Genomic DNA, 144,179 nt, shown 5'->3' on the forward strand with positions numbered 1-144,179 from the left:
TATCTTGAATTTTTTGTACATTTATAACGAGATTATCCATTGAAGAGCACAGACCCTGAATATCCATGTCCACACCTGTGTCCAGAATCACCCAAATGTCTAGGGGAAAAAAAAAAGTGAACACAGAGCAGAAAAAAAAAAAAATGATGTCAGAACTTTTTCTTTCCCTCTACTGAGAATCGTTAGTTAGGCTCCTTGTACTGTTATGTTTGCTAATGACAGGTGTTATGAAGGCAATCCAGAAACACAGTGTGCTTAGCGATCAGAGCGCACACAGTGATCTGACAAATACCCAAAAATACAAGAACGAGCTCTGAGACGTGGAAACTCTGTAGACTGCACACCTGATCCTATCCTAAACACAACTAAAAGCCTAACAACTACCTAGGCAACTCGGCACAGCCTAAGAAACTAGCTAGCCTGAAGATAGAAAAATAGGCCTGACTTGCCCCAGAGAAATTCCCCAAAGGAAAAGGCAGCCCCCCACATATAATGACTGTGAGTAAGATGAAAAGACAAAACGTAGGGATGAAATAGATTCAGCAAAGTGGGGCCCGATATTCTAGGACAGAGCGAGGACAGTAAAGCGAACTTTGCAGTCTACAAAAAACCCTAAAGCAAAACCACGCAAAGGGGGCAAAAAAAACCCACCGTGCCGAACTAACGGCACGGCGGTACACCCTTTGCGTCTCAGAGCTTCCAGCAAAACAAAAGACAAGCTGGACAGAAAAAAAGCAACAAAAAAGCAAAAAGCACTTAGCTATACAGAGCAGCAGGTCACAGGAACAATCAGGAGAAGCTCAGATCCAATACTGAAACATTGACAAGGAGCAAGGATAGCAGCATCAGGCGGAGTTAAGTAATGAAGCAGTTAACGAGCTCACCAGAACACCTGAGGGAGGAAGCTCAGAAGCTGCAGCACCACTTGTGACCACAGGAGTGAATTCAGCCACAGAATTCACAACAGGTATCCAGTCCCCTCTTAAATTTAAGTAATGAATCACTCAGTACATCATCATACGGCAGAGAGTTCCATAGTCTCACTGCTCTTACAGTAAAGAATCCGCGTCTGTTTTTATGCCTAAACCTTCTTTCCTCCAGACGCAGAGGATGCCCCTTGTCCCGGTTTCAGGTGTATGATTAAAAAGATCATCAGAAAGGTCTTTGTACTGTCCCCTCATATTTATACATTAACATAAGATCACCTTAGCCTTCGTTTTTCCAAACTAAATAGCCCCAAGTGTAATAACCGATCTTGGTATTGCAGACCCCCCAGTCCTTTCTCCGATACACTTCTGGGGTTAGGTTGTATTTCTTGATCAGGGTCTCTTTTATTGCCTTAGTTCCCATCCAGCTCTGGTGGGAGGTCAGTGAAAACTTCCAGGGCTTTGCCTCTCAACCCTGGGGTTAGATACTGTGCCCACTGCGTAGATGGTATTGCCTGCAGGTTTTTTTAAACCCCCGAAGGAAAGTCTGTATCCTCCATTACAGGTAAGTTTTCCAAACGTGGTCTCTTTAGATTTATGTCCTGGGAGGGGGTTAGCTGAGGACCGTTACCCCTCTCCATTTGAGCCATCTGAAGCTTGAAATTTCTCTCAGCCTGGCATTCTTCAGCCTCTCCTCCTGGTGTTCTGCAGCCTCTCGGTACTGTAGAATAAGCTGCAGGCGCAGATTGGGATCACTCGTTCCCAGCTGTAGTAAGGCTATTTGTAAAGTCCATAGACTCCTCAGAACTGTTATTACTGACACCGCCAGACTATCTTCGGTGCAAGAACTGGCATTGCTGGGTCTCTCCAAGGTGGACTCTCCTTGCCCAGATGTTCCAGCACTTTGCTCTATGTCCTGCTCGACCAAGGCGCGCACCAGCAGCTCCCTGGATCTGTCGGCTGTCTCTATTCCTCTCTGCTCACAGAGGCCGGTCAGAGCTTCTTTGCTCTGCTTCTTGTACTGGGCTGCCGTATCAATGAACAGCCCTTTCCAAAATAAGATAGAAAAAAAAAATCGGGGAAGGGAAACTGTTTGCAAGTATGTCTAAGTAACCACTGACATGAACCCTGCAGAACTGGTGCACTCCTCGTAAGGATACCAATTCTTTAGTACATGGAATAATTACTTAAACCATGCACTAATGCTCTAATAGAAATAAATTCTATCCCACCGCTCTGCCACCAATTTGTCACATACCAGCTTCTCAACACTTGACTAGGGGTTGCACCTGCAAGGGTTAATCTATCTGCTCTCACTCCATCCAGCATTCAACCTCTGTCCTATGGTGTCAATGGAAGCATAAATCACACACCGAGCCAGACCACACACCATGCTTCACACACGCTGCCACCACTCACCGAACATATGGGCCATGAGTCCCGGAAATATTACTACTACTGTCTGCCAATCAGCAGGGTCACGCACTCTAGGGCTATGGATTGTTTTAGAGTATACAAGGTTCAAACTTATTAAAGTTTTAAGCTTTAATAGATAATGTACAGTGCCTACAATAAAAGGATATAAACATATGTAAATAAAATGTGACATGCAAATATGCAAAAAAATTATAAAAAAGGAGAAACTTACAGAAATATCTAAACTTTGCAGTCTGGTATTCTGTTCCCTGAGGGGGGGGGGGGGGAGATATGAAATGGATCACATCAGCTTGGCTGCCCTCAATCCGTGAACAACTTTTTTTGTGTAGGGCCCAAGTTATAGGCTCAGCCTGGAGATCAGATGTCTAGACCAGCCTCTAATATTAATATTATAAAAGTTCTTGTCTTAGCTTTTCTTTCCCATAATAAATATAGAAATTGTCAGGCTACACTAGGCCCCATTTGGAGTCTAACTTCAAAGGCATCCGATGTGTGAATTGGTTCAAATTCTGTGTGTTTTCAGGAAGGCACCCTGGGGTCTGAGCTTAAGGTTAGGACCTTTGTGAAGAGCTGCAGCCTAAGAACAGATGCTATTTTTCTGTCTGTCATACATCGCCTACAAATACATATTTTCACTACATGACGTATGACAACCGGACGTACACTGCACAACTGACGTGACAACCTGACGTACACTGCACAACTGACGTATGACAACCGGACGTACACTACACAACTGACGTGACAACCTGATGTACACTACACAACTGCCGTATGACAACCTGACGTACACTGCACAACTGACGTGACAACTGCCGTATGACAACCTGACGTACACTGCACAACTGATGTATGACAACCTCACGTACACTACACAACTGACGTATGACAACCTGACGTGCACTACACAACTAACGTATGACAACCTGACGTACACTGCACAACTGATGTAGGACAACCTCACGTACACTACACAACTGACGTATGACAACCTGACGTACACTACACAACTGATGTATGACAACCTGACGTACACTACACAACTGATGTATGACAACCTGACGTACACTGCACAACTGCCGTATGACAACCTGACGTACACTACACAACTGATGTATGACAACCTGACGTACACTGCACAACTGATGTAGGACAACCTCACGTACACTACACAACTGACGTATGACAACCTGACGTACACTACACAACTGATGTATGACAACCTGACGTACACTACACAACTGACGTATGACAACCTGATGTACACTACACAACTGCCGTATAACAACCTGACGTACACTACACAACTGCCGTTTGACAACCTGACGTACACTGTACAACTGATGTATGACAACCTAACGTACACTAAACAAGTGCCGTATGACAACCTGACGTACACTGCACAACTGATGTATGACAACCTGACGTACACTACACAACTGATGTATGACAACCTGACGTACACTACACAACTGCCGTATGACAACCTGACGTACACTACACAACTGCCGTATGACAACCTGACGTACACTACACAACTGCCGTATGACAACCTGACGTACACTACACAACTGCCGTATGACAACCTGATTTACACTACACAACTGCCGTATAACAACCTGACGTACACTACACAACTGCCGTATGACAACCTGACGTACACTACACAACTGCCGTATGACAACCTGACGTACACTAAACAAGTGCCGTATGACAACCTGACGTACACTACACAACTGACATATGACAACCTGACGTACACTACACAACTGCCATATGACAACCTGACATACACTGCACAACTGATGTATGACAACCTGACGTACACTACACAACTGACATATGACAACCTGACATACACTGCACAACTGACGTATGACAACCTGACGTACACTGCACAACTGACGTATGACAACCTGACGTACACTACACAACTGCCGTATGACAACCTGACGTACACTACACAACTGCTGTATGACAACCTGACGTACACTACACAACTGTCATATGACAACCTGACGTACACTACACAACTGTCATATGACAACCTGATGTACACTACACAACTGCCGTATGACAACCTGACGTACACTACACAACTGTCATATGACAACCTGATGTACACTACACAACTGCCGTTTAACAACCTGACGTACACTACACAACTGCCGTATGACAACCTGACGTACACTACACAACTGCCGTATGACAACCTGACGTACACTACACAACTGATGTATGACAACCTGACGTACACTACACAACTGACGTGACAACCTGACATACACTACACAACTGATGTGACAACCTGACGTACACTACACAACTGACGTATGACAACCTGACCTACACTACACAACTGATGTATGACAACCTGACCTACACTACACAACTGCCATATGACAACCTGATGTACACTACACAACTGCCATATGACAACCTGACGTACACTACACAACTGATGTATGACAACCTGACGTACACTACACAACTGATGTATGACAACCTGACGTACACTACACAACTGATGTATGACAACCTGACCTACACTACACAACTGCCGTATGACAACTTGACATACACTGCACAACTGATGTACGACAACCTCACGTACACTACACAACTGACGTATGACAACATGACGTACACTACACAACTGACGTATGACAACATGACGTACACTACACAACTGACGTGACAACCTGACGGACACTACACAACTGCCGTATGACAACCTGACCTACACTACACAACTGATGTATGACAACATGACGTACACTACACAACTGATGTATGACAACCTGACGTACACTACACAACTGACGTGACAACCTGGACAACCTGACGTACACTACACAACTGCCGTATGACAACCTGACGTACACTGCACAACTGCCGTATGACAACCTGACGTACACTACACAACTGCCGTATGACAACCTGACCTACACTGCACAACTGCCGTATGACAACCTGACATACACTACACAACTGCCGTATGACAACCTGACGTACACTACACAACTGCCGTATGACAACCTCCATTGCGCAGGCCGCATCAGGAGGTGGCGCCTGCGCAATGGACGTTGTCAGAGGGTCACTAGGCAACAGGTCCTCCATTCACTGCGATGGATCCGGCGACTTCCGGACATGCGTAGTAACTCACTGAGGCCGTGGTTAGAGCGGCACAACTTCGGGAGCAGATCGGTGAGGAATAATAATGGGACACTGTTTTGTGTGCCCCTGGTGGATGGCCGCTAGGTGTATTTTGGTGTGCGCTTCTAATAGTGCACTGGTCTTGCGGCACACTAAGATTAGAGGGCCTCTTTATGTTAATTTGGTGGATAGGTGGATATGTCTGGTTACCTAGGTAACCACTGAACATGCGCAGTGGTTACTTCCTGAACGCCGATAACCTGGTGCTTCGCGCTGCAGCTTTCTCAGATGGTGGTCACCGTACAGCTGTGGGAGATTACTGGGCAGTTAACTTACAGGGTTACAGTCTGTTTAGAAAGGATCGTAAAAATCGGAGAGGAGGAGGGGTTTGTCTCTATGTAAAGTCTTGTCTAAAGTCCACTTTAAGGGAGGATATTAGCGAAGGAAATGAGGATGTCGAGTCCATATGGGTCGAAATTCATGGAGGGAAAAATGGTAACAAAATTCTCATTGGGGTCTGTTACAAACCCCCAAATATAACAGAAACCATGGAAAGTCTACTTCTAAAGCAGATAGATGAAGCTGCAACCCATAATGAGGTCCTGGTTATGGGGGACTTTAACTACCCGGATATTAACTGGGAAACAGAAACCTGTGAAACCCATAAAGGCAACAGGTTTCTGCTAATAACCAAGAAAAATTATCTTTCACAATTGGTGCAGAATCCAACCAGAGGAGCAGCACTTTTAGACCTAATACTATCTAATAGACCTGACAGAATAACAAATCTGCAGGTGGTCGGGCATCTAGGAAATAGCGACCACAATATTGTACAGTTTCACCTGTCTTTCACTAGGGGGACTTGTCAGGGAGTCACAAAAACACTGAACTTTAGGAAGGCAAAGTTTGACCAGCTTAGAGATGCCCTTAATCTGGTAGACTGGGACAATATCCTCAGAAATAAGAATACAGATAATAAATGGAAAATGTTTAAGAACATCCTAAATAGGCACTGTAAGCGGTTTATACCTTGTGGGAATAAAAGGACTAGAAATAGGAAAAACCCAATGTGGCTAAACAAAGAAGTAAGACAGGTAATTAACAGTAAAAAGAAAGCATTTGCACTACTAAAGCAGGATGGCACCATTGAAGCTCTAAAAAACTATAGGGAGAAAAATACTTTATCTAAAAAACTAATTAAAGCTGCCAAAAAGGAAACAGAGAAGCACATTGCTAAGGAGAGTAAAACTAATCCCAAACTGTTCTTCAACTATATCAATAGTAAAAGAATAAAAACTGAAAATGTAGGCCCCTTAAAAAATAGTGCGGAAAGAATGGTTGTAGATGACGAGGAAAAAGCTAACATATTAAACACCTTCTTCTCCACGGTATTCACGGTGGAAAATGAAATGCTAGGTGAAATCCCAAGAAACAATGAAAACCCTATATTAAGGGTCACCAATCTAACCCAAGAAGAGGTGCGAAACCGGCTAAATAAGATTAAAATAGATAAATCTCCGGGTCCGGATGGCATACACCCACGAGTACTAAGAGAACTAAGTAATGTAATAGATAAACCATTATTTCTTATTTTTAGGGACTCTATAGCGACAGGGTCTGTTCCGCAGGATTGGCGCATAGCAAATGTGGTGCCAATATTCAAAAAGGGCTCTAAAAGTGAACCTGGAAATTATAGGCCAGTAAGTCTAACCTCTATTGTTGGTAAAATATTTGAAGGGTTTCTGAGGGATGTTATTCTGGATTATCTCAATGAGAATAACTGTTTAACTCCATATCAGCATGGGTTTATGAGAAATCGCTCCTGTCAAACCAATCTAATCAGTTTTTATGAAGAGGTAAGCTATAGACTGGACCACGGTGAGTCATTGGACGTGGTATATCTCGATTTTTCCAAAGCGTTTGATACCGTGCCGCACAAGAGGTTGGTACACAAAATGAGAATGCTTGGTCTGGGGGAAAATGTGTGTAAATGGGTTAGTAACTGGCTTAGTGATAGAAAGCAGAGGGTGGTTATAAATGGTATAGTCTCTAACTGGGTCGCTGTGACCAGTGGGGTACCGCAGGGGTCAGTATTGGGACCTGTTCTCTTCAACATATTCATTAATGATCTGGTAGAAGGTTTACACAGTAAAATATCGATATTTGCAGATGATACAAAACTATGTAAAGCAGTTAATACAAGAGAAGATAGTATTCTGCTACAGATGGATCTGGATAAGTTGGAAACTTGGGCTGAAAGGTGGCAGATGAGGTTTAACAATGATAAATGTAAGGTTATACACATGGGAAGAAGGAATCAATATCACCATTACACACTGAATGGGAAACCACTGGGTAAATCTGACAGGGAGAAGGACTTGGGGATCCTAGTTAATGATAAACTTACCTGGAGCAGCCAGTGCCAGGCAGCAGCTGCCAAGGCAAACAGGATCATGGGGTGCATTAAAAGAGGTCTGGATACACATGATGAGAGCATTATACTGCCTCTGTACAAATCCCTAGTTAGACCGCACATGGAGTACTGTGTCCAGTTTTGGGCACCGGTGCTCAGGAAGGATATAATAGAACTAGAGAGAGTACAAAGGAGGGCAACAAAATTAATAAAGGGGATGGGAGAACTACAATACCCAGATAGATTAGCGAAATTAGGATTATTTAGTCTAGAAAAAAGACGACTGAGGGGCGATCTAATAACCATGTATAAGTATATAAGGGGACAATACAAATATCTCGCTGAGGATCTGTTTATACCAAGGAAGGTGACGGGCACAAGGGGGCATTCTTTGCGTCTGGAGGAGAGAAGGTTTTTCCACCAACATAGAAGAGGATTCTTTACTGTTAGGGCAGTGAGAATCTGGAATTGCTTGCCTGAGGAGGTGGTGATGGCGAACTCAGTCGGGGGGTTCAAGAGAGGCCTGGATGTCTTCCTGGAGCAGAACAATATTGTATCATACAATTAGGTTCTGTAGAAGGACGTAGATCTGGGGATTTATTATGATGGAATATAGGCTGAACTGGATGGACAAATGTCTTTTTTCGGCCTTACTATGTTACTATGTATGTTACTATGTTACTATGTTAATAGTGAGTACTATATAAATCAGGATTCCTAAACCAGTACACTACCATTACCCCTGATGAAGTCACTTATGTGACGATACGCGTTGGGTGGGCCACAAGGGGGGCTGATGTCCTTATGCCCTTTTTTGCCTCAGGGGATTGATCCGCTATGAGCATGTCCATGGATATCCTTATTTGGTAAATATATAGTGTAATGGATCGCCATAGGTTGGTATATATTATTGGGCTGCGCTGTGGTGTTTCTATTTTGTCTACTTGACTGTTTGCAATATCTGCACTTTATATGGATATTTGGTTGGTAGAACTTTTTGAATAGCTATATGCTCAGGAAGATACAGGAATATAGAGGTTTTTGGTAGGACTTCGGGCCTCTTGTGGGTTATTAGTTCTCATGGGTAATTGTTCTATGTATGTTTTTAATTGTTTTTAAATGTGATGGTGTGCTGTTTAAAGGACTTGTAATAAATAAAGCATTAAGCTACTTACTGGTAGCGGCATTTTTCGGAGGCCCATGACAGCACTACGAGAGAGGGGATCCGCCCTTCAGGAACAGGAAACCTACAGATACAAAAGGGCGGTACCTCTCCCCATGCATCAGTTGTATATTAGAGCCTGAGAGGACTACCGCGGTTAGTAGCACACAAACATACATTATATACAGTTTATGTCCAAAAATAATCAATCATAATGAACTATATACCACACGTGAGATCTATCTATCTCATTATATACATTATGGGAAGTGCAACCCCCACGTGAATAGGGAGGGAACTAAGGGTGCTGTCATGGGCCTCCGAAAAATGCCGCTACCAGTAAGTAGCTTAATGCTTTATTCGGACTCCCATGACAGCACTACGAGAGAATTACAGAGATGTAAACTACCTTAGGGAGGGACTATAGCCTGTAGCACCCTTAACCCGAAGGTGAGATCAGAAGAGAACCCCAAGTCCAACCTATAGTGCTTGAAAAAGGTGGAAGGGGATGACCACGTAGCTGCCTTACATATCTGGTCGATGGAAACTCCAGATCTCTCAGCCCAGGATGCAGCCATGGCTCGAGTGGAATGTGCCCTCAGATTCTGCGGAGCTGGACCTCCACCTGCAGTATAAGCCAGAGAGATAGCCTCCCTAATCCACTTCGCTAGCGTGTACTTCGACACTCTAAGACCTTTCCTGGGACCTTGGAAAGATAGAAACAACGCCTCCTCTCTCTTCCAAGCATCAGTGACTGATATATATTCTAAGAGACATCTCCTAACATCTAACGTATGGAGTAACTCCTCTTTGGAATTAGAAGGATTAGGGAGAAATGATGGTAGAACTATCTCCTGAGATCTATGAAATTCTGAGGCCACTTTTGGTAAGTAAGCTGGATCTGGTCTGAGGACTACTCTGTCCTGTAGAAACTCTGTATAGGGGGACAGCCTAGAAAGAGCCTGTATGTCTCCTACCCTACGAGCAGATGTAATTGCCACCAAAAATGCTGTTTTGAGGGATAGTAATTTAAGTGAGGCTGAATGTAAAGGCTCAAACGGTTCTTTAGTCAAAGCAGAGAGGACTAGGTTAAGATCCCAAGGCATTGACCTATTCCTGTGTATAGGTCTGGATCTACTAGCTGCTTTGAAGAACCTTGATACCCAATAATTACCAGCAATGTTGCAAGAAAATAAGGCCCCTAGGGCTGAGACTTGTACTTTTAGCGTACTCGTGGATAGATTTAGCTCTAGCCCTCTCTGCAGGAATTCTAGAATTTGGTTAATTGGTAAACCCTCTTCGATATTAAAATTTGAAGAGGCCAGAAACTTCCTCCAAGTTCTAGAGTAGATCTTAGTTGTTATGAGTTTTCTACTCTTCATAAGGGTATCAATGAGATTTGGAGAAAATCCTCTGTTTTTTAACAGTGACCTTTCAAAGACCAAGCCGTCAAATGTAGACCCTTCACTTGTGGATGGTTGATCGGACCTTGATGAAGTAGGTCCGGGATGTCTGGCAGTACCCAGGGGTCTTCCACCGACATGGTCCTGAGCCAGGAGAACCAAGCCCTTCGGGGCCAGAACGGAGCGATCAGTATGATTCTCGCTTGATCCTCCCTTATCTTTCTGACCACCAGAGGCAACAGGTTTAGCGGGGGAAACGCATAAGCCAACCGGAAATCCCATCTGATCAGGAAGGCATCCACTACCAGCGGATATTCCCTGGGATTCAAGGAACAGAATTTTTTCGTTTTTCTGTTGTCCTTGTTGGCAAATAGGTCCACCTCTGGATGACCCCACCTGCGGACAATCTGGTTGAAGATTTTTGTGTTCAGAGACCACTCTCCTTGTCTTAAGGTGTTTCGACTTAGAAAGTCCGCCTTTATATTTTCCTTCCCTTTTATATGTACTGCGGATAAAGATAGAAAATGGTTTTCCGCTATCTGGAGCAGGCGGTCCGCTATTTCCATCAGGGACTCGGAGCGTGTTCCACCTTGGTGATTCACGTAGGCCACTGCCACCTGATTGTCGGAGAGGATTTTGACATGGTGACCCTGTAGATACACGAGGAGTTCCTTAATTGATAATTCAATCGCCAACAACTCCTTTTGATTAGAAGAGGCTGATGTTTGGGGGTCCCATAGACCCTGGACTACCACGTCACCCATGTGTGCCCCCCACCCTGTGGGGCTGGCGTCCGTCGTAACTACCCGAGTCACTTGAGTCACCCAGGGAACTCCTGCTGACAGATTGTCTTCCTTTAGCCACCATCTAAGAGATGTCAGAACCTCTGGACTCAATGTCATCTGACCCTGCAAGGAACCCTGTAAGACTCTGTCATAATTCAGTACGTCAAACTGTAAATGTCTGGAGTGGAACTGGGCCCAACGGACGGCGGGAATACACGAAGTTAGGGAACCTAACAAGGACATAGCCTGTCTAAGAGTCATGGTTGGTTCTTTAATTGCTTTTAATACCTGTTGTTGGATATGGCGCAGTTTATCAGTTGGAAGACAGCATTGTTGGGACTCGGAATCTAACAGCAGACCTAGGAATCTCTGGTTTTTTAGGGGTTGTAATCGGGATTTTTCATAATTCACGATCCAGCCCAGATTCTCTAGCTTAGATATAGCTATTTTTACCTGAGCAAGGCAATGGTCCGCTGAGTTCCCAACTATCAGGAAATCATCCAGATAAGGGATTATGAGGATATCAGATTCACGTAAATGCGCCATGACCTCCGCAACTACTTTAGTGAATACTCGGGGAGACGTTGAGAGGCCGAAGGGAAGGGCTCTAAATTGAAAATGTCGAACAATACCCCCCATAGACACCGCCACACGTAGAAACCTCTGAAAGTTTTCATGGATAGGAACATGATAATACGCATCTTTTAAGTCCACAACTACCATGAAGCAGTGTTTGAACAACATTTTAATTGCAGAGCTGATTGACTCCATTTTAAATGTGGCTTTAACCAGGTATTCATTCAGGGATTTAAGGTTAATAATAGTCCTAAATGATCTGTCTGGTTTCTGGATCAGAAAAAGGGGAGAGTAGAATCCACTCCCTCTTTCTGACTCTGGAACTTCAATCAGCACGTTTTTGAGGCATAAACTCACAACTTCTGCCTCCAAAGCCGTCTGTTCAATAGTGGAGGAACGTAAGGGGGTTAACATAAATTTATCCCGAGGCCAGTGAATAAATTCTAATTTCAGACCTTCTGAAATAATACCTCGGACCCAGTCACTATTTGAGATGTTAGACCATGCGGAAGAGAAGGCTGACAATCTCCCTCCCACAGGGATCGCTAGTCATTGGTCCGGTTTCTTACGTTCTTTTGAGGAACGGCGGAACATGTAACCCGTACCTCTCCTGCGTCTATCCTCCCATCTAAAATTCTCTCTAGCGGGTGAGGATGCGCGCTTCCTTCCGCGACCAAATCTCCTCCTGTTGAATGGACGCCGATAAGAAGATGATGACAAACTCGGGAATTTTTTCTTGTCATCTCCAGCCTTTTCAAGCAGGTCATCCAAGGTTGGTCCGAAGAGGTATTCCCCTTTGCATGGGATAGCGCATAATTTGGACCTTGATTGAATGTCACCCGACCAACATTTCAACCACAGGGCTCTACGAGCCGCGTTGGAGAGTCCTGCTGCTCTGGCCGCCATCCTGACCGAATCGACCGACGCGTCCGACAGGAAAGCCGCAGCATCTTGAATCACCGGAAGCGCACTTAGAATGGAACTTCTGGAAGCACCTTCCTTAAGCTGGGATTCCAACTGTTCCAGCCAGACCATTAGAGATCTGGCTGTACAAGTCGCAGCCACCGCTGGCCTCAACGATCCGGCTGCCATCTCCCAGGTACCTTTAAGGAAGGTATCCGCCTTCCTGTCAAGGGGGTCTTTAAGGGATCCCATATCTTCGAAAGGTAATGCGGCCTTTTTTGATGCCTTTGCTACCGCAGCATCTAATTTAGGGGCCTTGTCCCAGGTATCCACAGTCGTATCCTCAAAGGGATATCTGCGTTTTAAGGCTGGTGGTAATGAGCCTTTCTTCTCCGGTTTCTTCCATTCCCGGAGAATCAGGTCTTGAATTTTATCATTCACCGGGAAGGACCTACGCTTCTTGTGTTCCAAACCACTGAACATTAGTTGCTGACGGGAAAGCGGAGTCTTAGGTTCTTCTAGGCCCATCGTACCTCTGACCGACTTAACTAATTTATCTACCCGGTCCAGAGGCAGACAGAATCGGCCAGATTCCTCTTCTGATGACGAGGAAGAGAGATTTGAGCCATAGGAACCTTCATCCTTATCTTCCTCTGATGAATCAGAGATCACCGAGGTTCTCTGTTTTGAACTCCCCGCCTGGGACATAGACCGCAGGGATTCCCTTACTTCTGTACGGATCATCTCACGCAGATTAGCCGTAGAAGCAGATTCTTCCGCTACCTAGGGGAGGACAATAAGGGTGATACCATCTATCTAGCCTGATGTCACTCAACCCCTCCACTCCTGTAGACCTCACCGTCTGTTGTATACAGGAGGCGCATAATTTTTTAATATAAGAATCTGGTAACGGGACTTCACACAGGGCACACTCCTTATGTTTCGACTTTGCACTTTTCTTTCCCTAAAATGACAAAGTATAAGGGGCCCGCGTCACTGAGTGAGCATTCACGTAGATCTCTTACCAGTGTACGCCAAAAAAGGTACCGGAACACGAGGGGGTTCTTTGCCAGTCGATGCTCTGGATCCCTGCTTGGACGAGCTTTTACGGCTGGACTGGTCACTTCTGGCATGCTCCTTCTCCGTGGGCTTTTGTCGCACATCCTCCGGCAACTGAAGCTGCCGCTCACCATCACTCTCCATGATGTGGATGTGACCAAAGGCAGAGCTCTATTCCCAGCTCCTGCTTAAATCCCCCTCAGATCCGGTCAGCAGGCTGCCTGGCGCCACTCCTATTGGTTCCGGCTGATGAGACTACATCTGGGGGGTCAGCGCAGTGTGTGAGGAGACCGGCGTTCAGGATCGATGGGCGCCGCCATCTTGGATGAACTGCGCATGCGCAGTCACCCAGAGACCAGAAACGCCTGCTGACTCCGCCCCCTCGACGTCACTGCACCGGAAACGCTCCAGCTAACGCTGAGAGCGATGCAGGACGCCGAAGAGCACGCAGCAGCGTTCCGGATAGCGTTCCCCTCCTGGCACCGCTACATCACCACCGTGCTGCACCACCACATGGACCGAAGGAGCGATATACTTACCGGCGCCGGCGCTAACGGAGATCAGGAATCCTCTGGACTCTGCTCCCTGCTGTCTACATCATTGACGTGCAGTCCAGCCAGGACCACCGTGATGTCTTCCAGGAGCTTCCGCACCGGTCGAGGTAGGAGACCCCCCCGCTACCTGATTCGACCGGCCGGCCTGGGATCCATTCTACGAGATTCATCTGTAGGATCCTGCTCCTCCAGGAACAGGAAACCAACTGATGCATGGGGAGAGGTACCGCCCTTTTGTATCTGTAGGTTTCCTGTTCCTGAAGGGCGGATCCCCTCTCTCGTAGTGCTGTCATGGGAGTCCGAATAAATATTGTTATATCTGTTGATCCCTGCGTTATTGCATGTTCTTTTTCTTCTTTGTTGTTGACAACCTCACGTACACTACACAACTGCCGTATGACAACCTCACGTACACTACACAACTGCCGTATGACAACCTGACGTACACTGCACAACTGATGTATGACAACCTGACGTACACTACACAACTGCCGTATGACAACCTGACGTACACTACACAACTGCCATATGACAACCTCACGTACACTACACAACTGCCGTATGACAACCTGACGTACACTACACAACTGCCATATGACAACCTGACGTACACTACACAACTGCCATATGACAACCTGACGTACACTACACAACTGATGTATGACAACCTGACGTACACTACACAACTGCCGTATGACAACCTGACGTACACTACACAACTGCCATATGACAACCTGACGTACACTACACAACTGCCATATGACAACCTGACGTACACTACACAACTGCCATATGACAACCTGACGTACACTACACAACTGCCATATGACAACCTGACGTACACTACACAACTGCCGTATGACAACCTGACGTACACTACACAACTGCCGTATGACAACCTGACGTACACTACACAACTGCCATATGACAACCTGACGTACACTACACAACTGCCGTATGACAACCTGACGTACACTACACAACTGCCGTATGACAACCTGACGTACACTACACAACTGCCATATGACAACCTGACGTACACTACACAACTGCCATATGACAACCTGACGTACACTACACAACTGCCGTATGACAACCTGACGTACACTACACAACTGATGTATGACAACCTCACGTACACTACACAACTGCAATATGACAACCTGACGTACACTACACAACTGCCATATGACAACCTGACGTACACTACACAACTGCCATATGACAACCTGACGTACACTACACAACTGCCATATGACAACCTGACGTACACTACACAACTGCCATATGACAACCTGACGTACACTACACAACTGCCGTATGACAACCTGACGTACACTACACAACTGCCGTATGACAACCTGACGTACACTACACAACTGCCATATGACAACCTGACGTACACTACACAACTGCCATATGACAACCTGACGTACACTACACAACTGCCATATGACAACCTGACGTACACTACACAACTGCCATATGACAACCTGACGTACACTACACAACTGCCGTATGACAACCTGACGTACACTACACAACTGCCGTATGACAACCTGACGTACACTACACAACTGCCATATGACAACCTGACGTACACTACACAACTGCCGTATGACAACCTGACGTACACTACACAACTGCCGTATGACAACCTGACGTACACTACACAACTGCCATATGACAACCTGACGTACACTACACAACTGCCGTATGACAACCTGACATACACTACACAACTGCCGTATGACAACCTGACGTACACTACACAACTGCCGTATGACAAACTGACGTACACTACACAACTGCCATATGACAACCTGACGTACACTACACAACTGCCATATGACAACCTGACATACACTACACAACTGCCGTATGACAACCTGACATTCACTAGCCAACTGTCATATGACAACCTGACCTACACTACACAACTGCCATATGACAACCTGACCTACACTGCACAACTGCTGTATGACAACCTGACGTACACTACACAACTGTCATATGACAACCTGACGTACACTGCACAACTGATGTATGACAACCTGACGTACACTACACAACTGTCATATGACAACCTGACCTACACTGCACAACTGCTGTATGACAACCTGACGTACACTACACAACTGTCATATGACAACCTGACGTACACTGCACAACTGCCATATGACAACCTGACGTACACTACACAACTGATGTATGACAACCTGACGTACACTACACAACTGTCATATGACAACCTGACCTACACTACACAACTGCTGTATGACAGCATACGGAATAAATGGCGCTATAACAATAATAATAATAAAGACAACCTGACGTACACTACACAACTGCCGTATGACAACCTAAGGTACACTGCACAACTCACGTATGCCACTACATTATAAAATTCACATACCAGGAAACAGTATATCAGTACCAAAAAGGGTGCACTTTCTGGGCGTTTCCACTGTTTAGGCACATCAGGAGCTCTGCAAACGCAACCCGAAGACCATGCCATCAAAGTCTGCACTCCAAAACATCGCTCCTTCCCTTCCAAGCTCTGCCATGCACACAATGGTGTTCTCCCACATATGGGGTATCGGCGTACTGAGAAATTGAAAAAAAAACTTTGGGTTCCGATTTCTCCTGTTACCTTTGTGAAAATAAAAATGTTTTCGATCTAAAGTAATATTTTAGCAAAAAAAGCTAAATGTTAATTTTTTACTTTTATATTCTATTAATTGCTGTGAAGCACCTGAAGGGTTAATAAATTTCATGAATATGGTTTTGAGCACCTTGAGGGGTGCAGTTTTTAGAATGGTGTCATTGTTGGGTATTTTCAGCCATATAGGCCCCTCAAAGTGACTTCAAATGTGAGGTGGTCCCTAAAAAAATGGTTTTGTAAACTTTGATGGAAAAATGAGAAATCGCTGGTCAAATTTTAACCCTTATAACTTCCTAATAAAAAAACATTTTGGTTCCAAAATTGTGCTGATGTAAAGTAGACATGTGGGAGATGTTATTTATTAACTATTTTGTGTGACATATCTCTGGTTTAAGGGCATAAAAATTAAAAGTTTGAAAATTGCAAAATTTTCCACATTTTCGCCAAATTTCCATTTTTTTCCACATATAAACGCAATTCATATCAAATAAATGTTACCACTATTATGAAGTACAATGTCATGAAAAAACAATCTCAGAATCACCGGGATCCGTTGAAGTGTTACAGAGTTATTACCTTATATACTCGAGTATAAGCCGAGACACCTAATTTTGCCACAAAAAACTGGGAAAACTTAATGACTCGAGTATAAGCCTAGGGTGGAAAATGCAGCAGCTACTGGTAAATGTCAAAAATAAAAATAGATACCAATAAAAGTAAAGTTATTTGTTTTTGAATATCCATATTGAATCAGGAGCCCCATAAAGTTTATGATGGCCCCATAAGATGCTTCATACAAAAATATGCCCAATATAATGCTACACAAAGTTTCATTATGGCCCCATAAGATGCTCCATAGAAACATTTGTCCCATACAATGCTGCATAAAGGTTGATTATGGCCCCATAAGATGCTCCATAGAATATTATGCCCCATATGCTGCTGCTGCGATTAAAAAAAATAACATACTCACCTCTTGTCCTGAGCAGGCGGGAACACCGCCACTTGCGATATTCACCTGTCCCTGTTCCACTGCCGCGCGCTGCTCCGTCTTCCGGCTCTCTGTAGTGACTGTTCAGCCAGAGGGCGCACACTAAACACGTCATCGCGCCCTCTGACCTGAATGTCACAGCCAGAGGATGCAGAAGACAGAGCCCGACGGTGGAACGGGGACAGGTGAATATCGCAATGCTCACCCTCCCGTCATACTCACCCTCCCGAAGTAGTTCCTGGCCTCTCTGGCGCCGGCAGCTTGTTCCGGTGTTCAGCGGTCACTGGTACCGCTCATTAACCCCTTCGCGCCATGCGCCGTACTAGTACTGCGCTGCCGGCACTGCATTAGTGCCAGCAGCAGTACTAGTACGGCGCATCGATCACCGCGGTCTCGCGCTGAGCGCCGCGGTGATCGGGTGCGGGTGTCAGCTGTATATGACAGCTGACACCCCGCAGCAATGCCCACGATCGGCGCTATCGCCGATCGCGGGCATTTAACCCCTCTGATGCCGCTGTCAGTAGTGACAGCGGCATAGAGGGGGATCGCGCAGGGACGGGGGCTCCCTGCGCTCTCCCACCGGAGCAACGCAATGAGATCGCGTTGCTCCGGTGACCCGGAAGGAGTCCCCGGATCCAAGATGGCCGCCGGACTCCTTCCGGGTCATGAAGTGACCTGGCTAGCCGGCGCCTGCTGAGAGCAGGCGCTGGAGAGCCAGCTAAGCTGCCTGTCAGATCGTTGATATGACAGTGTGCTATGCACAGTGTCAGATCAACGATCTGATCTAATACAGAGATGTCCCACCCTGGGACAATGTTAGAAAGTAAAAAAAAAAAAAATAGAATGTGTAAAAAAAAATAAAAAAAAATCCCCAAATAAAAAAAAAAAAAAAAACATTTCCCAATAAATCCATTTATTTATGTAAAAAAAAAAAAAAACAATAAATGTACACATATTTGGTATCGCCGCGTCCGTAACGACCCGCTCTATAAAACTATCCCACTAGTTAACCCCTTCAGTGAACACCGCAAAAAAAAAAAAAAAAAACAAGGCAAAAAACAACGCTTTATTATCTTACAGGCGAACAAAAAGTGGAATAACACGCGATCAAAACGACGGATATAAATAACCATGGTACCGCTGAAAACGTCATCTTGTCCCGCAAAAAAAAAGCCGCCATACAGCATCATCAGCAGAAAAATAAAAAAGTTATAGCTCTCAGAATAATGCGATGCAAAAAACAAATAATTATTTTTTTATATAAAATAGTTTTTATTGTGTAAAAGCGCCAAAACATAAAAAAAATTACATAAATGAGGTATCGCTGTAATCGTACTGACCCGAAGAATAAAACTGCTTTATCCATTTTACCACACGTGGAACGGTATAAACGCCCCCCCTAAAAGAAATTCAGGAATTGCTGGTTTTTGTTCATTCCGCCTCCCAAAAATCGGAATAAAAAGCGATCAAAAAATGTCATCTGCCTGAAAATGTTACCAATAAAAACGTCAACTCATCCCGCAAAAAACAAGATCTCACATGACTCTGTGGGCCAAAATATGGATAAATTATAGCTCTCAAAATGTGGTGATGCAAAAACTATTTTTTGCAATAAAAAGCGTCTTTTAGTGTGTGACGGCTGCCAATCATAAAAATCCGCCAAAAAAACGCTATAAAAGTAAATCAAACCCCCCTTCATCACCCCCTTAGTTAGGGAAAAATAATAAAATGTAAAAAAATGTATTTATTTCCATTTTCCCATTAGTGCTAGGGTTAGTGCTAGGGTTAGTGCTAGGGTTAGGGCTAGGGTTAGGGCTAGGGTTAGGGTTAGTGCTAGGGTTAGGGCTAGGGTTAGGGTTAGTGCTAGGGTTAGGGCTAGGGTTAGGGCTAGGGCTAGGGTTAGGGCTAGGGTTAGGGTTGGGGTTAGGGTTTCAGTTATAATTGGGGGTTTCCACTGTTTAGGCACATCAGGGGCTCTCCAAACGCGACATGGCGTCCGATCTCAATTCCAGCCAATTCTGCTTTGAAAAAGTAAAACAGGGCTCCTTCCCTTCCGAGTTCTCCTGTGTGCCCAAACAGTGGTTCCCCCCAACATATGGGGTATCAGCGTTCTCAGGACAAGTTGGACAACAACTTTTGGGGTCCAATTTGTCCTGTTACCCTTGGGAAAATAAAAACATAGGGGATAAAATATCATTTTCGTGGAAAAAAAAAATATTTTTTATTTTCACGGCTCTGCGTTATAAACTGTAGTGAAACACTTGTTGGTTCGAAGCTCTCACAACACATCTAGATAAGTTCCTTTGGGGGTCTAGTTTCCAATATGGGGTCACTTGTGGGGGGTTTCTACTGTTTAGGTACATCAGGGGCTCTGCAAATGCAACATGACGCCTGCAGACCATTCCATCTAAGGCTGCATTTCAAATGGCGCTCCTTCCCTTCCGAGCTCTGCCATGCACTCAAACGGTGGTTCCCCCCCACATGTGGGGTATCATCGTACTCAGGACAAATTGGACAATAACATTTGTGGTCCAATTTCTCCTGTTACCCTTGGGAAAAAAAAAATTGCGGGCTAAAACATCATTTTGTGGAAAGAAAAAATGATTTTTTAATTTTCACAATGCTACATTCTAAACTTTAGTGAAACAATTGGGGGTTAAAAGTGCTCACCACACATCTAGATAAGTTCATTAGGGGGTCTTCTTTCCAAAATGGGGTCACTTGTGGGGGGTTTCCACTGTTAAGGCACGTCAGGGGCTCTCCAAATGCGACATGGCGTCCGATCTCAATTCCAGCCAATTTTGCATTGAAAAGTCAAATGGCACTCCTTCCCTTCCGAGCTCTGCCATGCGCTCAAACAGTGGTTTATCCCCATATATGAAGTATCGACGTACTCAGGACAAATTGCACAACAACTTTTGGGGTACAATTTATCCTTTTACCCTTGGGAAAATAAAATATTTGGGGCAAAAAGATCATTTTTTGTGAAAATTAATAAAAAATTTTGTTTTACGGCTCTACATTATAAACTTCTGTGAAGCACTTGGAGGTTCAAAGTGCTCACCACACATCTAGATTAGTTCCTTAGGGGGTCTACTTTCCAAAATGGTGTCACCTGTGGGGGTTTCCACTGTTTAGGCACATCAGGGGCTCTCCAATCGTGACATGGGCTCCGATCTCAATTCCAGCAAATCTTGCATTGAAAAGTCAAATAGCGCTCCTTCCCTTCCGAGCTCTGCCATGTGCCCAAACAGTGGTTTACCCCCACATATGGGGTATCGGCGTACTCAGGACAAATTGTACAACGACTTTTGTGGTCCAATTTCTCCTGTTACCCTTGGTAAAATGAAACAAATTGGACCTGAAGTAAAAATTTTGTGAAAAAAAAGTTAAATGTCAATTTTTTTAAACATTCAAAAAATTCCTGTGAAGCACCTGAAGGGTTAATAAACTTTTTGAATGTGGTTTTGAGTACCTTGAGGGGTGCAGTTTTTAGAATGGTGTCACTTTTGGGCATTTTCTGTCATATAGACCCCTCAAAGTCACTTCAAGTGTGAGGTGGTCCGTAAAAAAATGGTTTTGCAAATTTTGTTGCAAAAATGAGAAATCGCTGGTCAACTTTTAACCCTTATAACGTCCTAACAAAAAAAAATTATGTTTCCAAAATTGTGCTGATGTAAAGCAGACATGTGGGAAATGTTGTTTATTAACTATATTATGTGATATAACTCTCTAATTTAAGGGCATAAAAACTAAGAGTTTGGAAATTGCTAAATTTAAATAATTTCCGACAAATTTTTGTTTTTTTCACAAATAAATGCAAGTCATATCAAAGAAGTTTTACCACTATCATGAAGTACAATATGTCACGAGAAAACAATGTCAGAATCACCAGGATCCGTTGAAGCGTTTCAGAGTTATAACCTCATAAAGTGACAGTGGTCAGAATTGTAAAAATTGGCCCTGTCACTTAGGTGAAAACAGGCTTTGGGGTGAAGGGGTTAAAGTAATGAATATGCGCTCCACCCCTATGGGAGTGGAAACACGTCATATTCATTACTTTAATGAGAGGTACCAAGTGACCGCTGAACACAAGAACAATCTGCCGGCGCCAGAGACCATCGCATCGGAGAAGCTGCCAGGGACAGCACTGGGAGGGTGAGTATGATGTGACAGCTGCTGCTCCCCCTCCCACTCCCTGGGACAATGACTCGAGTATAAGCCGAGAGGGACACTTTCAGCCTAAAAAAAATGGGCTCAAAATCTTGGCTTATACTCGAGTATATACGGTACCTCATAAAGAGACAGTGGTCAGAATTTTAAGATTGGCCCGGTCATTAACGGGCAAACCACATTGTAGAAGTGAACTTCTGAGCTATCCTCAAATAAATCTCTTTTAGACAACTTCAACAAAGTCAATACTTCTTGGTTAGGTAGTTCGTATCTATAAGAGGACGATGCTTCCTAAATTATTATGTTTTTAATAATGTGTTTTTAGATCTATCCCTCTAAATACGCCACTTTCCTGGACTCCTAATAATACATATTCATAAGCAACACACCAATTATATTTGGCAAAACATACCTCCTAGAACATTAAATTTCTCCTCTTTAATCCCTTTACCCCCAAGGGTGGTTTGCACGTTAATGACCGGGCCAATTTTTACAATTCTGACCACTGTCACTTTATGAGGTTATAACTCTGGAACGCTTCAACGGATCCTGATGATTCTGACATTGTTTTCTCGTGACATATTGTACTTCATGATAGTGGTAAAATTTCTTCGATATTACCTGCGTTTATTTGTGAAAAAAAACAGAAATTTGGCGAAAATTTTGAAAATTTAGCAATTTTCCAATTTTGAATTTTTATGCCCTTAAATCAAAGAGATGTCACACAAAATACTTAAGTAAAATTTCCCACATGTCTACTTTATATCAGCACAATTTTGGAATCAAAATTTTTTTTTTAAGGGAGCTATAAGGGTTAAAAGTTGACCAGCAATTTCTCATTTTTACAACACCATTTTTTTAGGGCCCACATCTCATTTGAAGTCATTTTGAGGGGTCTATATGACAGAAAATACCCAAGTGTGACACCATTCTAAAAACTGCACCCCTCAAGGTGCTCAAAACCACATTCAAGAAGTTTATTAACCCTTCAGGTGTTTCACAGGAATTTTTGGAATGTTTAAATAAAAATGAACATTTAACTTTTTTTCACCAAAAATTTACTTTAGCTCCAATTTGTTTTATTTTACCAAGGGTAACAGGAAAAAATGGAACGCAAAAGTTGTTGTACAATTTGTCGTGAGTACACCGATACCCCATATGTGGGGGTAAACCACTGTTTGGGCGCATGGGAGAGCTCGGAAGGGAAGGAGTGCCATTTGACTTCTCAATGCAAAATTGACTGGAATTGAGATGGGACGCCATGTTGTGTTTGGAGAGCCCCTGATGTGCCTAAACATTGAAACCCCCCACAAGTGACACCATTTTGGAAAGTAGACCCCCTAAGTAACTTATCTAGAGGTGTGGTGAGCACTTTGACCCACCAAGTGCTTCACAGAAGTTTATAATGCAGAACCATAAAAATAAAAAATCATATTTTTTCACAAAAATTATCTTTTCGCCCCCAATTTTTTATTTTTACAAGGGTAAGAGAAGAAATTGGACCCCAAAAGTTGTTGTACAATTTGTCCGGAGTACGCTGATGCCCCATATGTGGGGGTAAACCACTGTTTGGGCGCATGGGAGAGCTCGGAAGGGAAGGAGCGCCATTTGGCTTTTCAATGCAAAATTGACTGGAATTGAGATGGGACGCCTTGTTACATTTGGAGAGCCACTGATGTGCCTAAACATTGAACCCCCCCACAAGTGACACCATTTTGGAAAGTAGACCCCCTAAGGAACTTATCTAGATGTGTGGTGAGCACTTTGACCCACCAAGTGCTTCACAGAAGTTTATAATGCAGAGCCGTAAAAATTAAAAAAAATTTCCCCAAAAATTATTTTTTAGACCCCAGTTTTGTATTTTTCCAAGGGTAACAGGAGAAATTGGACCCTAAATATTGTTGTCCAATTTGTCCTGAGTACGCTGATACCCGATATGTGGGGAGGAACCACCGTTTGAGCGCATGGCAGAGCTTGGAAGGGAAGGAGCATCATTTGGAATGCAGACTTAGATGGAATGGTCTGCAGGCGTCACATTGCGTTTGCAGAGCCCCTAATGTACTTAAACAGTAGAAACCCCCCACAAGTGACACCATTTTGGAAACTAGACCCCCCAAGGAACTTATCTAGATGTGTTGTGAGAACTTTGAACCCCCAAGTGTTTCACTACAGTTTAGAACGCAGAGCTAGGAAAATAAAAAAAATCATTTATTTTCCACAAAAATTATTTTTTAGCCCCCAGTTTTGTATTTTCCCAAGGGTAACAGGAGAAATTGGACCCCAAAAGATGTTGTCCAATTTGTCCTGAGTACGCTGATACCCCATATGTTGGGGTAAACCCCTGTTTGGGTGCACGGAAGAGCTTGGAAGGGAAGGAGCAGTTTTACTTTTTCAACGCAGAATTAGCTGGAATTGAGATCGGACGCCATGTCGCGTTTGGAGAGCCCCTGATGTGCCTAAACAGTGGAAACCCCCCAATTATAACTGAAACCCTAATCCAAACACACCCCTAACCCTAATCTCAATGGTAACCCTAAACACACCCCTAACCCCGACACCCCCCTAACCCTAATCCCAACCCTATTCCCAACCGTAAATGTAATCCAAACCCTAACCCTAACTTTAGCCCCAACCCTAACCATAATGGGAAAATGGAAATAAATACATTTTTAAAAAAAATTTAACTTTTCCCTAAGGGGGTGATGAAGGGGGGTTTGATTTACTTTTATAGCGGGTTTTTTAGTGGATTTTTATGATTGGCAGCCGTCACACACTGAAAGACGCTTTTTATTGCAAAAAATATTTTTTGCATTACCACATTTTGAGACCTATAATTTTTCCATATTTTGGTCCACAGAGTCATGTGAGGTCTTGTTTTTTGCGGGACGAGTTGACGTTTTTATTGGTAACATTTTTGGGCACGTGACAGTTTTTGATCTCTTTTTATTCCGATTTTTGTGAGGCAGAATGACCAAAAACCAGCTATTCATGAATTTCTTTTGGGGGAGGAGTTTATACCGTTCTTCGTTTGGTAAAATTGATGAAGCAGTTTTATTCTTCGGGTCAGTACGATTACAGCGATACCTCATTTATATCTTTTTTTATGTTTTGGCGCTTTTATACAATAAAAACTATTTTATAGAAAAAATAATTATTTTTGCATCGCTTTATTCTGAGGACTATAACTTTTTTATTTTTTCGCTGATGATGCTGTTTGGCGGCTCGTTTTTTGTGGGATAAGATGACGTTTTCAGCGGTACTATGGTTATTTATATCCGTCTTTTTGATCGCGTGTTATTCCACTTTTTGTTTGGCGGTATGATAATAAAGCGTTGTTTTTTGCCTTTTTTTACAGCGTTCACTGAAGGGGTTAACTAGCAGGATAGTTTTATAGGTCGGGTCGTTACGGACGTTGCGATACTAAATCTGTGTACTTTTATTGTTTTTTTTTTTTTTATTTAGATAAAGAAATGTATTTATAGGAACAATATTTTTTTTTTTTGGGGGGGGGGAATTTTTTTTTTTTACACATGTGACAAAAAATTTTTTTTTCACTATAACATTGCCCCAGGGGAGGGCATCATGTTATAGTGTAAGATCGCTGATCTGACACTTTGCTGTGCACTGTCAGATCAGCGGTCTGACATGCACAGCTCCAGGCTTCACAGTGCCTGCTCTGAGCAGGCGCTGTGAAGCCACCTCCCTCCCTGCGGCCATATGGATCCGGGCCCTGCAGCGAGGAGAGGAGGTAAGAGACCTTCGGGGCTCTCAGGGAAGCACGCAGGGAGCCCCCTCCCTGCGCGATTCTTCCCTGTACCACCGGCACACCGCGATCATGTTTGATTGCGGTGTGCCGGGGGTTAATGTGCCGGGAGCGGTCCGTGACGTCCGACGTACTATCCCGTCGGTGGTCATATGGGCCCACCCCACCTCGACGGGATAGTATGTCAGATATCAGAAAGGGGTTAAAAATAATTGAGGCAGAGGTCTCCTTAATATCCAGGCCTAGTATGAATCTAACATTATCCTTCAAAGCAGAAATTGGTTTTAACCAACAATAAACCAAATTGGGACTCCTTGGAAGAGGAAATGTTCGGAAACTCTTCTCTGATATTTCTTGTATTGATTTGACTTCTCCATCTTTTTACCTAAACAACTAATAATGAAATCGGTAGTTATTCAATGGATAAAAGTGGACACAATGACATCAAATAATATGGCAACATATCCATTGGAAAAGGTTCCTATTACCATCTTTCAAATCATTTTTCCCAATTTTCCATTTGAAAAATGGAAGAATTTGGGGATCAAAAACGGCTTTTATTTTTGGGAACAAATAAGGATATAAACTTTCAAGCTCTAAAAATCTCTCCTGGTCTCTCCGATAAGGAACTACTAAATTTACTTGGTCTCAGAAAATACATAAGGAACAAGTTTACATTACCACTGTCCCTACCGAAAGCTATTATTACACCATTGGTCAATATTCCAACAGTACGAGCAGGGCAGTGGAGTCGGAGTTTGAGCACATTTTGGTGGAGTCGGTATAAAATTGACCGACTCAGACTCCTAAAATATATAATAAATTTGGTACAGTAGTTCAATTCAGTTTGTGGGGAATATTTTTATCATAAGAATTTGGGAAAGTTACGAAATGTCCTATAAATGTCTCTCCTATTCCTGATCTAAGGTCTAGACTTTTAGCTGAGATGAATCTGCGCTGCAGTTTATGTTCATGATAAGTAGTGAAGCTCCTCCTCTACAGATGAGGGGAAAAAAAAAAAAAAAAAAAAAAACACACAGGGAAGGAAAGCCTGCATTCATCTCAGAATTCCTGGAGTGAACAGGAAAGCAGGATTAAGGCAAGTACTTCTTAAAGCATAGCTAAACTTTCAATAAACTGTGCATAAATCAATAGTCCAGTATATGTTGTCTCCGTATTCTTGATGTTTTAGTTTGTTTTTCCTCTTAGCTCATGTTTGGAGAAATTAGCTGCTCTGATGACTTATATACACTATACATAAAATATAAGGGGAAAAACTTTTCTAACATCTCAAATTCAGAAACACAGTAACAGGATCGATGAGGATATATATTTGTGTGTGTTCTGCAATATGATTCAGCACAAACATGCTCCCTCCGTCTTCCCCTCTTCATAGGCTGTGAAGAAATATGATGTGAAGAATTTAATGAGCTAAATGGGAAATGTTTAAGAACATCCTAAATAGGCAGTGTAAGCGGTTTATACCTTGTGGGAATAAAAGGACTAGAAATAGGAAAAACCCAATGTGGCTAAACAAAGAAGTAAGACAGGCAATTAACAGTAAAAAGAAAGCATTTGCACTACTAAAGCAGGATGGCACCATTGAAGCTCTAATAAACTATAGGGAGAAAAATACTTTATCTAAAAAACTAATTAAAGCTGCCAAAAAGGAAACAGAGAAGCACATTGCTAAGGAGAGTAAAACTAATCCCAAACTGTTCTTCAACTATATCAATAGTAAAAGAATAAAAACTGAAAATGTAGGCCCCTTAAAAAATAGTGAGGAAAGAATGGTTGTAGATGACGAGGAAAAAGCTAACATATTAAACACCTTCTTCTCCACGGTATTCACGGTGGAAAATGAAATGCTAGGTGAAATCCCAAGAAACAATGAAAACCCTATATTAAGGGTCACCAATCTAACCCAAGAAGAGGTGCGAAACCGGCTAAATAAGATTAAAATAGATAAATCTCCGGGTCCGGATGGCATACACCCACGAGTACTAAGAGAACTAAGTAATGTAATAGATAAACCATTATTTCTTATTTTTAGGGACTCTATAGCGACAGGGTCTGTTCCGCAGGATTGGCGCATAGCAAATGTGGTGCCAATATTCAAAAAGGGCTCTAAAAGTGAACCTGGAAATTATAGGCCAGTAAGTCTAACCTCTATTGTTGGTAAAATATTTGAAGGGTTTCTGAGGGATGTTATTCTGGATTATCTCAATGAGAATAACTGTTTAACTCCATATCAGCATGGGTTTATGAGAAATCGCTCCTGTCAAACCAATCTAATCAGTTTTTATGAAGAGGTAAGCTATAGGCTGGACCACGGTGAGTCATTGGACGTGGTATATCTCGATTTTTCCAAAGCGTTTGATACCGTGCCGCACAAGAGGTTGGTACACAAAATGAGAATGCTTGGTCTGGGGGAAAATGTGTGTAAATGGGTTAGTAACTGGCTTAGTGATAGAAAGCAGAGGGTGGTTATAAATGGTATAGTCTCTAACTGGGTCGCTGTGACCAGTGGGGTACCGCAGGGGTCAGTATTGGGACCTGTTCTCTTCAACATATTCATTAATGATCTGGTAGAAGGTTTACACAGTAAAATATCGATATTTGCAGATGATACAAAACTATGTAAAGCAGTTAATACAAGAGAAGATAGTATTCTGCTACAGATGGATCTGGATAAGTTGGAAACTTGGGCTGAAAGGTGGCAGATGAGGTTTAACAATGATAAATGTAAGGTTATACACATGGGAAGAAGGAATCAATGTCACCATTACACACTGAATGGGAAACCACTGGGTAAATCTGACAGGGAGAAGGACTTGGGGATCCTAGTTAATGATAAACTTACCTGGAGCAGCCAGTCCCAGGCAGCAGCTGCCAAGGCAAACAGGATCATGGGGTGCATTAAAAGAGGTCTGGATACACATGATGAGAGCATTATACTGCCTCTGTACAAATCCCTAGTTAGACCGCACATGGAGTACTGTGTCCAGTTTTGGGCACCGGTGCTCAGGAAGGATATAATGGAACTAGAGAGAGTACAAAGGAGGGCAACAAAATTAATAAAGGGGATGGGAGAACTACAATACCCAGATAGATTAGCGAAATTAGGATTATTTAGTCTAGAAAAAAGACGACTGAGGGGCGATCTAATAACCATGTATAAGTATATAAGGGGACAATACAAATATCTCGCTGAGGATCTGTTTATACCAAGGAAGGTGACGGGCACAAGGGGGCATTCTTTGCGTCTGGAGGAGAGAAGGTTTTTCCACCAACATAGAAGAGGATTCTTTACTGTTAGGGCAGTGAGAATCTGGAATTGCTTGCCTGAGGAGGTGGTGATGGCGAACTCAGTCGAGGGGTTCAAGAGAGGCCTGGATGTCTTCCTGGAGCAGAACAATATTGTATCATACAATTAGGTTCTGTAGAAGGACGTAGATCTGGGAATTTATTATGATGGAAAATATAGGCTGAACTGAATGGACAAATGTCTTTTTTCGGCCTTACTAACTATGTTACTATGTTACCCTGAGACAAGCCTGACATTGAAACTTTATACATCTGTCTTATTGATTTATGCAAAGATTGTTTTATTTATATCCCAAATTATACAGTGCATGATTCCCTATTCTTGCAAGAATTACAATATACCTAATTTTTTTTACAGGACAAAATTATTTTGACAGCGAATTTACATAATTACAAAATGTCTAAGAAGCATTTTACTGTGACTCAAGATAAAAAAAAAACATTTTGTGTGTCAGTGTACAAGTGACCCAGATGAAAGCAAATGCTATAATGCCAAAATCAGGCAGTGATAAAATTGCTCCTTCAAGAGCTTCCATCTAAAGGTACCGTCACACTGGACGATATCGCTAGCGATCCGTGACGTTGCAGGCCCCTGCTGTGATGTCGCTGGTCGGGGCAGAAAGTCCAGCACTTTGTTTCGTTGCTGGCTCTCCTGCTGACATCGCTGAATCGGCGTGTGTGACGCCGATTCAGCGATGTCTTTGCTGGTAACCAGGGTAAACATCGGGTTACTAGGCGCAGGGCCGCGCTTAGTAACCCGATGTTTACCCTGGTTACCATCGTTAAAGTAAAAAAAACAACCACTACATACTTATCTACCGCTGTCTGGCGCTGGGCTTCTCTGCTCTGGCTGTGAGCGCCGGCCACCCGGAAAGCAGAGCGGTGACGTCACCGCTCTGCTTTCCGGCCGCTGTGCTCACAGCCAGAGCAGAGAAGCCCAGCGCCGGGGACAGACAGCGAAGGTAAGTATGTAGTGTTTGTTTTTTTTTACTTTAACGATGGTAACCAGGGTAAACATCGGGTTACTAAGCGCGGCCCTGCGCTTAGTAACCCGATGTTTACCCTGGTTACCGGCATCGTTGGTCGCTGGAGAGCTGTCTGTGTGACAGCTCTCCAGCGACCAAACAGCGATGCTGCAGCGATCCAGATCGTTGTCGGTATCGCTGCAGCGTCGCTAAATGTGACGGTACCTTAAGAAGACATTTACAACGCTGCCACCCAGAAGTTACAAAGCTGTGATTGAAAAAGATCACAGCAGCACCAAGAAACCAGAGACCAGAACTTCCCGCCAGGCAAAGGAGAAGGAAAGAGCGTCTCAAACGTCAGTTACAAGATATTTTGTAAGTGACAGCGTTACTGTAACAACGACAGAAAATGTGTTTAAAAGGCAGCTCATCGAGCTTGTTGTGAAGGACTGTGTACCATTATCATTACTTGCACAACCAGCTTTAGCAGCTCTTAATGGAGAAATGGCCCGCAAGCTTGGTGTTTCTCTTGAAAGGGAAAGTATTAGAAAATTAGTCCTGTATATAAGGTCCATGTCCCGAGGTGATTCTCAAGATGAGAAGCATGTACCCTTTATGTGCCAGAGTCCTTTTTCAACTACACTTGTGCTGTGTTCTCAGAGGCGTAATGTATAGCTCTGGACATTGAAATGATTCGTTTTATTGTTTTTCCTGTTTAAAATTTCAATAAATATATTTACTGAAAAAAAAAAAAAAAAAGAAAATTAGTGATTGAAGAAGCCCTTAACCAAAAGGAAGATCATAAAAAGACTCAAGAGACGCTTTGCATTTCTTTAAATTGATCAACAAAAAAATGTTACACACTGGCAGTAAAAGATACTAAAGGTACCATCACACTAAGCGACGCTGCAGCGATACGACAACGATCCGGATCGCTGCAGCGTCGCTGTTTGGTCGCTGGAGAGCTGTCACACAGACCGCTCTCCAGCGACCAACGATCCCGAGGTCCCGGTAACCAGGGTAAACATCAGGTTACTAAGCGCAGGGCCGCGCTTAGTAACCCGATGTTTACCAAGGTTACCAGCGTAAACGTTAAAAAAAACAAACACTACATACTTACCTTCAGCTGTCTGGTTACCAGTGAAGACATCGCTGGATCGGCGTCACACACACCGATCCAGCGATGTCAGCGGGAGATCCAGCGACGAAATAAAGTTCTGGACTTTCCTCAGCGACCAACGATCTCCCAGCAGGGGCCTGATCGTTGGTCGCTGTCACACAGAACGATTTCCTTAACGATATCGTTGCTACGTCACAAAAAGCAACAATATCGTTCACGATATCGTTATGTGTGACGGTGGCTCTTCACAGCAGCCAGAATAGGTTGTTGCTATTCTAACTGATAATGCTTCAAACATAAGTGCAATTGAACTGATGAATGAGAATAATGAAGGTGAACAGCAGATAGAACATTTCACATTCAGTATGTTGGAGATGGAAGGCCACAGTCCTGTTTCCATAACGGAGGAACAAACAGATATTACTACAGAAGATCAAAATGATTCTTTACAATTAGATGATCTTGTTGAAGCTGCTTCTCACCTCTTTCCTATTCATTACATGTGCTGTGTTGTGCACACGCTGCAGCCGGCAATAAGAGATAGTCTGGAAGAGGGACATGCTGGAACTCTGATAAGCAAAGTGAGGAAATTGGCTATTGCTGCCAGAACCCCTAAAATTGATTCCATCTTGAAGAGACGTGCTGGAAAGGGGTCAATTGTGGATTAAGCACCTATTTAATGATTGAGCGATTGCTTGAGCTGAAACCCTTCCTTGTAGATACGGCCAACCCTCAGGTAACACTACATGAAGGTCAATGGACACAGGTGGCTGAATTGAAGGAATTGCTTTATCACCCATTTACAGTTGTGAAGGAACAAATTAAGAAAGATTCTCCATTTTGTGCTTTTCGACTCCATTTTGCTGTTATAATATAAATTTTGTTACTAGGTAAAGTTCACAGCTGTTATGAGATCTTGATTTTTGCAATCTGGACAGGACATAAGACTGAGGGTGTATTGTTCTACGAGACTTTGACGTACAGACTGTTCCTGCATTCTTATAGGTTAAGAACTGTGAGCGTGTTCTTATGCTGATTGGTTGAAGTATAATTTCTATGATTATGAAAGTTGATACTGTCACGATTCCCCTGACCGCTGTCACCAATGGGTCAGGATTCACACCGTGACCGTCACCCCTACGTCACGGATTGAGGTGACTTTAGGCCAACAGATGGCTATCACATGTGCAGGGGGGCTTATCTTAGTTATCCCTCCACTCCACGATGTGATGAAACAACACACACAAGGCTATTGACCTCTTAGCTTACAGCAGGGGCTTATTCTAGGTATCCCACTGCTTTCAATATACCACGAACTGCAGGGATTTATGTATATCCCGCTTACAGTTCCACTTAACACTTGCAGCTCTCTGGCGCCCCCTTACTCTCAGGTCAGATTAGGTACTGCACCCTGGGTAATTAGTCGCCAGAAAGGCTGCCTGCTATGTACTGGCTATTGGGCACGCTGCAGCGACGCGATAACTACTCCCACTCAGGCAGGAACAATAATTAGCAATGCCGCAGTCGCTTCAGCATAACCCCCAAAAGTCAGCACACTCTCGCTGCCACCAGCTTCGATTAAACGGGTCCGAAGCTAACCCAACACAACAGTAACAGTAGCGTATTTTCCCTTCAAGAGACTTAGGATACGGTTTAGAACAGGAGAACGGACTAATATATAATATTATATCCCATAAAAAATTAGGCAGTGCTTTATCAAAAATATTTTATAAAGATGTTATAAATGAGACAATTGCAAATATGTACAATGGTAATTATGAAATAAACAGGGTTTAAATGAGAAAAGTATCACTCACATGTTCAACGCATGACAGGCAACCCAGGCTAGTGCAGTTTCCATACATCCCAGTCCATGGGATGTACTCAGCTCTTCCAGGACAATAGGACAAGAAGTCCAGAAGAAGAAATCCAGCAGAAGGCTGAGCTGGGGCTCCTGCCACAAACTTAATACCTTAAGGCTTTGACATCACAGAAGGGCTGGCTTATCCAGACCCTCCTCTCTCTACATTCTGAGTACTTCAATCTTAAATTTATCTACTTGCTATAACTTCGCTACAAAACATGACAGAGTCAGACCAAACCTATCATTCATCTCGGATTAATGTGAGCATTCTAATGAGATCAAATATGTCCTATCTGGGATACATATTTACAGAGAAAACCCTACTTCTTTACCAGACGGAGTTAGAAGCCCGAGTTTCATGGGATGTGTAGATACACCGAGTGGGAATAAGAATATATATTTTCGTATTTCTAGCTTAAATCGTTTGCCTAATATCTAACAAAAACTAAACAAAGAATCTTTCATGGATCCTTGAAGTTTCTACTTCACGTATAGCTGAACAAGAGCTTACACAGGAAATGCCAGTCGTAAATTCCATTCGGCAATAAAACCTCTCTTCCCCCATACTCTCAGAGAAGGAAAGCCAGGAATTTGCAGCTCAAACTGTGGCAGTATCACTCCAAGAAGGGGGGCTTAGCCCACGCAGGCTAACAAGAGAACTACTTATGATATTTCATACCATATCTTGACAGATACACAATAAACGGGGGCCAGAGATCTGCTCGATCCCCCCCAAACAGAGACATACGTCTCTGTCTGGTCATTTTCAGTTGCAGCAAACGCCCTGTAGATTAATTTGGAAATCACTGAGTCAATCGTGAAGGATCAATTTAGATCCTCCCTCAACACAGTGACAAAAGTTACAAGCTGAGGATTTAACTCCTGGCATTTTTATAAAGGAGTGGAGAACTTGTTGTTTTGCCTGTCCCAAAGAAGAAGTTTAATCGCAGATGGCATTGCTGCTTCAATGAAATGGAGAGAGACACTGCTATTAGAAAATAACATTCTTCTGGCAGCTGTTTATGTGGACCCGAGTCATCGTATATTGCTGGATGAACAACAGCTTACTAAAGGAACAGAAGCTTTGATTGAGGTAGCAGTTAGGATGAGTGGGCTACAGGACGGCCAAGAGCAAGAGGACTCGGGTCCTGCCAGTGCTGCTGCTGCCGTTCCTTCATCCTCATCAGATGACGAGTTTGATTTCGAGAAGTATTTGGACGACATGGAGCATGCAAAGCGCTGCCGCAGGGAAAAAGATGCCACTTCCATAGAAAACAGATTAACATAGTAACATAGTAACATAGTTAGTAAGGCCGAAAAAAGACATTTGTCCATCCAGTTCAGCCTATATTCCATCATAATAAATCCCCAGATCTACGTCCTTCTACAGAACCTAATAATTAGACAATACAAAATGAACCAAAACGAGCACCAGTTCTGAACAAAATACAACAAGCCTACCACATAACTCAGCCACAATTGACTATATTTCAGCAACGTTTTTCACTTGCTCTCAAAGTAGAAGAGTTCAATCTTTCGTAAAAACTGACTGTGCGCGAGGCAATTCCTTTATACCCTGAAATTGTTAAGAGATGTCGCCCATGTGGTTATTGCTTTGCCACCAACCCAAGTTAGTGTAAAGAGAGGTTTTTCTCTAGCCTTAAAAAAAAATTAGGTCAGAATTGAGGTAATCTCTAAAGGAGGATCTGATGGAGGCGATACTATTTCTCGGAACAAAGTCATAGACTGCACAAATGTTATTCAGTCAGTTTTTGTTTGAAAACTTTTTTTTTTTTTTTTTTTACACTTACTGCACAGTGTATAATAAATTGTAAGTATGAAAAAGTTTTCTGTTCTAAAGGTGTATTCCAATAAATATATTGTATGTTCTATCTAAATGGCTTGATTATTGTATCATAATGATTAAAAGACTGATGTTACCATTTTACCACAGTAAATTTGTCACTTAAACATGAGCCATGTATGAGGGAGTCGGAGTCGTGAGTCATGGAAACTGAGGAGTCAGAGTTGGAGTCTGAGATTTAGCCTACAGACTCCACAGCCCTGAGTACGAGTACGAAAAATATACAGTTGTGCTCAAAAGTTTAAATACCCTGGCAGAATTTTTGCTTTCTTGGCCCTTCTTTTAGAGAATATGAATGATAAAGATTTGTTGTTTTCTCCACTCACGGTTAGTGGTTGGGTGAAGCCATTTATTGTCAGACTACTGTTTTCTCTTCTTAAATCATAATGACAACCCAAAACATCCAAATAACCAGATCAAAAGTTCACATACCCTGGTGATTTTGGCCTGATAAGATGCACAGAAGTTGACACAAATGGGTGTGAATGGCTACTAAAGGTAACATCCTCACCGGTGACCTGTTTGCTTGTAATCAGTGTGTGTGCATAAAAGCTGAGTGAGGTTCTGGGATCCAGACAGACTCTTGCATCTTTCATCCAGCCACTGATGTTTCTGGATTGTGAGTTAAGGGGAAAAGCAAAAGAATTGTCAACGGATCTACAGGAAAAGTGTATAAAACAGGGAAGGGATACAAAAAGATATCCAAGGAATTGATAATGCCAGTCAGAAGAGTTCACACTGTGATTAACAAATGGATAATCAGGGGCTCTGTAAAAAAAAAACCACGGTCAGGTAGACCAACAAAAAGGTCGCTCACAACTGCCAGGAAAATTGTTCGGGATGCAAAGAAAAACCCACAAACAACATCAACTGAAATACAGGACTCTCTGAAAACTAGTGGTGTGGCCGTTTTAAAATGCACAATAAGGATGCACATGAAGAATAATGGGCTGCATGGTCGAGTTGCCAGAAGAAAACTATTACTGCACAAATGCCACAAAATATCTCACCCTCACCTACAATATGCAAAACAGCACAGAGACAACCCTCAAAACTTCTGGAACAAGGTTATTTGGAGTGATGAGACCAAAATTGAACTTTCTGGCCACAACCATAAACGCTACATGTGGAGAGAGGTCGACAAGGCCTATGATGAAAGGAACACCATTCCTACTGTAAAGCACAGAGGTGGATCACTGATGTTTTATGGATGTGTGAGCTACGAAGGCACAGGAAACTTGGTCAAAGAAGAAGGAAAGATGAATGCAGCACGTTACAGCAAATCATCAGCCAGGAAGCGGTGCATGGAATGTACTTGAACGTTCCAACATGACAACGATCCAAAACACAAGGCCAAATCGACCTGTCATTGGCTACAGCAGAACAAAATGAAGGAGTGGCCATCTCAGTCTCCTGACCTCAATATCATTGAGCCACTCTGGGAAGATCTCAAGAGCGCAGTTCATGCTAGACAGCCCATGAATTTACAGGAACTGGAGGCTTTTTGCCAAGAAGAGTGGGCAGCTTTACCATCTGAGAAAATAAAGACCTTCATCCACAACTACCACTAAAAACTTCAAGTTGTCATTTATGTTAGAGGAGGCAATACACGGTATTAAGAAATAGGGTATGTAAATTTCTGATCAGGGTCATCTGGATGTTTTTTGGGTTGTCATTATGATTTAAAAAGAGAAGACACAGTAGATTGACAATATAAATGGCTTCACCCAAACACTAACCATGAGTGGAGAAAAAGTTTTGGTGTTATCATTCATATTCTCTGAAAAAAGGTCAAAAAAGCAAAAATTCTGCCAGGGGTAGGTAAACTTTTGAGCACAACTTTGTGCATGTTCCTTAACTCTGATCTGGAATCTAGTAAATCTAAACCCATGATTAAATGTGAATCAGAGTTAAATAAAACATTTTCCTTCAATAATTGGCAACAAGAGCTCAGAATGACAAAGATTTAATATAAAACGCCAACATTCACAAGAACCATTATAAAATACTTCCACAATGGCATTTTAGACCTGTTATGCCTTCTCGTATCATTCTGGACAGCGAGTGTTGTGAATTCTGTGGCAGAGCTCCCTCCTGTGATCACAAGTGGTACTTCGGCTGATTCTCTCTGGGAGCTTCCGTTTGTGGAGGAAACTGGTACTGCTGTGTTGTGAATTCTGTGGCTGAGTTCACTTCTGTGGTCACAAGTGGTATTGCAGTCTCTGGGCTTCCTCCCTCAGGTGTTTTGGTGAGCTCGTTGGCTGCCTTGCTATTTAGCTCCACCTGAGTCTGTCTTCCTTGCTCCTTGTCAATGTTCCAGTGTTGGATCTGAGCTACTGCATCTTTCCTTGGGCCTGCTGCTCTGCTAGATAAGTGCTTCTAGTTTGTTTTCTGTTTTTTCTGTCCAGCTTGCTATTTACTTTTGCTGGAAGCTCTGAGAAGCAAAGGGGTGCACCGCCGTGCTGTTAGTTCGGCACGGTGGGTCTTTTTGCCCCTTTGCGTGGTTTTCGTTTTAGGGTTTTTTGTAGACTGCATAGTTCTCTTTGCTATCCTCGCTCTGTCTAGAATATCGGGCCTCACTTTGCTGAATCTATTTCATTCCTACGTTTGTCTTTTCATCTTGCTAACAGTCATTATATGTGGGGGCTGCCTATTCCTTTGGGGTATTTCTCTGAGGTAAGTCAGGCTTGTATTTCTATCTTCAGGCTAGTCAGCTCCTCAGGCAGTGCCGAGTTGCATAGGTAGTTGATAGGCGCAATCCACTGCTGCTTACAGTTGTGTGAGGATAGATCAGGTACTGCAGTCTACAGAGATTCCACGTCTCAGAGCTCGTCCTATTGTTTTGGGTTATTGCCAGATCTCTGTATGTGCGCTGATTACTGCACGCTGTGTTGCCTGATTGCCAGCCATAACAGTACAAGGAGCCCTTCAATGATTTCCAATAGAGGGAAAAAAGAAATCCTGACATCATTTTTTTTTCTTAGCTCTGTCTTCAGTCTTTTTTTTCCCCTAGACATTAGAGTGCTTCAGGACACAGCTGTGGACATGGATATTCAGGCTCTGTGCTCCTCAATGGATAATCTCGTTGTAAATGTACAAAAGATTAAAGATACTATTGATCAGAAATCGATGCTAGAACCAAGAATTCCGATTCCTGATTTGTTTTTTGGTGACAGAACTAAGTTCCTGAGCTTCAGAAATAATTGTAAGCTATTTTTGGCCTTGAAACCTCATTCTTCTGGTAATCCTATTCAACAGGTTTTGATTATTATTTCTTTTTTGCGCGGCGACCCACAGGACTGGGCGTTTTCTCTTGCACCAGGAGATTCTGCATTGAGTAATGTTGATGCATTTTTCCAGGCGCTGGGATTGCTTTACGATGAGCCTAATTCAGTGGATCAAGCTGAGAAAAATCTGCTGGCTTTATGCCAGGGTCAGGATGATGTAGAAGTATATTGTCAGAAATTTAGAAAATGGTCAGTACTCACTCTGTGGAATGAATCTGCACTAGCGGCTTTGTTCAGAAAGGGTCTCTCTGAAGCTCTTAAGGATGTAATGGTGGGAGTTCCTATGCCTGCTGGTTTGAATGAGTCTATGTCTTTGGCCATTCAGATCGGTCGTCGCTTGCGCGAGCGTAAATCTGTGCACCATCTGGCGGTATTGTCTGAGAGTAAGCCTGAGCCTATGCAGTGCGACAGGACTATGACTAAAGTAGAACGGCACGAACACAGACGTCTGAACAGACTGTGTTTCTATTGTGGTGATTCTACTCATGCTATTTCTAATTGTCCTAAACGCACTAGGCGGTTCGATAGCTCTGCCGTTATTGGTACTGTACAGTCCAAATTCCTTTTGTCCATTACCTTAATGTGCTCTTTGTCATCATATTCTGTCATGGCGTTTGTGGATTCAGGCGCTGCCCTGAATCTGATGGATTTGGATTATGCTAAACGTTGTGGATTTTTCTTGGAGCCTTTGCGGTGTCCTATTCCGTTGAGAGGAATTGATGCTACACCTTTGGCCAAGAATAAGCCTCAGTACTGGGCCCAGCTGACCATGTGCATGGCTCCTGCACATCAGGAAGTTATTCGCTTTTTGGTACTGCATAATTTGCATGATGTGGTCGTGTTGGGGTTGCCATGGCTACAAACCCATAATCCAGTATTGGATTGGAACTCTATGTCGGTAACCAGCTGGGGTTGTCAGGGAGTACATGGTGATGTTCCATTTTTGTCTATTTCGTCATCCATTCCTTCTGACATCCCAGAGTTCTTGTCGGACTTTCAGGATGTATTTGAAGAGTCCAAGTCTGATGCCCTACCTCCGCATAGGAATTGTGATTGTGCTATCGATTTGATTCCTGGTAGTAAATTCCCTAAGGGTCGTTTATTTAATTTGTCCGTACCTGAACACACCGCTATGCGCAGTTATGTGAAGGAGTCCCTGGAGAAGGGACATATTCGCCCATCGTCGTCACCATTGGGAGCAGGGTTCTTTTTTGTAGCCAAGAAGGATGGTTCGCTAAGACCGTGTATTGATTACCGCCTTCTTAATAAGATCACTGTTAAGTTTCAGTATCCCTTGCCATTGATTTCTGACTTGTTTGCTCGGATTAAGGGGGCTAGTTGGTTTACTAAGATTGATCTTCGTGGTGCGTATAATCTGGTGAGAATCAGGCAGGGAGATGAATGGAAAACGGCATTTAATACGCCCGAGGGTCATTTTGAGTATCTGGTGATGCCGTTCGGACTTGCCAATGCTCCATCTGTTTTTCAGTCTTTTATGCATGACATTTTCCGTGAGTATCTGGATAAGTTCTTGATTGTTTACTTGGATGACATTTTGATCTTCTCAGATGATTGGGAGTCTCATGTGAAGCAAGTCAGAATGGTTTTCCAGGTACTGCGTGCTAATTCCTTGTTCGTGAAGGGATCAAAGTGTCTCTTCGGTGTGCAGAAAGTTTCATTTTTGGGGTTCATCTTTTCCCCTTCTACTATCGAGATGGATCCGGTTAAGGTTCAGGCCATCCAGGATTGGACTCAGCCGACATCTCTAAAAAGTTTGCAGAAATTCCTGGGCTTTGCTAATTTTTATCGTCGCTTCATCTGTAATTTTTCTAGCATTGCCAGACCATTGACCGATTTGACCAAGAAGGGTGCTGATTTGGTTAATTGGTCTTCTGCTGCCGTGGAAGCTTTTCAGGAGTTGAAGCGTCGTTTTTGCTGTGCCCCTGTGTTGTGTCAACCTGATGTTTCTCTTCCGTTCCAGGTCGAGGTTGATGCTTCTGAGATTGGTGCAGGGGCGGTTTTGTCACAGAGAGGTTCTGGTTGCTCAGTGTTCAAACCATGTGCTTTCTTTTCCAGGAAATTTTCTGCTGCTGAGCGTAATTATGATGTGGGCAACCGAGAGTTGCTGGCCATGAAGTGGGCATTCGAGGAGTGGCGTCATTGGCTTGAGGGTGCTAAGCATCGCGTGGTGGTTTTGACTGATCATAAGAACCTTACTTATCTTGAGTCTGCCAAGCGCTTGAATCCTAGACAGGCCCGTTGGTCGTTATTTTTTGCTCGTTTTGATTTTGTGATTTCATACCTTCCGGGCTCTAAAAATGTGAAGGCGGATGCTCTGTCTAGGAGTTTTGTGCCCGACTCTCCGGGGTTATCTAAGCCGGCGAGTATCCTCAAGGAAGGAGTCATTGTGTCTGCCATCTCCCCTGATTTGCGGAGAGTGTTGCAGAAATTTCAGGCTAATAAACCTGATCGTTGTCCGGCCGAGAAACTGTTCGTCCCTGATAGGTGGACTAGTAAAGTTATCTCTGAACTTCATTGTTCGGTGCTGGCCGGTCATCCAGGAATCTTTGGTACCAGGGAGTTGGTTGCTAGATCCTTCTGGTGGCCATCTCTGTCACGGGATGTGCGTGCTTTTGTGCAGTCCTGTGGAATTTGTGCTAGGGCTAAGCCCTGCTGTTCACGTGCCAGTGGGTTGCTTTTGCCCTTGCCGGTCCCGAAGAGGCCTTGGACACATATTTCAATGGATTTCATTTCTGACCTTCCCGTTTCTCAAAAAATGTCTGTCATTTGGGTGGTCTGTGATCGCTTTTCTAAAATGGTCCATCTGGTGCCCTTGGTTAAATTGCCTTCCTCCTCTGATTTGGTGCCTTTGTTCTTCCAGCATGTGGTTCGTTTACATGGCATTCCTGAGAATATTGTTTCTGACAGAGGTTCCCAGTTTGTCTCGAGGTTCTGGCGAGCCTTTTGTGGTAGGATGGGCATTGACCTATCTTTTTCCTCGGCCTTCCATCCTCAGACTAATGGCCAGACCGAACGAACCAATCAGACCTTGGAAACATATCTGAGATGTTTTGTTTCCGCTGACCAGGATGATTGGGTGTCATTTTTGCCGTTGGCTGAGTTCGCCCTTAATAATCGGGCCAGCTCGGCTACCTTGGTCTCTCCATTTTTCTGCAATTCTGGGTTCCATCCTCGTTTCTCTTCAGGACAGGTTGAGTCTTCGGACTGTCCTGGTGTGGATTATGTGGTGGACAGGTTGCAGCAGATCTGGACTCAGGTAGTGGACAATTTGACCTTGTCCCAGGAGAAGGCTCAGCTTTTCGCTAATCGCAGACGCCGTGTGGGACCCCGACTTCGTGTTGGGGATCTGGTTTGGTTATCTTCTCGTCATATACCTATGAAGGTTTCCTCTCCTAAATTTAAACCTCGTTTTATTGGTCCGTATAGGATTTCTGAGATTCTCAATCCGGTGTCTTTTCGTCTGACCCTCCCAGACTCCTTTTCCATACATAATGTATTCCATAGGTCGTTGTTGAGGAGATACGTGGCACCTATGGTTCCATCTGTGGAGCCTCCTGCCCCTGTTTTGGTGGAGGGGGAATTGGAGTATATTGTGGAGAAGATTTTGGATTCTCGTGTCTCTAGACGGAAACTCCAGTATCTGGTCAAATGGAAGGGTTATGCTCAGGAAGATAATTCCTGGGTTTTTGCCTCTGATGTCCATGCCCCAGATCTTGTTCGTGCCTTTCATGTGGCTCATCCTGGTCGGCCTGGGGGTTCTGGTGAGGGTTCGGTGACCCCTCCTCAAGGGGGGGGTACTGTTGTGAATTCTGTGGCTGAGTTCACTTCTGTGGTCACAAGTGGTATTGCAGTCTCTGGGCTTCCTCCCTCAGGTGTTTTGGTGAGCTCGTTGGCTGCCTTGCTATTTAGCTCCACCTGAGTCTGTCTTCCTTGCTCCTTGTCAATGTTCCAGTGTTGGATCTGAGCTACTGCATCTTTCCTTGGGCCTGCTGCTCTGCTAGATAAGTGCTTCTAGTTTGTTTTCTGTTTTTTCTGTCCAGCTTGCTATTTACTTTTGCTGGAAGCTCTGAGAAGCAAAGGGGTGCACCGCCGTGCTGTTAGTTCGGCACGGTGGGTCTTTTTGCCCCTTTGCGTGGTTTTCGTTTTAGGGTTTTTTGTAGACTGCATAGTTCTCTTTGCTATCCTCGCTCTGTCTAGAATATCGGGCCTCACTTTGCTGAATCTATTTCATTCCTACGTTTGTCTTTTCATCTTGCTAACAGTCATTATATGTGGGGGCTGCCTATTCCTTTGGGGTATTTCTCTGAGGTAAGTCAGGCTTGTATTTCTATCTTCAGGCTAGTCAGCTCCTCAGGCAGTGCCGAGTTGCATAGGTAGTTGATAGGCGCAATCCACTGCTGCTTACAGTTGTGTGAGGATAGATCAGGTACTGCAGTCTACAGAGATTCCACGTCTCAGAGCTCGTCCTATTGTTTTGGGTTATTGCCAGATCTCTGTATGTGCGCTGATTACTGCACGCTGTGTTGCCTGATTGCCAGCCATAACACTGCTGCTTCTGAGTTTCCTCCCTCAGGTGATCTGGTGAGGTCGTTAGGTGCTTCTCTACTTAACCCCACCTAATGCTTTGATTCATGCTTCCTGTCAATGTTCCAGTGTTGGACTTGTGTTTCTCTGGATCATTCCTGTGGCCTGCTGCTCTGCATAGCTAAGTGCTTCTTTGCTATTTGTTGCTATTTTTTCTGTCCAGCTTGTCTATTTGTTTTGCTGGAAGCTCTGGGACGCAAAGGGTGTACCTCCGTGCCGTTAGTTCGGTACGGAGGGTCTTTTTGCCCCTTTGCGTGGTTTTCTTTAGGGTTTTGTGTAGACCGCAAAGTTATCTTTCCTATCCTCGTTCTGTCTAGAATATCGGGCCTCACTTTGCTGAATCTATTTCATCCCTACGTTTGTCTTTTCATCTTACTCACAGTCATTATATGTGGGGGGCTGCCTTTTCTTTTGGGGTATTTCTCTGAGGCAAGGTAGGCTTATTTTTTCTATCTTTAGGCTAGTTAATTTCTCAGGCTGTGCCGAGTTGCATAGGTAGCGTTAGGCGCAATCCACGGCTGCCTCTAGTTGTGTTTGGAGAGGATCAGGGATTGCGGTCTGCAGAGTTCCCACGTCTCAGAGCTCGTTCTATTATTTTGGGTTATTGTCAGATCACTGTATGTGCTCTGACCTCCATGTCCATTGTGATACTGACTTGCCTTTCATAACAGTACAGGAAGCCCACAGTACTAATGATTCTCAATAGAGGGAAAAAAGAAGTTCTGAGACCATTTTTTTTTCTTGGCTTTGTGTTTTGTCTTTTTTTTTCCCCTAGACATTTGGGTGGTTCAGTACACAGGTGTAGCAATGGACATTAGAAGTCTGTCTTCATCTGTGGATCAGCTCTCGGCAAGAGTACAAAAGATTCAAGACACTATTGATCAGAAATCTATGTTAGAACCAAGAATTCCTATTCCTGATTTGTTTTTTGGAGATAGAACTAAGTTTCTGAGTTTCAAAAATAATTGTAAATTATTTCTGGCCTTGAAACCTCGTTCCTCTGGTGATCCAGTTCAACAGGTTTTGATTGTTATTTCTTTTTTGCGCGGCAACCCTCAGGACTGGGCATTTTCTCTTGCGTCAGGAGATCCTGCATTGAGTAATATCAATGCGTTTTTCCTGGCGCTCGGATTGCTGTATGATGAGCCTAATTCAGTGGATCAGGCAGAAAAGAATTTGTTGGCTCTTTGTCAGGGTCAGGATGAGATAGAGGTATATTGCCAGAAATTTAGAAAATGGTCAGTGCTCACTCAATGGAATGAATCTGCGCTGGCAGCTATGTTCAGAAAGGGTCTCTCTGAAGCCCTTAAGGATGTCATGGTGGGATTTCCTATGCCTGCTGGTTTGAATGAGTCTATGTCTTTGGCATGAAACCCTGCAAAGTGCTCTGGATGAAGCTGCTCCTCCTATACATAAAACAACTCGGCACAGACGGCAACAACCGTGGCACACGCTGCAAACACGTTTCCTGCAGCGGTGCTCCAGGTGAGCAGAACGTCTGTGGAGAAAATCTAATCTACCCGAAGATTTCATCCATTATAAGTTCATGCTAAAGACATACAATTCTGCCCTTCACCTCTCCAAACAAACCTACTTCAACACCCTCATCACCTCCCTGTCCAATAACCCTAAACGTCTCTTTGACACGTTCCAGTCCCTACTCAACCCAAGAGAGCAGGCCCCAACCACGGATCTCTGTGCTGACGATCTGGCCAATTACTTCAAAGAAAAAATTGACCACATTCGACAGGAAATCATCTCCCAATCTCTTCATACCATGCACTGTCCTCCCTCCCCCACTGCATCTAGTTCACTTTCTGACTTTGAAGCAGTTACAGAAGAAGTAAGCATCTTCTCGCCCGACCACTTGCACCAGTGACCCCATTCCGTCACATCTCCTCCAGTCCCTTTCCCCGGCTGTCACCTCTCACCTAACAAAAATATTCAACCTTTCCCTCACTTCCGGTATTTTTCCCTCCTCATTTAAGCATGCCATCATACATCCATTACTTAAAAAACCATCCCTCGATCAAAACTGTGCCGCTAATTATAGACCTGTCTCTAATCTTCCCTTCATCTCTAAACTCCTCGAACGCCTGGTCCACTCCCGTCTTACCCGCTATCTCTCAGATAACTCTCTTCTCGACCCTCTTCAATCTGGCTTCCGCTCTTTACACTCTACTGAAACTGCCCTCACTAAAGTCTCTAATGACCTACTAACAGCTAAATCTAATGGTCACTACTCCATGCTAATTCTCTTGGATCTCTCTGCAGCATTCAACACTGTGGATCATCAGCTCCTCCTCACTATGCTCCGCTCCATCGGCCTCAAGGACACCGTTCTCTCCTGGTTCTCCTCCTATCTCTCTGACCGATCCTTCACTGTATGTTTTGCTGGTTCCTCCTCCTCTCACCTTCCCCTTACTGTTGGGGTTCCTCAAGGATCAGTCCTAGGCCCCCTACTCTTCTCGTTGTATACTGCCCCTATTGGACAAACAATCAGTAGATTTGGTTTCCAGTACATCTCTATGCTGACGACACCCAATTATACACTTCTGCTCCCGATATCACACCGACCTTTTTAGAAAACACCAGTGATTGTCTTACCGCTGTCTCTAACATCATGTCCTCCCTCTATCTGAAACTAAACCTGTCAAAAACTGAACTCCTCGTGTTCTCTCCCTCTACTAATCTACCTTTGCCTGACATTGCCATCTCCGTGTGCGGTTCCACCATTACTCCAAAGCAACATGCCCGCTGCCTTGGGGTCCTACTTGATTCTGACCTTTCATTCACCCCCTACATCCGATCACTGGCTCGCTCTTCTTACCTGCATCTCAAAAACATTTCTAGAATTCGCCCTTTTCTTACTTTCGACTCTGCAAAAACTCTGACTGTTTCACTTATTCATTCTCGTCTGGACTATTGTAACTCTCTACTAATCTTGCAAAACTCTCCCCGCTCCAATCTGTCCTGAATGCTGCAGCCAGGATCATATTCCTCACCAACCGTTACACCGATGCCTATACCCTGTGCTAGTCATTACACTGGCTACCCATCCACTCCAGAATCCAGTACAAAACTACTACCCTCATCCACAAAGCACTCCATGGCTCAGCACCACCCTACATCTCCTCTCTGGTATCAGTCTACCACCCTACCCGTGCCCTCCGCTCCGCTAATGACCTCAGGTTAGCATCCTCAATAATCAGAACCTCCCACTCCCGTCTCCAAGACTTTACACGTGCTGCGCCGATTCTTTGGAATGCACTACCTAGGTTAATACGATTAATCCCCAATCCCCACAGTTTTAAGCGTGCCCTAAAAACTTATTTGATCAGACTGGCCTACCGCCTCAATGCATTAACCTAACGATCCCTGTGTGGCCTATTTATAATAAAAAAAAAAAAAGGTTCCTCGCATCATGTTCTCATACACTTTATGCAGTATTAGCCCTCTGTGTCTGTACTGCTACATACTTAGGCAGTTAACTGGTTCATGCAGCTTTACATGAACACCTGAGCCTTACACTATAGCTGGTCCGAATAACTAAAGCAATTGTTACCATCCACCTCTCGTGTCTCCCCTTTTCCCCATAGTTTGTAAGCTTGCGAGCAGGGCCCTCATTCCTCCTGGTATCTGTTTTGAACTGTATTTCTGTTATGCTGTAATGTCTATTGTCTGTACAAGTCCCCTCTATAATTTGTAAAGCGCTGCGGAATATGTTGGCGCTATATAAATAAAAATTATTATTATTATTATCGGTCGACGCTTGCGTGAGCGTAAATCTGTGCACCATTTGGCGGTATTACCTGAGCTTAAACCTGAGCCTATGCAGTGCGATAGGACTTTGACCAGAGTTGAACGGCAAGAACACAGACGTCTGAATGGGCTGTGTTTCTACTGTGGTGATTCCACTCATGCTATCTCTGATTGTCCTAAGCGCACTAAGCGGTTCGCTAGGTCTGCCACCATTGGTACGGTACAGTCAAAATTTCTTCTGTCCGTTACCTTGATCTGCTCTTTGTCATCATATTCTGTCATGGCGTTTGTGGATTCAGGCGCTGCTCTGAATTTGATGGACTTGGAATATGCTAAGCGTTGTGGGTTTTTCTTGGAGCCCTTGCAGTGTCCTATTCCATTGAGAGGTATTGATGCTACGCCTTTGGCCAAGAATAAGCCTCAATACTGGACCCAGCTGACCATGTGCATGGCTCCTGCACATCAGGAGGATATTCTCTTTCTGGTGTTGCATAATCTGCATGATGTGGTCGTGTTGGGGTTGCCATGGCTACAAGCCCATAATCCAGTATTGGATTGGAAATCCATGTCAGTGTCCAGCTGGGGTTGTCAGGGGGTACATGGTGATGTTCCATTTTTGTCAATTTCGTCATCCACCCCTTCTGAGGTTCCAGAGTTCTTGTCTGATTACCGGGATGTATTTGATGAGCCCAAGTCCGATGCCCTACCTCCGCATAGGTAGGGATTGTGATTGTGCTATCAATTTGATTCCTGGTGGTAAATTCCCAAAAGGTCGACTGTTTAATTTATCCGTGCCTGAGCACACCGCTATGCGCAGTTATGTGAAGGAATCCCTGGAGAAGGGGCATATTCGCCCCTCATCGTCGCCATTAGGAGCAGGGTTCTTTTTTGTAGCCAAAAAGGATGGTTCGCTGAGACCTTGTATAGATTATCGCCTTCTTAATAAGATCACTGTTAAATTTCAGTACCCCTTGCCTTTGTTATCTGATTTGTTTGCTCGGATTAAGGGGGCTAGTTGGTTCACCAAGATTGATCTTCGTGGTGCGTATAATCTGGTGCGAATCAGGCGAGGCGATGAATGGAAAACTGCATTTAATACGCCCGAGGGTCATTTTGAGTATCTAGTGATGCCATTCGGACTTGCCAATGCTCCATCAGTGTTTCAGTCCTTTATGCATGACATCTTCCGAGAGTACCTGGATAAATTCCTGATTGTGTACTTGGATGACATTTTGATCTTCTCGGATGATTGGGAGTCTCATGTGAAACAGGTCAGAACGGTTTTTCAGGTCCTGCGTGCTAACTCTTTGTTTGTGAAGGGATCAAAGTGTCTCTTTGGTGTGCAGAAGGTTTCATTTTTGGGGTTCATCTTTTCCCCTTCTACTATCGAGTTGGATCCTGTTAAGGTCCAAGCCATCCATGATTGGACTCAGCCGACATCTCTGAAAAGTCTGCAAAAGTTCCTGGGCTTTGCTAATTTTTATCGTCGCTTCATCAGCAATTTTTCTAGTATTGCCAAACCATTGACCGATTTGACCAAGAAGGGTGCTGATTTGGTCAATTGGTCTTCTGCTGCTGTGGAAGCTTTTCAAGAGTTGAAGCGTCGTTTTTCTTCTGCCCCTGTGTTGTGTCAACCTGATGTTTCTCTTCCGTTCCAGGTCGAGGTTGATGCTTCTGAGATTGGAGCAGGGGCTGTTTTGTCGCAGAGAGGTTCTGATTGTTCAGTGATGAAACCATGCGCTTTTTTTTCCAGGAAGTTTTCGCCTGCTGAGCGGAATTATGATGTGGGCAACCGAGAGTTGCTGGCCATGAAGTGGGCATTCGAGGAGTGGCGTCATTGGCTTGAAGGAGCTAAGCATCGCGTGGTGGTATCGACTGATCATAAGAACCTGACTTATCTCGAGTCTGCTAAGCGTTTGAATCCTAGACAGTCTCGTTGGTCGCTGTTTTTCGCCCGTTTTGATTTTGTGATTTCGTATCTTCCGGGCTCTAAAAATGTGAAGGCGGATGCTCTGTCTAGGAGTTTTGTGCCCGACTCTCCGGGTTTATCTGAGCCGGCGGGTATCCTCAAGGAAGGAGTAATTGTGTCTGCCATCTCCCCTGATTTGCGGCGGGTGCTGCAAAAATTTCAGGCTAATAAACCTGATCGTTGTCCAGCGGAGAAACTGTTTGTCCCGGATAGGTGGACAAATAAAGTGATCTCTGAGGTTCATTGTTTGGTGTTGGCTGGTCATCCTGGAATCTTTGGTACCAGAGAGTTAGTGGCTAGATCCTTTTGGTGGCCGTCTCTGTCGCGGGATGTGCGTTCTTTTATGCAGTCCTGTGGGATTTGTGCTCGGGCTAAGCCCTGCTGTTCTCGTGCCAGTGGGTTGCTTTTGCCCTTGCCGGTCCCGAAGAGACCTTGGACACATATCTCTATGGATTTTATTTCAGATCTTCCCGTCTCTCAAAAGATGTCAGTCATTTGGGTGGTCTGTGATCGCTTTTCTAAGATGGTCCATCTGGTACCCTTGTCCAAGTTGCCTTCCTCCTCTGATTTGGTGCCATTGTTCTTCCAGCATGTGGTTCGTTTGCATGGCATTCCAGAGAATATCGTTTCTGACAGAGGTTCCCAGTTTGTTTCGAGGTTTTGGCGAGCCTTTTGTGGTAGGATGGGCATTGACTTGTCTTTTTCCTCGGCTTTTCATCCTCAGACTAATGGCCAGACCGAACGAACCAATCAGACCTTGGAAACCTATCTGAGATGCTTTGTTTCTGCCGATCAGGATGACTGAATGTCCTTTTTGCCTTTGGCTGAGTTCGCCCTTAATAATCGGGCTAGCTCGGCTACCTTGGTTTCGCCATTTTTCTGCAATTCTGGGTTCCATCCTCGTTTCTCTTCAGGACAGGTTGAGTCTTCGGACTGTCCTGGTGTGGATACTGTGGTGGACAGGTTGCAGCAGATTTGGACTCGTAGTGGACAATTTGACCTTGTCCCAGGAGAAGGCTCAACGTTTCGCTAATCGCAGACACCGTGTGGGTCCCTGACTTCGTGTTGGGGATCTGGTTTGGTTATCTTCTCGTCATATTCCTATGAAGGTTTCCTCTCCGAAGTTTAAACCTCGTTTCATTGGTCCTTATAGGATTTCTGAGGTTATTAATCCTGTGTCTTTTCGTCTGACCCTCCCAGATTCTTTTTTCATACATAACGTCTTCCATAGGTCATTGTTGCGGAGATACGTGGCACCTATGGTTCCATCTGTTGACCTTCCTGCCCCGGTTTTGGTGGAGGGGGAATTGGAGTATATTGTGGAGAAGATTTTGGATTCTCGTGTTTCAAGACGGAAACTCCAGTATCTGGTTAAATGGAAGGGTTATGCTCAGGAGGATAATTCCTGGGTTTTTGCCTCTGATGTCCATGCTCCCGATCTTGTTCGTGCCTTTCATGTGGCTCATCCTGGTCGGCCTGGGGGCTCTGGTGAGGGTTCGGTGACCCCTCCTCAAGGGGGGGGTACTGTTGTGAATTCTGTGGCAGAGCTCCCTCCTGTGATCACAAGTGGTACTTCGGCTGATTCTCTCTGGGAGCTTCCGTTTGTGGAGGAAACTGGTACTGCTGCTTCTGAGTTTCCTCCCTCAGGTGATCTGGTGAGGTCGTTAGGTGCTTCTCTACTTAACCCCACCTAATGCTTTGATTCATGCTTCCTGTCAATGTTCCAGTGTTGGACTTGTGTTTCTCTGGATCATTCCTGTGGCCTGCTGCTCTGCATAGCTAAGTGCTTCTTTGCTATTTGTTGCTATTTTTTCTGTCCAGCTTGTCTATTTGTTTTGCTGGAAGCTCTGGGACGCAAAGGGTGTACCTCCGTGCCTTTAGTTCGGTACGGAGGGTCTTTTTGCCCCTTTGCGTGTTTTTCTTTAGGGTTTTGTGTAGACCGCAAAGTTATCTTTCCTATCCTCGTTCTGTCTAGAATATCGGGCCTCACTTTGCTGAATCTATTTCATCCCTACGTTTGTCTTTTCATCTTACTCACAGTCATTATATGTGGGGGGCTGCCTTTTCCTTTGGGGTATTTCTCTGAGGCAAGGTAGGCTTATTTTTTCTATCTTCAGGCTAGTTAGTTTCTCAGGCTGTGCCGAGTTGCATAGGTAGCGTTAGGCGCAATCCACGGCTGCCTCTAGTTGTGTTTGGAGAGGATCAGGGATTGCGGTCTGCAGAGTTCCCACGTCTCAGAGCTCGTTCTATTATTTTGGGTTATTGTCAGATCACTGTATGTGCTCTGACCTCCATGTCCATTGTGATACTGAATTGCCTTTCATAACAAGCGAGGTAGCATCATTCAGACCTTCTGGGCCTTCCTGAAATTAAAACCTCTCTGGAAAGAGATAACTGTATTATCAAATAAGGTAGAGAAAGACAAAGTGTCCACTTCTCCCCAAATGTACCTTCTTTCTCTTCATGCAGATTTGCTTCCTAGAGAAAATATATTTTTGCAGTTACCAAAATACTGATTGCAGCCAAATGGAAATCATCTGTTCTCCCTACGACAGTTTGCTTCGACAATCGCTGTTCACACTTTTGAATTTGCATTTGCTCTTAAAAGTGACTCTCCAAATACGAGGTCAGATGGTCTTCACGGAACCTTTCCTTTACATGCAGATTACTTGTTCTTGATAAAACTCGATTGTTAGCCAGTATGAGTTTTTTTAATACTTTTTCTAAACTTCCTATATTAGGTATGTTTATTGTTCTTTTTCAGATGAATCTTTGCAGTTTTTCCTTTTCCATCTCCCTCTTTTCCAGTTTATTTTTATTCCTCTCTTTTCCTTGTTCTTTCCTTCCTCCTTTTCTCTCTCTCCCCTTTTTTCCTCCCACTTTACTCCTGACTTTATTCCTTGTTTTCCCTTCCCTCTCAAATGGTTAGGGTAACAATTTACATTATTAACGTTAATTTGTATTGCTCATTATAGATGTTTATTATGTTTTCCAATTTTCTCCTGTTATATTTTAAAAATCTCCCAAAAAGTTAACTAGCCCTGAGCATAAGAAAAAAATAATTCCTCTTATTAACTGATAGAAATGAAGCGGGTACCACTAATATATGTGTGTGTACATAATCAGGGGTGCCAACAATGCGCCCAACACTAGAGTTGCTTTATTTCCTCTTAGTAAACCCAATTGTCAGGATTCCCCTGACCGCTGCCACCAATTTGTCACGATTCACACCGTGACCGTCACCCCTACGTCACGGGTTGGAGTGACTTTAGGCCAACAGACGGCTACCACATGTGCAGGGGGGCTTATCTTAGTTATCCCTCCACTGCTAATAATGTGATGAGAAAACACCCACAAGGCTATCGACCTCTTAGTTTACAGCAGGGGCTTATTCTAGGTATCCCACTGCTTTCAATATACCACAAACTGCAGGGATTTATGTATATCCCGCTTACAGTTCCACTTAACACTTGCAGCTCTCTGGCGCCCCCCCTTATTTTCAGGTCGCTACAGCATCACTCAACAGTCTGCACACTATCGCTGCCACCAGCTTCGATTAAACGGGTCCGAAGCTAACCCAACACAGTAGCGTAATTCTCTTCCAGAGACAGGGTACGTTTAGAGCATGGAGAATGAACTAACATATAATATTATATCCCATAAAAAATTAGGCAGTGCTTTATCAAAAATATTTTATAAAGATGTTACAAATGAGACAATTGCAAATATGTACAAGGGTAATTATGAAATAAACAGGGATTAAATGAGAAAAAGTAACACTCACATGTTCAAAGCATGGCAGGCACCCAGGTTAGTGCAGTTTTCCATACGTCCCAGTTCATGGGATGTGCTCAGCTCTTCCAGGGAAAAAAAAAGACAAGACCCAAGCTGGGGATGTGTGCAGACAGTTATAGCTAAGCCTGTAACATCCCAGAAAGGGGTTGGATCACCTCGTCCCTCTTCAGTTAACTCATTTTATTCTAATCTATATCTAATTTCGATAACTCCGCTACAAAATATGTCATAGTCCTAACAAACCCATCATTCATCTCGGATTAACGTGAGCATTCTAATGAGATCAAATATGTCCTATCTGGGATACATATTTACAGAGAAATCCCTACTTCTTTACCAGACGGAGTTAGAAGCCCGTGTTTCGGGGGATGGGTAGGTCCACCGAGTGAGAATAAGAATATATATTTTCGTGTTCTTAACGTAAACATTGTGCATATCATCGTACAAAAACCAAACAAAGAATCTTTCATGGATCCTAGAAACTTCTAGACACTTCTAAACAGTTGTCTGCTAGAGGAAGATTTGAGCCTAGTCGTAAATACCTCTCGGCCATAAAACTCCCCAGTACATTGGCAAAGCAGCTCTTGGCTGAATGAAAGGGAAGGGGGGCTTGGGCATGGTGTTTAGCCAGCACAGAGGGTTGTGGTCGGTCACCACAGTGAAGGTGCGACCGTACAAGTAGGGCTGCAAGCGCTGCAGGGCCCAGACTATGGCCAGGCACTCCTTCTCGATGGTGGAGTAGGCCACTTCCCTCGGCAAAAGTTTCTGGCTCAGGTATAACACGGGGTGCTCTTGGTCCTCCGAGTCAACCTGGCTGAGCACAGCACCAAGGCCAAACTGCTTTCAACACAGGGGCGTTGCACAGTGCGGTTTTCAACGCCTGGAAGGCCCCCTCACAGCCATCTGTCCAGTTGACGATGTGGGGTAGCCTCTTCCTGGTGAGGTCCGTCAAAGGTTTTGCCAGGCTACTATAGTGCTGTACGAAGCGCCTATAGTACCCTGCAGTGCCCAAGAAGGACATCACCTGTTTCTTGGTCACGGGAGTGGGCCAGTTCACGATCACTCCCACTTTGTCAGGCTCTGGCTTCAGGGTGTTCCCGCCTACCCGGTGCCCCAGGTAGTGAACCTCCCTCATGCCCATCTGGCACTTTCCCGGCTTGATAGTCAGTCCTGCTTGGTGAATTCGCCTGAGCACCTCCTCGAGATGCTGCAGGTGTTCCTTCCAGGAGGGACTGAAGATGGCAATGTCATCCAAGTACGCCACGGCGTACTTCTCCAGTCCCTGAAGCAGGAGGTTGACCATCCGCTGGAAAGTGGCAGGGGCATTCTTCATGCCGAAGGGCATGACCGTGGACTCGTACAGTCCAAAGGGTGTGATAAAGGCGGACATCTCCTGTGCCTCAGGGGAATCTGCCAGTATCCTCGACTCAGATCCATTATTGTTAGGTAATGTGCACCAGCTAACTTCTCAAGCAGCTCCTCGATGCGCGGCATTGGGTGCGCATCCGAGGCTGTGATGGCGTTGAGCCCCCTGTAGTCCACGCAGAACCGGGTGGTCCGGTCCTTCTTTGGCACGAGAACTACAGGTGATGCCCACGCGCTCTTTGACCGTCGAATCACCCCCAGCTGTAACATCTCATCGATCTCTTGGCGCATAATCTGCTGCACCTGGTCAGATTCGATAGGGTGTTCGCCGTAGTGGGGCGTGATTCCCGGTGTCCACCTCGTGGACTGCTAAATCAGTCCTCCCAGGTCGGTTGGAGAACACGACCCGGAAGGGTTCCAGTGTGGTTTGCAACTGCAACCGCTGGGGTTCAGTTAACGAGGCGCTTACCTCCACGTCCTCGATGGACCCATTGGCCTTGGCTTGGGCCAGCATGTCCAGGAGGGTGTCTTCCTCCCCGTCTTCGGGCAGGACGAAAGGTTCACGTTCGTGATGAGCCTTCATCATGTTGACGTGAAAGGCCTTTCGCCTACCCAGAGCGTGGTGAAGCGTGACCACGTAAGTGAACGGCTTGAGCTGTTGGTGGACGACGTACGGGCCCTCCCAGGCTGCCTGAAGCTTATCCGTTGGTACGGGAACCAGCACCCACACCTTTTGACCCACGTGGTAGGTCTGCTCCCGGGCGTTCTGGTCGTACCAGTGCTTCTGGTCAGCCTGAGCCTGCGTCATGTTGTCATGCACCAACTGCGTCAAGGTCTGCATCTTGTCACGGAAGCGCATGACATACTCCACTATGGACACTTCAGAAGGGTTCGGCTCCTCTTCCCAGGATTCTCTTACCAACCCAAGGGGTCCCCGGACTCGCCTGCCATACAGGAGCTCGAAGGGGGAGAACCCCGTCGAGGCCTGCGGAACCTCTCGGTAAGCGAACAGCAGGTGTGGGAGGTACCGCTCCCAGTCGCGCCCTTGAGTCTCAACCAGCATGCGTAGCATCTGTTTGAGGGTACCATTGAAGCGTTCACACAAGCCATTGGTCTGTGGGTGATACGCACTCGATACCAGGTGCTTCACCTGCATTCTCTTACAGAGAGCCTCCATTAGGCGAGACATAAATTGGGTCCCTTGATCAGTAAGCATTGCCCTGGGAAATCCTACACGTGAAAAGATGGCCAACAGGGCATCCGCCACCTTATCTGCCATAGTGGACGACAGAGCTACTGCCTCTGGGTACCGGGTAGCGTAGTCTACCCCAGTAAGGATGCATTGCTTTCCAGAGCTGCTGGGGACGGCCAGCGGGCCCACAATGTCCACCGCGATCCTCTGGAAAGGCTCCTCTATCACTGGCAACAGGATCAGGGGAGCCTTAAGAGCAGGCCCCGCCTTCCCCACTCTTTGACAAGTGATACAAGAGCGGCAGTAGTTTGACACATCTGTCCCCATCTTAGGCCAATAGAAGTGTTGAGACAGCCGGGCCTTAGTTTTGCTGATCCCCAAGTGTCCAGCTAGCGGGATCTCATGGGCAATCCGCAACAACTCACCCCCGCAATTGCTGTGGGACAACCAGCTGTCTTTCCCTCAACCACTCCTTTTGTGATTCTCCGGGTACTGTCTCCCGGTACAACCTTCCTTGTTCCTAGAACACCTTCTCCTTATCAGCCTCGGAGAAGTGCGTCCCGGCAAGTTGTCTCAAACTCTCTTGGCTCGCATCTGTGTGCAGAGCGGCCTGAAACTCCTGGCTAGGGGAAGCCAGAAGCGACGTCAGGGTCCCTTCCCCACGGGAACCCTCTTGGACCTGCTCTGGGTCCACCTCTGGTTCAGTCACACTGGTGACTGAGGAGGGTCCGGAAGGCTGACAGTTATCTGCGCTCCGGGCACTCTGACTGCGGGTGACAGCAGCTACGTAGGATGTCTCCCCGGGGATTTCTAAAGACCCATCAGCCGGCGCTGCTATGGGCTCTACCTCCCCATCCACCCCCAACACTCCAGGGGCAGTGCTACTTATGGGCCAGTTACCTTCCTCGGTGGCACTGGTCACTTTCATGGCATCACCTTCCTCACGGTTCCCATGCATCTCCCCATTTCCTGTAGCACCGACACTTGCCCCTGTTAGGGGTTCCTCAGCCGTCTCACTCCGCAGAGCGACGTGGCTGGGCAAGCCTGTACCTATGGACACATTAACCTTCACAGAAAAATCATTATCAGGTTCAGTTGGCACAGGTACAACATTTTCACCATCAATCCTAGGAAAAAAATGGTTATTAGATGCATCATTACAACATAAAGCATGGTCAGGCAACACATGCGATTTTCCATCATCATCATCAGGGTTAACTTTACCCTCATTAGTAGATTGGGGAGGGGTGTCAGGGACGTAGTATGCAACCATCTTTCCCAAATCAGTCCCCAACAAAACATCAGTGGGCAAATTATCAGACAGCCCCACTTCCTTCACCCCGCTCCCAGCACCCCAATCAATAAAAACCCAGGCCATCGGTAAGGGACAGCTGATGCCCCCAATCCCAGTGACAGTTAGGGTTTTCCCCGGGATGATTTCTTCAGGGGCCACCAGGTCGGGTCGGATGAGGGTTCGTTCAGCCCCGGTGTCCTTGAGGCCTGTAGCAACATGGCCTCCCACAGTGACGTGCTGTACGTTGTCACACACCCTCCCAACCACACCACCCACCAAAAGAACTGCTGCATTAGGCCCAGGGGCCTTGGCTGGAGGGGTTCTTCTGCTTGGTTGGGCAGGAGCAACTGAGATGACCAGTCTGATTGCAAGTGTAACACTTGCGAGGTTCGGTGGTAGGTCTGGTGCTGTTGGCCACGGGGCCAGGACCTCTGGTGTGTTGGCTGGCAGGGGTACTGGCATTGGTTGCAGGCTTACCCCCTCTCCAGCTGGTGGTGACTGGCTTCCACACTTCCGATCTACGGTTGGCCTCATAGGCATCGGCAATCTGCGCTGCTTTCGTCACATCTTTGGGTTCTCTGTCCATCACGAACTGTCGCACCTCAGCTGGGCAAAGATGAAAGAACTGGTCTTTGATCATCAGGTCTCGCAGCTGTGGAAAGGTGGTCACTGACAGTCCTTGGGTCCACTGGTCAAAGTGGGTCCCCCAGTCCATGCACATCACTGTAACTGTCGTGTGGGCCACGTTGGAGGGTCCAGAACTTTCTACGGTACACCTCGGGTGTAAGCTGGTACTTGGCTATTAGAGCCTGCTTGATGGCCTCATAGTCACCATCTTGTTCTTGAGGGAGGGCAGCAAACGCCTCCAGAGCTTTACCTCTCAGCCCTGGTGTCAGGTATCGGGCCCATTCATCTGTAGGCAGTTGGTACTGTCTGCAGGCTTTCTCAAAGGCCCGCAGAAAAGTGTCCAAGTCTCCGTCCTTCTCCATAACAGGAAAGTGATCGGGCCGAGGCTTAGGTATCTGAGCGCTGCTGGGCTCACGGCTGGACTGGGACGACCGCTGCATTTGCAGTTGGGCCATCTGCAGCTGGTACTCCCGCTCCGCTTGCCGCTCGGCTCGCTGGGCCTCTCGCTCGGCTCGCTCATGGTATTGCTGAATCAGCTGCCGACGTCCCTCTAGGTCATCTGCGGCGCATTGTTGCAGAGCCAGCTGCAGGAGGAGGTCTGCGCCCCCCTGGTTGCCAGTAGGGCCCGTATTCAGTGGTTGGACCTCTGCTGCAGCACCATGTTCGCTTGTGCTGGCTTCTGTGGCCTGGCTTGGTCTGCTTCAAATTGCACCAGTTCAGCGACCATTTGAGCCTTGGTCTTGCCCTGGGGGTTCAGGCCATGGCACGTGCATATCCCAGCAAGAAAGTCCTTCTTCTGCTGGTTGTACCAGGCTTCCCCTTTCGCAGCCATGGTTGCCAAATAAAAGATAGGATAGAAAAACGAAGAGGAAGGGAGGGGATAATTACCAGTACGCAATTGTCTCAAGACTAATAAAACACTGAGTTCGTTCTCCAAACTTATTTGCGCAGAGTCCTCGCAAGAACTTTCTGCAAGTTTTTAGTGAGAGGAATGATTACTCAAACCAAATCACTAATGCTCTAAGATATCCCACCGCTGCCACCAATTGTCAGGATTCCCCTGACCGCTGCCACCAATTTGTCACGATTCACACTGTGACCGTAACGGGTTGGGGTGACTTTAGGCCAACAGACGGCTATCACATGTGCAGGGGGGCTTATCTTAGTTATCCCTCCACTGCTAACAATGTGATGAGAAAACACCCACAAGGCTATCGACCTCTTAGTTTACAGCAGGGGCTTATTCTAGGTATCCCACTGCTTTCAATATACCACAAACTGCAGGGATTTATGTATATCCCGCTTACAGTTCCACTTAACACTTGCAGCTCTCTGGCGCCCCCCTTACTCTCAGGTCAGATTAGGTACTGCACCCTGGGTAATTAGTCGCCAGAAAGGCTGCCTGCTATGTACTGGCTATTGGGCACGCTGCAGCGACGCGATAACTACTCCCACTCAGGCAGGAACAATAATTATCAACGCCGCAGTCGCTACAGCATCACTCAACAGTCTGCACACTATCGCTGCCACCAGCTTCGATTAAACGGGTCCGAAGCTAACCCAACACAGTAGCGTAATTCTCTTCCAGAGACAGGGTACGTTTAGAGCATGGAGAATGAACTAACATATAATATTATATCCCATAAAAAATTAGGCAGTGCTTTACCAAAAATATTTTATAAAGATGTTACAAATGAGACAATTGCAAATATGTACAAGGGTAGTTATGAAATAAACAGGGATTAAATGAGAAAAAGTAACACTCACATGTTCAAAGCATGGCAGGCACCCAGGCTAGTGCAGTTTTCCATACGTCCCAGTTCATGGGATATGCTCAGCTCTTCCAGGGAAAAAAAAAAGACAAGACCCAAGCTGGGGATGTGTGCAGACAGTTATAGCTAAGCCTGTAACATCCCAGAAAGGGGTTGGATCACCTCGTCCCTCCTACCTCTTCAGTTAACTCATTTTATTCTAATCTATATCTAATTTCGATAACTCCGCTACAAAACATGTCATAGTCCTAACAAACCCATCATTCATCTCGGATTAACGTGAGCATTCTAATGAGATCAAATATGTCCTATCTGGGATACATATTTACAGAGAAATCCCTACTTCTTTACCAGACGGAGTTAGAAGCCCGTGTTTCGGGGGATGGGTAGGTCCACCGAGTGAGAATACGAATATATATTTTCGTGTTGTTAACGTAAACATTGTGCATAATATCGTACAAAAACCAAACAAAGAATCTTTCATGGATCCTAGAAACTTCTAGACACTTCTAAACAGTTCTCTGCTAGAGGAAGATTTGAGCCTAGTCGTAAATACCTCTCGGCCATAAAACTCCCCAGTACATTGTCAAAGCAGCTCTTGGCTGAATGAAAGGGAAGGGGGGCTTGGGAGTTGAAAGTCAGGAATTTGAAGCTACAAACTGTTGCAGCATCACTCCAAGAAGGGGGGCTTAGCCCACGCAGGCTAGCAAGAGAACTACTTATGATATTTCATACCATATCGTGACACCAATAAACAATAACAATTTACATAATGGGCAGCACAAAACAAACAAAAAGGAGCCGTCTACGAAGGCCATTCCTCACCCCTCTACCAACCTAGAGATCTTAAGTGTCTGATCACTGATGACCCCACATTGATCATCGTGCGCTCCGTTCCTCCTCACTACTCGACAGCAGCAGGGAGGAGCTTGCACTGCGTGATGGTCCTGATAGTCAGCAGCAGGGAGGAGCTTGCACTGCGTGATGGTCCTGATAGTCAGCATCAGGGAGGAGCTTGCACTGCTTGGCGGTCCTGATACTCAACCGCAGCAGGAAGGAGCTTGAACTGCATGGCAGTCCTGATAATCAGCAGCAGGGAGGAGCTTGCACTACGTGGCGCTCCTGATACTCAACCGCAGTAGGAAGGAGCTTGAACTGCGTGGCAGTCCAGATACACAGCAGCAGGGAGGAGCTTGCACTACGTGGCGGTTCCGATACTCAGCAGCAGGGAGGAGCTTGAACTGCGTGGCAGTCCTGATACTCAGCAGCAGGGAGGAGCTTGCACTGCGTCGCGGTCCTGATACTCAACCGCAGTAGGAAGGAGCTTGAACTGCGTGGCAGTCCAGATACACAGCAGCAGGGAGGAGCTTGCACTGCGTGGCGGTTCCGATACTCAGCAGCAGGGAGGAGCTTGAACTGCGTGGCGGTCCTGATAGCAGCAGGGAGCAGCTTGAACTGCGTGGCGGTCCTGATAATCAACCGCATCAGGGAGTTTATACTGCGTGGCAGTCCTGATACTCAACAGCAGCAGAGAGAAGCTTGCATTGCGTGACAGTCCAGCACTCACTGCTCGAGTGGCACATCACTTAGCTGCTTTGGATAAACTCACAGACATTGATGGCTGCAGTACCGCATATGCGTGAAAACAGCTTCTCGTAAACTCCACCTAGATATGCAATAAAAAGCTGGGGTCTAGTGACCATTGGGTTTTGATCCAATACGTAGGTGATAAATGTTGTTTCTACAACCCTTTCAGGCTTCTCCTTAGATAAGGGACCTTAGAAATACTATATTGTGGATGAGGACCAGCGACATGCTGGTAGTCTCCACCTGACCAGACCTCAGCTCTCGGAGGCTGGGACTACAAGTAGTGAGAAATTCAGATGCGCTCTCGGCCGCTTCACCCATGACTTAAACTCCTCCACCCAGATGTCGGAAATGGCTTTTATTGTGTACAGAAGGAAAACTGAATTTAAGACCAGTCCTGAACTTCAGGGTAAAAATGTTTCATAAAAAGAAAAAAAAAAAAAATCTCTAAAAGACGAGTCCAATACATGTGAGTGGTGCTAGCAGCTCCACATCGGAAGCGACTGGAAATAAATATTGTATCTATGGAATCCTCTCCTCCTTCCATCAAGCCCCAGTTCATATCCTCCAGGTCACCAGCGTTGTGGATTACACGTATTAGGAAGAGTTCTTTCACTGTGTTTGGTAACTGGCCATACTGTACCCTGGTGGGTTCTGTATCACTGGTGGCCCCTGTGTGGGAGGAGGGGGTTGAGCATTGAAGCCTCCCATCCATGTAGCCGATTGGGACTGTCTGTAACAGAAAAATAGCCAATGAATACTGACGAAAGCCATTAGTACAGTGTCATCCATCATCACCGTGGCACGTCACTCACTCTACTCCAAAGCTTTGCTGGTTCCACGCTTGTCCATACATGCCGTATGACGGTACTTGCCAACCATTGGTGACATACTGCCCATACTGCTGAGGACTGCTGTACATGTGGCTCCACTGACCCCACTGACCATAGTCCATCTAGAAGAGATGCAAGATGTTATAAAGCCAGAGACGGTACCAGGACTGAGCACCAGACACACACAAATTACAGGAACCCAAAATTGCCAAGAGTGGGAAAGTGAAACAAGAACATCAAGAAAAGCCAAAAAGAACATGGCTCCTTCTTTCACAATGTGTTCAGTCCTAATGTGTACAATGTCAGAAGAACAGTCCCACCCCCACCATGGCCAGAATTTGTTTCTTACTTGCTGGAAGCTTTTTGTCATGTCTGGCGTCTCTTTGCCCCAGTAGCACTTCACTACATGACCCTCTATGGTTGTCCCATTCACAGATACGATGGCATGCGCGGCACTGTCATGGCTGGAAAACCTAAAGACCAGGAAGAGTACAATGCGTGCAGAATTATTTGGCAAGTTGTATTTTGATCACATGATGCTTTTTATACATGTTGTCCTACTCCGAGCTGTTCAGGCTGAGAGCCAACTACCAATTAAGTAAATCAGGTGATGTGCATCTCTGTAACGAGGAGGGGTGTTGGCTAATGACATCAGAACCCTATATAACAGGGGTCCCCAACTCCAGTCCTCAAGGCCCACCAACAGGTCATGTTTTCAGGATTTCCTTTGCATTGCACAGGTGATGCAATTATTACCTGGGCAAGACTAAGGAAATCCTGAAAACATGACATGTTGGTGGGCCTTGAGGACTGGAGTTGGGGACCCCTGCTATATAAGGTGTGCTTAATTATTAGGCAACTTACTTTCCTTTGGCAAAATGAGTCAGAAGAGAGATTTGACGGCTCTGAAAAGTCCACAATTGTGAGATGTCTGCAGAGGGATGCAGCAGTGTTGAAATTACCAAACTTTTGAAGCGTGATCACCGAACAATCAAGCGTTTCATGACAAATAGCCAACAGGGTCGCAAGAAGCGTGTTGGGAAAAAAGGCGCAAAATAACTGCAAATGAATTGAGGAAAATCAAGCGTGAAGCTGCCAAGATGCCATTTGCCACCAGTTTTGCCATATTTCAGAGCTGCAACGTTACTGGAGTAACACAAAGCACAAGGTGTGCGATACTCAGGGACATGGCCAAGGCAAGGAAGGCTGAAAAACGACCACCTCTGGACAAGAAACATAAGATAAAACATCAAGACTGGGCCAAGAAATATCTGAAGACTGACTGTTCAAAGGTTTTATGGACTGATAAAATGAGAGTGACTCTTGATGGGCCGGATGGACAGGCCAGAGGCTGGATCAGTAAAGGGCAGAGAGCTCCACTCCGACTCAGACACCAGCAAGGTGGAGGTGGGGTACTGGTATGGGCTGGGATCATTAAAGATGGACTTGTGGGACCTTTTCGGGTTGAGGATGGAGTGAAGCCCAACTCCCAGACCTACTGCCAGTTTCTGGAAGACTTCTTCAAGCAGTGGTGCAGGAAGATGTCGGTATCGGTCAAGAAAACCATGATTTTCATGCAGGACAATGCTCCATCACATGCCCCCAACTACTGCACAGCGTGGCTGGCCAGTAAAGGTCTCAAAGAAGAAAATATAATGACATGGCCCCTTGTTCACCTGATCTGAACCCTATAGAGAACCTGTGGTCCCTCATAAAATGTGAGATCTACAGGGAGGGGAAACAGTCCACCTCTCGGAGCAGTATCTGGAGGCTGTGGTGGCTGCTGCACCAATGTTGGCCGTAAACAGATCAAGCAACTGACAGAATCTATGGATGGAGGCTGCCGAGTGTCATCAGAAAGAAAGGGGGCTATAGTGGGCACTCATTGTTTGGGTTTGTTTTTGCATGTCAGAAATGTTTATTTCTAAATTTTGTGCAGTTATATTGGTTTACCTGGTGAAAATAAACAAGTGAGATTGGAATATATTTGGTTTTTATTAAGTTGCCTAATAATTCTGCACAGTAATAGTTACCAGCACAAACAGATATCCTCCTAAGATAGCCAAATCTAAAAAACCTCACTCCAACTTCCAAAAATATTAAGCTTTAATATTTATGAGTCTTTTGGGTTGATTGAGAACATAGTTGTTGATCAATAATAAAAATATTCCTCTAGAATACAACTTGCCTAATAATTCTGCACAGACTGAGTAATGTGTGGTGACCTCAGAACGGCCGACATCTGGGATGGCAGCGGCAAAGAAGAGGCTTCCTAATATACTCACCTAATGAAGGAATAGCCTTTCTCTGGGAAAACTCGAATTTCCATGATCTGACCAAACACCCCAAACGTCTGTCGCATGAGCTGATCTATAAGAGATGTGAGCAGAATGATAACCCAAACAATCATGAAGTAAAGAACTGTGGACATTTCCAGCAACACAAGAAAAGGTCTAAAAACCCAGAAAGAGCCAACGATTCACGCTGCACCCCAAATGTCAGGAGTGCCACACGCACGGACTCGCCTGTCAGACCGGAGCCGATGCCGCCACAATACACCGTGCAGTTTTTTGGGCTTGACTGATTGACAACATCTTCGAAGCGTAACTGTTTTGTTGTATCTGATGTGAGAGAAGAGTCTGCACATTAATGGTCAGCTTTACGTCTCTAGCTAATAAGGCTGATGGAGTGAGGAGCCTGACACTCACTTTCCTGTGTGCTTTTTGGTGCTGGGGGTTTGCGCGTTGCCCAGTTGGTTCTTATTTGCCGCCCTCCCAACCACTGACCTCCCATGTGGACGATGGCGTTTTCTGCATCCTGAGAAAGAGTACGGATGAGCTGAGATAATTAGCGAGAAGAGCCATGTGAAGATCCTCTACTTACCAGCTTGTTGTAGAAGGACACAAAGCCGTAGCCCTTGGACTTTCCCGTTGCCATATCCTTTACGACCCTGGCGTCTCTGTAAGAAGAGAGCGTGGACTGATGAGATGAAGGAAGCAGAGAGAGTCCATGGTGTAAATCATCAATGCAGATCTAGAAGGATCACACACACTGTCTGGTGGAGACGGCCCTGCGGCTTCACAGCTAGCCTCCATCTACCATGGCTAGCTCCCTGGCCGGCCGGCCACGGTCTACATTCTGGCTACAGCACACAGCTCTAGTAATGACAGGAATAGACATGCATCCTAGCAGTTACTCGACATCAGAGACGCAGCACTCAGTCCTGGTCACCATGCACTCACTAATATCAATGGCTGCAGAATATAGCAAATATCAAAATTGAAAAAAGAGGAAAAAGTAGGAATTAAAAGGCATACATGGCCTGTTAACAGATCGCTTTATTTTTCTTGCTCAATTCTTTACCACCATTTTGGAGTTTGGGCAGCTGTAAATTTTGAAAAATTGACATTTTCAGAAAATTTAAGAAAGGTGAATAATACTATAGAACAATAACTTCAGCACACCAGTACAAAACAGCAAAACGGACACAGAGATGTATGTGTAAAATCAATCTGCACTGAAGAGAGAATGTGAGAGATAGAAACGGAGATAAATAGAAAGGAGAATAAAAAAATCTACAACTGAGTCCAGTGTGCACAGATCCTTGCTGAAAGCCTTCAAGATTCTGTCCATCTACCAGCAATTCTGCAAAATAATCAGAATGCTATTCAGTTTATGGCGAGTGGGAGTGAGGAAAGACTTACACCCGCTAATCAGTGCGACTTACCAAGCAGCATTTCCCAGATACTTGCTGTCTCCAGCAAATAGACAGAACTGGAGGGCGGCAGATGAGCACCAGTGAGCGGCCTCAGTGCGAGCAGCCACCACCAGTGATCCCAGCATTTACATGCTATACACAGCGTCATGGAGAAACCACCAACCCCCCACATAGTTCACGACTACGAGCAATGAGTGGTGGCTAAAGATCGCAACACACAATGTGGCAGGAAAAGGGCCCAGAGCCCCCAGCGGCAGCAGCAGCTAGGACACGTCCAGTGCCCCCCGCAGAAAGGACGAGCACATCGGGCGCCAAATCGGGCGCCAAACAAGTCTCCAAAGACAGGTCACGAGAATCCCATCAAACCATGAAAGGAGGCTGCGCGGAGAGCAGCGACACCGCAGCCACATGCCGCCCACAAAATACTTACGATATTTTACCAAATGGAGCAAAAGCAGATTTTATGTCTTCTGTGGTGATTTCTGGGCTCAGATCTCCAACAAACACATGAAAGTGATCTGTAAAGAAAGCGCATCACGTTACTCGTCTCACACAGCTCTCCACCACAACGTGGGGTCCCCAGTACAGTGTGGGGTCTAGACAGGGCGCGGTGCCATGAGACACACACGGGGTTAATGTCCAACTTCAGAAACAAGAGCCTGAGGGCCGAACTCCAGCCTCCCCCCGCAGAAACTACCAGTAACAAAGAGAACTGCGTAAAATTTAGATAAATGAGAGAGAATACCAAGAGAGGCCGCCTAACCAGCACCGGATGTGAAAATGCTAGCGCCCAGCCTCTAACCCCTTCTCTGCTGGAGGGGCCTGCAACAAAAAGGGATTAATAGCAGCATCGCAGAGTCACGTGACAGACAGACAGTGGAGAGCGCGCAGGCAGGGCCAGCAGGGGTGCCACTACTTACTGGACGTGTCCTTCTTCTGGCTGCTCGGAGTCGTGGCCCAATTCACCTTCACTTCCTGCAGGAACATGAGAGTCATCAGAGACCGGCGGAGATCACAGAGAAGCAGACAGACTGCACAGGAAAGTATGTGCCCCCACATCCGACTCCGGGGGTGCTCTGTCCTCATCTACATCCATAGACATTAATATGGAGAAAGTATGGGACTCCGGGGGTGCTCTGTCCTCATCTACATCCATAGACATTAATACGAAGAAAGTATGTGCCCACCACATCCACCTCCGGGGGCTTCTCTGTCCTCATCTACATCCATAGACATTAATATGGAGAAAGTATGTGCCCCCCCACATCCGACTCCGGGGGTGCTCTGTCCTCATCTACATCCATAGACATTAATATGGAGAAAGTATCTGCCCACCACATCCACCTCCGGGGGCTTCTCTGTCCTCATCTACATCCATACACATTAATACGAAGAAAGTATGTGCCCCCCACATCCGACTCCGGGGGCTTTACTGTCCTCATCTACATCCATAGACATTAATATGGAGAAAGTATCTGCCCCCCACATCCTCCTCCGGGGGCTTCTCTGTCCTCATCTACATCCATAGACATTAATACGAAGAAAGTATGTGCCCCCACATCCGACTCCAGGGGTGCTCTGTCCTCATCTACATCCATAGACATTAATACGAAGAAAGTATGTGCCCCCACATCCGACTCCGGGGGTGCTCTGGCCACATCTACATCCATAGACATTAATATGGAGAAAGTATCTGCCCACCACATCCACCTCCGGGGGCTTCTCTGTCCTCATCTACATCCATAGACATTAATACGAAGAAAGTATGTGCCCCCCACATCCGACTCCAGGGGTGCTCTGTCCTCATCTACATCCATAGACATTAATACGAAGAAAGTATGTGCCCCCACATCCGACTCCGGGGGTGCTCTGGCCACATCTACATCCATAGACATTAATATGGAGAAAGTATCTGCCCACCACATCCACCTCCGGGGGCTTCTCTGTCCTCATCTACATCCATAGACATTAATACGAAGAAAGTATGTGCCCCCACATTCGACTCCGGGGGTGCTCTGGCCACATCTACATCCATAGACATTAATATGGAGAAAGTATGTGCCCCCCACATCCGACTCCGGGGGTGCTCTGGCCACATCTACATCCATAGACATTAATATGGAGAAAGTATGGGACTCCGGGGGTGTTCTGTCCTCATCTACATTCATAGACATTAATATGGAGAAAGTATGTGCCCCCACATCCACCTCCGGGGGCTTCACTGTCCTCATCTACATCCATAGACATTAATACGAAGAAAGTATGTGCCCCCACATCCGACTCCGGGGGTGCACTGGCCACACCTACATCCATAGACATTAATATGGAGAAAGTATGGGACTCCGGGGGTGCTCTGTCCTCATCTACATCCATAGACATTAATATGGAGAAAGTATGTGCCCCCCACATCTGACTCCGGGGGTGCTCTGTCCTCATCTACATCCATAGACATTAATATGGAGAAAGTATGGGACTCCGGGGGTGCTCTGTCCTCATTTACATCCATAGACATTAATATGGAGAAAGTATGTGCCCACCACATCCGACTCCGGGGGTGCTCTGTCCTCATCTACATCCATAGACATTAATATGGAGAAAGTATGTGCCCCCCACATCTACCTCCGGGGGCTTCTCTGTGCTCATCTACATCCATAGACATTAATATGGAGAAAGTATGTGCCCCCCACATCTACCTCCGGGGGCTTCTCTGTCCTCATCTACATGCATAGACATTAATACGGAGAAAGTATGTGCCCCCCACATCCACCTCCGGGGGCTTCTCTGTCCTCATCTACATGCATAGACATTAATATGGAGAAAGTATGCCTCCAGAAGAAGCTAACGCGAAACGCGCGTCGGGGCAGAGGGACGCCGAGGAGCGCATACCAGGCCTATAACTAGGTAACATATCATATCACTACACCGTTCTATGTGAGCATTCAGCATGTTGGGAACCTGAAAGTTAGGATTATAGCATGATTACATGTCTCCCTTTATTAGAATGACTGGCATTCCATAGGCCGTTATGTATGGGGATTTTTCAGAGTCCAACGGCATCTTGATATAAACAGACTGTCTCACTATTATAACATAGCAGTTCATATGTTTATGCATGTTTTGGCCTGGGTTCTAGGCGCTTACCTATGGCAATATAGTCCCTCTTTTTGAGGATCTGTACCCTTTTTCTATGTAGTAATTCATACTTTTACACATTTGTCTTTTTGTACGAAAAAAAATATGTTTAATAAAATGTATATTTTATCACAGTACCATGGTGGATCATATTAATTGTGGTATCACACCTTTTTGTGTAGGTTATCTTGTGTATGGTACTTCTTGCCCGTCGCTGTTGGGGGGAGGGCAGTATTTTGTTATTTAGAGCAACTTTTGGTGTATATATTAATATGGAGACAGTATGTGCCCCCCACATCCTCCTCCGGGGGCTTCTCTGTCCTCATCTACATCCATAGACATTAATATGGAGAAAGTATGTGCCCCCCACATCCTCCTCCGGGGGCTTCACTGTCCTCATCTACATCAATAGACATTAATATGGAGAAAGTATGTGCCCCCCACATCCTCCTCCGGGGACTTCACTGTCCTCATCTACATCAATAGACATTAATATGGAGACAGTATGTGCCCCCCACATCCTCCTCCGGGGGCTTCACTGTCCTCATCTACATCCATAGACATTAATATGGAGAAAGTATGTGCCCCCCACAACCTCCTCCGGGGGCTTCTCTGTCCTCATCTACATCCATAGACATTAATATGGAGAAAGTATGTGCCCCCCACATCCACCTCCGGGGGCTTCTCTGTCCTCATCTACATCCATAGACATTAATATGGAGAAAGTATGTGCCCCCCACATCCTCCTCCGGGGACTTCACTGTCCTCATCTACATCCATAGACATTAATATGGAGACAGTATGTGCCCCCCACATCCACCTCCGGGGGCTTCTCTGTCCTCATCTACATCCATAGACATTAATATGGAGAAAGTATGTGCCCCCCACATCCTCCTCCGGGGGCTTCACTGTCCTCATCTACATCCATAGACATTAATATGGAGACAGTATGTGCCCCCCACATCCTCCTCCGGGGGCTTCTCTGTCCTCATCTACATCCATAGACATTAATACGGAGAAAGTATGTGCCCCCCACATCCTCCTCCGGGGGCTTCACTGTCCTCATCTACATCCATAGACATTAATATGGAGAAAGTATGTGCCCCCCACATCCTCCTCCGGGGGCTTCTCTGTCCTCATCTACATCCATAGACATTAACATGGAGGAAAGTATGTGCCCCCCACATCCACCTCCGGGGGCTTCTCTGTCCTCATCTACATCCATAGACATTAATATGGAGAAAAGTATGTGCCCCCCACATCCTCCTCCGGGGGCTTCACTGTCCTCATCTACATCCATAGACATTAATATGGAGAAAGTATGTGCCCCCCACATCCTCCTCCGGGGGCTTCACTGTCCTCATCTACATCCATAGACATTAATATGGAGAAAGTATGTGCCCCCCACATCCACCTCCGGGGGCTTCACTGTCCTCATCCTCATCCATAGACATTAATATGGAGACAGTATGTGCCCCCCACATTCTCCTCCGGGGGCTTCACTGTCCTCATCCTCATCCATAGACATTAATATGGAGAAAGTATGTGCCCCCCACATCCTCCTCCGGGGGCTTCACTGTCCTCATCTACATCCATAGACATTAATATGGAGAAAGTATGTGCCCCCCACATCCACCTCCGGGGGCTTCACTGTCCTCATCCTCATCCATAGACATTAATATGGAGACAGTATGTGCCCCCCACATTCTCCTCCGGGGGCTTCACTGTCCTCATCTACATCCATAGACATTAATATGGAAACAGTATTTGCCCCCCACATCCTCCTCCGGGGGCTTCTCTGTCCTCATCTACAACCATAGACATTAATATGGAGACAGTATGTGCCCCCCACATCCTCCTCCGGGGGCTTCACTGTCCTCATCCTCATCCATAGACATTAATATGGAGACAGTATGTGCCCCCCACATCCTCCTCCGGGGGCTTCACTGTCCTCATCCTCATCCATAGACATTAATATGGAGACAGTATGTGCCCCCCACATAATCCTCCGGGGGCTTCACTGTCCTCATCTACATCCATAGACATTAATATGAAGAAAGTATGTGCCCCCCACATCCTCCTCCGGGGGCTTCACTGTCCTCATCTACATCCATAGACATTAATATGGAGAAAGTATGTGCCCCCCACATCCACCTCCGGGGGCTTCACTGTCCTCATCTACATCCATAGACATTAATATGGAGAAAGTATGTGCCCCCCACATCCTCCTCCGGGGGCTTCACTGTCCTCATCTACATCCATAGACATTAATATGGAGAAAGTATGTGCCCCCCACATCCTCCTCCGGGGGCTTCACTGTCCTCATCTACATCCATAGACATTAATATGGAGACAGTATGTGCCCCCCACATCCTCCTCCGGGGGCTTCTCTGTCCTCATCTACATCCATAGACATTTATATGGAGACAGTATGTGCCCCCCACATCCTCCTCCGGGGGCTTCACTGTCCTCATCTACATCCATAGACATTAATATGGAGAAAGTATGTGCCCCCCACATCCACCTCCGGGGGCTTTACTGTCCTCATCTACATCCATAGACATTAATATGGAGAAAGTATGTGCCCCCCACATCCACCTCCGGGGGCTTCTCTGTCCTCATCTACATCCATAGACATTAATATGGAGACAGTATGTGCCCCCCACATCCTCCTCCGGGGGCTTCTCTGGCCTCATCTACATCCATAGACATTAATATGGAGACAGTATGTGCCCCCCACATCCTCCTCCGGGGGCTTCACGGTCCTCATCTACATCCATAGACATTAATATGGAGACAGTATGTGCCCCCCACATCCTCCTCCGGGGGCTTCTCTGTCCTCATCTACATCCATAGATATTAATATGGAGAAAGTATGTGCCCCCCACATCCTCCTCCGGGGGCTTCACTGTCCTCATCTACATCCATAGACATTAATATGGAGACAGTATGTGCCCCCCACATCCTCCTCCGGGGGCTTCTCTGTCCTCATCTACATCCATAGACATTAATAAGGAGAAAGTATGTGCCCCCCACATCCTCCTCCGGGGGCTTCACTGTCCTCATCTACATCCATAGACATTAATATGGAGAAAGTATGTGCCCCCCACATCCACCTCCGGGGGCTTCACTGTCCTCATCTACATCCATAGACATTAATATGGAGACAGTATGTGCCCCCCACATCCACCTCCGGGGGCTTCTCTGTCCTCATCTACATCCATAGACATTAATATGGAGAAAGTATGTGCCCCCCACATCCTCCTCCGGGGGCTTCTCTGTCCTCATCTACATCCATAGACATTAATAAGGAGAAAGTATGTGCCCCCCACATCCTCCTCCGGGGGCTTCACTGTCCTCATCTACATCCATAGACATTAATATGGAGAAAGTATGTGCCCCCCACATCCTCCTCCGGGGGCTTCACTGTCCTCATCTACATCCATAGACATTAATATGGAGAAAGTATGTGCCCCCCACATCCACCTCCGGGGGATTCACTGTCCTCATCTACATCCATAGACATTAATATGGAGACAGTATGTGCCCCCCACATCCTCCTCCGGGGGCTTCTCTGTCCTCATCTACATCCATAGACATTAATATGGAGAAAGTATGTGCCCCCCACATCCTCCTCCGGGGGCTTCACTGTCCTCATCTACAACCATAGACATTAATATGGATACAGTATTTGCCCCCCACATCCTCCTCCGGGGGCTTCACTGTCCTCATCTACATCCATAGACATTAATATGGAGAAAGTATGTGCCCCTCACATCCACCTCCGGGGGCTTCACTGTCCTCATCTACATCCATAGACATTAATATGGAGAAAGTATGTGCCCCTCACATCCACCTCCGGGGGCTTCACTGTCCTCATCTACATCCAGAGACATTAATATGGAGAAAGTATGTGCCCCCCCACATCCTCCTCCGGGGGCTTCACTGTCCTCATCTACATCCATAGACATTAATATGGAGAAAGTATGTGCCCCCCACATCCACCTCCGGGGGATTCACTGTCCTCATCTACATCCATAGACATTAATATGGAGACAGTATGTGCCCCCCACATCCTCCTCCGGGGGCTTCTCTGTCCTCATCTACATCCATAGACATTAATATGGAGAAAGTATGTGCCCCCCACATCCTCCTCCGGGGGCTTCACTGTCCTCATCTACAACCATAGACATTAATATGGATACAGTATTTGCCCCCCACATCCTCCTCCGGGGGCTTCACTGTCCTCATCTACATCCATAGACATTAATATGGAGAAAGTATGTGCCCCTCACATCCTCCTCCGGGGGCTTCACTGTCCTCATCTACATCCATAGACATTAATATGGAGAAAGTATGTGCCCCCCACATCCACCTCCGGGGGCTTCAATGTCCTCCTCTACATCCATAGACATTAATATGGAGAAAGTATGTGCCCCCCACATCCACCTCCGGGGGCTTCTCTGTCCTCATCTACATCTATAGACATTAATATGGAGAAAGTATGTGCCCCTCACATCCACCTCCGGGGGCTTCACTGTCCTCATCTACATCTATAGACATTAATATGGAGAAAGTATGTGCCCCCCACATCCACCTCCGGGGGCTTCTCTGTCCTCATCTACATCTATAGACATTAATATGGAGAAAGTATGTGCCCCTCACATCCACCTCTGGGGGCTTCACTGTCCTCATCTACATCCATAGACATTAATATGGAGACAGTATTTGCCCCCCACATCCTCCTCCAGGGGCTTCACTGTCCTCATCTACATCTATAGACATTAATATGGAGAAAGTATGTGCCCCTCACATCCACCTCCGGGGGCTTCACTGTCCTCATCTACATCCATAGACATTAATATGGAGAAAGTATGTGCCCCTCACATCCACCTCCGGGGGCTTCTCTGTCCTCATCTACATCCATAGACATTAATATGGAGACAGTATGTGCCCCCCACATCCACCTCCGGGGGCTTCACTGTCCTCATCTACATCTATAGACATTAATATGGAGAAAGTATGTGCCCCCCACATCCACCTCCGGGGGCTTCACTGTCCTCATCTACATCCATAGACATTAATATGGAGACAGTATGTGCCCCTCACATCCACCTCCGGGGGCTTCACTGTCCTCATCTACATCCATAGACATTAATATGGAGAAAGTATGTGCCCCCCACATCCTCCTCCGGGGGCTTCTCTGGCCTCATCTACATCCATAGACATTAATATGGAGAAAGTATGTGCCCCCCACATCCTCCTCCGGGGGCTTCTCTGTCCTCATCTATATCCATAGACATTAATATGGAGAAAGTATGTGCCCCCCACATCCTCCTCCGGGGGCTTCACGGTCCTCATCTACATCCATAGACATTAATATGGAGACAGTATGTGCCCCCCACATCCACCTCCGGGGGCTTCTCTGTCCTCATCTACATCCATAGACATTAATATGGAGAAAGTATGTGCCCCCCACATCCTCCTCCGGGGGCTTCTCTGTCCTCATCTACATCCATAGACATTAATATGGAGAAAGTATGTGCCCCCCACATCCACCTCCGGGGGCTTCTCTGTCCTCATCTACATCCATAGACATTAATATGGAGAAAGTATGTGCCCCCCACATCCACCTCCGGGGGCTTCACTGTCCTCATCTACATCCATAGACAATAATATGGAGAAAGTATGTGCCCCCCACATCCACCTCCGGGGGCTTCACTGTCCTCATCTACATCCATAGACATTAATATGGAGACAGTATGTGCCCCCCACATCCTCCTCCGGGGGCTTCACTGTCCTCATCTACATCCATGGACATTAATATGGAGAAAGTATGTGCCCCCCACATCCTCCTCCGGGGGCTTCACTGTCCTCATCTACATCCATAGACATTAATATGGAGACAGTATGTGCCCCCCACATCCTCCTCCGGGGGCTTCTCTGTCCTCATCTACATCCATAGACATTAATATGGAGAAAGTATGTGCCCCCCACATCCTCCTCCGGGGGCTTCTCTGTCCTCATCTACATCCATAGACATTAATATGGAGAAAGTATGTGCCCCCCACATCCTCCTCCGGGGGCTTCTCTGTCCTCATCTACATCCATAGACATTAATATGGAGACAGTATGTGCCCCCCACATCCTCCTCCGGGGGCTTCTCTGTCCTCATCTACATCCATAGACATTAATATGGAGACAGTATGTGCCCCCCACATCCTCCTCCGGGGGCTTCACTGTCCTCATCTACATCCATAGACATTAATATGGAGAAAGTATGTGCCCCCCACATCCTCCTCCGGGGGCTTCTCTGTCCTCATCTACATCCATAGATATTAATATGGAGACAGTATGTGCCCCCCACATCCACCTCCGGGGGCTTCTCTGTCCTCATCTACATCCATAGACATTAATATGGAGACAGTATGTGCCCCTCACATCCTCCTCCGGGGGCTTCTCTGTCCTCATCTACATCCATAGACATTAATATGGAGAAAGTATGTGCCCCCCACATCCACCTCCGGGGGCTTCACTGTCCTCATCTACATCCATAGACATTAATATGGAGAAAGTATGTGCCCCCCACATCCTCCTCCGGGGGCTTCACTGTCCTCATCTACATCCATAGACATTAATATGGAGAAAGTATGTGCCCCCCACATCCTCCTCCGGGGGCTTCTCTGTCCTCATCTACATCCATAGACATTAATATGGAGACAGTATGTGCCCCCCACATCCTCCTCCGGGGGCTTCTCTGTCCTCATCTACATCCATAGACATTTATATGGAGACAGTATGTGCCCCCCACATCCTCCTCCGGGGGCTTCACTGTCCTCATCTACATCCATAGACATTAATATGGAGAAAGTATGTGCCCCCCACATCCACCTCCGGGGGCTTTACTGTCCTCATCTACATCCATAGACATTAATATGGAGAAAGTATGTGCCCCCCACATCCACCTCCGGGGGCTTCTCTGTCCTCATCTACATCCATAGACATTAATATGGAGACAGTATGTGCCCCCCACATCCTCCTCCGGGGGCTTCTCTGGCCTCATCTACATCCATAGACATTAATATGGAGACAGTATGTGCCCCCCACATCCTCCTCCGGGGGCTTCACGGTCCTCATCTACATCCATAGACATTAATATGGAGACAGTATGTGCCCCCCACATCCTCCTCCGGGGGCTTCTCTGTCCTCATCTACATCCATAGATATTAATATGGAGAAAGTATGTGCCCCCCACATCCTCCTCCGGGGGCTTCACTGTCCTCATCTACATCCATAGACATTAATATGGAGACAGTATGTGCCCCCCACATCCTCCTCCGGGGGCTTCTCTGTCCTCATCTACATCCATAGACATTAATATGGAGAAAGTATGTGCCCCCCACATCCTCCTCCGGGGGCTTCTCTGTCCTCATCTACATCCATAGACATTAATAAGGAGAAAGTATGTGCCCCCCACATCCACCTCCGGGGGCTTCACTGTCCTCATCTACATCCATAGATATTAATATGGAGAAAGTATGTGCCCCCCACATCCTCCTCCGGGGGCTTCTCTGTCCTCATCTACATCCATAGACATTAATATGGAGAAAGTATGTGCCCCCCACATCCACCTCCGGGGGCTTCACTGTCCTCATCTACATCCATAGACATTAATATGGAGACAGTATGTGCCCCCCACATCCTCCTCCGGGGGCTTCACTGTCCTCATCTACATCCATATACATTAATATGGAGAAAGTATGTGCCCCCCACATCCTCCTCCGGGGGCTTCTCTGTCCTCATCTACATCCATAGACATTAATAAGGAGAAAGTATGTGCCCCCCACATCCTCCTCCGGGGGCTTCACTGTCCTCATCTACATCCATAGACATTAATATGGAGACAGTATGTGCCCCCCACATCCACCTCCGGGGGATTCACTGTCCTCATCTACATCCATAGACATTAATATGGAGAAAGTATGTGCCCCCCACATCCTCCTCCGGGGGCTTCACTGTCCTCATCTACATCCATAGACATTAATATGGAGAAAGTATGTGCCCCCCACATCCACCTCCGGGGGATTCACTGTCCTCATCTACATCCATAGACATTAATATGGAGACAGTATTTGCCCCCCACATCCACCTCCGGGGGCTTCTCTGTCCTCATCTACATCCATAGACATTAATATGGAGAAAGTATGTGCCCCCCACATCCTCCTCCGGGGGCTTCACTGTCCTCATCTACATCCATAGACATTAATATGGAGACAGTATGTGCCCCCCACATCCTCCTCCGGGGGCTTCACTGTCCTCATCTACATCCATAGACATTAATATGGAGACAGTATGTGCCCCCCACATCCACCTCCGGGGGCTTCACTGTCCTCATCTACATCCATAGACATTAATATGGAGACAGTATGTGCCCCTCACATCCACCTCCGGGGGCTTCACTGTCCTCATCTACATCCATAGACATTAATATGGAGACAGTATGTGCCCCTCACATCCACCTCCGGGGGCTTCACTGTCCTCATCTACATCCATAGACATTAATATGGAGAAAGTATGTGCCCCCCACATCCACCTCCGGGGGCTTCTCTGTCCTCATCTACATCCATAGACATTAATATGGAGAAAGTATGTGCCCCCCACATCCACCTCCGGGGGCTTCACTGTCCTCATCTACATCCATAGACAATAATATGGAGAAAGTATGTGCCCCCCACATCCTCCTCCGGGGGCTTCACTGTCCTCATCTACATCCATAGACATTAATATGGAGAAAGTATGTGCCCCCCACATCCTCCTCCGGGGGCTTCACTGTCCTCATCTACATCCATAGACATTAATATGGAGACAGTATGTGCCCCCCACATCCTCCTCCGGGGGCTTCTCTGTCCTCATCTACATCCATAGACATTAATATGGAGAAAGTATGTGCCCCCCACATCCTCCTCCGGGGGCTTCTCTGTCCTCATCTACATCCATAGACATTAATAAGGAGAAAGTATGTGCCCCCCACATCCTCCTCCGGGGGCTTCACTGTCCTCATCTACATCCATAGACATTAATATGGAGAAAGTATGTGCCCCCCACATCCACCTCCGGGGGCTTCACTGTCCTCATCTACATCCATAGACATTAATATGGAGACAGTATGTGCCCCCCACATCCACCTCCGGGGGCTTCACTGTCCTCATCTACATCCATAGACATTAATATGGAGAAAGTATGTGCCCCCCACATCCTCCTCCGGGGGCTTCTCTGTCCTCATCTACATCCATAGACATTAATATGGAGACAGTATGTGCCCCCCACATCCTCCTCCGGGGGCTTCACTGTCCTCATCTACATCCATAGACATTAATATGGAGAAAGTATGTGCCCCCCACATCCTCCTCCGGGGCTTCACTGTCCTCATCTACATCCATAGACATTAATATGGAGAAAGTATGTGCCCCCCACATCCACCTCCGGGGGCTTCTCTGTCCTCATCTACATCCATAGACATTAATATGGAGAAAGTATGTGCCCCCCACATCCTCCTCCGGGGGCTTCACTGTCCTCATCTACATCTATAGACATTAATATGGAGAAAGTATGTGCCCCCCACATCCTCCTCCGGGGCTTCACTGTCCTCATCTACATCCATAGACATTAATATGGAGAAAGTATGTGCCCCCCACATCCTCCTCCGGGGGCTTCACTGTCCTCATCTACATCCATAGACATTAATATGGAGAAAGTATGTGCCCCCCACATCCTCCTCCGGGGGCTTCACTGTCCTCATCTACATCCATAGACATTAATATGGAGACAGTATGTGCCCCCCACATCCACCTCCGGGGGCTTCACTGTCCTCATCTACATCCATAGACATTAATATGGAGACAGTATGTGCCCCCCACATCCTCCTCCGGGGGCTTCTCTGTCCTCATCTACATCCATAGACATTAATATGGAGACAGTATGTGCCCCCCACATCCACCTCCGGGGGCTTCTCTGTCCTCATCTACATCCATAGACATTAATAAGGAGAAAGTATGTGCCCCCCACATCCTCCTCCGGGGGCTTCACTGTCCTCATCTACATCCATAGACATTAATATGGAGACAGTATGTGCCCCCCACATCCACCTCCGGGGGCTTCTCTGTCCTCATCTACATCCATAGACATTAATAAGGAGAAAGTATGTGCCCCCCACATCCTCCTCCGGGGGCTTCACTGTCCTCATCTACATCCATAGACATTAATAAGGAGAAAGTATGTGCCCCCCACATCCACCTCCGGGGGCTTCACTGTCCTCATCTACATCCATAGACATTAATATGGAGACAGTATGTGCCCCCCACATCCACCTCCGGGGGCTTCTCTGTCCTCATCTACATCCATAGACATTAATATGGAGAAAGTATGTGCCCCCCACATCCACCTCCGGGGGCTTCACTGTCCTCATCTACATCCATAGACATTAATAAGGAGAAAGTATGTGCCCCCCACATCCTCCTCCGGGGGCTTCTCTGTCCTCATCTACATCCATAGACATTAATAAGGAGAAAGTATGTGCCCCCCACATCCTCCTCCGGGGGCTTCTCTGTCCTCATCTACATCTATAGACATTAATATGGAGAAAGTATGTGCCCCCCACATCCTCCTCCGGGGGCTTCTCTGTCCTCATCTACATCCATAGACATTAATATGGAGAAAGTATGTGCCCCCCACATCCACCTCCGGGGGCTTCACTGTCCTCATCTACATCCATAGACATTAATATGGAGACAGTATGTGTCCCCCACATCCTCCTCCGGGGGCTTCTCTGTCCTCATCTACATCCATAGACATTAATATGGAGACAGTATGTGTCCCCCACATCCTCCTCCGGGGGCTTCTCTGTCCTCATCTACATCCATAGACATTAATATGGAGAAAGTATGTGCCCCCCACATCCTCCTCCGGGGGCTTCTCTGTCCTCATCTACATCCATAGACATTAATATGGAGACAGTATGTGCCCCCCACATCCTCCTCCGGGGGCTTCTCTGTCCTCATCTACATCCATAGACATTAATATGGAGAAAGTATGTGCCCCCCACATCCTCCTCCGGGGGCTTCACTGTCCTCATCTACATCCATAGACATTAATATGGAGAAAGTATGTGCCCCCCACATCCTCCTCCGGGGGCTTCTCTGTCCTCATCTACATCCATAGACATTAATATGGAGACAGTATGTGCCCCCCACATCCACCTCCGGGGGCTTCACTGTCCTCATCTACATCCATAGACATTAATATGGAGACAGTATGTGCCCCCCACATCCTCCTCCGGGGGCTTCACTGTCCTCATCTACATCCATAGACATTAACATGGAGACAGTATGTGCCCCCCACATCCTCCTCCGGGGGCTTCACTGTCCTCATCTACATCCATAGACATTAATATGGAGAAAGTATGTGCCCCCCACATCCTCCTCCGGGGGCTTCACTGTCCTCATCTACATCCATAGACATTAATATGGAGAAAGTATGTGCCCCCCACATCCTCCTCCGGGGGCTTCACTGTCCTCATCTACATCCATAGACATTAATATGGAGAAAGTATGTGCCCCCCACATCCTCCTCCGGGGGCTTCACTGTCCTCATCTACATCCATAGACATTAATATGGAGACAGTATGTGCCCCCCACATCCTCCTCCGGGGGCTTCACTGTCCTCATCTACATCCATAGATATTAATATGGAGAAAGTATGTGCCCCCCACATCCTCCTCCGGGGGCTTCACTGTCCTCATCTACATCCATAGACATTAATATGGAGACAGTATGTGCCCCCCACATCCTCCTCCGGGGGCTTCTCTGTCCTCATCTACATCCATAGACATTAATATGGAGAAAGTATGTGCCCCCCACATCCTCCTCCGGGGGCTTCACTGTCCTCATCTACATCCATAGACATTAATATGGAGAAAGTATGTGCCCCCCACATCCTCCTCCGGGGGCTTCTCTGTCCTCATCTACATCCATAGACATTAATAAGGAGAAAGTATGTGCCCCCCACATCCTCCTCCGGGGGCTTCACTGTCCTCATCTACATCCATAGACATTAATAAGGAGAAAGTATGTGCCCCCCACATCCACCTCCGGGGGCTTCACTGTCCTCATCTACATCCATAGACATTAATATGGAGACAGTATGTGCCCCCCACATCCTCCTCCGGGGGCTTCACTGTCCTCATCTACATCCATAGACATTAATATGGAGACAGTATGTGTCCCCCACATCCTCCTCCGGGGGCTTCTCTGTCCTCATCTACATCCATAGACATTAATATGGAGACAGTATGTGCCCCCCACATCCTCCTCCGGGGGCTTCTCTGTCCTCATCTACATCCATAGACATTAATATGGAGACAGTATGTGCCCCCCACATCCTCCTCCGGGGGCTTCTCTGTCCTCATCTACATCCATAGACATTAATATGGAGAAAGTATGTGCCCCCCACATCCACCTCCGGGGGCTTCTCTGTCCTCATCTACATCCATAGACATTAATATGGAGACAGTATGTGCCCCCCACATCCTCCTCCGGGGGCTTCTCTGTCCTCATCTACATCCATAGACATTAATATGGAGAAAGTATGTGCCCCCCACATCCTCCTCCGGGGGCTTCACTGTCCTCATCTACATCCATAGACATTAATATGGAGAAAGTATGTGCCCCCCACATCCTCCTCCGGGGGCTTCTCTGTCCTCATCTACATCCATAGACATTAATATGGAGAAAGTATGTGCCCCCCACATCCTCCTCCGGGGGCTTCACTGTCCTCATCTACATCCATAGACATTAATATGGAGAAAGTATGTGCCCCCCACATCCTCCTCCGGGGGCTTTACTGTCCTCATCTACATCCATAGACATTAATATGGAGAAAGTATGTGCCCCCCACATCCTCCTCCGGGGGCTTCACTGTCCTCATCTACATCCATAGACATTAATATGGAGACAGTATGTGCCCCCCACATCCTCCTCCGGGGGCTTCTCTGTCCTCATCTACATCCATAGACATTAATATGGAGACAGTATGTGCCCCCCACATCCACCTCCGGGGGCTTCACTGTCCTCATCTACATCCATAGACATTAATATGGAGACAGTATGTGCCCCCCACATCCTCCTCCGGGGGCTTCACTGTCCTCATCTACATCCATAGACATTAATATGGAGAAAGTATGTGCCCCCCACATCCTCCTCCGGGGGCTTCACTGTCCTCATCTACATCCATAGACATTAATATGGAGAAAGTATGTGCCCCCCACATCCTCCTCCGGGGGCTTCACTGTCCTCATCTACATCCATAGACATTAATATGGAGAAAGTATGTGCCCCCCACATCCTCCTCCGGGGGCTTCACTGTCCTCATCTACATCCATAGACATTAATATGGAGAAAGTATGTGCCCCCCACATCCTCCTCCGGGGGCTTCACTGTCCTCATCTACATCCATAGACATTAATATGGAGAAAGTATGTGCCCCCCACATCCTCCTCCGGGGGCTTCACTGTCCTCATCTACATCCATAGACATTAATATGGAGAAAGTATGTGCCCCCCACATCCTCCTCCGGGGGCTTCACTGTCCTCATCTACATCCATAGACATTAATATGGAGAAAGTATGTGCCCCCCACATCCTCCTCCGGGGGCTTCACTGTCCTCATCTACATCCATAGACATTAATATGGAGAAAGTATTCCTTTGTCCACGGTAGAAGTTTACAACCCAAGGCATTGTAGCTAATCTCTATGGATGTGGACGGCAGAGGATCATTAATGAAAGGTTGTTATGCTGGCTCAGGGGGACATCAGTGTCAGTCCACATGTGAATAACATGAAATGCTATGGCAGGAGACCCCGGAGGACCTCACTGCTGACACAGACATAAAAAAGCAAGACTGCAGTTTACTAAGATGTATGTGAGTAAGCCTAAATCCTTCTGAGAAAGCATCTTGTGGACAGGAGACAAATATGGAGCGTTTTGGTAAAACACATCATTCTACTATTTAACGAAAAAGGAATGAGGCCTACAAAGAAAACTACACACTACCTAAAGTCAAATATGGTGGAGGTTCAAAGATGTTTTGCTGCCTCTGGCACTGGGTGTCTTGACTGTGTGTAAGGCACCATGAAATCTGAAGCTTATTGGGTGGCAATATAGTGTCCAGTGTCAGAAAGCTGGATTTGCATCTCAGGTCCATGTCTACCAGCAGGACAATGACCCCAAACGTTGCAAAAAAATGAGTGGTCCAAAATTCCAGCTAAGATGTGTAAGAAGTTTGTTCATAGTTATAGGAAAAGATTAATTGCAATTATTTATTCCAAGGGTGTGCCGCCAAATATTAAGTTGAGGATGCCAACAATATTGTCTAGACCATTTTTGTTTTTTGTACGAAAATTATGTCCAACTTGCCTTTTTTTCCTCTGCTTTTTTGAGTTACATAGTAAAGCTAGCAAGGCCGGAAAAAGACATTTGTCCATCCAGTTCAGCCGATATTCAGTCAGAATAAATCCCAGATCTACGTCCTTCTACAGAACCTAATAATTGTAAAGGTACCGTCACATTTAGCGACGCTCCAGCGATATAGACAACGATCCGACCTAAACTAGATCGCTGGAGCGTCGCTGTTAGGTCGCTGTAGAGACGTCAAACACAGCAGCTCCAGAACGATGCAGGAGCGATCCAGTGACGTACTTATCGTTCTCGCTGGTTGTTAGCTCTGTGAAAAAACATTGCTGGCATCGTTGCTTTTGCTGTCAAACATGACGATACACGCCGACCTGATGACCAAATAAAGTTCTGGACTTCTAGCTCCGACCAGCGATGTCACAACAGGATCCAGATCGCTGCTGCGTGTCACACAACGAGATCGCTATCCAGGACGCTGCAACGTCACGGATCGCTGTCGTTCTCGTGGTAAAGTTGCTCAGTGTGAAGGTAGCTTAAGATACAATATTGTAGACATACAGGCCGCTCTCGAACCCCTCGACTGAGTTCGCCATCACCACCTCCTCAGGCGAGGAATCCCAGATCACTGCCCTAACAGTAAAGAATCCTCTTCTATGTTGGTGGAAAAACCTTCTCTCCTCCAGACGCAGAGAATGCCCCCTTGTGCCCGTCACCTTCCTTGGTATAAACAGACCCCCGGAGAGATATTTGTGTGGTCCCCTTACACATGGTTATTAGATCTAGACTAAATAATCCTAATTTTGCTAATCTCTCTGGGCATTGTAGTTCCCCATCCCCTTTATTAATTTTAGTACCAATACAAAGGAAACAAACGTGTATAACAAAACATGTGTAACGGTACCGTCACACTAAGCGACGCTGCAGCGATACCGACAACGATGTCAATCGCTGCAGCGTCGCTGTTTGGTCGCTGGAGAGCTGTCACACAGACAGCTCTCCAGCGACCAACGATCCCGAGGTCCCCGGTAACCAGGGTAAACATCGGGTTACTAAGCGCAGGGCCGCGCTTAGTAACCCGATGTTTAACCTGGTTACCATTGTAAATGTAAAAAAAACCAAACACTACATACTTACATTCCGGTGTCTGGTCATGTCCCTCGCCTTCAGCTTCCCGCACTGACTGAGCGCCGGCCGTAAAGTACAGCGGTGACGTCGTAGTAACATAGTAACATAGCTAGTAAGGCCGAAAAAAGACATTTGTCCATCCAGTTCAGCCTATATTCCATCATAATAAATCCCCAGATCTACGTCCTTCTACAGAACCTAATAATTGTATGATACAATATTGTTCTGCTCCAGGAAGACATCCAGGCCTCTCTTGAACCCCTCGACTGAGTTCGCCATCACCACCTCCTCAGGCAAGCAATTCCAGATTCTCACTGCCCTAACAGTAAAGAATCCTCTTCTATGTTGGTGGAAAAACCTTCTCTCCTCCAGACACAAAGAATGCCCCCTTGTGCCCGTCACCTTCCTTGGTATAAACAGATCCTCAGCGAGATATTTGTATTGTCCCCTTATATACTTATACATGGTTATTAGATCGCCCCTCAGTCGTCTTTTTTCTAGACTAAATAATCCTAATTTCGCTAATCTATCTGGGTATTGTAGTTCTCCCATCCCCTTTATTAATTTTGTTGCCCTCCTTTGTGCTCTCTCTAGTTCCATTATATCCTTCCTGAGCACCGGTGCCCAAAACTGTACACAGTACTCCATGTGCGGTCTAACTAGGGATTTGTACAGAGGCAGTATAATGCTCTCATCATGTGTATCCAGACCTCTTTTAATGCACCCCATGATCCTGTTTGCCTTGGCAGCTGCTGCCTGGCACTGGCTGCTCCAGGTAAGTTTATCATTAACTAGGATCCCCAAGTCCTTCTCCCTGTCAGATTTACCCAGTGGTTTCCCATTCAGTGTGTAATGGTGATATTGATTCCCTCTTCCCATGTGTATAACCTTACATTTATCATTGTTAAACCTCATCTGCCACCTTTCAGCCCAAGTTTCCAACTTATCCAGATCCATCTGTAGCAGAATACTATCTTCTCTTGTATTAACTGCTTTACATAGTTTTGTATCATCTGCAAATATCGATATTTTACTGTGTAAACCTTCTACCAGATCATTAATGAATATGTTGAAGAGAACAGGTCCCAATACTGACCCCTGCGGTACCCCACTGGTCACAGCGACCCAGTTAGAGACTATACCATTTATAACCACCCTCTGCTTTCTATCACTAAGCCAGTTACTAACCCATTTACACACATTTTCCCCCAGACCAAGCATTCTCATTTTGTGTACCAACCTCTTGTGCGGCACGGTATCAAACGCTTTGGAAAAATCGAGATCTACCACGTCCAATGACTCACCGTGGTCCAGTCTATAGCTTACCTCTTCATAAAAACTGATTAGATTGGTTTGACAGGAGCGATTTCTCATAAACCCATGCTGATATGGAGTTAAACAGTTATTCTCATTGAGATAATCCAGAATAACATTCCTCAGAAACCCTTCAAATATTTTACCAACAATAGAGGTTAGACTTACTGGCCTATAATTTCCAGGTTCACTGATAGAGCCCTTTTTGAATATTGGCACCACATTTGCTATGCGCCAATCCTGCGGAACAGACCCTGTCGCTATAGAGTCCCTAAAAATAAGAAATAATGGTTTATCTATTACATTACTTAGTTCTCTTAGTACTCGTGGGTGTATGCCATCCGGACCCGGAGATTTATCTATTTTAATCTTATTTAGCCGGTTTCGCACCTCTTCTTGGGTTAGATTGGTGACCCTTAATATAGGGTTTTCATTGTTTCTTGGGATTTCACCTAGCATTTCATTTTCCACCGTGAATACCGTGGAGAAGAAGGTGTTTAATATGTTAGCTTTTTCCTCGTCATCTACAACCATTCTTTCCTCACTATTTTTTAACCCCTTCCCGACCTTTGACGCCACGTAGGCGTCATGAAAGTCGGTGCCAATCCGACCCATGACGCCTAAGTGGCGTCATGGAAAGATCGCGTCCCTGCAGATCGGGTGAAAGGGTTAACTCCCATTTCACCCGATCTGCAGGGACAGGGGGAGTGGTAGTTTAGCCCAGGGGGGGTGGCTTCACCCCCTCGTGGCTACGATCGCTCTGATTGGCTGTTGAAAGTGAAACTGCCAATCAGAGCGATTTGTAATATTTCACCTATTATAACTGGTGAAATATTACAATCCAGCCATGGCCGATGCTGAAATATTATCGGCCATGGCTGGAAATACTAATGTGCCCCCACCCCACCCCACCCATCGCCCCCCCAGCCCCCCGATCTGGCCGGTACACTGCTCCGGCTCCCCTCCGTGCTCTTGTCCGCTCCCCCCGTGCTCCAATCACCCCCCCTGCACTCCGATCCACCCCCCCCCCGGTGCTCCGTTCCACCCTCCCCGTGCTCCATTCCAGCCCCCCCCCCGTGCTCCGTTCCACACCCCCGTGCTCCGATTCCCCCCCTCCCGCGCTCCGATTCCCCACCCCCGTGCTCCGATCCCTCCCCCGTGGTCCCCCCCCACCCCATCATACTTACCGATCCAGCCGGGGTCCCGTCCGTCTTCTCCCTGGGCGCCGCCATCTTCCAAAATGGCGGGCGCATGCGCAGATTCGTTCCAAAGTGCATTTTGATCACTGAGATAGATTATATCTCAGTGATCAAAATAAAAAAAATAATAAATGACCCCCCCCTTTGTCACCCCCATAGGTAGGGACAATAAAAAAATTTTTTTTTTCCACTAATGTTAGAATAGGGTTAAGGTTAGGGGTAGGGTTAGGGGTAGGGTTAGGGGTAGGGTTAGGGGTAGGGCTAGGGTTAGGGGTAGGGCTAGGGTTAGGGGTAGGGCTAGGGTTAGGGCTAGGGTTTCGGTATGTGCACATGTATTCTGGTCCTCTGCGGATATTTCCGCTGCGGATTTATGGCGGATTTACCGCGTTTTTTTCTGCGCATTTCACTGCGGTTTTACAACTGCGATTTTCTATTGGAGCAGTTGTAAAACCGCTGCGGAATCCGCACAAAGAAGTGACATGCTGCGGAATGTAAACCGCTGCGTTTCTGTGCAGTTTTTCCGCAGCGTGTGTACAGCGATTTTTGTTTCCCGTAGGTTTACATTGAACTGTAAACTCATGGGAAACTGCTGCGGATCCGCAGCGTTTTCCGGAGCGTGTGCACATACCTTTAGAATTAGGCTATGTGCACACTGTGCGGATTTGGCTGCGGATCTGCAGCGGATTGGCCGCTGCGGATTCGCAGCAGTATTCCATCAGGTTTACAGTACCATGTAAACATATGGAAACCAAATCCGCTGTGCCCATGGTGCGGAAAATACCGCACGGAAACGCTGCGTTGTATTTTCCGCAGCATGTCAATTCTTTGTGCGGATTCCACAGCGTTTTCCACCTGTTCCTCAATAGGAATCCGCAGGTGAAATCCGCACAAAAAACACTGGAAATCCGCGGAAAATCCGCAGGTAAAACGCAGTGCCTTTTACCCGCGGATTTTTCAAAAATGGTGCGGAAATATCTCACACGAATCCGCAACGTGGGCACATAGCCTTAGGGTTAGGGTTGGAATTAGGGTTGTGGTTAGGGTTGTGATTAGGGTTATGGCTACAGTTGGAATTAGGGTTGTGGTAAGGGGTGTGTTGGGGTTAGGGTTGTGGTTAGGGGTGTGTTGGGGTTCGGGTTGTGATAAGGGTTATGGCTACAGTTGGGATTAGGGTTAGGGGTGTGTTGGGGTTAGTGTTGGAGTTAGAATTGAGGGGTTACCACTGTTTAGGCACATCAGGGGTCTCCAAACGCAACATGGCGCCACCATTGATTCCAGCCAATCTCGTATTCAAAAAGTCAAATGGTGCTCCCTCACTTCCGAGCCCTGACGTGTGCCCAAACAGTGGTTTACCCCCACATATGGGGTACCAGCATACTCAGGACAAACTGCGCAACAATTACTGGGGTCCAATTTCTCCTGTTACCCTTGTGAATCTAAAAAAATGCTTGCTAAAACATAATTTTTGAGGAAAGAAAAATTATTTTTTATTTTCACGGCTCTGCGTTGTAAACGTCTGTGAAGCACTTGGGGGTTCAAAGTGCTCACCACATATCTAGATAAGTTCCTTGGGGGGTCTAGTTTCTAAAATGGGGTCACTTGTGGGGGTTTCTACTGTTTAGGCACACCAGGGGCTCTGCAAACGCAACGTGACACCCGCAGACCATTCCATCAAAGTCTGCATTTCAAAAGTCACTACTTCCCTTCTGAGCCCCGACGTGTGCCCAAACAGTGGTTTACCCCCACTCATGGGGTATCAGCGTACTCAGGAGAAACTGGACAACAACTTTTGGGGTCACATTTCTCCTGTTACCCTTGGGAAAATAAAAAATTGCAGGCTAAAAGATCATTTTTGAGAAAATAATTTTTTATTTTTTATTTTCATGGCTCTGCGTTATAAACTTCTGTGAAGCACTTGGGGGTTCAAAGTCCTCACCACACATCTAGATTAGTTCCTTTGGGGGTCTAGTTTCCAAAATGGTGTCATTTCTGGGGGATCTCCAATGTTTAGGCACACAGGGGCTCTCCAAACGTGACATGGTGTCCGCTAATGATTGGAGCGAATTTTCCATTTAAAAAGCCAAATGGCGTGCCTTCCCTTCCGAGCCCTGCCGTGCGCCCAAACAGTGGTTTACCCCCACATATGGGGTATCAGCGTACTCAGGACAAACTGGACAACAATATTTGGGGTCCAAATTCTCCTATTATCTTTGGCAAAATAGGAAATTCCAGGCTAAAAAATCATTTTTGAGGAAAGAAAAATTATTTTTTATTTTCATGGCTCTGCGTTATAAACTTCTGTGAAGCACCTGGGGGTTTAAAGTGCTCAATATGCATCTAGATAAGTTCCTTGGGGGGTCTAGTTTCCAAAATGGGGTCACTTGTGGGGGAGCTCCAATGCATAGGCACACAGGGGCTCTCCAAACGCGACATGGTGTCAGCTAACAATTGGAGCTAATTTTCCATTCAAAAAGTCAAATGGCGCGCCTTCCCTTCCGAGCCCTGCCGAGTGCCCAAACAGTGGTTTACCCCCACATGTGAAGTATCGGTGTACTCGGGAGAAATTGCCCAACAAATTTTATGATCCATTTTATCCTACTGCCCATGTGAAAATGAAAAAATTGAGGCGAAAAGATTTTTTTTGTGAAAAAAAAGTACTTTTTCATTTTTACGGATCAATTTGTGAAGCACCTGGGGGTTCAAAGTGCTCACTATGCATCTAGATAAGTTCCTTGGGGCGTCTAGTTTCCAAAATGGGGTCACTTGTGGGGGAGCTCCAATTTTTAGGCACACGGGGGCTCTCCAAACGTGACTTGGTGTCCGCTAAAGAGTGGAGCCAATTTTTAATTCAAAAAGTCAAATGGCGCTCCTTCCCTTCCAAGCCCTGCCGTGCGCCCAAACAGTGGTTTACCCCCACATATGAGGTATCAGCGTACTCAGGACAAATTGGACAACAACTTTCGTGGTTCAGTTTCTCCTTTTACCATTGGGAAAATAAAAAAATTGTTGCTAAAAGATAATTTTTGTGACTAAAAAGTTAAATGTTCATTTTTTCCTTCCATGTTGCTTCTGCTGCTGTGAAGCACCTGAAGGGTTAATAAACTTCTTGAATGTGGTTTTGAGTACCTTGAGGGGTGCAGTTTTTAGAATGGTGTCACTTTTGGGTATTTTCAGCCATATAGACCCCTCAAACTGACTTCAAATGTGAGGTGGTCCCTAAAAAAAATGGTTTTGTAAATTTCGTTGTAAAAATGACAAATCGCTGGTCAAATTTTAACCCTTATAACTTCCTAACAAAAAAAAAATTTGTTTCCAAAATTGTGCTGATGTAAAGTAAACATGTGGGAAATGTTATTTATTAACTATTTTGTGTCACATATCTCTCTGGTTTAACAGAATAAAAATTCAAAATGTGAAAATTGCGAAATTTTCAAAATTTTCGCCAAATTTCCGTTTTTATCACAAATAAACGCAGAATTTATTGACCTAAATTTACCACTAACATGAAGCCCAATATGTCACGAAAAAACAATCTCAGAACCGCTGGGATCCGTTGAAGCGTTCCTGAGTTATTACCTCATAAAGGGACACTGGTCAGAAATGCAAAAAACGGCAAGGTCTTTAAGGTCAAAATAGGCTGGGTCATGAAGGGGTTAAGGGGCCTACATTTTCAGTTTTTATTCTTTTACTATTGATATAGTTGAAGAACAGTTTGGGATTAGTTTTACTCTCCTTAGCAATGTGCTTCTCTGTTTCCTTTTTGGCAGCTTTAATTAGTTTTTTAGATAAAGTATTTTTCTCCCTATAGTTTTTTAGAGCTTCAATGGTGCCATCCTGCTTTAGTAGTGCAAATGCTTTCTTTTTACTGTTAATTGCCTGTCTTACTTCTTTGTTTAGCCACATTGGGTTTTTCCTATTTCTAGTCCTTTTATTTCCACAAGGTATAAACCGCTTACACTGCCTATTTAGGATGTTCTTAAACATTTCCCATTTATTATCTGTATTCTTATTTCTGAGGATATTGTCCCAGTCTACCAGATTAAGGGCATCTCTAAGCTGGTCAAACTTTGCCTTCCTAAAGTTCAGTATTTTTGTGACTCCCTGACAAGTCCCCCTAGTGAAAGACAGGTGAAACTGTACAATATTGTGGTCGCTATTTCCTAGATGCCCGACCACCTGCAGATTTGTTATTCTGTCAGGTCTATTAGATAGTATTAGGTCTAAAAGTGCTGCTCCTCTGGTTGGATTCTGCACCAATTGTGAAAGATAATTTTTCTTGGTTATTAGCAGAAACCTGTTGCCTTTATGGGTTTCACAGGTTTCTGTTTCCCAGTTAATATCCGGGTAGTTAAAGTCCCCCATAACCAGGACCTCATTATGGGTTGCAGCTTCATCTATCTGCTTTAGAAGTAGACTTTCCATGTTTTCTGCTATATTTGGGGGTTTGTAACAGACCCCAATGAGAATTTTGTTACCATTTTTCCCTCCATGAATTTCGACCCATATGGACTCGACATCCTCATTCCCTTCGCTAATATCCTCCCTTAAAGTGGACTTTAGACAAGACTTTACATAGAGACGTCACTGCTGTGCTCTGCTTTACGGCCGGCCATTTTCAGTTCATTTACCACCTGCGTCAGCGCTATTGAATGTTGTCATTATTTACTTAGTTTAATCACCAGCAGTGTTAGATAGCAATGAGCGTGCCGAGCGTTAGCTGGCTGGAAACACCTAATATAAGACATAATTTCAGTTGTTTCACACTTATTTGTTAAGTATATAATTCCCCGTGTGTTAATTCATAGTTTTGATGCCTTCAGTGTGAATGTACAATTTTCATAGTCATGAATATATAGAAAAATCTTTAAATGAGAAGGTGTGTCCAAACTTTTGGTCTGTACTGTATGTTCCCACAGTGCCAACCGTGAAGCATGGTGGGGGAAACATAATTTGAGGGTGTTTTTCTGTAGGGGGCAGGGTGAGTGCACTATATTGACGGAGGACGGATGGGGTCATGTATGGCAATATTTTGGACAATAATCTCTTCCCTCAGAGCATTGAAGACGGGTCATGGCTGCGTCTTCCACCACGACAATGACCAGGGCAGCTCAGCATTGGCTCTGTAAGAAGGATTGCAAGCTCCTGCAGTGACCTAGCCAGTCTCCAGACCTGAACCCAATAGAAAATCAATCTTTGGAGGGAGCTGAAAGTCAATGTTGCCCAGCGACAGCCCGAAACCTGGAAGAGCTGGAGATCTGTATGGAGGAGGGGGCCAATATCCCTGCTGCAGTGTGTGCAAACCTGGTCAGGAACTACAGGAAACGTCTGACCTCTGTAAATGCAAACAAAGGTTTCTGCACCAAATATTACGTTCTGTTTTTCTATTGTATCAAATACTTATTTTATGCAATAAAATACAAATTAATTATGCACCAATCATACAAAGTGATTTCCTGGATTGCATTTTTAGATTCTGTCTCTCACAGGAGAATTGTACCTACGATAAAAATTACAGACCTCTATATTCTTTGTAGGCGGGAAAACTTGCAAAATTGGCATCGTACCAAATACTTACTTTCCCCCCTATATATACCAAGATGGGGGTCATCTATATGAGACATATAGACGAGGATGGACCCAGAATGGGGGACATTACTAAATAATAGGGTGCAACTTCTTTGTCCTTAAAGGATTTACAAAGGCTCATACATCTGACCAACAAGCGGAGGTGTGGAGCAACAGGGGGCTCAATGCAGTCAAAGGGTAATCTCCAAACCCAGACTCCTCCATCAGACCCCGATAGAGAAGTGCTATCCGTCACTGCACAGGACACGTCTCCTCCAGAGTCCAGTGGTGGCAGATTTACACCACTACATCCAACGCTCGGCATTGTGCTTGGTGATGTACGGCTGCATGCAGCTGCTCGGCCATGAAGCTCCCGATGGGGGAGCAGTGTTTGTGCTGATACCAGAGGAGGTCTGGACTCTGTGGTTAAGGGGTCAGCATAGTGGTGGTAACTTTTCTGCTCCTCAGTACTCCATCCCCTGATCCGTACACTGAAGTACGAGGGGACAGATGTTATACCCCTCGGGGAGGGTAGCAAGGGGATTGTCACAATAATGTATAAAATGGAACAGGATTTTTCATTTTCCGTTAGCACACATGCTGGGGGCCCTGACCCCCCTTCTCTCTGTGCTTCTGCGTGTGTGTGTGTGTGTGTGTGTGTGTGTGTGTGTGTGTGTGTGTGTGTGTGTGTGTGTGTGTGTGTGTGTGTGTGTGTGTGTGGTGCGTGCGTGAAGAAGAGGTTTTACTGCGTCTAGCTGCAAATTCCAGGCTCTGGGCAACTTACTCATCCCTCCTCCCATCTAGCACCAGCTGAAACTGGTCTAGTCTCTCTCAAAATACATGAGGTTCTTTGTTCTATTATAGTGAGATATTGGGCCACCGATCTGGGCTAGAAAAATAAGGAGTACATATTGCTAACTTCCATCGGTAGATCTGTCAACCACTGTAAGCGCTAGCAGCTAAACACAACGAGTACAAAGTGCGGATTTCTCATGAACCGTGTGGAACAACTAGGAAGAATTTGGTATCATTAGAAAGCCAATTTTAATAGAAGATGAATGATGAGTGTGCTGTGATTCTGCCAGGTTCTCAAGCCAAGATATGAGAATTATAAGTATTGTTGGTAAAATCTGTAACTTTGAGGAGAGGGGAGGGTGAAGGTAAACCAGCCCCTTTAGGTATAAGTGACTGCACTTATCCCAGCCTTCATTCTTGCCTGGGAGCTTAATCCATGAAGACCTTTGGTCATGCACTGGGATACTTGGCTCAGCCTACCAGCATGGTTAGCCTGAAATGATCTGAGGACATGTAAGTGTTACTTTCTGTTTTAATCCCTGGTTTTTTTGTAATTGCTTTGTACATATTTTGTCTCATAGTGTAACATCTTTCTATATCTTTTATAAACACTGCCTAACCTTTTGGAGTAAACTATAAAACTACTAGTTTGTATTCTTCATGTTCTATGAGAATTGTTCACGTGCCTGAAGTAATTACGCTACTAATTTGGGTTGGCTCGAACCCTCTCTGTGAGAAATCTGAACTGGTGGCAGCGAAGTGTGTTCTGGGCTAGGTGGGTGAGCTGGCAGTGACGGAACAGGGTTTTATAAGCTATTGTCTGGCCGCGGCCTGAGCATTTATAATTCCCTCGCTGAACCGTGCCTGCTAGCCAGTCCGGCGACTAATTATCCCAGGTGTAGTTCCCTGACTGACCTAAGGGGGGCACCGGAGAGCTGCAAGTTCTGAAGCGGAACTGGAAAGCGGGATATACATAAATCCCTGCAGTTCGTGATATTATAGCAGCAGTTGGATAACCAAAATAAGCCCCTGCGGCAAATTGATAGGTCAATAGCCTTGTTTGGGTTTTCATCACATGTGATAGCCGTGTGCTGGCCAAAGGTCACCCACGATCCATGACCCATTGGTGTCGGCATTGTGGGAATCGTGACAGGGGAGGTTGTACCCGCGGGAAAGAATGTTGCACCCAGGGGGTGGGAGCGGGGGGCAGTGTGTTATTATTATTATTATTATTATTATACATTTTTATAGCGCCATTTATTCCATGGCGCTTTACATGTGAATACGGGGCAAATGGTGTGTTATGGAGGGGTGTTATGGAGGTTCAGACTTGGGGCACAATACTTTTCTCTTTATTGTGTGCTAGACAAAATCTCTTCACTACAACATGAAGTGCGAGGAGGCAGATGATGGAGCAGGATGGTGGGCTCATACACGGACCCCCGTCTCCCAGACCCTTTTTTGCACTTACCTTCCCCAAAATCTTTCTTCCATTCATGGCGGCCAGCGCAGCGGCTGCATCTCTATGTTCAAAAAACTCCACAAAACAGTAGGGATCATTGCTGGAGTTGGGCAGGACGGGGAACCCAACAGACGCAGCCACTCTCCTGCTCTCCGTCTGCTGTGGAAGAAGAAAGGTTATTCTGGTACTTGTGGTGCTTCACATAGTCTTAACGCTTTCATATCTAGAGTCCAGTATGGGGGTTCGCAGTACGGGGGTCTACATTACACAGCAGCTGATCAGTGAGGACTAGGACAAGCTCTGCAGTACAGCCCAGTATGGGGGTCCGCAGTACGGGGTCTACATTACACAGGAGCTGATCTGTGAAGACTAGGACAAGCTCTGCAGTACAGCCCAGTATGGGGGTCCGCAGAACGGGGGTCTACATTACACAGGAGCTGATCTGTGAAGACTAGGACAAGCTCTGCAGTACAGCCCAGTATGAGGGTCCGCAGTACGGGGGTCTACATTACACAGGAGCTGATCTGTGAGGACTAGGACAAGCTCTGCAGTACAGCCCAGTATGGGGGTCCGCAGAACGGCGGTCTACATTACACAGGAGCTGATCTGTGAAGACTAGGACAAGCTCTGCAGTACAGCCCAGTATGGGGGTCCGCAGAGCGGGGGTCTACATTACACAGGAGCTGATCTGTGAAGACTAGGACAAGCTCTGCAGTACAGCCCAGTATGAGGGTCCGCAGTACGGGGGTCTACATTACACAGGAGCTGATCTGTGAGGACTAGGACAAGCTCTGCAGTACAGCCCAGTATGGGGGTCCGCAGAACGGCGGTCTACATTACACAGGAGCTGATCTGTGAGGACTAGGACAAGCTCTGCAGTACAGCCCAGTATGGGGGTCCGCAGAACGGCGGTCTACATTACACAGGAGCTGATCTGTGAAGACTAGGACAAGCTCTGCAGTACAGCCCAGTATGGGGGTCCGCAGAGCGGGGGTCTACATTACACAGGAGCTGATCTGTGAAGACTAGGACAAGCTCTGCAGTACAGCCCAGTATGGGGGTCCGCAGAACGGGGGTCTACATTACACAGGAGCTGATCTGTGAAGACTAGGACAAGCTCTGCAGTACAGCCCAGTATGAGGGTCCGCAGTACGGGGGTCTACATTACACAGGAGCTGATCTGTGAGGACTAGGACAAGCTCTGCAGTACAGCCCAGTATGGGGGTCCGCAGAACGGCGGTCTACATTACACAGGAGCTGATCTGTGAAGACTAGGACAAGCTCTGCAGTACAGCCCAGTATGGGGGTCCGCAGAGCGGGGGTCTACATTACACAGGAGCTGATCTGTGAAGACTAGGACAAGCTCTGCAGTACAGCCCAGTATGAGGGTCCGCAGTACGGGGGTCTACATTACACAGGAGCTGATCTGTGAAGACTAGGACAAGCTCTGCAGTACAGCCCAGTATGAGGGTCCGCAGTACGGGGGTCTACATTACACAGGAGCTGATCTGTGAGGACTAGGACAAGCTCTGCAGTACAGCCCAGTATGGGGGTCCGCAGAACGGCGGTCTACATTACACAGGAGCTGATCTGTGAAGACTAGGACAAGCTCTGCAGTACAGCCCAGTATGGGGGTCCGCAGAGCGGGGGTCTACATTACACAGGAGCTGATCTGTGAAGACTAGGACAAGCTCTGCAGTACAGCCCAGTATGAGGGTCCGCAGTACGGGGGTCTACATTACACAGGAGCTGATCTGTGAGGACTAGGACAAGCTCTGCAGTACAGCCCAGTATGGGGGTCCGCAGAGCGGGGGTCTACATTACACAGGAGCTGATCTGTGAAGACTAGGACAAGCTCTGCAGTACAGCCCAGTATGAGGGTCCGCAGTACGGGGGTCTACATTACACAGGAGCTGATCTGTGAGGACTAGGACAAGCTCTGCAGTACAGCCCAGTATGGGGGTCCGCAGAGCAGACCTGGGCTGACCATGAAGGATACAACCAGAGCAGACATGGGCTGACCATTATGGACGTAACCAGAGCAGACCTGGGCTGACCATGATGGACACAACCAGAGCAGACCTGGGCTGATCATGAAGGAAACAACCAGAGCAGACCTGGGCTGACCATGAAGGAAACAACCAGAGCAGACCTGGGCTGATCATGAAGGAAACAACCAGAGCAGACTTGGGCTGACTGTGAAGGACACAACCAGAGCAGACCTGGACACAACCAGAGCAGACCTGAGCTGATTGTGAAGGATACAACCAGAGAAGACCTGGGCTAACCATGAAGGATACAACCAGAGCAGACCTGGGCTGATCATGAAGGATACAACCAGAGCAGACATGGGCTGATCATGAAGGATACAACCAGAGCAGACCTGGCCTGACTATGAAGGACACAACCAGAGAAGACCTTGGCTGATCATGAAGGACACAACCAGAGCAGACCTGGGATGACCATAAAGGATAAAACCAGAGCAGACCTGGGCTGACCATGAAGGACACAACCAGAGCAGACCTGGGATGACCATAAAGGATAAAACCAGAGCAGACTTGGGCTGATTGTGAAGGACACAACCAGAGCAGACCTGAGCTGACCGTGAAGGACACAACCAGAGCAGACCTGAGCTGACCGTGAAGGACACAACCAGAGCAGACCTGGCCTGACCATGAAGGATACAACCAGAGCAGATTTGGGCTGTCCATGAAGGACACAACCAGAGCAGACCTGGGCTGTCCATGAAGGACACAACCAGAGCAGACCTGGGCTGTCCATGAAGGACACAACCAGAGCAGACCTGGGCTGTCCATGAAGGACACAACCAGAGCAGACCTGGGCTGTCCATGGAGGACATGCTTGGCATGCTGCTGCTTGATATGCTGATGACTTGTCGCTGTCTGCTTTCTATATCATATGGGTCATCGCGTTCTTATACCAGGTCACATAGAACGTGCTGCTTATACCAGGATACAGCAGCTGTGTTACATGAACCATAAGCTCCTGTACTATGGTGAGAGCAGACAGCAGAGGGAACATACTAAATAACAGAAACATTTGGTGAGAGACGAAGGATCAAGGACTAATTCTGGCTTGTCTGACCTGACGGCCCCATACACGTTAGATTTGTCTCCGTAACCGGCCGCCGATCTGGTGGGAGCCATGTGGTGATTAGAGGAAATCGAGCAGAGAGAAACTGACCATTTTGCAGGGGTGAGAAGCCGCTGCCAGAGAGGTGTCCGGAGGGGTTCTCTCTTCTGCCCCATCGAGTACATAGACCTTTTTTCTGCCAAGGCACATTTGGATATTTCTACCATCCTTCGGGGGCCGTACAAACTCCACCCACAAAGCACATCCTGACTGGCACTGGTGTCAGGACGTAATCTTGCATTGCCTGCCCTTCAATATAGTGAACACTGTGCTGACAGAGCAAGAAGAAACTAATGAGCTGGTGGCAATCAAAATACAGCTCCCTGCCCAACAATGCGGTCCCCGAGAATCTGCCCGAAGGCCTGATAAAAGGTCATCGAGGGCCGTAAATGGCCCTGAGGTTCCCCACCCGTGACATAGACGCTCAAGGTAACACTAATGTGCATGAGGGAGTCGGAGAAAGCACTACAAGTGTCAGCCGCCAGGATAAGCAGGCACTGACACGGGGGCGCTGCACACCGACTGACACTGCAGCCGGGGGCTTACATTACTGGCCAGAACCTACCTCAGTGATCATCTTACAGCTTTTACAAGGTCCAATCTGACTGAATAATTGCAGGATAAGAACTTCAGTGACGTCTCTGGAGAGATTCCCCACATACCTGCAGGAGAGAGAAAAAACACTCAGGACAGCAGCAGACCCCCGGCACAAAGAGGGGACCCCCGGCACAAAGAGGGGACCCCCGGCACCAAGAGGGGACCCCCGGCACCAAGAGGGGACCCCCGGCACCAAGAGGGGACCCCCGGCACCAAGAGGGGACCCCCGGCACCAAGAGGGGACCCCCGGCACCAAGAGGGGACCCCCGGCACCAAGAGGGGACCCCCGGCACCAAGAGGGGACCGGAACGCCGCCACTTCCCACTGTCACTCACGCGTCACCTGAGCCTATAGTGCTGGAGCCCATCCCCAGTGACAGGAGGAGCCGACACAGGGGCCCATCCCCAGTGACAGGAGGAGCCGACACAGGGGCCCATCCCCAGTGACAGGAGGAGCCGACACAGGGGCCCATCCCCAGTGACAGGAGGAGCCGACACAGGGGCCCATCCCCAGTGACAGGAGGAGCCGACACAGGGGCCCATCCCCAGTGACAGGAGGAGCCGACACAGGGGCCCATCCCCAGTGACAGGAGGAGCCGACACAGGGGCCCATCCCCAGTGACAGGAGGAGCCGACACAGGGGCCCATCCCCAGTGACAGGAGGAGCCGACACAGGGGCCCATCCCCAGTGACAGGAGGAGCCGACACAGGGGCCCATCCCCAGTGAAAGGAGGAGCCGACACAGGGGCCCATCCCCAGTGACAGGAGGAGCCGACACAGGGGCCCATCCCCAGTGACAGGAGGAGCCGACACAGGGGCCCATCCCCAGTGACAGGAGGAGCCGACACAGGGGCCCATCCCCAGTGACAGGAGGAGCCGACACAGGGGCCCATCCCCAGTGACAGGAGGAGCCGACACAGGGGCCCATCCCCAGTGACAGGAGGAGCCGACACAGGGGCCCATCCCCAGTGACAGGAGGAGCCGACACAGGGGCCCATCCCCAGTGACAGGAGGAGCCGACACAGGGGCCCATCCCCAGTGACAGGAGGAGCCGACACAGGGGCCCATCCCCAGTGACAGGAGGAGCCGACACAGGGGCCCATCCCCAGTGACAGGAGGAGCCGACACAGGGGCCCATCCCCAGTGACAGGAGGAGCCGACACAGGGGCCCATCCCCAGTGACAGGAGGAGCCGACACAGGTGCCCATCCCCAGTGACAGGAGGAGCCGACACAGGGGCCCATCCCCAGTGACAGGAGGAGCCGACACAGGGGCCCATCCCCAGTGACAGGAGGAGCCGACACAGGGGCCCATCCCCAGTGACAGGAGGAGCCGACACAGGGGCCCATCCCCAGTGACAGGAGGAGCCGGCACAGGGGCCCATCCCCAGTGACAGGAGGAGCCGGCACAGGGGCCCATCCCCAGTGACAGGAGGAGCCGGCACAGGGGCCCATCCCCAGTGACAGGAGGAGCCGGCACAGGGGCCCATCCCCAGTGACAGGAGGAGCCGGCACAGGGGCCCATCCCCAGTGACAGGAGGAGCCGGCACAGGGGCCCATCCCCAGTGACAGGAGGAGCCGGCACAGGGGCCCATCCCCAGTGACAGGAGGAGCCGGCACAGGGGCCCATCCCCAGTGACAGGAGGAGCCGGCACAGGGGCCCATCCCCAGTGACAGGAGGGGCCGACACAGGGGCCCATCCCCAGTGACAGGAGGAGCAGACACATCCCCAGTGACAGGAGGAGCAGACACATCCCCAGTGACAGGAGGAGCAGACACATCCCCAGTGACAGGAGGAGCAGACACATCCCCAGTGACAGGAGGAGCAGACACATCCCCAGTGACAGGAGGAGCAGACACATCCCCAGTGACAGGAGGAGCAGACACATCCCCAGTGACAGGAGGAGCTGACACATCCCCAGTGACAGGAGGAGCTGACACATCCCCAGTGACAGGAGGAGCTGACACCCCACAGGCCGCCAGCTGCCTCACACTCACAGGGTCCGCGGTTGACCGTCATCGTCCATGGCTCCTCCGGGCTCCCGCCTACGTTGTATGAGAAGTTTCCGCAGAGAGGAGGCGTCCGGGAGAAGGACCCGGCTGTACCGTGGGCGACAGAGACCCCGCAACCCTCCGTCGGGCGCCGAGCAAAATGGCGTCAGCCACCAGCGACTAGTCAGAAAGAAGCGGCGGACTGCGCAGGCGCCAGCCCCGCCCACTGCACTTCCTCCACTTTACGTCCGAGTCCTCGCGCTATCTTCCGCCTCACCGGAGCCTCCACTGTACACAGCTCATTACTGAGGAGACCGGAGACGCGGCCTCACCGGAGCCTCCACTGTACACAGCTCAGTACTGAGGAGACCGGAGACGCGGCCTCACCGGAGCCTCCACTGTACACAGCTCAGTACTGAGGAGACCGGAGACGCGGCCTCACCGGAGCCTCCACTGTACACGGCTCAGTACTGAGGAGACCGGAGACGTGGCCTCACCGGAGCCTCCACTGTACACGGCTCAGTACTGAGGAGACCGGAGACGCGGCCTCACCGGAGCCTCCACTGTACACGGCTCATTACTGAGGAGACCGGAGACGCGGCCTCACCGGAGCCTCCACTGTACACAGCTCATTACTGAGGAGACCGGAGACGCGGCCTCACCGGAGCCTCCACTGTACACGGCTCATTACTGAGGAGACCGGAGACGCGGCCTCACCGGAGCCTCCACTGTACACGGCTCATTACTGAGGAGACCGGAGACGCGGCCTCACCGGAGCCTCCACTGTACACAGCTCAGTACTGAGGAGACCGGAGACGCGGCCTCACCGGAGCCTCCACTGTACACGGCTCATTACTGAGGAGACCGGAGACGCGGCCTCACCGGAGCCTCCACTGTACACAGCTCATTACTGAGGAGACCGGAGACGCGGCCTCACCGGAGCCTCCACTGTACACAGCTCAGTACTGAGGAGACCGGAGACGTGGCCTCACCGGAGCCTCCACTGTACACAGCTCAGTACTGAGGAGACCGGAGACGCGGCCTCACCGGAGCCTCCACTGTACACAGCTCAGTACTGAGGAGACCGGAGACGCGGCCTCACCGGAGCCTCCACTGTACACGGCTCATTACTGAGGAGACCGGAGACGCGGCCTCACCGGAGCCTCCACTGTACACAGCTCATTACTGAGGAGACCGGAGACGCGGCCTCACCGGAGCCTCCACTGTACACAGCTCATTACTGAGGAGACCGGAGACGCGGCCTCACCGGAGCCTCCACTGTACACGGCTCAGTACTGAAGAGACCGGAGACGCGGCCTCACCGGAGCCTCCACTGTACACGGCTCATTACTGAGGAGACCGGAGACGTAGCCTCACCGGAGCCTCCACTGTACACAGCTCATTACTGAGGAGACCGGAGACGTGGCCTCACCGGAGCCTCCACTGTACACAGCTCATTACTGAGGAGACCGGAGACGTGGCCTCACCGGAGCCTCCACTGTACACAGCTCAGTACTGAAGAGACCGGAGACGCGGCCTCACCGGAGCCTCCACTGTACACGGCTCATTACTGAGGAGACCGGAGACGTAGCCTCACCGGAGCCTCCACTGTACACAGCTCATTACTGAGGAGACCGGAGACGTGGCCTCACCGGAGCCTCCACTGTACACAGCTCATTACTGAGGAGACCGGAGACGCGGCCTCACCGGAGCCTCCACTGTACACAGCTCATTACTGAGGAGACCGGAGACGTGGCCTCACCGGAGCCTCCACTGTACACAGCTCAGTACTGAGGAGACCGGAGACGCGGCCTCACCGGAGCCTCCACTGTACACAGCTCAGTACTGAGGAGACCGGAGACGCGGCCTCACCGGAGCCTCCACTGTACACAGCTCATTACTGAGGAGACCGGAGACGCGGCCTCACCGGAGCCTCCACTGTACACGGCTCAGTACTGAGGAGACCGGAGACGCGGCCTCACCGGAGCCTCCACTGTACACAGCTCAGTACTGAGGAGACCGGAGACGTGGCCTCACCGGAGCCTCCACTGTACACAGCTCATTACTGAGGAGACCGGAGACGCGGCCTCACCGGAGCCTCCACTGTACACAGCTCAGTACTGAGGAGACCGGAGACGCGGCCTCACCGGAGCCTCCACTGTACACAGCTCATTACTGAGGAGACCGGAGACGCGGCCTCACCGGAGCCTCCACTGTACACAGCTCATTACTGAGGAGACCGGAGACGTGGCCTCACCGGAGCCTCCACTGTACACGGCTCAGTACTGAGGAGACTGGAGACGCGGCCTCACCGGAGCCTCCACTGTACACAGCTCATTACTGAGGAGACCGGAGACGCGGCCTCACCGGAGCCTCCACTGTACACAGCTCAGTACTGAGGAGACCGGAGACGTGGCCTCACCGGAGCCTCCACTGTACACAGCTCATTACTGAGGAGACCGGAGACGCGGCCTCACCGGAGCCTCCACTGTACACAGCTCATTACTGAGGAGACCGGAGACGCGGCCTCACCGGAGCCTCCACTGTACACAGCTCAGTACTGAGGAGACCGGAGACGTGGCCTCACCGGAGCCTCCACTGTACACAGCTCATTACTGAGGAGACTGGAGACGCGGCCTCACCGGAGCCTCCACTGTACACAGCTCATTACTGAGGAGACCGGAGAGGCGGCCTCACCGGAGCCTCCACTGTACACAGCTCAGTACTGAGGAGACCGGAGACGCGGCCTCACCGGAGCCTCCACTGTACACGGCTCATTACTGAGGAGACTGGAGACGCGGCCTCACCGGAGCCTCCACTGTACACAGCTCGGTACTGAGGAGACCGGAGACGTGGCCTCACCGGAGCCTCCACTGTACACAGCTCATTACTGAGGAGACCGGAGACGCGGCCTCACCGGAGCCTCCACTGTACACAGCCACTGTACACAGCTCATTACTGAGGAGACCGGAGACGCGGCCTCACCGGAGCCTCCACTGTACACAGCTCGGTACTGAGGAGACCGGAGACGCGGCCTCACCGGAGCCTCCACTGTACACAGCTCGGTACTGAGGAGACCGGAGACGCGGCCTCACCGGAGCCTCCACTGTACACGGCTCAGTACTGAGGAGACCGGAGACGCGGCCTCACCGGAGCCTCCACTGTACACGGCTCATTACTGAGGAGACCGGAGACGCGGCCTCACCGGAGCCTCCACTGTACACGGCTCAGTACTGAGGAGACGCGGCCTCACCGGAGCCTCCACTGTACACGGCTCAGTACTGAGGAGACCGGAGACGTGGCCTCACCGGAGCCTCCACTGTACACAGCTCATTACTGAGGAGACCGGAGACGTGGCCTCACCGGAGCCTCCACTGTACACGGCTCATTACTGAGGAGACCGGAGACGCGGCCTCACCGGAGCCTCCACTGTACACAGCTCATTACTGAGGAGACCGGAGACGTGGCCTCACCGGAGCCTCCACTGTACACAGCTCAGTACTGAGGAGACCGGAGACGCGGCCTCACCGGAGCCTCCACTGTACACAGCTCAGTACTGAGGAGACCGGAGACGTGGCCTCACCGGAGCCTCCACTGTACACAGCTCATTACTGAGGAGACCGGAGACGTGGCCTCACCGGAGCCTCCACTGTACACGGCTCAGTACTGAGGAGACTGGAGACGCGGCCTCACCGGAGCCTCCACTGTACACAGCTCATTACTGAGGAGACTGGAGACGTGGCCTCACCGGAGCCTCCACTGTACACGGCTCAGTACTGAGGAGACCGGAGACGTGGCCTCACCGGAGCCTCCACTGTACACAGCTCATTACTGAGGAGACTGGAGACGTGGCCTCACCGGAGCCTCCACTGTACACAGCTCATTACTGAGGAGACCGGAGACGTGGCCTCACCGGAGCCTCCACTGTACACAGCTCATTACTGAGGAGACCGGAGACGCGGCCTCACCGGAGCCTCCACTGTACACAGCTCATTACTGAGGAGACCGGAGACGCGGCCTCACCGGAGCCTCCACTGTACACAGCCACTGTACACAGCTCATTACTGAGGAGACCGGAGACGCGGCCTCACCGGAGCCTCCACTGTACACAGCTCGGTACTGAGGAGACCGGAGACGCGGCCTCACCGGAGCCTCCACTGTACACAGCTCGGTACTAAGGAGACCGGAGACGCGGCCTCACCGGAGCCTCCACTGTACACAGCTCGGTACTGAGGAGACCGGAGACGCGGCCTCACCGGAGCCTCCACTGTACACGGCTCAGTACTGAGGAGACCGGAGACGCGGCCTCACCGGAGCCTCCACTGTACACGGCTCATTACTGAGGAGACCGGAGACGCGGCCTCACCGGAGCCTCCACTGTACACAGCCACTGTACACAGCTCATTACTGAGGAGACCGGAGACGCGGCCTCACCGGAGCCTCCACTGTACACAGCTCGGTACTGAGGAGACCGGAGACGCGGCCTCACCGGAGCCTCCACTGTACACAGCTCGGTACTAAGGAGACCGGAGACGCGGCCTCACCGGAGCCTCCACTGTACACAGCTCGGTACTGAGGAGACCGGAGACGCGGCCTCACCGGAGCCTCCACTGTACACGGCTCAGTACTGAGGAGACCGGAGACGCGGCCTCACCGGAGCCTCCACTGTACACGGCTCATTACTGAGGAGACCGGAGACGCGGCCTCACCGGAGCCTCCACTGTACACGGCTCAGTACTGAGGAGACGCGGCCTCACCGGAGCCTCCACTGTACACGGCTCAGTACTGAGGAGACCGGAGACGCGGCCTCACCGGAGCCTCCACTGTACACAGCTCAGTACTGAGGAGACCGGAGACGTGGCCTCACCGGAGCCTCCACTGCACACGGCTCAGTACTGAGGAGACCGGAGACGCGGCCTCACCGGAGCCTCCACTGTACACAGCTCAGTACTGAGGAGACCGGAGACGCGGCCTCACCGGAGCCTCCACTGTACACGGCTCATTACTGAGGAGACCGGAGACGCGGCCTCACCGGAGCCTCCACTGTACACAGCTCATTACTGAGGAGACCGGAGACGCGGCCTCACCGGAGCCTCCACTGTACATGGCTCATTACTGAGGAGACTGGAGACGCGGCCTCACCGGAGCCTCCACTGTACACAGCTCAGTACTGAGGAGACCGGAGACGCGGCCTCACCGGAGCCTCCACTGTACACAGCTCAGTACTGAGGAGACCGGAGACGTGGCCTCACCGGAGCCTCCACTGTACACGGCTCATTACTGAGGAGACCGGAGAAGTGGCCTCACCGGAGCCTCCACTGTACACAGCTCATTACTGAGGAGACCGGAGACGTGGCCTCACCGGAGCCTCCACTGTACACAGCTCAGTACTGAGGAGACTGGAGACGTGGCCTCACCGGAGCCTCCACTGTACACAGCTCAGTACTGAGGAGACCGGAGACGCGGCCTCACCGGAGCCTCCACTGTACACGGCTCAGTACTGAGGAGACCGGAGACGCGGCCTCACCGGAGCCTCCACTGTACACAGCTCAGTACTGAGGAGACCGGAGACGTGGCCTCACCGGAGCCTCCACTGTACACAGCTCAGTACTGAGGAGACCGGAGACGCGGCCTCACCGGAGCCTCCACTGTACACAGCTCAGTACTGAGAAGACCGGAGACGTGGCCTCACCGGAGCCTCCACTGTACACAGCTCATTACTGAGGAGACCGGAGACGCGGCCTCACCGGAGCCTCCACTGTACACGGCTCAGTACTGAGGAGACCGGAGACACGGCCTCACCGGAGCCTCCACTGTACACAGCTCATTACTGAGGAGACCGGAGACGCGGCCTCACCGGAGCCTCCACTGTACACAGCTCAGTACTGAGGAGACCGGAGACGCGGCCTCACCGGAGCCTCCACTGTACACAGCTCAGTACTGAGGAGACCGGAGACGCGGCCTCACCGGAGCCTCCACTGTACACAGCTCAGTACTGAGGAGACCGGAGACGCGGCCTCACCGGAGCCTCCACTGTACACAGCTCAGTACTGAGGAGACCGGAGACGTGGCCTCACCGGAGCCTCCACTGTACACAGCTCATTACTGAGGAGACCGGAGACGCGGCCTCACCGGAGCCTCCACTGTACACAGCTCAGTACTGAGGAGACCGGAGACGTGGCCTCACCGGAGCCTCCACTGTACACAGCTCATTACTGAGGAGACCGGAGACGCGGCCTCACCGGAGCCTCCACTGTACACGGCTCAGTACTGAGGAGACCGGAGACACGGCCTCACCGGAGCCTCCACTGTACACAGCTCATTACTGAGGAGACCGGAGACGCGGCCTCACCGGAGCCTCCACTGTACACAGCTCAGTACTGAGGAGACCGGAGACGCGGCCTCACCGGAGCCTCCACTGTACACAGCTCAGTACTGAGGAGACCGGAGACGCGGCCTCACCGGAGCCTCCACTGTACACAGCTCAGTACTGAGGAGACCGGAGACGTGGCCTCACCGGAGCCTCCACTGTACACGGCTCATTACTGAGGAGACCGGAGACGCGGCCTCACCGGAGCCTCCACTGTACACGGCTCAGTACTGAGGAGACCGGAGACGCGGCCTCACCGGAGCCTCCACTGTACACAGCTCAGTACTGAGGAGACCGGAGACGCGGCCTCACCGGAGCCTCCACTGTACACAGCTCATTACTGAGGAGACTGGAGACGTGGCCTCACCGGAGCCTCCACTGTACACGGCTCAGTACTGAGGAGACCGGAGACGCGGCCTCACCGGAGCCTCCACTGTACACGGCTCAGTACTGAGGAGACAGGAGACGCGGCCTCACCGGAGCCTCCACTGTACACAGCTCATTACTGAGGAGACCGGAGACGCGGCCTCACCGGAGCCTCCACTGTACACAGCTCAGTACTGAGGAGACCGGAGACGTGGCCTCACCGGAGCCTCCACTGTACACAGCTCTTTACTGAGGAGACCGGAGACGCGGCCTCACCGGAGCCTCCACTGTACACAGCTCAGTACTGAGGAGACCGGAGACGCGGCCTCACCGGAGCCTCCACTGTACACAGCTCAGTACTGAGGAGACCGGAGACGCGGCCTCACCGGAGCCTCCACTGTACACGGCTCAGTACTGAGGAGACTGGAGACGCGGCCTCACCGGAGCCTCCACTGTACACGGCTCATTACTGAGGAGACCGGAGACGCGGCCTCACCGGAGCCTCCACTGTACACAGCTCAGTACTGAGGAGACCGGAGACGTGGCCTCACCGGAGCCTCCACTGTACACAGCTCTTTACTGAGGAGACCGGAGACGTGGCCTCACCGGAGCCTCCACTGTACACAGCTCAGTACTGAGGAGACCGGAGACGCGGCCTCACCGGAGCCTCCACTGTACACAGCTCAGTACTGAGGAGACCGGAGACGCGGCCTCACCGGAGCCTCCACTGTACACGGCTCAGTACTGAGGAGACCGGAGACGCGGCCTCACCGGAGCCTCCACTGTACACGGCTCAGTACTGAGGAGACCGGAGACGCGGCCTCACCGGAGCCTCCACTGTACACAGCTCAGTACTGAGGAGACCGGAGACGCGGCCTCACCGGAGCCTCCACTGTACACAGCTCAGTACTGAGGAGACCGGAGACGCGGCCTCACCGGAGCCTCCACTGTACACAGCTCACTACTGAGGAGACTGGAGACGCGGCCTCACCGGAGCCTCCACTGTACACAGCTCAGTACTGAGGAGACCGGAGACGTGGCCTCACCGGAGCCTCCACTGTACACAGCTCAGTACTGAGGAGACCGGAGACGTGGCCTCACCGGAGCCTCCACTGTACACAGCTCAGTACTGAGGAGACCGGAGACGCGGCCTCACCGGAGCCTCCACTGTACACAGCTCATTACTGAGGAGACCGGAGACGTGGCCTCACCGGAGCCTCCACTGTACACAGCTCATTACTGAGGAGACCGGAGACGTGGCCTCACCGGAGCCTCCACTGTACACAGCTCAGTACTGAGGAGACCGGAGACGCGGCCTCACCGGAGCCTCCACTGTACACAGCTCATTACTGAGGAGACCGGAGACGTGGCCTCACCGGAGCCTCCACTGTACACAGCTCAGTACTGAGGAGACCGGAGACGCGGCCTCACCGGAGCCTCCACTGTACACAGCTCAGTACTGAGGAGACCGGAGACGCGGCCTCACCGGAGCCTCCACTGTACACAGCTCATTACTGAGGAGACCGGAGACGCAGCCTCACCGGAGCCTCCACTGTACACAGCTCATTACTGAGGAGACCGGAGACGTGGCCTCACCGGAGCCTCCACTGTACACAGCTCAGTACTGAGGAGACCGGAGACGCGGCCTCACCGGAGCCTCCACTGTACACAGCTCAGTACTGAGGAGACCGGAGACGTGGCCTCACCGGAGCCTCCACTGTACACAGCTCAGTACTGAGGAGACCGGAGACGTGGCCTCACCGGAGCCTCCACTGTACACGGCTCAGTACTGAGGAGACCGGAGACGCGGCCTTACCGGAGCCTCCACTGTACACAGCTCAGTACTGAGGAGACCGGAGACGTGGCCTCACCGGAGCCTCCACTGTACACAGCTCATTACTGAGGAGACCGGAGACGCGGCCTCACCGGAGCCTCCACTGTACACAGCTCAGTACTGAGGAGACCGGAGACGCGGCCTCACCGGAGCCTCCACTGTACACAGCTCATTACTGAGGAGACCGGAGACGCGGCCTCACCGGAGCCTCCACTGTACACAGCTCATTACTGAGGAGACCGGAGACGTGGCCTCACCGGAGCCTCCACTGTACACGGCTCAGTACTGAGGAGACTGGAGACGCGGCCTCACCGGAGCCTCCACTGTACACAGCTCATTACTGAGGAGACCGGAGACGCGGCCTCACCGGAGCCTCCACTGTACACAGCTCAGTACTGAGGAGACCGGAGACGTGGCCTCACCGGAGCCTCCACTGTACACAGCTCATTACTGAGGAGACCGGAGACGCGGCCTCACCGGAGCCTCCACTGTACACAGCTCATTACTGAGGAGACCGGAGACGCGGCCTCACCGGAGCCTCCACTGTACACAGCTCAGTACTGAGGAGACCGGAGACGTGGCCTCACCGGAGCCTCCACTGTACACAGCTCATTACTGAGGAGACTGGAGACGCGGCCTCACCGGAGCCTCCACTGTACACAGCTCATTACTGAGGAGACCGGAGAGGCGGCCTCACCGGAGCCTCCACTGTACACAGCTCAGTACTGAGGAGACCGGAGACGCGGCCTCACCGGAGCCTCCACTGTACACGGCTCATTACTGAGGAGACTGGAGACGCGGCCTCACCGGAGCCTCCACTGTACACAGCTCGGTACTGAGGAGACCGGAGACGTGGCCTCACCGGAGCCTCCACTGTACACAGCTCATTACTGAGGAGACCGGAGACGCGGCCTCACCGGAGCCTCCACTGTACACAGCCACTGTACACAGCTCATTACTGAGGAGACCGGAGACGCGGCCTCACCGGAGCCTCCACTGTACACAGCTCGGTACTGAGGAGACCGGAGACGCGGCCTCACCGGAGCCTCCACTGTACACAGCTCGGTACTGAGGAGACCGGAGACGCGGCCTCACCGGAGCCTCCACTGTACACGGCTCAGTACTGAGGAGACCGGAGACGCGGCCTCACCGGAGCCTCCACTGTACACGGCTCATTACTGAGGAGACCGGAGACGCGGCCTCACCGGAGCCTCCACTGTACACGGCTCAGTACTGAGGAGACGCGGCCTCACCGGAGCCTCCACTGTACACGGCTCAGTACTGAGGAGACCGGAGACGTGGCCTCACCGGAGCCTCCACTGTACACAGCTCATTACTGAGGAGACCGGAGACGTGGCCTCACCGGAGCCTCCACTGTACACGGCTCATTACTGAGGAGACCGGAGACGCGGCCTCACCGGAGCCTCCACTGTACACAGCTCATTACTGAGGAGACCGGAGACGTGGCCTCACCGGAGCCTCCACTGTACACAGCTCAGTACTGAGGAGACCGGAGACGCGGCCTCACCGGAGCCTCCACTGTACACAGCTCAGTACTGAGGAGACCGGAGACGTGGCCTCACCGGAGCCTCCACTGTACACAGCTCATTACTGAGGAGACCGGAGACGTGGCCTCACCGGAGCCTCCACTGTACACGGCTCAGTACTGAGGAGACTGGAGACGCGGCCTCACCGGAGCCTCCACTGTACACAGCTCATTACTGAGGAGACTGGAGACGTGGCCTCACCGGAGCCTCCACTGTACACGGCTCAGTACTGAGGAGACCGGAGACGTGGCCTCACCGGAGCCTCCACTGTACACAGCTCATTACTGAGGAGACTGGAGACGTGGCCTCACCGGAGCCTCCACTGTACACAGCTCATTACTGAGTAGACCGGAGACGTGGCCTCACCGGAGCCTCCACTGTACACAGCTCATTACTGAGGAGACCGGAGACGCGGCCTCACCGGAGCCTCCACTGTACACAGCTCATTACTGAGGAGACCGGAGACGCGGCCTCACCGGAGCCTCCACTGTACACAGCCACTGTACACAGCTCATTACTGAGGAGACCGGAGACGCGGCCTCACCGGAGCCTCCACTGTACACAGCTCGGTACTGAGGAGACCGGAGACGCGGCCTCACCGGAGCCTCCACTGTACACAGCTCGGTACTAAGGAGACCGGAGACGCGGCCTCACCGGAGCCTCCACTGTACACGGCTCAGTACTGAGGAGACCGGAGACGCGGCCTCACCGGAGCCTCCACTGTACACGGCTCATTACTGAGGAGACCGGAGACGCGGCCTCACCGGAGCCTCCACTGTACACGGCTCAGTACTGAGGAGACGCGGCCTCACCGGAGCCTCCACTGTACACGGCTCAGTACTGAGGAGACCGGAGACGTGGCCTCACCGGAGCCTCCACTGTACACAGCTCAGTACTGAGGAGACCGGAGACGTGGCCTCACCGGAGCCTCCACTGCACACGGCTCAGTACTGAGGAGACCGGAGACGCGGCCTCACCGGAGCCTCCACTGTACACAGCTCAGTACTGAGGAGACCGGAGACGCGGCCTCACCGGAGCCTCCACTGTACACGGCTCATTACTGAGGAGACCGGAGACGCGGCCTCACCGGAGCCTCCACTGTACACAGCTCATTACTGAGGAGACCGGAGACGCGGCCTCACCGGAGCCTCCACTGTACATGGCTCATTACTGAGGAGACTGGAGACGCGGCCTCACCGGAGCCTCCACTGTACACAGCTCAGTACTGAGGAGACCGGAGACGCGGCCTCACCGGAGCCTCCACTGTACACAGCTCAGTACTGAGGAGACCGGAGACGTGGCCTCACCGGAGCCTCCACTGTACACGGCTCATTACTGAGGAGACCGGAGAAGTGGCCTCACCGGAGCCTCCACTGTACACAGCTCATTACTGAGGAGACCGGAGACGTGGCCTCACCGGAGCCTCCACTGTACACAGCTCAGTACTGAGGAGACTGGAGACGTGGCCTCACCGGAGCCTCCACTGTACACAGCTCAGTACTGAGGAGACCGGAGACGCGGCCTCACCGGAGCCTCCACTGTACACGGCTCAGTACTGAGGAGACCGGAGACGCGGCCTCACCGGAGCCTCCACTGTACACAGCTCAGTACTGAGGAGACCGGAGACGTGGCCTCACCGGAGCCTCCACTGTACACAGCTCAGTACTGAGGAGACCGGAGACGCGGCCTCACCGGAGCCTCCACTGTACACAGCTCAGTACTGAGAAGACCGGAGACGTGGCCTCACCGGAGCCTCCACTGTACACAGCTCATTACTGAGGAGACCGGAGACGCGGCCTCACCGGAGCCTCCACTGTACACGGCTCAGTACTGAGGAGACCGGAGACACGGCCTCACCGGAGCCTCCACTGTACACAGCTCATTACTGAGGAGACCGGAGACGCGGCCTCACCGGAGCCTCCACTGTACACAGCTCAGTACTGAGGAGACCGGAGACGCGGCCTCACCGGAGCCTCCACTGTACACAGCTCAGTACTGAGGAGACCGGAGACGCGGCCTCACCGGAGCCTCCACTGTACACAGCTCAGTACTGAGGAGACCGGAGACGCGGCCTCACCGGAGCCTCCACTGTACACAGCTCAGTACTGAGGAGACCGGAGACGTGGCCTCACCGGAGCCTCCACTGTACACAGCTCATTACTGAGGAGACCGGAGACGCGGCCTCACCGGAGCCTCCACTGTACACAGCTCAGTACTGAGGAGACCGGAGACGTGGCCTCACCGGAGCCTCCACTGTACACAGCTCATTACTGAGGAGACCGGAGACGCGGCCTCACCGGAGCCTCCACTGTACACGGCTCAGTACTGAGGAGACCGGAGACACGGCCTCACCGGAGCCTCCACTGTACACAGCTCATTACTGAGGAGACCGGAGACGCGGCCTCACCGGAGCCTCCACTGTACACAGCTCAGTACTGAGGAGACCGGAGACGCGGCCTCACCGGAGCCTCCACTGTACACAGCTCAGTACTGAGGAGACCGGAGACGCGGCCTCACCGGAGCCTCCACTGTACACAGCTCAGTACTGAGGAGACCGGAGACGTGGCCTCACCGGAGCCTCCACTGTACACGGCTCATTACTGAGGAGACCGGAGACGCGGCCTCACCGGAGCCTCCACTGTACACGGCTCAGTACTGAGGAGACCGGAGACGCGGCCTCACCGGAGCCTCCACTGTACACAGCTCAGTACTGAGGAGACCGGAGACGCGGCCTCACCGGAGCCTCCACTGTACACAGCTCATTACTGAGGAGACTGGAGACGTGGCCTCACCGGAGCCTCCACTGTACACGGCTCAGTACTGAGGAGACCGGAGACGCGGCCTCACCGGAGCCTCCACTGTACACGGCTCAGTACTGAGGAGACAGGAGACGCGGCCTCACCGGAGCCTCCACTGTACACAGCTCATTACTGAGGAGACCGGAGACGCGGCCTCACCGGAGCCTCCACTGTACACAGCTCAGTACTGAGGAGACCGGAGACGTGGCCTCACCGGAGCCTCCACTGTACACAGCTCTTTACTGAGGAGACCGGAGACGCGGCCTCACCGGAGCCTCCACTGTACACAGCTCAGTACTGAGGAGACCGGAGACGCGGCCTCACCGGAGCCTCCACTGTACACGGCTCAGTACTGAGGAGACTGGAGACGCGGCCTCACCGGAGCCTCCACTGTACACGGCTCATTACTGAGGAGACCGGAGACGCGGCCTCACCGGAGCCTCCACTGTACACAGCTCAGTACTGAGGAGACCGGAGACGTGGCCTCACCGGAGCCTCCACTGTACACAGCTCTTTACTGAGGAGACCGGAGACGTGGCCTCACCGGAGCCTCCACTGTACACAGCTCAGTACTGAGGAGACCGGAGACGCGGCCTCACCGGAGCCTCCACTGTACACAGCTCAGTACTGAGGAGACCGGAGACGCGGCCTCACCGGAGCCTCCACTGTACACGGCTCAGTACTGAGGAGACCGGAGACGCGGCCTCACCGGAGCCTCCACTGTACACGGCTCAGTACTGAGGAGACCGGAGACGCGGCCTCACCGGAGCCTCCACTGTACACAGCTCAGTACTGAGGAGACCGGAGACGCGGCCTCACCGGAGCCTCCACTGTACACAGCTCAGTACTGAGGAGACCGGAGACGCGGCCTCACCGGAGCCTCCACTGTACACAGCTCATTACTGAGGAGACTGGAGACGCGGCCTCACCGGAGCCTCCACTGTACACAGCTCAGTACTGAGGAGACCGGAGACGTGGCCTCACCGGAGCCTCCACTGTACACAGCTCAGTACTGAGGAGACCGGAGACGCGGCCTCACCGGAGCCTCCACTGTACACAGCTCATTACTGAGGAGACCGGAGACGTGGCCTCACCGGAGCCTCCACTGTACACAGCTCAGTACTGAGGAGACCGGAGACGCGGCCTCACCAGAGCCTCCACTGTACACAGCTCAGTACTGAGGAGACCGGAGACGCGGCCTCACCGGAGCCTCCACTGTACACAGCTCATTACTGAGGAGACCGGAGACGCAGCCTCACCGGAGCCTCCACTGTACACAGCTCATTACTGAGGAGACCGGAGACGCGGCCTCACCGGAGCCTCCACTGTACACGGCTCAGTACTGAGGAGACCGGAGACGCGGCCTCACCGGAGCCTCCACTGTACACAGCTCAGTACTGAGGAGACCGGAGACGCGGCCTCACCGGAGCCTCCACTGTACACAGCTCATTACTGAGGAGACCGGAGACGCGGCCTCACCGGAGCCTCCACTGTACACAGCTCAGTACTGAGGAGACCGGAGACGCGGCCTCACCGGAGCCTCCACTGTACACAGCTCAGTACTGAGGAGACCGGAGACGCGGCCTCACCGGAGCCTCCACTGTACACAGCTCATTACTGAGGAGACCGGAGACATGGCCTCACCGGAGCCTCCACTGTACACAGCTCAGTACTGAGGAGACCGGAGACGCGGCCTCACCGGAGCCTCCACTGTACACAGCTCAGTACTGAGGAGACCGGAGACGTGGCCTCACCGGAGCCTCCACTGTACACAGCTGAGTACTGAGGAGACTGGAGACGTGGCCTCACCGGAGCCTCCACTGTACACAGCTCATTACTGAGGAGACCGGAGACGTGGCCTCACCGGAGCCTCCACTGTACACAGCTCATTACTGAGGAGACCGGAGACGCGACCTCACCGGAGCCTCCACTGTACACAGCTCATTACTGAGGAGACGTGGCCTCACCGGAGCCTCCACTGTACACAGCTCATTACTGAGGAGACCGGAGACGCGGCCTCACCGGAGCCTCCACTGTACACAGCTCAGTACTGAGGAGACCGGAGACGCGGCCTCACCGGAGCCTCCACTGTACACAGCTCAGTACTGAGGAGACCGGAGAAGCGGCCTCACCGGAGCCTCCACTGTACGCAGCTCATTACTGAGGAGACCGGAGACGCGGCCTCACCGGAGCTTCCACTGTACACAGCTCAGTACTGAGGAGACCGGAGACGCGGCCTCACCGGAGCCTCCACTGTACACAGCTCAGTACTGAGGAGACCGGAGAAGCGGCCTCACCGGAGCCTCCACTGTACGCAGCTCATTACTGAGGAGACCGGAGACGCGGCCTCACCGGAGCTTCCACTGTACACAGCTCAGTACTGAGGAGACCGGAGACGCGGCCTCACCGGAGCCTCCACTGTATACAGCTCAGTACTGAGGAGACCGGAGACGCAGGAATTAGATGAACCTTCTGTCTACTGGGATTCAGCATTCTTATATACAGGTCCTTCTCAAAAAATTAGCATATAGTGTTAAATTTCATTATTTACCATAATGTAATGATTACAATTAAACTTTCATATATTATAGATTCATTATCCACCAACTGAAATTTGTCAGGTCTTTTATTGTTTTAATACTGATGATTTTGGCATACAACTCCTGATAACCCAAAAAACCTGTCTCAATAAATTAGCATATCAAGAAAAGGTTCTCTAAACGACCTATTACCCTAATCTTCTGAATCAACTAATTAACTCTAAACACATGCAAAAGATACCTGAGGCTTTTATAAACTCCCTGCCTGGTTCATTACTCAAAACCCCCATCATGGGTAAGACTAGCGACCTGACAGATGTCAAGAAGGCCATCATTGACACCCTCAAGCAAGAGGGTAAGACCCAGAAAGAAATTTCTCAACAAATAGGCTGTTCCCAGAGTGCTGTATCAAGGCACCTCAATGGTAAGTCTGTTGGAAGGAAACAATGTGGCAGAAAACGCTGTACAACGAGAAGAGGAGACCGGACCCTGAGGAAGATTGTGGAGAAGGACCGATTCCAGACCTTGGGGAACCTGAGGAAGCAGTGGACTGAGTCTGGTGTGGAAACATCCAGAGCCACCGTGCACAGGCGTGTGCAGGAAATGGGCTACAGGTGCCGCATTCCCCAGGTAAAGCCACTTTTGAACCATAAACAGCGGCAGAGGCGCCTGACCTGGGCTACAGAGAAGCAGCACTGGACTGTTGCTAAGTGGTCCCAAGTACTTTTTTCTGATGAAAGCAAATTTTGCATGTCATTCGGAAATCAAGGTGCCAGAGTCTGGAGGAAGACTGGGGAGAAGGAAATGCCAAAATGCCTGAAGTCCAGTGTCAAGTACCCACAGTCAGTGATGGTGTGGGGTGCCATGTCAGCTGCTGGTGTTGGTCCACTGTGTTTCATCAAGGGCAGGGTCAATGCAGCTAGCTATCAGGAGATTTTGGAGCACTTCATGCTTCCATCGGCTGAAATGCTTTATGGAGATGAAGATTTCATTTTTCAGCACGACCTGGCACCTGCTCACAGTGCCAAAACCACTGGTAAATGGTTTACTGACCATGGTATTACTGTGCTCAATTGGCCTGCCAACTCTCCTGACCTGAACCCCATAGAGAATCTGTGGGATATTGTGAAGAGAAAGTTGAGAGACGCAAGACCCAACACTCTGGAGGAGCTTAAGGCCGCTATTGAAGCATCCTGGGCCTCCATAACCTCTCAGCAGTGTCACAGGCTGATTGCCTCCATGCCACGCCGCATTGAAGCAGTCATTTCTGCCAAAGGATTCCCCACCAAGTATTGAGTGCATAACTGAACATTATTATTTGATGGTTTTTTGTTTGTTATTAAAAAACAATTTTATTTGATTGGATGGGTGAAATATGCTAATTTATTGAGACAGGTTTTTTGGGTTATCAGGAGTTGTATGCCAAAATCATCAGTATTAAAACAATAAAAGACCTGACAAATTTCAGTTGGTGGATAATGAATCTATAATATATGAAAGTTTAATTGTAATCATTACATTATGGTAAATAATGAAATTTAACACTATATGCTAATTTTTTGAGAAGGACCTGTAGAGCAGGCGGAATCCAAGTCACTAAAGGCCCCGATCCCTCTGCAACCAGGAAATAGCGACTGTGTGAGAAAGCGGAATCCCAGTGCACAGAGGAACCAGCGCTACAGCCGACTGGGATTTAGCCACAACCCAAGTGTAAAGTGCCGGAGCCAGGACAGGAGCCTTCTAGGGAGCGGCCACAGCCCGGCTCCTCCTCCCATAACTCCGCCATCCAGCGGCAGCCGAGTCGCTATATGGTCGGCACTTAGCCCCGCCTTGCTGTGTCCCCGCCCTGTCTCAGCCCCGCCTCGTTGTGCCCCCGCCCCCTTTTTTTTTTTTTTTTTTTTTTTTTTTTTTTTGCCCCGCCTCGCTGTACCCCGCCCCTTCTCAGCCGTGACCCCGCCCCCTGCTTAGCCCCGCCTTGCTGTGTCCCCGCCCCTTCTTGCTGTGTCCCCGCCCCTTGTCCCGGTTCTTCCAGACGCTTCCACGTAGTCCCCGGCGGTCGGTACATAAGAGGCGGCGGAGCGGCGATGTCTCATTTCTCAGGATCGCGCGGCGCTATGAGGAGCCCGGTGACCGCCGCCGCCGAGCCGCTGCCCCCGGGCTGGGACATGAAGCTGGACCCGCACACCGGATGGCCTTTCTTCGTGGATCATAACAACCGGACTACGACGTGGTGCGACCCCCGGGACCGAGAGAAGGTGAGCCGCCTCCCGAGCTTGTGGCCTCCGTCGTCTGATCACCCGAGTCCTGCCGGGAGCGGCCGCGCTGCGCCGGGTCTGTGCGGTAGATCTGCGGCTCCTTCACTTCTGGAAGTTCTCTGAGCTGTCGGCACAAGTGGCCGGAGACCGAGCACAGCCGCCCCGCCCCGGTCCTGTCCCCCGGCCGCCCCGCTCCGATCCTGTCCCCCGGCCGCCCCGCTCCGATCCTGTCCCCCGGCCGCCCCGCTCCGGTCCTGTCCCCGGCCGCCCCGCTCCGGTCCTGGCCGCCCCGCTCCGGTCCTGTCCCCCGGCCGCCCCGCTCCGGTCCTGGCCGCCCCGCTCCGGTCCTGTCCCCCGGCCGCCCCGCTCCGATCCTGTCCCCCGGCCGCCCCGCTCCGGTCCTGGCCGCCCCGCCCCGGTCCTGTCCCCCGGCCGCCCCGCCCCGGTCCTGTCCCCCCGCCCCGGTCCTGTCCCCCGGCCGCCCCGCTCCGATCCTGTCCCCCGGCCGCCCCGCTCCGGTCCTGTCCCCGGCCGCCCCGCTCCGGTCCTGGCCGCCCCGCTCCGGTCCTGTCCCCCGGCCGCCCCGCTCCGGTCCTGGCCGCCCCGCTCCGGTCCTGTCCCCCGGCCGCCCCGCTCCGATCCTGTCCCCCGGCCGCCCCGCTCCGGTCCTGTCCCCCGGCCGCCCCTCTCCGGTCCTGTCCCCCGGCCGCCCCGCTCCGATCCTGTCCCCCGGCCGCCCCGCTCCGATCCTGTCCCCCGGCCGCCCCGCTCCGGTCCTGTCCCCCGGCCGCCCCTCTCCGGTCCTGTCCCCCGGCCGCCCCGCTCCGATCCTGTCCCCCGGCCGCCCCTCTCCGGTCCTGTCCCCCGGCCGCCCCGCTCCGGTCCTGTCCCCCGGCCGCCCCGCTCCGATCCTGTCCCCCGGCCGCCCCGCTCCGGTCCTGTCCCCCGGCCGCCCCGCTCCGGTCCTGTCCCCCGGCCGCCCCGCTCCGATCCTGTCCCCCGGCCGCCCCGCTCCGATCCTGTCCCCCGGCCGCCCCTCTCCGGTCCTGGCCGCCCCGCTCCGGTCCTGGCCGCCCCGCTCCGGTCCTGTCCCCCGGCCGCCCCGCTCCGGTCCTGTCCCCCGGCCGCCCCGCTCCGGTCCTGTCCCCCGGCCGCCCCGCTCCGGTCCTGTCCCCCGGCCGCCCCGCTCCGGTCCTGGCCCCCGGCCGCCCCGCTCCGGTCCTGGCCCCCGGCCGCTCCGGTCCTGTCCCCCGGCCGCCCCGCTCCGGTCCTGGCCGCCCCGCTCCGGTCCTGGCCGCCCCGCTCCGGTCCTGGCCGCCCCGCTCCGGTCCTGGCCGCCCCGCTCCGGTCCTGTCCCCCGGCCGCCCCGCTCCGATCCTGTCCCCCGGCCGCCCCGCTCCGGTCCTGTCCCCCGGCCGCCCCGCTCCGATCCTGTCCCCCGGCCGCCCCGCTCCGGTCCTGTCCCCCGGCCGCCCCGCTCCGGTCCTGGCCGCCCCGCTCCGGTCCTGTCCCCCGGCCGCCCCGCTCCGGTCCTGTCCCCCCCGCTCCGGTCCTGTCCCCCGGCCGCCCCGCTCCGGTCCTGTCCCCCGGCCGCCCCGCTCCGGTCCTGTCCCCCGGCCGCCCCGCTCCGGTCCTGTCCCCCGGCCGCCCCGCTCCGGTCCTGTCCCCCGGCCGCCCCGCTCCGGTCCTGTCCCCCGGCCGCCCCGCTCCGGTCCGGTCCTGTCCCCCGGCCGCCCCGCTCCGGTCCGGTCCTGTCCCCCGGCCGCCCCGCTCCGGTCCGGTCCTGTCCTCCGGCCGCCCCGCTCCGGTCCGGTCCTGTCCCCCGGCCGCCCCGGTCCGGTCCCCCGGCCGCCCCGCTCCGGTCCGGTCCTGTCCCCCGGCCGGTCCGGTCCTGTCCCCCGGCCGCCCCGGTCCGCTCCGGTCCTGTCCCCCGGCTGCCTCGTCCTTGTCGTCCTTTACCCCCCCCCCTCCCCCTCCCCTTCGTCGTGTCCCCCTCTGGCTGCCTCTCTCACATCGTTGTCCCTCGGCTGCCCCTCCCCTGTTGATGTCCCCCGTCTGGCTCTCTCCCGTCGCGCTCCCCCTGGCTGCACCCCCCTTCGTCATTGTCCCCCAGCTGCCTCTCTCCCATCATCCTCCCCCTGGCTGCCCCCCTCGTCACCCCCCTTCGTCGTGTCCCCCAGCTGCCTCTCTCCCGTCGCGCTCCCCCTGGCTGCACCCCCCTTCGTCGTGTCCCCCAGCTGCCTCTCTCCCGTCGCGCTCCCCCTGGCTGCACCCCCCTTCGTCATTGTCCCCCAGCTGCCTCTCTCCGGCCATCCCCCCTGGCTGCCCCCCTCGTCACCCCCCTTCGTCATGTCCCCCGGCTGCCTCTCCCCTGTCGTCCCCCTCTCTCCTGTCGTCCTCCCCCTTTCTACCCCTCCCCTGTTGTTGTCCCCCCTCCGTTGTGTCCTCCATCTACTTCTCTCCTGTAATCCTCCCCCTGGCTGCCCCTCCTCCGTTGTGTCCCCTGTCTGGCTCTCTCCCGTCACGCTCCCCCTGGCTGCACCCCCCTTCGTCATTGTCCCCCAGCTGCCTCTCTCCCATCATCCTCCCCCTGGCTGCCCCCCTCGTCACCCCCCTTCGTCGTGTCCCCCGGCTGCCTCTCTCCCGTCATCCTCCCCCTGGCTGCCCCTCCTCCGTTGTCCCCCGTCTGGCTCTCTCCCGTCGTGCTTCCCCTGGCTGCCCCCCCTTCGTCATTGTCCCCTAGCTGCCTCTCTCCCGTCGTTGTCCCCCCTTCGTCGTGTCCCCCGGCTGCCTCTCCCCTGTCGTCCCCCTCTCTCGTCTCTGTCGTCCTCCCCCTTTCTACCCCTCCCCTCTTGTTTTCCCCCCTCCATTGTCCCCCATCTACCTCTCTCCTGTCATCCTCCCCCTGGCTGCCCCCCTTCGTCATGTCCCCCGTCTGCCTCTCTCCCATCTTCCCCCCTGGCTGCCCCCCCCCCTCTCCCGTCGTTGTCCCTCCCTCCGTCGTGTCCCCCGGCTGCCTCTCTCCCGCCCAGTCCTCTCAGCAGCAGCCCCGTGTTTGCCCAGCCTCGCTTGCCGTGTGTCTCCCTGTGACCTTTTTGGAGGTGACGTGTGTGGCTGGATTCCAGGCGAGCAGCTGTCATGGAGCTGTCAGGCTGCAGCTGTCCAGTGCCGGGGTCAGCAGCCATTTATAGGCCAGGACTCTGCGCGCGCGCCATTGTCTTTTCTGCAGTGTTTTTCGGTGCTCCCTCCACCTGCCTGGATTCCTGCACTGGGGGAGGGGGGAAGCGTTACTGGGAAGTGCCGGCCACCTGTCTGTGGCGTCACCCTGTGGCCCCTCGCAGGCCGTGAATCAGACACTATCTGTGGTGTCACCGGTCTCAGGCCCCGCGTCACCCTGTGTCACCGCTGTGGCCCCTCGCAGGCCGTGAATCAGACACTATCTGTGGTGTCACCGGTCTCAGGCCCCGCGTCACCCTGTGTCACCGCTGTGACCCCTCGCAGGCCGTGAATCAGACTCTATCTGTGGTGTCACCGGTCTGTGGTGTCACCGGTCTCAGGCCCCGCGTCACCCTGTGTCACGGCTGTGGCCCCTCGCAGGCCGTGAATCAGACACTATCTGTGGTGTCACCGGTCTCAGGCCCCGCGTCACCCTGTGTCACCCCTGTGGCCCCTCGCAGGCCGTGAATCAGATACTGTCTGTGGTGTCACCAGTCTCAGGCCCCGCGTCACCCTGTGTCACCCCTGTGGCCCCTCGCAGGCCGTGAATCAGATACTGTCTGTGGTGCCGCCTGTCTGTGGTGTCGCCGGTCTCAGGCCCCGCGTCACCCTCTGTCACCGCTGTGGCCCCTCGCAGGCCGTGAATCAGACACTATCTGTGGTGTCACCGGTCTCAGGCCCCGCGTCACCCTGTGTCACCGCTGTGACCCCTCGCAGGCCGTGAATCAGACTCTATCTGTGGTGTCACCGGTCTGTGGTGTCACCGGTCTCAGGCCCCGCGTCACCCTGTGTCACGGCTGTGGCCCCTCGCAGGCCGTGAATCAGACACTATCTGTGGTGTCACCGGTCTCAGGCCCCGCGTCACCCTGTGTCACCCCTGTGGCCCCTCGCAGGCCGTGAATCAGATACTGTCTGTGGTGTCACCAGTCTCAGGCCCCGCGTCACCCTGTGTCACCCCTGTGGCCCCTCGCAGGCCGTGAATCAGATACTGTCTGTGGTGCCGCCTGTCTGTGGTGTCGCCGGTCTCAGGCCCCGCGTCACCCTCTGTCACCGCTGTGGCCCCTCGCAGGCCGTGAATCAGACACTATCTGTGGTGTCACCGGTCTCAGGCCCCGCGTCACCCTGTGTCACCGCTGTGACCCCCTCGCAGGCCGTGAATCAGACTCTATCTGTGGTGTCACCGGTCTCAGGCCCCGCGTCACTGCTGTGGCCCCTCGCAGGCCGTGAATCAGATACTGTCTGTGGTGCCGCCGGTCTGTGGTGTCGCCGGTCTCAGGCCCCGCGTCACCCTCTGTCACCGCTGTGGCCCCTCGCAGGCCGTGAATCAGATACTGTCTGTGGTGCCGCCTGTCTGTGGTGTCACCGGTCTCAGGCCCCGCGTCACCCTCTGTCACCGCTGTGGCCCCTCGCAGGCCGTGAATCAGATACTGTCTGTGGTGTCGCCGGTCTCAGGCCCCGCGTCACCCTCTGTCACCGCTGTGGCCCCTCGCAGGCCGTGAATCAGACTCTATCTGTGGTGTCACCGGTCTCAGGCCCCGCGTCACTGCTGTGGCCCCTCGCAGGCCGTGAATCAGATACTGTCTGTGGTGTCGCCGGTCTCAGGCCCCGCGTCACCCTCTGTCACCCTGCGTCACTGCTGTGGCCCCTCGCAGGCCGTGAATCACACACTGTCTGTGGTCCTGGAGATGAGGAACCATTGGGTGGATGTCAGGGCGCCAATTGTCTCCGGCCCATGATTCTCTCCGCTGCTGTCACATCCTGTTCTGTCATCCGGTCTCTTGTGATTGGTCACTGGAGCAATGATGTCACTCCACACAGTAGCCAATCCGTTGTTGGCTCTTACTTTTGTTAAGTGCTTTTTGAAAAAAAAGGAGCAATCTTATTGGTTAGTGTGGAACATTGCTCCTCCTCCTGTGGATTTTCTAACCTTCTCTTGTGTTTGTCTAGGTGGCTCAGACGTGGTCTAATGGTCCCTCCCCCGAGGCTCCGACCTGTGGGAACCTGTACTACCCCCAGCTGCGTCCGGGTTATATACCGATTCCCATCCAGCATGAAGACCCCGAGAGCAGACAGCCACCTCCCCTCCTCCATGGGCACCCGCCAGGGCTGCAGAGGGTTAAACGAGACCCTTCCGTACAGAAGCGACCCCAGTCTCCAGTGGTGGGCCCTAACCGACCACAATCCCCTGCGTGGGGACCACCAGCGTCTCCTCCAGCAGATCAGCCTGGCAGCGGCTCCTTGGCATCACGCGGATCATCTCAAAGACCATCGGTAACATCTGAGCGCAGCTTCTCCTGGAACTGCCGATGTCCTGGCAGCTGTGAGGTGGTGATGTGCCCCCACGCCCTCTGTACACCCCCTGCAGGCCAAGCAGTGAAGGAATGTGGGCACATCATGCATCTGGGCCCCCTGTAGATGAGATCATGGTGCTCGTGTCCCCCAAACCCCCCCCCCCTTTATTTTTATTTTTTTTAGCAGTTATGTGTGTTGTGTGGTGAAAAAAAAATACATACACAGTGCAGACCAAAAGTTTAAACAAGAGAAAAAAAAGGCTTGTTCCAGCTCCATATTTATATAGTCCAGGCTTAATACTTTATTGTGCCGATTTAAAAGCAGTGGAAATATGCTCTCCAGAAGCACAGTGGGAAAAGAGCGACGCGTTTCGATCACTGAAGATCTTTATCAAAGCTATTTTCATGACACTGAAAACTGTACATTCACACTGAAGGCATCAAAACTCTGAATTAACACATGTGGAATTATATACTTAAAAAGTGTGAAACAACTGAAATTGTCATATTCTAGGTTCTTCAAAGTAGCCACCTTTTGCTTTGACTGCTTTGCACACTCTTGGCATTCTCTTGATGAGCTTCAAGAGGTAGTCACCGGGAATGGTTCTCACTTCACAGGTGTGCCCTGTCAGGTTTAATAAGTGGGATTTCTTGCCTTATAAATGGGGTTGGGACCATCAGTTGTGTTGTGCAGAAGTCTTGTGGATACACAGCTGATAGTCCTACTGAATAGACTGTTAGAATTTGCATTATGGGAAGAAAAAAGCAGCTAAGTAAAGAAAAACTAGTGGCCATCATTACTTTAGGAAATGAAGGTCAGTCAGTCCAAAAAATTGGGCAAACTTTGAAAGTGTCCCCAAGTGCAGTGGCAAAAACCATCAAGCGCTACAAAGAAACTGGCTCACATGAGGACCGCCCCAGGAAAGGAAGACCAAGAGTCACCTCTGCTTCTGAGGATACGTTTATCCGAGTCACCAGCCTCAGAAATCGCAGGTTAACAGCAGCTCAGATTAGAGACCAGGTCAATGCCACACAGAGTTCTAGCAGCAGACACATCTCTACCACAACTGTTAAGAGGAGACTTTGTGCAGCAGGCCTTCATGGTAAAATAGCTGCTAGGAAACCACTGCTAAGGACAGGCAACAAGAGAAGAGACTTGTTTGGGCTAAAGAACACAAGGAATGGACATTAGACCAGTGGAAATCTGTGCTTTGGTCTGATGAGTCCAAATTTGAGATCTTTGGTTCCAACCACTGTGTCTTTGTGTGATGAAGAAAAGGTGAATGGATGGACTCTACATGCCTGGTTCCCACCGTGAAGCATGGAGGAGGAGGTGTGATGGTGTGGGGGGGCTTTGCTGGTGATACTGTTGGGGATTTATTCAACATTGAAGGCATACTGAACCAGCATGGTTACCACAGCATCTTGCAGCGGCATGCTATTCCATCCGGTTTGCATTTAGTTGGACCATCATTTATTTTTCAACAGGACAATGACCCCAAACACCTCCAGGCTGTGTAAGGGCTATTTGACCAAGAAGGAGAGTGATGGGGTGCTACGCCAGATGACCTGGCCTCCACAGTCACCAGACCTGAACCCAATCGAGATGGTTTGGGGTCAGCTGGACCGCAGAGTGAAGGCAAAAGGGCCAACAAGTGCTAAGCATCTCTGGGAACTCCTTCAAGATTGTTGGAAGACCATTCCCGGTGACTACCTCTTGAAGCTCATCAAGAGCATGCCAAGAGTGTGCAAAGCAGTCATCAAAGCAAAAGGTGGCTACTTTGAAGAACCTAGAATATAAGACATAATTTCAGTTGGTTCACACTTTTTTGTTAAGTATATTATTCCACATGTGTTAATTCATAGTTTTGATGCCTTCAGTGTGAATGGACAATTTTCAGTCATGAAAATACAGAAAAATCTTTAAATGAGGTGTGTCCAAACTTTTGGGTGTGTGTTAAATAAATTAAAAAAATTATATAATTTTTTTATTTTTTTTTTTCTGAAAAGCTTACATACTCCTGCAGAATTTTTGTTTTCTTGGCCTTTTTTCAGAGAATATGAATGATAACACCAAAGCTTTTTTTTTTTTTTTTCTCCACTCATGGTTAGTGGTTGGGTGAAGCCATTTATTGTCAAACTACTGTTGTCTCTTTTTAAATCAAAATGACAACCCAAAACATCCGAATAACCCTGATCAAAAGTTCACATACCCCATTTCTTAATACCGTGTATTGCCGCCTTTAACATCAATGAAAGCTTGAAGTCTTTTGTGGTAGCTGCGGATGAGGTTCTTTATTTTCTCAGATAGTAAAGCTGCCCACTCTTCTTGGCAAAAAAGCCTCCAGTTCCTGTAAACTCCTGGGCTATCTAGCATGGACTGCACGCTTGAGATCTCCCCAGAGTGGCTCAATGATAATGAGGTCAGGAGACTGAGATGGCCACTCCAGAACCTTCACTTCTTCACTTTGTTCTGCTGTAGCCAATGACAGGTCAACTTGTCAATGATCCAAAACACCAGGCCATGTTGGTATGTCCCATGCGCAGCATCTGGGTTTGACGATTGCAAATTTGCCTTCAGTGTGTAATCTCTCCTGTATATAGTTTATACCTGTGTCATCTCTCCTGTATATACCTGTGTGTCATCTCCTGTGTATAGTATATACCTGTGTGTCATCTCCTCTTGTATTAGACCTCGTTCACACGTTATTTGCTCAGTATTTTTACCTCAGAATTTGTAAGCTAAATTGGCAGCCTGATAAATCCCCAGCCAACAGGAAGCCCTCCCCCCTGGCAGTATATATTAGCTCACACATACACATAATAGACAGGTCATGTGACTGACAGCTGCCGTATTTCCTATATGGTACATTTGTTGCTCTTGTCGTTTGTCTGCTTATTAATCAGATTTTTATTTTTGAAGGATAATACCAGACTTGTGTGTGTTTTAGAGCGAGTTTCGTTTGTCAAATTGTGTGTTGAGTTGCATGTAGCGACTTTTGTGAGATGAGTTTTGTGTGGCGACATGCGTGCAGCAACTTTTTGTGTCGAGTTGCATGTGACAGGTTAGTGTAGCAAGTTGTGTGCAGCAAGTTTTGCGCGTGGCGAGTTTTGTGTGGTGCGTTTTGAGTGGTGTGTTTTGAGTGTGTGCAAGTTTTGTGTGAGGCAACTTTTGCATGTGTTGCTACTTTTGTGCATGTGGCAATTTTTCCGTGTGTGCAAGTTTTCCATGAGGTGAGTTTTGCATGTGGCGAGTTTTGCGCGTGGCGAGTTTTGAGCGGTGACTTTTGTGTTTAGACTTTTATGTGGTGAGGTTGGTGTATGTGTGGTGAAATGTGTGCTGAGGGTAATGTGTTCAATCACGTGGTAGTGTGTGGTGCATTTTGTGTGTGTGTGTTCATATCCTCGTGTGTGGTGAGTATCCCACCTTAGCAACTGTATGGTATATACTCTTTGGCGCCATCGCTCTCACTCTTTAAGTCCCCCTTGTTCACATCTGGCAGCTGTCAATTTGCCTCCTACACTTTTCCTTTCACTTTTTCCCCATTATGTAGATGGGGGCAAAATTGTTTGGTGAATTGGAACGCGCGGGGTTAACATTTCGCCTCACAACATAGCCTATGATGCTCTCGGGGTCCAGACGTGTGACTGTGCAAAATTTTGTGGCTGTAACTGTGACGGTGCAGATGCCAATCCCGGACTCACTCTCTCACACATACATACACACACATACACACACATATATATATATATACACACACAGCTTTATATATTAGATTTGCATTTTGTAGTGAGAAATAAGTATTTGATCCCCTACCAAACATTAACCCCTTTCCGACATCACGTGCGATAGTACGCCGATGTCAGATACCCTCCCTTTGATGTGGACTCCGGTGGTGAGTCCACATCTTTCCCGGGACATGCCAGCTGTTTTGAACAGCTGACATGTGCCCTCAATAGCTGTGGATGGAATCACGATCCACCCACGGCTATTAACTAGTTAAATGCCGCTATCAAGCGCTGACAGCGGCATTTAAATGGCTCTTCCGGCAATTGCATCTGATATTCGCACACCGCTGACCCGCATCCCGTGACCGCGGGTCACCAGTGTTTCAGCATGACAACCTGCGGTCTCCTGGAGGCCTCTATGGTTGTCACTGCCGGATTGCTGTGAGTGCCACCCAGTGGTCGGCGCTCATAGCATGTCAGCACTTCTACTAAACAGGTGATCTGACCATCGCCTCTATGTAGCAGAGCCGATCGAGTTGTGCCAGCTTCTAGTCTCCTATGCAGACTATTGAAGCATGCCAGAAAAAGTGTTTAAAAATATAAAGAAAAATAAAAAGTTCAAATCACCCCCCCTTCCGCTCCATTCATAATAAAACAATAAAAATAAAATCAAACATCCACATATTCAGTATCGCTGTGTTCAGAATCGCCCGATCTATCAATTTTTATTTATTTTTTCAGCACTTAGATAAAAAAAGAACCTAGACATGTTTGGTGTCTATGAACTCGTAATGATGTGGAGAATCATAATGGCAGCTCAGTTTTAACATTTGGTGAACCTAACAAAAAAGCCAAACCAAAAACAAGTGTGGGATTGCAGTTTTTTTTGCAGTTTCACCGCACAAATTTTTTTTTTTGCCCCATTTACTAGTACACAATATGGCAAAACCAATGGTGTCGTTCTTTGTCAGCGGGCAAACGTGCAAAATCAGCAAGGGATCAAATACTTATTTCCCCCACTGTATATGAGATCATAGTGCTCGTACGCCCTCCATATGAGACCATGGTGCTCGTACCCCCCATATAGGACATCCTACTGCTTGTGTGTCCCCCATATAGGAGACTCTAATGCTCGTATGCCCCCCTGTGAAATCCTAGTGCTCGTATGCCCCCCTGTGAAATCCTAGTGCTCGTATGCCCCCCCCTTATGAGATCCTAGTGCTCGTACGCCCCCCATATAGGAGATCCTAGTGCTTGTATGCCCCCCCTTATGAGATCCTAGTGCTCGTACCCCTCCATATAGGAGACTCTAGTGCTCGTATGCCCCCCCCTATGAGATCCTAGTGCTCGTACCCCTCCATATAGGAGACTCTAGTGCTCGTATGCCCCCCCTTATGAGATCCTAGTGCTCGTATGCCCCCCCCATATATGAGATCCTAGTGCTCGTACGCCCCCCCAAAGGAGATCCTAGTGCTTGTATGCCCCCCCCCCTTATGAGATCCTAGTGCTCGTACCCCTCCATATAGGAGACTCTAGTGCTCGTATGCCCCCCCCCCTTATGAGATCCTAGTGCTCGTACCCCTCCATATAGGAGACTCTAGTGCTCGTATGCCCCCCCCTTATGAGATCCTAGTGCTCGTACCCCTCCATATAGGAGACTCTAGTGCTCGTATGCCCCCCCTTATATGAGATCCTAGTGCTCGTATGCCCCCATATAGGAGACTCTAGTGCTCGTATGCCCCCCCTTATATGAGATCCTAGTGCTCGTATGCCCCCATATAGGAGACTCTAGTGCTCGTATGCCCCCCCTATGAGATCCTAGTGCTCGTACCCCTCCATATAGGAGACTCTAGTGCTCGTATGCCCCCCCTTATGAGATCCTAGTGCTCGTATGCCCCCCCATATATGAGATCCTAGTGCTCGTACGCCCCCCCAAAGGAGATCCTAGTGCTTGTATGCCCCCCCCCCCCTTATGAGATCCTAGTGCTCGTACCCCTCCATATAGGAGACTCTAGTGCTCGTATGCCCCCCCCTTATGAGATCCTAGTGCTCGTACCCCTCCATATAGGAGACTCTAGTGCTCGTATGCCCCCCCTTATGAGATCCTAGTGCTCGTACCCCTCCATATAGGAGACTCTAGTGCTCGTATGCCCCCCCCTTATATGAGATCCTAGTGCTCGTATGCCCCCATATAGGAGACTCTAGTGCTCGTATGCCCCCCCTTATATGAGATCCTAGTGCTCGTATGCCCCCATATAGGAGACTCTAGTGCTCGTATGCCCCCACCCTTATGAGATCCTAGTGCTCGTACGCCCCCCTTATATGAGATTCTAGTGCTCGTACACCCCCTACACTTTTACACCCGTGATCACCCATGTTTCTGGAGACTTCAGACTATGTTCGATTCTTGTGTTTTTTTTTTATTGCAGCCTCCTCTAGAGCTGAGTGGCCTTTCTCAGTCTCCAGGCAGGCAGATCCCGAGCAGAGAAGTCCACCAACTGCCACGTGGATATATCTCCATACCGGTGATCCATGAAGGGATCATCCCGCGACCGTCTTCTCACAATGTGCCACCGAAGGGTTGGAATCCACAGTCAGAATGCCACCTGCACCAGCCAGTGTACTACAGGATTCAGGATGACAGAGACTCCAGACATCCCCCAAATACACAGTCTAGTCCAGAGGCTTCATCAGCGAGGAGAACTCCCCTGACAGATCCGGTCAGGGTGCAGGTAGTGTCTGACAGTACACACGAGCCTCTCCCTGATTCTGTTCCTAATATTTTTCTTAAATATTTGGTGACAATATACTTATTTGGGGATTAAACTTTCTTGCAGATTCCAATTCAAAGAGTTTCCCCACCTAGAAGTCATCTGGAGGTCGACCCCAGCTCTGTACCTACTGTCCCGATTCAGACTATGTCTCCTCCAAATGTTCCAGTTCATGTGAGTTTCATGTCATCTGCTCCCGGCCCGGATAGTTCTCCAGGAATCAGTCCTGTGCAGACAGCCTCTCCGAGCAGCTGCCCAGCGGAGACAAACACAACAAGCTACCCCATAGCTGAGACAAGTCCATCGAGCACCGACCATCAGCAGACCAGAAATATAGATGAGGACACTAAAGAAGAAAAAGAACTGCAATGTCCTCAACCATTGGAAGTGACCACAGATGTGGCTTTCCTTCCAGCAGAGCAAACTGAGCCCCTTAACAAACATCCTGGGGTTCTACAAGTAGAGAGGATTTTGCATAGGGTGCAGAGGCTGCAAGAAGCTGTTGACCATTTCCAAGGCAGAAAGAATGCAAAGAATTATCTGATGCTTGAGGAGGATCTGACTAAAGAGCTTCTGGCCCTAGATTCAGTAGATCCTGAAGGCCGTGCTGATGTGCGCCAGGCTAGAAAAGATGGGGTAAGAAAAGTCCAGAACATTCTGGAGACTCTAGAACTAAAAGCTACTGACTATCTAGGAGTTGCGCCAACTGTAACCTCACAGGAACTAATGGAGTTGGGTGGTCCAATGGAAGAAAGCTGTTCCTCACCAGTTCAGTCTGAGAGCTCCCAACAGGAGGCCTCATCTGTCCAGGAAGTCTGTGTCCCGACTGCTGGTGGTGCTCATTAGTTCTGAGTACTAAAGGCTGAACACTTGCAGACTTTTGGGTTTTAATTTTACCTTTTAAACCATTGCGCATGTTGCTATGTAACTAAAGCTTTCAGAATCCATTAATGGAGTTTTGCTCTTTCCATGGATTGACTTGGGGAGAATCTGGGTATAAAGCTGTCCTGGGAGGAAATGTTCTTTGAATGTTGGTTCTTATGTAACATCTTCATCTTTTTGATCTTGTGCTGTCATAAATAAGGTCTACACGGATCTGTGCTCTGAAAGATGGCATCTGAGGGGAGGGTGGTCTCCAGTCACACGTGGTTTGATGATTGGGTCTTGATCTCTGCACACAGGTTTAATGCTATCCTATGGGATCCAGTCCTATGCTGCAGAGACCCGGTGACCCTTGAGTCCCCTTCACACATGAGTATTTAAAATGTGACTTTAGGCCCAGTATCATTGTATGGAGGTATCGCCCCCTTTTCCATAGAAGTCAATGGACACTTGAAGGAAAAAGGATTTGTATTGGGGTCTTCACAGGCGACTAGGGTGATCTCTTTATACTGATTATAATTTTGCTCTCTGATAGAAGATAAACTACTGTTGATGAAGATGGAAGTTGAAGATCTCCACTCCGGACAATCTGTACTCGGTTGCATATATGAACACTGGAGATTAGAGCTCTCACCCCACCCATGAGCTCTAGCCCCCCTGAGCATCTCCTGGTGCTCCTGCACATACCCCACAGCCGCGGTCACTTGTGCCTTTTTTAATTTTTGCTCTTCTTGATAACATAGAAGGAATGTGCTTGTGAGGCCGTCACTTCTCGCAGCCATTGCTTTTATTTTTTTTTTCTTTCTGTTTTTAATTAATGAATTTCTAACACCGATGTATGGGTTATAAAAGGTCTGGTGTCTCAAATTACGATCTCCACTTGTACTAGTTAAACATCTGTAATTCCGGGTGTAACGCACTGCGTCTCCACTTATGGCGACACCCTGGGCTTAAATATTCAGCATTCTAATCCTCCCATCACTTTACTCTCTCCACCCCAGGGGTAAATCTGTTCCATCTAAACATGCACATCACCCATTGCACCCGGATTTCCCCTGCACCTCCCCAACAGGTTTCTCCTCCACACCAGGTATGCCACTCTGATCCTCCTGCACATCCCCAACAGGTCGCTCCTCAACCCTGGGTACGACTCACCGATTCCTCCTGCATATCCCCAACAGGTAGCTCCTCAACCATGGGTACGACTCACCGATTCCTCCTGCATATCCCCAACAGGTCGCTCCTCAACCCTGGGTACGACTCACCGATTCCTCCTGCATATCCCCAACAGGTAGCTCCTCAACCCTGGGTACGACTCACCGATTCCTCCTGCATATCCCCAACAGGTCGCTCCTCAACCCTGGGTACGACTCACCGATTCCTCCTGCATATCCCCAACAGGTCGCTCCTCAACCGTGGGTACCACTCACCGATTCCTCCTGCATATCCCTAATAGGTAGCTCCTCAACCCTGGGTACGACTCACCGATTCCTCCTGCATATCCCCAACAGGTCGCTCCTCAACCCTGGGTACGACTCACCGATTCCTCCTGCATATCCCCAACAGGTCGCTCCTCAACCCTGGGTACGACTCACCGATTCCTCCTGCACATCCCCAACAGGTCGCTCCTCAACCCTGGGTACGACTCACCGATTCCTCCTGCACATCCCCAATAGGTCGCTCCTCAACCCTGGGTACGACTCACCGATTCCTCCTACATATCCCCAACAGATCGCTCCTCAACCCTGGGTACCACTCACCGATTCCTCTTGCATATCCCCAACAGCTCCTCAACCCTGGGTACGACTCACCGATTCCTCCTGCATATCCCCAATAGGTCGCTCCTCAACCCTGGGTACGACTCACCGATTCCTCCTGCATATCCCTAATAGGTAGCTCCTCAACCCTGGGTATGACTCACCGATTCCTCCTGCATATCCCCAAAAGGTCGCTCCTCAACCCTGGGTACCACTCACCGATTCCTCCTGCATATCCCTAATAGGTAGCTCCTCAACCCTGGGTACGACTCACCGATTCCTCCTGCATATCCCCAAAAGGTCGCTCCTCAACCCTGGGTACGACTCACCGATTCCTCCTGCACATCCCCAATAGGTCCCTCCTCAACCCTGGGTACCACTCACCGATTCCCCCTGCATATCCCTAATCGGTAGCTCCTCAACCCTGGGTATGACTCACCGATTCCTCCTGCATATCCCTAATAGGTCGCTCCTCAACCCTGGGTACGACTCACCGATTCCTCCTGCACATTCCCAATAGGTAGCTCCTCAACCCTGGGTACCACTCACCGATTCCTCCTGCATATCCCTAATAGGTAGCTCCTCAACCCTGGGTACGACTCACCGATTCCTCCTGCATATCCCCAACAGGTCGCTCCTCAACCCTGGGTACGACTCACCAATTCCTCCTGCATATCCCCAACAGGTAGCTCCTCAACCCTGGGTACCACTCACCGATTCCTCCTGCATATCCCCAACAGCTCCTCAACCCGGGGTACGACTCACCGATTCCTCCTGCATATCCCCAACAGGTAGCTCCTCAACCCTGGGTACGACTCACCGATTCCTCCTGCATATCCCCAACAGGTAGCTCCTCAACCCTGGGTACGACTCACCGATTCCTCCTGCATATCCCCAATAGGTCGCTCCTCAACCCTGGGTACCACTCACCGATTCCTCCTGCATATCCCCAATAGGTCGCTCCTCAACCCTGGGTACGACTCACCGATTCCTCCTGCACATCCCCAATAGGTCGCTCCTCAACCCTGGGTACGATTCACCGATTCCTCCTGCACATCCGCAACAGGTCGCTCCTCAACCCTGGGTATGACTCACCGATTCCTCCTACATATCCCCAATAGGTCGCTCCTCAACCCCGGGTACGACTCACCGATTCCTCCTGCATATCCCCAATAGGTCGCTCCTCAACCCTGGGTACCACTCACCGATTCCTCCTGCACATCCCCAATAGGTCGCTCCTCAACCCTGGGTACCACTCACCGATTCCTCCTACATATCCCCAATAGGTCGCTCCTCAACCCTGGGTACCACTCACCGATTCCTCCTGCATATCCCCAATAGGTCGCTCCTCAACCCTGGGTACCACTCACCGATTCCTCCTACATATCCCCAATAGGTCGCTCCTCAACCCTGGGTACCACTCACCGATTCCTCCTGCATATCCCCAATAGGTCCCTCCTCAACCGTGGGTACGACTCACCGATTCCTCCTGCATATCCCCAATAGGTCCCTCTTCAACCCTGGGTACGACTCACCGATTCCTCCTGCATATCCCCAATAGGTCCCTCCTCAACCCTGGGTACGACTCACCGATTCCTCCTGCATATCCCCAACAGGTAGCTCCTCAACCCTGGGTACGACTCACCGATTCCTCCTGCATATCCCCAACAGGTCGCTCCTCAACCCTGGGTACGACTTACCGATTCCTCCTGCATATCCCCAATAGGTAGCTCCTCAACCCTGGGTATGACTCACCGATTCCTCCTGCATATCCCCAAAAGGTCGCTCCTCAACCCTGGGTACCACTCACCGATTCCTCCTGCATATCCCTAACAGGTAGCTCCTCAACCCTGGGTACCACTCACCGATTCCTCCTGCATATCCCCAAAAGGTCGCTCCTCAACCCTGGGTACGACTCACCGATTCCTCCTGCATATCCCTAACAGGTAGCTCCTCAACCCTGGGTACGACTCACCGATTCCTCCTGCACATCCCCAATAGGTCCCTCCTCAACCCTGGGTACCACTCACCGATTCCTCCTGCATATCCCTAATAGGTCGCTCCTCAACTCTGGGTATGACTCACCGATTCCTCCTGCATATCCCTAATAGGTAGCTCCTCAACCCTGGGTACGACTCACCGATTCCTCCTGCACATTCCCAATAGGTAGCTCCTCAACCCTGGGTACGACTCACCGATTCCTCCTGCATATCCCCAATAGGTCGCTCCTCAACCCTGGGTACCACTCACCGATTCCTCCTAAATATCCCCAACAGATCGCTCCTCAACCCTGGGTACCACTCACCGATTCCTCCTGCATATCCCCAACAGCTCCTCAACCCTGGGTACGACTCACCGATTCCTCCTGCACATCCCCAACAGGTCGCTCCTCAACCCTGGGTATGACTCACCGATTCCTCCAGCATATCCCCAAAAGGTCGCTCCTCAACCCTGGGTACGACTTAACGATTCCTCCTGCATATCCCCAATAGGTCGCTCCCCAACCCCGGGTACGACTCACCGATTCCTCCTGCATATCCCCAATAGGTCGCTCCTCAACCCTGGGTACGACTCACCGATTCCTCCTACATATCCCCAACAGATCGCTCCTCAACCCTGGGTACCACTCACCGATTCCTCCTGCATATCCCCAACAGCTCCTCAACCCTGGGTACGACTCACCGATTCCTCCTGCATATCCCTAATAGGTAGCTCCTCAACCCTGGGTATGACTCACCGATTCCTCCTGCATATCCCCAAAAGGTCGCTCCTCAACCCTGGGTACCACTCACCGATTCCTCCTGCATATCCCTAATAGGTAGCTCCTCAACCCTGGGTACGACTCACCGATTCCTCCTGCATATCCCCAAAAGGTCGCTCCTCAACCCTGGGTACGACTCACCGATTCCTCCTGCATATTCCTAACAGGTAGCTCCTCAACCCTGGGTACGACTCACCGATTCCTCCTGCACATCCCCAATAGGTCCCTCCTCAACCCTGGGTACCACTCACCGATTCCCCCTGCATATCCCTAATAGGTAGCTCCTCAACCCTGGGTATGACTCACCGATTCCTCCTGCATATCCCTAATAGGTCGCTCCTCAACCCTGGGTACGACTCACCGATTCCTCCTGCACATTCCCAATAGGTAGCTCCTCAACCCTGGGTACCACTCACCGATTCCTCCTGCATATCCCTAATAGGTAGCTCCTCAACCCTGGGTACGACTCACCGATTCCTCCTGCATATCCCCAAAAGGTCGCTCCTCAACCCTGGGTACGACTCACCGATTCCTCCTGCACATCCCCAACAGGTCGCTCCTCAACCCTGGGTACGACTCACCGATTCCTCCTGCACATCCCCAACAGGTAGCTCCTCAACCCTGGGTATGACTCACCGATTCCTCCTGCATATCCCCAACAGGTAGCTCCTCAACCCTGGGTACGACTCACCGATTCCTCCTGCATATCCCCAACAGGTAGCTCCTCAACCCTGGGTACCACTCACCGATTCCTCCTGCATATCCCCAACAGCTCCTCAACCCTGGGTACGACTCACCGATTCCTCCTGCATATCCCCAACAGGTAGCTCCTCAACCCTGGGTACGACTCACCGATTCCTCCTGCATATCCCCAACAGGTAGCTCCTCAACCCTGGGTACGACTCACCGATTCCTCCTGCATATCCCCAATAGGTCGCTTCTCAACCCTGGGTACCACTCACCGATTCCTCCTGCATATCCCCAATAGGTCGCTCCTCAACCCTGGGTACGACTCACCGATTCCTCCTGCACATCCCCAATAGGTCGCTCCTCAACCCTGGGTACGATTCACTGATTCCTCCTGCACATCCGCAACAGGTCGCTCCTCAACCCTGGGTATGACTCACCGATTCCTCCTACATATCCCCAATAGGTCGCTCCTCAACCCCGGGTACGACTCACCGATTCCTCCTGCATATCCCCAATAGGTCGCTCCTCAACCCTGGGTACCACTCACCGATTCCTCCTGCATATCCCCAACAGGTAGCTCCTCAACCCTGGGTACGACTCACCGATTCCTCCTACATATCCCCAATAGGTCGCTCCTCAACCCTGGGTACCACTCACCGATTCCTCCTGCATATCCCCAAAAGGTCGCTCCTCAACCCTGGGTACGACTCACCGATTCCTCCTGCATATCCCCAATAGGTCCCTCCTCAACCGTGGGTACGACTCACTGATTCCTCCTACATATCCCCAATAGGTCGCTCCTCAACCCCGGGTACGACTCACCGATTCCTCCTACATATCCCCAATAGGTCGCTCCTCAACCATGGATACCACTCACCGATTCCTCCTACATATCCCCAATAGGTCGCTCCTCAACCCTGGGTACGACTCACCGATTCCTCCTGCATATCCCCAATAGGTCGCTCCTCAACCATGGGTACCACTCACCGATTTTCTCCTGCACATCCCCAATAGGTCGCTCCTCAACCCTGGGTACCACTCACCGATTCCTCCTACATATCCCCAATAGGTCGCTCCTCAACCCTGGGTACCACTCACCGATTCCTCCTGCATATCCCCAATAGGTCCCTCCTCAACCGTGGGTACGACTCACCGATTCCTCCTGCATATCCCCAATGGGTCCCTCCTCAACCCTGGGTACGACTCACCGATTCCTCCTGCATATCCCCAATAGGTCCCTCCTCAACCCTGGGTACGACTCACCGATTCCTCCTGCATATCCCCAATAGGTGGCTCCTCCACCCGGGGAACAACGCTCTGATTCCCCTGTACACCACAATGCTTCCACACTTCACCCTGTGTACGACGCTCCGATCCCCCTCTACACCACCATGCTTCCACCCTGGCAACTTGAAACTATACGAGTGCAGTGATTACTTTGACTCTATGACTTGTGGGATTTAGTGTCCCGTTCACTGGCACCGTGAACTATATTGATTGAGTGCTAGCTTTCCAGATTCTCTCCACCCTGGGAACGACACTCCGATCCCCCTGTACATCCCTGGGCTTCAACACTTCCCCACTTTCTGATGGCCTGTGCCAAGTCGCTGACCCTGATTTCTGCACCAATTGATGTGGCACATGAAGCTGCCATTACTAACAGTTCTGTGCACTTTATCTAATCCTGTATAGAGTGATTGAAATAAATCTATTTATACGTGTGGAGAAAGTTTTCTGATATTTTAAAATTAAACTTTGATACAAGCACAAGTGGAGTTGACATTCTTCTGTATGGCAGCGATTGGCACAGCTGGTTGTATAAGCCAGTAGTCCTGTGCCATGATGCCGCCATGTTTCTGATAAGTCACTTGCTGATGACAACTGAACATTTCCAGACAATGTGTTTCTTTTATAACCGCTGTACTGCTGATTTATCTGGTATGGCTCTGACCATGAAGTGGAGGGGAGAGGCTCTGGCTGCACGCAGTTGCTGAACAGATAATGTGATGTCTCCCAAGAAGTCATGAGACAGAAGGAAAGGTAGAGATTAAGGCCACGTTCACATGTTGGGTTTTTCAGCAGCTGGTTGTCATTCTTTGCTGTGGGGGATTTCACTGTGAGGATACCATACGCAGCGGGTCAGGGCATTTTCGAAGCATCTTGCTACAGGAGGGGCATTGTACAAAGAGGATTCAAGCTGGCTACTGTGAACATACCTCAGTCCTCCCTGTATGTCAAACTTGGGAGATATGACCACGCCAATGTTTTTTGTTTTTTTTGGGGTGGAGTGCCCAATTAGTACTTTTGGCATTGGAGCCCAGTGATTACTATGTATGCCCCTGCCCAGACTGTATTGTCATAACTCATAAATGATTATTTGGTGTGGATGAACCCTTTATCAGGTTCAGATAAGCGGACCACGCGAGTGGCCATGGATTTAGGATCCTAGTTAAGGTACCTTCACACTGAACGATATCGCTAGCTATCCGTGACGTTGCAGCGTCCTGGCTAGCGATATCGTTCAGTTTGACACGCAGCAGCGATCAGAATCCTGCTGTGATGTCGGTCGCTGCAGAAAGTCCAGAACTTTATTTCGTCGCTGGACTCCCTGCAGACATCGCTGAATCGGCGTGTGTGACGCCGATTCAGCGATGTCTTCACTTGTAACCAGGGTAAAAATCGGGTTACTAAGCGCAGGGCCGCGCTTAGTAACCCGATGTTTACCCTGGTTACCAGCGTAAAAGTAAAAAAAAACAAACAGTACATACTTACCTTCCGCTGTCTGTCCCCCGGCGCAGTGCTTCTCTGCACTGTGAGCGCCAGCCGCAAAGCACAGCGGTGACGTCACCGCTCTGCTTTCCGGCCGCTGTGCTCACAGTCAGTGCAGAGAAGCACAGCGCCGGGGACAGACACCGGAACTTAAGTATGTAGTGTTTGTTTGTTTTTTTACTTTTACGCTGGTAACCAGGGTAAACATCGGGTTACTAAGCGCGGCCCTGCGCTTAGTAACCCGATGTTTACCCTGGTTACCGGCATTGTTGGTTGCTGGAGAGCTGTCTGTGTGACAGCTCTCCAGCGACCACACAGCGACGCTGCAGCGATCCGGATCGTTGTCTGGATCACTGCAGCGTCGTTTAGTGTGAAGGTACCTTTAGTCCTCGTCCACACAGGCTGCATGTTTCCTGGCAGTACAAGCCCTGTCTACACGATGCACGCTGCGCCTTAATCAGCCAAGGAATGTCTGTTGGCTGATGTCTACATGGGGGACAAGGCAGTGAATGTTCCTCTTGATCACAAGTCTGTGCAAAAGGGCCCTTGTTTTAAACAATGTGGTGTCACCTAGCAATAAATAAAACTGCAAACCCTGCAGGCAGTGGTGTTTTTTTTTCTCTTTAAGCTACATTCAACATGTGTCTGTATCGCAGCTTTGGACTAGAGATTATAGAATGTTATAGTTGGAAGGGACCTCTTGGGTGATCGTGTCCAACCCCCTGCTCAATGTAGGAGTCACTAAACGATCTCAGACAGATATCTGTCCAGCCTCTGTGTGAAGGCTTCCATTAAAGGAGAACTCAACACCTCTCGTGATTGCTTTTGCTCTCGCAAGCCTCACTTCGTTACTGGCTTTAGCTCTTCTAATGCTTGTGTTACGACTGCGACCGCAGACGCAGCCCAGCCCACGCCTCCACGTTGCCAGTCCATGACGATGTGGAGCAAGCGTCCCAAGTGGGAATGGAATGTGGACCCACTGGACCACACAGAGTAACAATCACAGTACATAAAACATAACGATGCAGTCATGCAGCAGAACAAAGATATTGCAACACATGTACAGCTGCGCAGCGGAGACAGGGAACTGAGCAGCGTCCATACAGGTAACAGACGCAGTATCCCTGCTAGTTAGGGGGAGAGGAGCAAGTGTGAAAGCAGAGACATGCAGAGTAACAAGGTACAAAACCTTCCTCCGTTACAGTATCCCCTCCTCAGGCCCCCACTGAAGACCCCCAAAAAAAACATTTCACAGAAAATTCTCTTGAGTTAGTCGGTAAGTCCCACAGTTCACAATATGGCAGCAGAGTCCATAGCTCCAAAAATCCAAACTGCTGACCAAGCGCTGGATTGAGCAATCTAGTCCACTACCAGCAGTCTAATCCTCTGACCAAGCGGGGCTCCGAAAAGTTCTGCTCAGCGGAGTCCATGTCCAGAGCCTTCTGTTACAACTGCGACTGCAGACGCGGCCCAGCCGACGCCTCCACGTCGCCAGTCCATGACGACATGGGGCGAGCGTCCCAAGTGGGAACGAAATGTGGACCCATTGGACCACACAGAGTAACCTGGATCTACCCAGAATAGGGAAGGGCAGCTCAGCAGATGGCGACATGCAGAACTAGATTACACAGCACAACTTCAGGTATAAAGAAACAAAGTTTACTTAAATGAAATTACAGTACATAAACAAAACATAACGATGCCAGGATCCCGATTCCACACATCAAGGAAGAGTACACGTCACAGGATAATAGACAAAGGCAGGAGGACATCACGGGTTGATGCAGTCCAGGGTTATCTGGCACGGGCATGATAGGACGGCCTCTCAGGTGTAGCACAGGCTCAGCAGGAGAACATCAGACACCAACCTTGGACAGACGTCAGTCGATGGCAGGAGTCATCATGGGTTGATGCTGTCCAGGGTCATCTGGCACGGGCTTTCTAGGACAGCCTTTCAGGCGTAGCACAGGCTCAGCAGGAAAACATCAGACACCGACCCAGGATAGACGTCATCACAGGGTGGACCTCGGGGAACCGGTGGAGCATCAGGTCACAGGCAGGACATCAGGACACAAGCTGGACATCAGGACACAGGCTGGACATAAGGACATCGGACTCAGATTGGACATCAAGTCATCGGACACAGGCTGGACATCTGGACCTCAGGACATTGGACTCAGATTGGACATCAGGTCATCGGGGACAGGCTGGACATGAGGACACAGGCTGGACCTCAGGACACAGGTTGGATGTCAAGAAATCAGACACAAGCAGGATATCAGGACACAATCAGGATACAGGCTGGACATCTGGGACACAGGCGTGGCAGCCCAGTGCATCAGAAAGACATCTGGGACAGAAGATTGGCAGCCAAGGCCATCGGCTACACCAGGAACACCGGAAAGACATCTGGGACACTTGTGGCAGCCCAGGGCATCGGAAAGATATCTGGGACACAGTCGTGGCAGCCCAGGGCATCGGCTACATCAGTACATCAAACACAGGCTGGACATCTGGGACACAGGCATGGCACAGGACCAGGCAGCGGTGGTCCGCAGGCTCCTAGCTACAGCCGTCAGGCTCCGGCGTCGGACCAAGGAAGGAACTCAAGCGAGATGGTGACTGAACCTGGGCCGGACGGTGTTAGCACCACATAGTTGGCTGAGCACAGCATAGTAAAAGCTCAGCAAGAACACCGGATGAGCCCAGGAAGTTCACAGTCACTTGGTTCGGAGTGTCAGGCACAAAAGGACTTCAGGGACATAACACAGTTCAGACCGGGTCAGGTACTGGATATGCAGCCTCCAGGATAGGTGTATCTGGGTACTCTGCCCCCATAACAGGCGGAAAAACGAGACATAAACATATTTGGGTACTCTGTCCCAAGAGCAGGCGGAAAAACGAGACACAAACGGATCTGGGTACTCTGCCCCAAGAGCAGGCAGAAAAACAACATATTAACGGATCTGGGAACTCTGACTCTGCCCCCAGAATAGGCGGAAAAACAGGTATCGGCTCTCCCAGAACAAACTGCAGACAGAACTGGAGCTGGATATCTTACACACAAGGCAAGACTCAGAAATACAATGCAATGCTCTGGCAATGCCCAACAAAAGGAGGAGTTTGCATAGGAGCTGCCCCTCAGCAATAGGCTGGGGAAAGCAACTTAGGTGCACACACTAACCCTGATAAAAGCAGGGAAAGTGTGGCTGCGCAAACTCTAAGCACAAGCAGAAACCATTACAGCACAGTCAGCACAGGAACTGAGGCTTAGGGCACTTGGCAGCGACTGCAAGCCTGAACACACGTGGAAGTCATGCACCAGTTGCAGAGGACCTTCACACCCGTCGATAGCTTCCACAGTGGCAGCCAGGGACCGCACATGCGGATGGTCATGCAGCAGAGAAAATACATCACAACACATGTACAGCTATGCAGCGGAGACAGGGAACTGATCAGTGTCCATACAGGTAACAGACACAGTATCCCTGCTAGTTAGGCTACTTTCACACTAGCGTCGGCCCGACGTACCGATGCAAGCTGTGAAAAAAATGAACAACGGGGGCAGCGGATGCAGTTTTACAACGCATCCGCTGCCCCATTGTAATGTCCGGCGAGGAGGGGGTGGAGTTCCGGCCCTAATCCCATTACCCTAATGCTACTGCATCAGCATGAAAAAGGTGGTGTTGAACCAAGAAATTATATCACAAAACTTTTAAATATCCTTATTTGGCTCAAAAAAACATTAATTGCTGTACAAAAACGCATGCAAAAAGCGCACACAAAAGCACACCAAAAACACGTGTTTTTGCGGCAGCGTTTTTCCTGCAAAGAGATGCAGAAACCTTGCAGAAATTTCTGCAAGCAAATACTCAACGTGTACACATAGCCTAAGCCTTCTTAGGCTACTTTCACACTTCCGTCGGCCCGACGTACCGACGGACGTCGTGCAAAATAGTGCACAACGTGGGCAGCGGGTGCTGTTTTCAGACGCATCCGCTGCCCATTATGAATTCCCGGGGAGGAGGAGGCGGAGTTTCGGTCGCACATGCACAGTCGAAAATGGTGGACGCGTCGCACAAAAAAATGTTACATTGAACTTTTTTTGTGACGACGCTCTGCCAATTACCGACGCATCCAGTGCACGACGTATGGAACGTGTGTCCATACGTCGCGATGCGTCGGTAATGCAAGTCTATGTGCAAAAAACGCATCCTGCGGGCAACTTTGCAGGATGCGTTTTTTGCACAGAACAACGCATTGCAACGTCTTCAAAGAGACGGAAATGTGACAGTAACCTTAGCTGGAAGGCCTGATATCTCATGCAACACATCCATTTTTTTTTTTTAGTTTTCCAGTCACACTCAGATGGCACAAACATCAATTTCATATAGTACTGTTGGTAGAAAAATGTAAGGGTAGTAACACAGGCAGTTGACTGGAAGTAAGTGCAGGGCTGCCTGTCTGGTAGCCCTACTTACACAGGCAACCCATCAAATGGAGAAACAACTTGGAGTCTCCACATTTCAAAAAATAATTGTCACACACCACTAAAAAGGCATCAATTTCCACAGAGTAGAAATAATATAATAGGCCTCTGACACAACTTCAGATGGAGACCCAACACAGTTTTATCACAAACGATTTGGAGTAGCAAATGGGGCATCTGGAGACTGCCACACCGTTTTTGCACAATCTAGTTAGATGCTGGAAGATCAATTTTACACAGGACGGGATTCTATCTATTTTACTGACAAGTTCACTTTCAGCACTAACTCAAGAGCGATCTCACTGCACTGTGAAACTGAGGCAAGGGTGCCAGCCAAACAAGATGTCCGCTTTCTATATGGTGTGACGTCAGCAACCAATCACAGAAGACCTTGTGTCGTGACGTTGTGGTTTTTCTTCTAACCTCTCCACAACCTCTCTCCTCATCAAATATGTCACCCCGTCCCCACACTCATCATTGAGCACCACTATCCTAGCCAAAGTAATAACCAAAGCATTAGTTCAAACTAGATGATTCACCGAGTTGAACCTTGAATGTTCTAAAAGAATCCATAGCCTAAGGTGCGTGAGCCTTATGACTGATAGACAATATTATTATTAATAGCCCGGGATTCATCGCCCGTGTATTCGGTGAGAGGTGGCAGTGTGTATGAGCAGGTGTGTGGCATGGGTCGGTGTGTGATTTATGCTCCCATTACAGCATAGGACAAAGGTTGAATGCAGGACTGAGAGTGAGGAGATAGATTAACCCTTGCAGGCACAACCCCAAGTCATGTGTGAGAGCGGACACGTGACTAATTAGTGAAACCACAGAGTAGGGATCCGTGACAGAAGGCAAGGAATGAAGTGGATGAGGAAGGTGCAAATAGGGGTATGCAATGGCAAAAGATAATTTACAAGAGTTTTATTCTTTAGCTGGGCTGTCAAATAGCACGGTGCTCCAACTGTTACAGAATCAATATACATCGCACAAGCAAATGCACACAATAAACAAAGAATGATGCTACTCTACGTATAGCCTCCCTGGCCTTTACTAAGCAGGCCACACGGCTGACGTGGTCTTCTCCTTGCTTCTGGATCCGGGAGGTGCTCCTGGAAACTGTAAGGCCATGTTCACACTTTGCGGAATTTACCACGGATCCTCAGCGTTTTTGAGGCTGCGGATCTGCAGCAGTTTCCCATGCGGTTTACAGTACCATGTAAACCTATGGAAAACCCAATCTGCTGTGCACATGCTTCAGAAAAAAAGGTGCGGTAACGCAGCGTTGTATTTTCCGCAGCATGTCAATTCTTTGTGCGGATCTGCAACGTTTCTGCACCCATTGACTTGCATTGAGTCAGGCACATCCGCAGCAAAACCACAGATGTAAAAAAGATATGCGGTT

General features: G+C 49.6%; 2 protein-coding genes across 4 annotated transcripts; one reads left to right on the top strand and one right to left on the bottom strand.

The window, feature by feature from the left end:
* Nucleotides 1-60,706: 60,706 nt before the first annotated feature.
* Nucleotides 60,707-99,912, bottom strand: TIAL1 (TIA1 cytotoxic granule associated RNA binding protein like 1). 3 transcript variants are annotated; one of them, XM_069752652.1, is made up of 12 exons: nucleotides 99,716-99,912; nucleotides 97,689-97,785; nucleotides 93,980-94,129; nucleotides 65,833-65,887; nucleotides 65,343-65,430; nucleotides 64,078-64,153; nucleotides 63,903-64,011; nucleotides 63,720-63,815; nucleotides 63,480-63,564; nucleotides 61,544-61,667; nucleotides 61,177-61,316; nucleotides 60,707-61,094 (listed from the first exon to the last, which is right to left on the bottom strand). In XM_069752652.1, the coding sequence occupies exons 1-12, from the start codon at nucleotides 99,742-99,744 to the stop codon at nucleotides 60,974-60,976; spliced, it is 1,170 nt and encodes a 389-aa protein (XP_069608753.1). In that variant the 5' UTR covers nucleotides 99,745-99,912; the 3' UTR covers nucleotides 60,707-60,973. The 3 variants fall into 3 exon arrangements, with proteins under 3 accessions (XP_069608753.1, XP_069608751.1, XP_069608752.1); XM_069752650.1 differs by having other exon boundaries at nucleotides 63,720-63,833; XM_069752651.1 differs by having other exon boundaries at nucleotides 63,720-63,833; nucleotides 93,980-94,126; nucleotides 99,716-99,909.
* Nucleotides 99,913-117,158: 17,246 nt separating this feature from the next.
* Nucleotides 117,159-137,286, top strand: BAG3 (BAG cochaperone 3). The gene is made up of 5 exons (XM_069752653.1): nucleotides 117,159-117,419; nucleotides 122,583-122,906; nucleotides 129,085-129,387; nucleotides 129,493-136,474; nucleotides 136,751-137,286. The coding sequence occupies exons 1-4, from the start codon at nucleotides 117,249-117,251 to the stop codon at nucleotides 130,270-130,272; spliced, it is 1,578 nt and encodes a 525-aa protein (XP_069608754.1). The 5' UTR covers nucleotides 117,159-117,248; the 3' UTR covers nucleotides 130,273-136,474; nucleotides 136,751-137,286.
* The last annotated feature ends 6,893 nt before the right edge of the window (nucleotides 137,287-144,179 follow it).

Source organism: Ranitomeya imitator, chromosome 2 (assembly GCF_032444005.1).
Source record: "Ranitomeya imitator isolate aRanImi1 chromosome 2, aRanImi1.pri, whole genome shotgun sequence".
NCBI lineage: Eukaryota > Metazoa > Chordata > Amphibia > Anura > Dendrobatidae > Ranitomeya > Ranitomeya imitator.

What these genes read in the sequence shown, in the direction of transcription:
- TIAL1 (XM_069752650.1), bottom strand. Translation starts at nt 99,744, where the DNA reads ATGGACGATGACGGTCAACCGCGGACCCT. An exon ending in CATCGGCTCCGGTCTGACAG is followed by an intron (nt 63,565 to 63,719) that starts GCGAGTCCGTGC and finishes CATCTCTTATAG; the next exon opens with ATCAGCTCATGCGACAGACG. An exon ending in TGACAAAAAGCTTCCAGCAA is followed by an intron (nt 61,317 to 61,543) that starts GTAAGAAACAAA and finishes CATCTCTTCTAG; the next exon opens with ATGGACTATGGTCAGTGGGG.
- BAG3 (XM_069752653.1), top strand. Translation starts at nt 117,249, where the DNA reads ATGTCTCATTTCTCAGGATCGCGCGGCGCTATGAGGAGCCCGGTGACC. An exon ending in ACCCCCGGGACCGAGAGAAG is followed by an intron (nt 117,420 to 122,582) that starts GTGAGCCGCCTC and finishes GTGTTTGTCTAG; the next exon opens with GTGGCTCAGACGTGGTCTAA. An exon ending in CAGATCCGGTCAGGGTGCAG is followed by an intron (nt 129,388 to 129,492) that starts GTAGTGTCTGAC and finishes ACTTTCTTGCAG; the next exon opens with ATTCCAATTCAAAGAGTTTC.